At 40.1% G+C, this 120,911-nt stretch overlaps 5 protein-coding genes across 5 annotated transcripts in view; 3 read left to right on the top strand and 2 right to left on the bottom strand.

Moving 5' to 3' along the window:
• Window positions 1-5,621: 5,621 nt before the first annotated feature.
• On the bottom strand, window positions 5,622-13,135 carry LOC124290671 (protein C10-like). Its single transcript, XM_046727466.1, has 3 exons — window positions 12,886-13,135; window positions 8,833-9,009; window positions 5,622-7,998 (listed from the first exon to the last, which is right to left on the bottom strand). The coding sequence occupies exons 1-3, from the start codon at window positions 12,926-12,928 to the stop codon at window positions 7,850-7,852; spliced, it is 369 nt and encodes a 122-aa protein (XP_046583422.1). The 5' UTR covers window positions 12,929-13,135; the 3' UTR covers window positions 5,622-7,849.
• A 210-nt stretch (window positions 13,136-13,345) lies between these two features.
• Window positions 13,346-36,157, top strand: LOC124290680 (eukaryotic translation initiation factor 3 subunit G-like). Its single transcript, XM_046727477.1, has 9 exons — window positions 13,346-13,402; window positions 13,509-13,552; window positions 14,556-14,653; window positions 18,129-18,188; window positions 22,536-22,640; window positions 22,890-23,193; window positions 24,718-24,851; window positions 34,735-34,841; window positions 36,057-36,157. Exons 1-9 carry the CDS (start codon window positions 13,383-13,385, stop codon window positions 36,073-36,075), a joined length of 891 nt encoding a protein of 296 aa, XP_046583433.1. The 5' UTR covers window positions 13,346-13,382; the 3' UTR covers window positions 36,076-36,157.
• A 13,679-nt stretch (window positions 36,158-49,836) lies between these two features.
• Window positions 49,837-56,468, bottom strand: LOC124290672 (ankyrin repeat, PH and SEC7 domain containing protein secG-like). The gene is given in 4 exon segments (XM_046727467.1): window positions 49,837-50,508; window positions 53,780-53,981; window positions 55,377-55,697; window positions 55,700-56,468. Coding segments are annotated over 4 exon segments (1,638 nt in total). The 3' UTR covers window positions 49,837-50,162.
• A 3,528-nt stretch (window positions 56,469-59,996) lies between these two features.
• On the top strand, window positions 59,997-88,420 carry LOC124290681 (ATP-binding cassette sub-family F member 1-like). The gene is made up of 18 exons (XM_046727478.1): window positions 59,997-60,232; window positions 61,297-61,534; window positions 67,327-67,388; window positions 68,594-68,704; window positions 70,838-70,938; window positions 71,798-71,883; window positions 72,738-72,877; window positions 74,065-74,213; window positions 74,916-74,999; window positions 75,765-76,002; window positions 79,507-79,681; window positions 80,810-80,884; window positions 82,825-82,895; window positions 83,615-83,647; window positions 84,145-84,216; window positions 84,979-85,140; window positions 85,742-85,814; window positions 86,855-88,420. The coding sequence occupies exons 1-18, from the start codon at window positions 60,122-60,124 to the stop codon at window positions 87,028-87,030; spliced, it is 2,157 nt and encodes a 718-aa protein (XP_046583434.1). The 5' UTR covers window positions 59,997-60,121; the 3' UTR covers window positions 87,031-88,420.
• Window positions 88,421-116,347: 27,927 nt separating this feature from the next.
• The window catches only part of LOC124290690, a 15,482-nt gene continuing 10,918 nt past the window's right edge, over window positions 116,348-120,911 (top strand). Inside the window, exon 1 of the mRNA XM_046727490.1 lies at window positions 116,348-116,472. Coding sequence (XP_046583446.1) covers window positions 116,385-116,472 — 88 coding nt within the window. The 5' untranslated portion in view covers window positions 116,348-116,384. The remainder of the gene's footprint in view (window positions 116,473-120,911) is intronic.

Raw genomic sequence — 120,911 nt, 5'->3', positions numbered from 1 at the left:
CATGAAATAAACAAGCGTTTTTTCTATAACCTTATATAATCATGGCTTTTCCTCATATGAATGAAATGTGGAAAAAATAAATAAATTTATCCCAACAACCTTCAGCTTGTTGACCTGTACAAGAACATAGTCACTGACAGTTGGGGCCAACTATTGGGACAGGATGTTTTTGTTGACTTACTGTCAGTCTAATTTGGGAGTCCAAAGTGATGTGAATAAAAAACATTTGTCACTTTAGTTTTTGAGTAAAGTAAATGCACCCTAATGGTGCTGAAAGGCCATTGAGTGAGTGAGAGAGTTTGGTTTTACTCCGCTTTTAACAATATTCCAGTAATATCATGGCGGGGGACACCAGAAATAGGCTTCACATATTGTACCCATGTATCGAACCTGGGTCTTCAGCGTGACGATCAAACGCTTTAAACACTAGGCTGCCCCAACAGGCCTTTGGGTATTTGTTGTGCAAAACTCAGATTCACACCCACGAACAGTGAATCTTGTTGCCAGAAGTGTTACAGCTCTGCACAGCAAGATGTAGCTCATAACACCAGAAAGCCAAAATTGCTAAAGAAATGCGCTACAGCCTATAAACTATGAGAAAAACAGAGAGGTTAGTTGGGTTCACCTGCTTGAACATTACTTAGAGCCCAGAAAATGTGAGTAGGAGAGTTCAGTCAGATTTATAAACTTGGTTTATGAATTTCTTAACTCCAAAAATAAAAAGAATGATATTTTTGTAACTTATTTTTCATCAGGGAATAATTAATGTGTATAAATCTAAACTTATTTGCTCTGGCTATCAATGTAAACAAAATATTTACCTATTTAAATTGCTTTAATCCTAGAACTTTATCCTAAAAACTCCCAAACACAATAATTTAAGACAAAACCCTATTTATTAAGCCCCACTTTTTGTCAAATCCATGATTTTCTTAAAATTGAAGTTATTTCATTATACTTTATTTGTAGTACTACCCTGAATTTTGGACACCTAAACCACCACCACCCCCCACCCCCCAAAAAATAGAAACAAAAAAAAAGACGTCATGCCTAAGTATTGCAAACTGATATGTTAACCCCTGGATGCCGAGATTTTTATTGGACTTCAAATTGAGGGTTGAAGGGGAAGGACATATATGTTCCTGTGGCACCCAGGGGGTTAAGATACCACCACACCCTGAATATCTTAGTCACTACATTTGACCAGTGCATATCCCGTGCATAGAGATAGAAACAGACCAACTCTAACAACTCAATACAAGTTCTTCTCCATGCATTTAAAGTAATTATTTAACAAATCACAAGAAAAAGACATACACAATATGAACTTTGATCAATAAGATGTATTAACCTCCAAAACATTTGCCCTGAAATACACATACTGAAACATACAAACTTAGAGAAAGAGTGAGTGAGTATGGTGTTACGCCACTTTTCAGCAATATCACGGCAGGGGGACACTAGAAATGGGCTGTGCACATTGTACCCATGTGGGGATTGGAACCCAGGTCTTAGGTGTGACGAGCGAGTGCTTTAACCACTGGGCTACCCCACTGCCCCAGAGAAAGAAGAAATGGATGACCTTCTTATAAACAATATCTAGTTAATACATTAAAGGATACGGCCATAAGTTCACAAGCTGGTGAAAACAAATAGAAAGTGGAATATTCAGTAAAAATTTCTGAAAACAAATTCAGTTGCAATGTTTTATCTCAATTTGACAGGTTTTCTTCAAAGTGATGATTTATGATTTCTTGTTCAGTGAGCTAAAGGTTCCTTGCTTTGTCCATTACGAAACAACAAAATGAATTGTCTCTAATAGTGATGAACATTCATAACCTGTGGGCAACACACTGCCAACATCTTCAAATAAAATGTGCTTATTTCAGAAATTTCTAATTGACCCTTTTACATTAGCATGAATGTGGAGACATGTAATGCTATCAGATATACCGGTACCCTAAAATTGGCAAGCTAGGCTTTCATTAGAGAAGGGTGGTAAAAAGACACTTGCCAGAGTTACCTCCCTTGACTCAACTCCAAAATGGCCAACAGTCATTGATAATGTGCTTCCTTCATTTGACTTAATTTTCCAATAACAAAATAAATCCAATCAACGTACATTGTCCATCATACTTCAATGTCAACTCATCTCTTTGAAAAACATGACACAGGTAAAAATTGTGTTGTCGACCACATGCTGGATACAGCCAGAGGCCTAAACAGGTTGAAATTTGTGCAAACCCATTGTTGTTATTTATCTCCTGTGGGCAGATAACAAGACATAAACAAGTACATAACATATAATCTTACTACCACCTTAGGAACAGATCAAACACTCCAGCTTGACATTCATTATTCTAACCCTGAATCTTCTACTCCGAGAAGGGTTCCAAGAGAGTTCTCACAGAGATGTGCTTCCTGGTAACAGATAACACTGTTGTAAACAAAGAGGATTAAAAGTGCTGCTTTAAACAGTATTTCAGCTGTAGCCCACAAGAGGAAGCCCAGAGTGATGCAGGTATTAGACCTTTATCGCTTTGGAGAAATAGCGCTCACAAAGCAGAAAACACAATCGAGCAAATATTTCTGACACCCTCCCTCCATTATGTAACATTTCTTCCAGCTTACCAAATACATTAATATTATTTCATGACCGTTCCCTAAATCTCATCTGCCCTCTTGCCTATAATATATGACCAATTCCCTCAAACACCTTGGTCATCTACGCAGGGATTTACAGGACGCAAATTCCTGCGTTCTATACGCATAAAAATGGACAATGGACGAAACAAAGTTTATTGGTCATCTGCGTCCCCTTGATGTAACTTGAATGTTTGTGTTGTTCATGGCCCTCCACTGGGTGAAATCACGTCCGACAAACAAACACTACTACATGTTGTGAATACTGTGGGCACTAATTAAGTTAAATACGGTGTTCCTTTTGGACACTTATACATTATTATACACAAGGACAACAAAGAAGGCTTGTTTTAACATCTCCATCTCTTACAATTAACTTAAGGCCAGACCAATTTTATTTCTTGTTTTACGGATCCGTGGTCATATTTTTTCAAGAATAAGAAAAAAAATAATTAATTTTCCCCGCTCAAAAAATAAAATTCTAATGTTTTTACTGGCCAAAAATGTATACTTACATGAAAATTTGTTTTTGAATGTTTTTTGCCCCATATACACTTCACAAATTTCCAAAAGTAAAACACTTTTAATATGTAGAAGGAATATTACTTTGACTGGTGATTTTATTTATTTATTTTTTCCTCCTGCCTTAGGACAAAAATCCATAAAACAAGAAATAAAATTGGTCTGGCCTAAGCAAGAAATACAATGACACAATGAACCACTAGCGTATTTCCTGGATGTGAATGCAATATTTCAAGTCAACAGATTCATAAGGAGCAAATATTAAAAGGACGTACAATAGCAAGGTCCACATTCCTGCTTTAGTTTGTACAAATAAACTGATCAACTGATCTAAAATCATGAGAGCTTAAGTCAAAAGGAGTTGGCATTGGTACATTGAAACACTGAAAAGGCATGGTTGGTGGACTCTTATTACGTAACCGGGTGTATGTCCAGGTATGACAAAGTGAACTAGGATTTAAACTCAGACAGCCTACTGCAACATTGCACAACTTGTACCAATCATCTTCTGTTAGTTTGCTGCAAATTCTTTCCCCAATTCCCATATGCATTTCCTAAGTGCGTGATTGTGAATGTAATCACAATATTTTGACAAAAGTTAGCCACAAGATGATGGAGTTTAGTACAGGACATTAAACAGACTGTGGTACATAAGACAGCTGTTTATTGTTTTTGTTAGAAACTTTTATCATGCACCAATATTCCAGCTACGCAATGCTGGCTTTTAAACAATGGAGTCCAGACTAGACAATCAAATGACTGATATAGTGACCCATGATCTACACCATCAGGACATGATAACATGCAATTAACTAAGACTTCTAGCCTCGCCTTGATTCGATTGGTCGACGCTCATACTGTTGATGTTGATCACTTGATTGTCTGGTCCAGACTTGGATACTTACAGACCACCACCATTAATCAAGAAACCAACCGTACTGATTTAATTGGTCACCTCAAATGACCAGCCTAAGTGGTGGGGAGATTCTCCATGGTAGTTCTATATATACTCACAAAAGAAAAGTATTGGAACAAATATATGCATTTACCTTAGATTTTTGTGTGAAATAGTCAGTAAAAGTCAGCAATGTAGTCAGTCTAAGTGAGTGAGTGAGTTTAGTTTTATGCCACACTCAGCAATATTCCAGCTATATGGCGGCAGTGTGTAAATAATCGAGTCTGGAGTCAGTCAAAGTAAACTTAGGCTCAGTATTATTCGTTACACTACTGAAGAGACACCAGAAATGGGCTTCACAAATAGTACCCACATGGGGTTGTATTTGAGAATATAGTTTGGACTTTTTCAGAGTGGGGTCTATATGCCTGTCAGGTGTGTCAATTGGTTGCATAGTTCAAATCACTGTGTTCTTACCAAACCCATGCAATAATTTGAATCTCAAGAAAAATTTATAAAAAAAATGCTTGTAATATATTTGATATAAACTGTTTTTGGTTAGCATAAAGCCAGGTTTTATCACTGCAATAAATGACTGGAATTGTCAAGTTGAAGAAAACCCAACTCAGTTAAAATCCCGGTTTTATTAAATTTGTTGTAGATGGATTCATAAACCAAATAGCAAAACAAAGGCTTTATGATACATAAGTGACCTACACAGTAATACAAGTGTGTAAGCTGACAGAGCATCACTAACTTTCTGGGTATCTCAACACACCCAAAGGCTTGTAGAATTTTGAACATTTTAGAGTTTTATTTAATCTGGCTAGTTGACATTAAGTTTTACTTCTAAGATGCAATTTTGTTGCTTGACTGTTTAACACTGTGTTTAGGAATATTTCAGATATATGACTTAGTCTATCAATAACAGTGTTTAACACTGCCTTTATCAATATTCCAGGTATATGATGTGGCCTATCAATAACACTGTTTAACACTGTATTTAGGAATATTCCAGATATATGACTAAGCCTATCAATAACAGTGTTTAACACTGCCTTTATCAATATTCCAGGCATATGATGTGGCCTATCAATAACACTGTTTAACACTGTATTTAGGAATATTTCATATATTTGACTTAGCCTTTCAATAACAGTGTTTAACACTGCCTTTAGTAATATTCCAGATAGATGACTTAGCCTATCAATAACAGTGTTCAACACTGTATTTAGCAATATTCCATACATGAATTGGCCTATCAATAGCAAACCCTGTTCCAGATAAACCAGCAATTGATATCATGAGCAAATATCTGCGCTGTTGGTTATGATGACCATCAGTTAAGTCACTGAACCTGATCATCCTATCCACCGATTTGCCGGCAACTACCAGATAGTCTGTATCCCTGTAATCACAGAGCATGGTTTCCATAGTGACTGATTAATGGTTTTGAAAGACTTGTTCAATATAAACTGTTGTCTTAGAGTTAAGTTCTACAGGGATATTCTAGTCTCGTCGAGATAAAATCAAGTTTAAGAAGACCAGGGACAAAGAAGAGGAGGATGAATACTGTCACATTTATTAGATGGAATACAGTAATCTGAACCTTCCCACTGCAGCAGAAGCCATGGGGAAAAACATTGTTCATTGAATAGTCAGATTCTGAAAATATAAGACAACTGGAGAAAGAATAAATTACAATCATGTCCCATAAATGTTACATTATGTAAGTTGACACAATGCTACTTACAATACTGCCACCATTGACATGACAAATGACTTATTGTACACATTCAAAACCCTTATTTAAAGATGTGTCATGTTAGGAAAGTCAATAAAATTCAATAAAATTATATCAATTCTTCCCTTGAAAAGCCCAGAAAAATTAAAAAGATGTTTTATATCCAGTGAATAATAGTGATATTGCGATAGATATGTGATAAAATCTGTGAACCACAGCAGATGATACTCAAGATGTAACACAATGTTGCGAACACACAAGGCTTTCAAGACATCATGTGACATTTCACTCCATAATGTATTCAAAATAACAAATCTTGTGTTTAGTAATGAAAATATTAATATTAGCATAAGCAGGACAGTCTCAAACTTTGTACATAAGAAAAATATGTCACACCTTTCACAACGAAAATTTGAACATACTTCTTCTCCCAATGATCTGGCTCATGATCCAATGATCCAGCTATGAATCTTCTTGCATATCCATAATTTATCAAAAGTACAAAAGGGTGAAAAGTCCCTACTGACGGAAATATTTGCAGGAAAATAACGTATGCATGTAAAACACTGAATCTTAGTGACAAAACAATACATGTTTACAAAACGCACCAATAGTGCTAATATGGTAAAATACATGAGAACTGCAGAGCCATCGAAAAAGCACCTATGACATTTGTTGGGCATAGCTATAACTATTGATTAAAATTACAGTTATCATAGCAACCATTCAGCGATTAGACATTCAACTCTAACTTCAGTTCTTGCACATGAGACTATCTCAGATGTAATTCAAACCCCAAATTGATTTGCTTGGAACAATGTCATTCAACCAAGTATTAGAATATTCGGTTACCGTAGCAACCATTCAGCATACTAGAAGTTAAATCTAGCTTCAGTTCTTACACATGGGACAATTTCAAATTTAATCCAAAACTGATTTGCTTTGCACAAGGTAACTCAATCAGGAATAGGATTATTCAGTTACCATAGCAACAATTCTGCAATTATAAGTTCAACTCTAGCTTCAGTTCCTATCCAATGTCACCGAGTAGGAGAATATTCAAACTGGTTTGCCCAACAGAGCACATGTTCTGGTAGCATTTACTAAATATATTCTAAGACCACTCAACAGCATGTCTACTTTACGTCTAGCTTGTCATTAAACAGACAATAAGATGAGGTATCAAATGATTACTAATTACAGGACATCAATTACTGTGTAGCTCTAGGACAATGATGATCAAAGCATGATAATCACAACACATTGCCATTGTGTTTCACTGTCCTTATCTACCCTTTCAAGCTCTCATACAATTCACATACAAAGCAGGTATGCCAAGACTGTTATAGATGCTTGTGAAATTATGTCATGGAAACATTTCACTCTTAATTTCCACAGGTTCAGCAAACTTTTGACAGATGCCATTTAAGACATCTCCAGCTAGAACCATTGTTACATGAAAGTTACCATGGTAACTGAAGTCAATGGCACACTAAAAAGAACAAATTAAAATCTTGTCAAAGACACACTAAAATTGGTTTACTGATATGAAAACAACTTTATAGTTGTATAAATGCTTAGGCTGGTATGTCTAGTGTTTCCCCCAGATATGTAATTGATCCACAGGAAACCCCTATAAATTAATGCTGAGCCAAAGAGAGTGGAGAGTAAAGAACACAGTTTCTCTCAGCTTCATCCAAACTATTTAACCCAAACTCTTCTTCAGCATCAAATGCCTAGTGAATGAAACAATAGTACGTCGACCTTACATTATTTGACCTAGTCAGCTTCTGGCACCTACACTTATCGTGATATGGACTGGTGAATGCCTGGGGGGAAAGACTAGACCGAGTGGCAGTTGTCCTTTAGGAACCTAGTCCACTACAGAGAGAAAATATACCAAAAAACATAGTGGACATGACAACAAGGATGCAGGTTATCACACCCTGGTCTGCCTTAAAGCATGCATATTGGATAGTACGAGAGTACTGAGACAACATGCCAACAGCTCTCCGCTGCTGACATCTCTAGATACGACTGCTGGGTTATCTGGCGCCGTTCTCAGCCATAGTCTGAGTGGGGGTTGGGGCTTGAACTGGGGGCATCAGAGTGGTTCGTAGTTGCTGGTTTAACTGAGCCACTTCGGGGTCTTGCTGCTCGTAGTGTTTGACAGCCTGAGTGAAACGCACAATACCTGAAAACAGCAACATTTATACGTGAATACATGGTTATGATGGGGAATACAGTATTCAATATGTTTGACACCCTCTCCCTGTTAGAAATACTTTAGCAAACAGAGCAGTCACTGCTCCACTAATGCCTGATTTAGTGGCCATATGTGGCAAGCAATGATCACAGATTCACACAATCAATAGCGGAACCTGGTAGTAAGTCAGTAGTGTAAATGTGTAGTGACACCTGTTGATTGACTGTTTTGTGCGTTGGGCAGCTGGACTCCTACAACAAAGCACATGTGACACATGTGATCTCACCTGTAACAAGTAGCAGTGAATGGGTACCCTGTGGGATAAGTCCTATGACTTAACTATCTACCACCTCACAGGCAGCTTGGATTAACGGGGTAATAATGCCTATTATGTTGTATGTGCTCAGAGCATGCCTGTGTGGAGTGGAGTTCAGTACAAGTAGCCTTATTATGTTTTACAGATTAAGATGAAAAGGGTTCGGATGATCCCGGCACAGTCAACTGGGAAGACTCATCAGGTCAGGGCCCTTGCCCCCTCTACACACAGCCCAGACACCCAGGAAGCACTGCCTAGTCGAACCTAGTCTGTCTCACAGTCCGTGAACCATATTATTTTCCCTACAGCCTAGCCCTCCCTGCAGTGCTAAAGCCCTAAATGAAGCAAGTCTAGATTTCCCCAGGTTCTGAATCTCTAGTCTGCCCTGGGCTCTTTTTCCATTTGAATGGGTTTATTTGTTACAATAAAAATTATATATTCAGAGACTAAGCATATGTCTAAGTCGAACTCACCAAGAACTTATTATTATTATTTTATTTGCTTACCATCTCCATCTCCGCGGAAGCCATATTTTTCAATCACAGCAACCTCAATCTGTGTGGCAACAGGGAAGAACATCTGCATTGTCTTCAGCATGTCATTGCCTGCATTGTCCCGTGCTTCCTCTAGTCGTACTGCATTGTCTGGTTGTTTGAAGGCCTCTAGCAGGTCACTCAGGCAGGCTGGAAACAACAACAGTGTCTAGAATAACTATGTCTGAGCAAGCTTCGGAAGGTACGGAACTCGGCAGCACAATTGATAAGTTGAACACGCAAACACAAGCATTTTATTCCAATCTTGTATGACCTACACTGGCTTCCAATTCGCCGTTGGATTGTTTACAAATTACTCATGTTCGTGTTTAAAGCTCTTCATGGTCTCGCCCCTCTGTATCTGTAACAGCTTATAACCAGATACCAACCTCAGTGGTGAGGTGAGGTGAAATTGGGTTTTACGTCGTGCTTGAGAATATTTCGCTCATATGACGATGTGCATGCATGTGTATGTGTATGTGCGGCTGCTTGTACTAGCCCAGACTTAAGCTGGTTTTATAGTGTTAGCCCACTGAGATACCATGCCGCAGTGAAGCATGAATACCCCACTCAGACACATTATACGGACTCCAAGCCGACCAGTCCTTGTTGTACCCATTAATGCCAAGCGCCAGGCAGGGACCAACAAGTCCCATATTTTAACGTCTTTTTGGTATGACGCGGTCGGGGAACGACCAACCTCAGAGAACACTGCAGTCAGCTTCTCTTCAAGAACTAAATGTCCCCAAAACAAGAACAACACTCTTTTGCCAAAGCAGGCCCTGCACTCTGGAATGAACTCCCACCAAATATCCAGCAAATCAATGACTGTGAGATATTTCAAAGTGAGCTGAAGACTCTCTTGTTCAAACGAACCTATGACCTGGGCCCTTGAGCAAATTTTGGGTTTAGGCGGAAGAGAAATATGACCTTTATTATTATTATTATTTATAACAAGTATTGTCACTAAGGTGACATAATCCCCCGCTGCAAATTATCAAATGAAACTTAAAAAGTAATGAAAGTTTAAGATAAAGTTAAATGTCAACAAAAACATGACCAGTCAACTTCTCTTGATATCTTGCTCTTTAGCTGTTCAAACACACAAATACTTTCAAGACTGACTATGACCTTGACATGAATGTCATAGTGTATGAAATATGCAAAAATGGTACTAAAGAAATTGCTTATTGAAAAACATTCAAGGGAAGGCTTGAAAGTCTATGAAGAAAATCCAGTGAATTCAGGTTAACATGCTGAAATCTTCAAAGTGTCGCAGTGACCTTGAAAATTATGTGAAGGTCACCTAAAATTGTCTAGGCCCTGCACCTTCATTAGATGAAGCTTGGTGTGAAATATGAAAAAAATCTCGAGAATGATTTTTGCGATATTTGCTGACATGCAATTTAACATGCTGAAAACTTCAAAGTGTCTTTGTGGCCTTGAAAATTAAGTGAAGGTCACCACAATCAACTGGGCCTTGCACTTTCCCTAGATGAAGCTTGGTGTCAAATATGAAGAAAGTCCAGTGAACGGTTCTTGAGGTATCTCGCTGACAAGAATAACATGCAGGTTAACATGCTGAATTCTTCAAAGTGTCGCAATGACCTTGAAAATTATGTGAAGGTCACCAAAATCGACTGGGCCCTGCACCTTCCCTAGATAAAGCTTGGTGTTGAATATGAAGAAAATCTAGAGAACGGTTCTTGAGATATCTCGCTGACAAGAGTAAAACGTTAAAGTCCCCTTGTGACCTTGAAATGAAGGTCAAGGTCACCAAACCTGACTGGGACCTTTCTTATACTGTGATGAACCTAGGTATCAAATATGAAAAGAATCTAGTCACCGGTTCTTAAGATATTCCAATTTGTATGTACGGACGGAGCCTAATACTATATCCCCCGCTTCGGTGCGGCAGGGGATAACAAGCAGGATCTGTTACAAGTTGTTAAAACGCACTGAATCAGAAAGTTACTAATCTGTCTCACAGTCCCCGAACAGCATTATTTTCCCCTTCTGTTGAGTCCTTTCTGCAATTCTAAAGCCCAAAATGAAGCCTGTCTACATTTCATCAGGTTTATCTCTCATTTCACTGGGGCTCATTTTCAATATAAAAGGAATTATTTGTTTCAGAAGCTTATTATTAGGCTAAGGGACAGCCTTTGGTTCGTAGATGTGAACCCCCGAGTACAGACATGATGCAGACATAAGGATAATAATCTGGGTTCTGTACCCATGACCAACCTTTCTGGCAAACGGTAACAGACACAATTCTGATTGCCTTCATTTTTGTAACAATAAGATGAAGCCACGATACGACAGGTATCCCAATAATATGGGTGTGATGAAGTGTTGGGAATTGGTTAAAATCTCATTATTGATGATTGGTTCACTACAACCGATCAATCATCAAAAATAATTGGTTTGTGTCATTTATCCAATTTTCCTGTTATGTCATAAAAGGGGTTGGTAGATATTAGATTTTTCCTATTTACTTAACATTATGAGGACAAAGAACACTTTTGACAACTCATTGCAAGGAATGAAGAAAATACATAAATCAAAAGACAAATAACCAAATTCAGACTTTCATCTGAACATCACATGATGTCCACTAATGTAATATTTTGAAGAAAAAAAAAAAAAAAATTACCACTAATCAAATCTTCACAATTGTTAACATTTTGGACGGAAGAATAACACTTTGTTTACATGGTGGAAATTGGTTCTTGTTAACATGTACATAAGACTGAACTACCTGATTAGTGAATTTTTCATAGCAAAACACTGCACATTATAGCAGCATTGTTGCTTAAGTTTTAATTATGATGAAAGAATTATCACCCACAAGAAACCTTTATATTTCCAATACAAATGTATTATCCGAAACATTTAACAAAGTTTTGTCTGACTACTGAACCTGTCAGCAGATATACATCAGAAATATATAACCGTATTAAGCTGAATCAAATTGTTTGTCACCTTCATAACCCTTATTAAGTTATTGATCTGATCCCAAAGTGAGGGGTAGCGGTGAATAGCTGTATCATAAAGCTTTAATTAGGCTTTGCCACTTTCATAAGCTGGCATGCACAACAGCTCTTGTCTTCATCAGAATTTGCGGAAGATGCTACTGAAGACAGAGTTGATTTATCATGTTCATTCTCATTTTGGATTTTCAACTCCACTATTCCTTCCGTGCAATGTTTAAATATATTTGCTGGCAGATAAACAACTGGGTAGGACATGGTCATACAGCCAAGATTTCATGTAGCGGAGCCACAAAAAATTCATTTTGCTACTGCAGGTTTGGTTCCTTGGGTTCACCTATTGTCATAATCTGCCAATTGATATGTTGAAGTTTTGTTAATGTCTCTGTGAACACTGATTGTTGTCAAGTTTTAGACATTTGCAAATCAAAGAAAGAAAGAAATGTTTTGATAATGACATAAAAACATGCTTGTTAATATTGTTTTTGAGACGGGTAGGTTGTCTTACCCCATGCATTGCAGTGGACACAAATGCCTGACAACCATTTACTATAGTTGACAATTGGATGAGCTTCCCATCTTTGGAAAGTCATCACTTACACAGTATCAGGTGGGGGCTTGCCAGAGAACATGTGATTAGGCAGGCTGCTTACTATATTTGTATACTTGATCTAGGTGTCCATCAAAAATACAATAAACATGATGATGGTATTACAAAGTGGAATATATTTTGGTTACAGATTAAGCAGTGTCGTATTACATACATGTAAAATGATACAATCTGATAGGGAACATTGGATATAAACGTTAAAACATTTCTTGTGATATTGTCAATCACACTCGAACATAGCGTCTTCGAATGACAACAAACAGACCATGAGAATATGGAGCAAATGTTACTAGTTAACATTAACCTACATGCGATTCAAGGGCTAAAGAAAACATATTTCAGTTTAACCGATCAAGCTATGGAATATGCATTCTCACGTGCAAAAAACAAAGCTGAAAATGCACAAATAATGACAAAATATTCAACCTTTACAATCCTCAAGCGTAAATTGTTGCATGGAAGTCGCCATTGGTATTAGGTGATACTACCGGAGCTTGAAACACGCACAATTAATCAGTTCTTCTAAACTCTGATTTGCATTTTCCTGATACTACGGAAACAAACGGTCTTTCAGAAAATAAAATAGCGGTTGGGGTGATGATTACTTCCAAAAGCTACTGACAAAAACTGATATACTAAGAGCCTATACTTTATCGACTGGGTGTCTAAATTTTGACATTTTAGTTTATCGAAAACTGTAAAGACATCCGGAACGAAAGAGATGCCACCGCAATATGCACATATCTTTAGTTCTGTATACGTTAAGAGTTTTAGACATACCTGTAATATATTTCTAAAAATCGTCACAGTTACATTGTTTTACTGAGTTGCTATTATTTATTTGTTTTAGATCTAATATCGTTTAAGTCACAAATTCCTAGCTTTATATAACATCACTCTTGCGCGCACTTCCGGAAATCGCCATGCCGTCTTTAGAAGATAGGTGAGTTATTAGAAACGAAGTTGGGATATTATGTTTTTATTTGCAACGTTTTGTCAACGTATTTTGATTTATTATGATGTTTTTAACCTGTTTTACATGTTTTCAGCAAATCCTACAGCTGGGCTGAGCAGGTTGAAGCAGGCGATGATAGTAAGTTATTCTCTTATGCCATATGGCTCTTTGGGCCTGGCAAAAACACCATCAGGACCACGAGATTTTTTTGCCCAAGATGCATTAGAAGACAAACTGTACATACCTAGTAAATACATACATGATGAGAAGTGGTCATATGTTGGTAATAGGCTTGGTTGTGGGTAGACAACAAGTCTTGGGACCCAAGTCTTTGCTGTGCATTGGCAATATTGGGAAAGAGTTCCTTCCGTTCCCCCAACCCTAAACCTAGCCCTAACTTAAATTTTGGACTTTTAGTCATTTTGTGAGTTCTCTAGTGATTGTTGTCTTAAGTGTTGTTAATAATTTTAGTATATTTATAAATATTATTTGGGATGGGGGAACGGGAGGAGATCTTACCGAACTCACAAAATGACTAAAAGTCCAAAATTTAAGTTAGGTTTAGGGTTAGGGGATTGGTAGGAACTCTTTCTAGAGTTCCTTACACGCACAAGACTGCCACTGTAGACACACACACTTGCGTACACAGACACCGGCTTTTGTGATGAGCAAACACTTTGGTGTAGGATCTCTTACCGGAACTCTCTCCCTATAAGCTCTTAATTCGGATACATTGAATTGGTTTAGTATGTATCTGATAGTGACAAATAAGCGTTTTTATAGAAAAACCATTAATTTAGAAATAGCTCATGTGTCAAACTTACGTTTAGCTGATGTTAGAATAAAAAAACTGTCTCCTATTCACTCAATAATAAGACTCTTTGTGTAGCCTTGTCTCGATTGTTTTCAGATATGCTATTTGATAAAAAATAAAAACACATCAGTGTCATTGTGCCATTGTTTCAATTATTGTATCATGTATGCATGATAAAAGGGAAAATGCTGAAGTACTTTTGTGTAAGAGGATCAAATATTTGAGTTTTTATGATAAACTAACCTTACTCTCACCTGTATGATAATTTAGGCCATTTATAAGTGAAAAGATTACTTCTAAATTTTCACTGCTTCCCTCTTGCAACAGCTGGGGGTTTACCCCCATCACATGAGGACTATGATGAGAAGAATGGACTGAAGAAGATAACAGAGTACAAGTACAATGATGATGACAAACTTGTTAAGGTAAGGGCAGTTGTTGGTCATGTTGATTTGAACTCTTGTGTTTGATTTGTCAGTTGAACTTCTACGTGTTTGAAAGGTAAAATGTATATGAGTCATTCTCAAAATTCGTGCATATTTCATGTACGCAAAAATTGTAAATTTTGTTTTCTTGTTTTACCTTGAAATGTTGTTGATTACATTCATAGTATTCTGAATATGCAAAACATAAATTATGCAAGCTTAACTACATTTAATTTTTCATATTTTACCTTTTTATTAGAAATTTCACGAAATTGCGTCACTACTGTTACGAAATTTGTAACGTCATTTTGAAAAGAAAAAAATCCAAAGATGATATTCCCTTAATGTAGATATATATTAAAACATTTAGTTTTACAACATAATATGGCTAATGAGTTTTTTAAATTTTATATTTATTGCTGAAAAGGGGCCAACAAGCCAAACAAGTAATTTCTTTTCTGATAAGCAAATATTAAGTAATATGTAGCCAAAAATTCAAAATGAGAATATGAAATATATTATGCTGACTTGAAGCTCTACTACCAAACATGTTTGCACTACAAATTCCAAACATAAACAGATAAATCAATTTTAATTAAATAAGGAAAATGATAATGTTATGGCATGGACATTGGCATTAATTGTAACGGTAGTGACATTTTGATTAATAGCCAGTTTTGTATGTTTACTTTAAAAGATAATTTGATTAAATTTGTCATTCAGATATTTTAGAATGTTTGAAGAATATGTAATAGGCAAAAGATTTACTTATGGTTGTCCCTGTCATGTAAAAAACAGGTAAAGACTGCATGTCACGGCAGTGACATTGTGACGGTACATAATGTACATAATGATTCAAAAACATTTGATATCTTTGAATTGAAAATTTAGATACAAACAACATTGAACTAGGAAAATGTCACTGCCGTCACAAAATCTGTCCTTATCGTAACAAAACCCATGATATGGCAGTGACTGAACAGTAGTGACAGCCACTAACAATATCAGTTTTAAAACAATAACTCCTCCCCAAAGTTTACTCAGCACATGGTTTCAAATGATTTCCCCTACTGTCTAAGGTACTTGGCATTGTTTGGCTTCACAAAATTAACTGGTTTCAGCGGTAACCACCGTAACAGTTAGGACATGCAAAAATCTCAGATATTTTGTACACACATTTTTTGTGATAAAATTCAGAAAAATGATTTTTTTTGTGTCAGTGTAACACAGCCATGTTTCCTCGCTGCCATTGCTTGCAAACATGAAGTAGAATTAGACGACAGCACAGGGAGTAATCATTATTGCAAATTTTGGGTTGATGTTACGGTAGTGACGTCAAACCTTGCGACAAAGTTTGACCTTTTTTTTACAGAATAACTTTCCATACAAAAATGTCCAAACCACGCCAAGCATGTAGCTGTAACATCTTTAATTATGATATGTTAAATAATTTCTTTTGAAAAACATGAAAAAGACCAAAAAAATCAAATTGCACATTGACCACTGGAGTTGTGACACATGAAAATTGAGTAAAATTGGGTGGTTTTGGGGGATTAAAATATAAAAATATTTTTTGGCCAAGTTTGTTACTGTGAAGTGTAGAATTAACTGAGATAATTTGGTTACCTTAAACAAATTACTGATTTTGACTTAAGTTTGTCGGAAACAAACATATAACATAAATATGCACGGAATTTTGAGAATGACTCATATGGTAATTGGTATGTGTAGACATGTTAAAGCATCATTCTAGGAATGAGGGTATTTTAGCAATGTTCAGAGTTTTAAGTAATAACTGTTCTGTGCTAAAGTAACTTTAATTGTAATAATGTCAGGTTGAACTTGAAGGCTATATTTCTACAATTTAAAAGTAATGCGTAAACAACTGGGTACACAAGTTATGACTTGTAACATGCCAAGATGACCCTTTCATAGTTGCACAGTGAACCACTTCCAATTTTTGTTCATCATTAGTGCAAGGATGTAGCCTAAATCAGTAAATGTGTCGTGTTCCGTAGCATACATGGCATTAATAAACACCTAACACCTTCACTTCTGGCATTCTTATCATTTAAAGGTGAGGTGAAATTGGGTTTAACGTCGTGCTGGAGAATGTTTCGCTCATATGACGACGTGCGTGCGTGTGTATGTGTAGGTGCGGCTGCTTGTACTAGCCCAGACGGAAGCTGGTTTTATCGTGCTAGCCCACTGAGATACCATGCCGCAGTGAAGCATGAATACCCCACTCAGACACATTATACTGACTCCGAGCCGACCAGTCCTTGTTGTACCCATTAATGCCGAGCGCCAGGCAGGAACCAACAAGTACCATATTTTAACGTCTTTTGGTATGACGCGGTCGGGGATCGAACCCTGCGACCTTCCACTCTCTCGGGCGGATGCTCTAACCACTACACCACAGAGGCGGTCCTATCATTTAAAGCTTAAGCCTGGTAATAACTTGAGGTGTTAACTCATCATGGCAGACTCATAGCTCCTCATTAAGTCACCCACATGGGAGCAGTGTGTGATGCCCGTTTCTAGTGTGGCACCTGGATGTTGTTTGAATATTGTTAAAAGTGGCGTAAAACTACTTACTCCTACTTCAAGCTGTTGCACAGTGATATACAGTGGAATCCCTCTAAACCAGCATTCGTTGGCACTGGCAAAAAATTCCGGTATAGAGGGCGTGACGGTTTTGAGAACTTTTCCCTTTTCAACCTGAGAATGAACCAGCCTCATCACAGTTAAAGACATCTTCAGGCGCATATCCATCAATCAAAGTCGAGAGGCGGGACTTAAACTTGTCAACATCACTCTGATCTACACTGGCACTTTCGTTGCTCACTTTGAACTGTTTGATGTGATATCGTGTCTTCCAACGTGCCAGCCAACCATCTGATGCCTTAATACACGATCAGCCTATCAACAAGAGAGCCGAGTTACCAGATGCCGGTTTAGAGAGCGTAAATTACTGTATAAACAGTCAACTGGGTGGTTTATGTTGTGCCAGAATACGGAATAGACTGACGCTGGATTAGAGCTCATGTAAATGATTATAAAATAACTAGCTTCTGCTGGGACCAAATTCTAGTGCCGCTATTGAGAGCATGCCAGATTGGAGGGCTGCCGGTTTTGAGAGCTTCCACTGTATATTTAGTATTATAACCAACAGAGGGGGACACTCCAACAACTCTGTAGCTCATTTTGGACAAGAAACTGACAGTAAAATAACTGAATATTTTTACAAAATTGGTCTCTCAGGCTTAAAACTGACATCTCAGTCTTGAAACTGACAAATGGACTAGTATTTGTGTCTGTCACTGCAAACCGAACTCACACAGCATTGCTAATGTATACTGCTATAAGAATTACAGACTTACCATGTTATCAGTATTATAGTCATTGATATGTCCGGAAAGAATTAGGTGATCCTTAACATTTCTAGAGTATTATGATCTGTCATTTTTTACAGGTGGTGAAGACCTACAGCATTGAGACAAGGAAAGTGTCCAAGTCTATTGCCCGAAGGAAGGTATGGTGTTCAACAGGGCTAGCCAATTGCTTCTTGTCATAGTTCTTCATCTATCTTAAAAGGGGCGGTGGGGTAGCCTAGTGGTAAAAGCGTTGGCTCGCCACGCCGAAGACCCGGGTTCGAATCCCCACATGGGTACAATGTGTGAAGCCCATTTCTGGTGTCCCCCGCCGTGATGTTGCTGGAATATTGCTAAAAGCGGCGTAAAACCAAACTCAGTCAGTCAGTCAGTCTTTTTTAAAAGATGGTATTCCCAGGAATTATTGCAACATATAGGGAGCTTAGGCTCTGTGACGTGGTTGATAGCATTTCCTTGTTTGGATCGACGACCATAATGTCAATGACTTTATTGTCTAGTTCAGAACTGATTATTTACAGACTATATAGCTGGGATAATGCTCAGTGGGGTGTTAAACTACAACCAAATGTGTAGCATTGTCTGATTGAAAGTTGTCACCTTGAGTTCTAAAACAAAGGTGATCGTCATGCCGAAGACCCGGGTTCGATTCCCCTCATGGGTACAATGTGTGAAGCCCATTTCTGGTGTCCCCTGCCTTTTTTTTTTTTTTTTTTTTTTTATTATTCATTCAAAATCAGTAGATACATGTATACAAAGCACATGATGCAACAACACTTGTACACCGTAGGAGAGAAATTCATATGGGTTGGCATAACACATATTGGGATCTTCATTAGGCTGGGAATGTGTGCAGTAGAGATGACCATTTTCTGTCAAATTGTAATATGTTTTGATTCTTACTGGCAATAAACTTTTCTGTCTTGAAGATATCACTCAATATTTTTACAAATGTATCCAGTGATAATTTATTTTTTTTAATACTTGATATATGGATATATTTTTTACTGGCAAGAAGTATGTGATTCATAAGATCGTTATTGTATCCGCCAATTAAGACTATATTTTGTCAGGGTAAAATTTTCTGATGATTTATCTTCAATATATTCTTTCACTTTCAGCCAGAACGTTTTCACACATTCACATTCCCAATAAACATGTATCAAATTTTCTGACATTAAATTACAAAATGAGCAAAGTTCATCATCTACTAATTTCATTCTCAATAATTCTTTTTTTGTGTAGACAATATTGTGGATAAATTTAAACTGGAAGTCAATCAATTTGGTATCTTTTGTACATCTTCTATATTTTCTAAAAATATCTTGCCATGGAATTGCAATATCAAAGATATTTTGCCATTTTTCACATGTTGATGGTAGGTTTTCAGTAGTTATAAGTTTGTCATAGAAATATTTGGATCTCTTTGGTGCTGAAAGTAAATCTATCAGTCATGTGTTAAGATAATGATTATGAACAATCAATAAATTCTTTCTTATAGTTTCTTTCCATTTTTGGGGTATATTTGAAAGAACCTGGTAATAGTCAAGAATTGTGCCTTTAATTTTGTAAGTTTTCTTAAGTTCACTAAATGGCAAAATACCTTGATCATTACACAAGTCTCTTATAGAGTGAATACCTTTGAGATGCCAATGTCTTATAATGAAATTACTATTTTGGAATTGGTGATTGAACCAAAGGGGTTGAGATAAGATTTGATCAATATCTGTAAAATCAGTTTGATGTGTTTTATAGAATATTCCCCATGCAGCCAATACATCTTTCCAATAGGGATTCATAATACTGACATAGTTTTCAATATTGGCTCCAAGCAGAAATATATCTTTAAATGGAAAGATATTAGGGCTAGAACTGCTATTATTTTGAAGATATTTATGTAAAACTGACAGTTTTAAAGAGTTTATGAATACCTGTACATTAACCATTCTGAGTCCCCCCTCTTCATATTTTCTAATAAGTGTCGATTCGCTTTATCTTATCCCGCTTATCATTCCAGATGAATTTATAAAATATATTGTTTAATTTGTCAATGAATTCCTTTGGAGGATTTGGGAGTGAGGTGAATATATGCACCAATGATGAAAGTGCTAAAGTTTTAATAACAGTTATTTTCCTATTAATGTCAACTTTCTTTTCCTCCAACCCCTAGAGTTCTATTAATAATTTCTAGTCTTTTTCTTGTATTAATTACCCAAAGGTTATTTAAATTAGGATTAAGTCTTATTCCTAGAATATCAAAGTCCCCATTATGCCAATCAAGCTTAAGATCCTGGCATAAAATCATGCTACTACCTGCCATTGAGCCTATCCACACTGCTTTTCGCTTTTATCTATATTTATTCTTAAACCAGACATTTTGTAGAAATTATTGAGAGTGTCAGTTGCTGCCCTTAAACTTTCTTTCACCATCGAGAAATAATTCAGTATCATCTGCATACTGTCCAATTTTATGTTCAGTGTTATTCAATGTAATTCCTTTTATTGCAGCGTTGTTACGGATCATTATTCCTAAAATTTCAGCCACTAAGATGAATATATAGGGAGAGACTGGGTCCCCTTGTCTACAGCCCTTTCATTGTCAAAAATTGTGATAAATGACCATTCTGTTTAACACATGATGTAGCATTATTGGTTAATATTTTGATCCATTTTTCCATATTGGGTCCAAAGCCAAACTTTCCAATTGTTAAAATTATAAATTCTTTAGAGACAGTGTCAAAAGCTTTTTCAAAGTCAATAAGCAACAAGAGTCCCTTTTATCTTGTACTTTGCTTCAAACATAATGTCGTATAATAATCTAATGTTCTCGCTAATACACCTTCCAGGTATAAAACCTGTCTGAGTTTCATGAATAAGAGTATTCAATGTTGTTTTAATTCTATTGGCTATACATGTGCTGAGTATTTTATACAAAGAATTCAGTAGGGAAATTGAGCCAGTTTTTAACAACTGTCTATTTTTGTTAGCTTTTGGGATACATGTGATGACGCCTCTGTTTATTGTTGGACTTAACATATTTTGCCTGAATGCTTCTGATATATATCTACAAACCCAAATATGAAGATCTTTCCAGAAAAATTAAAACAATTCTATTGGGAAACCATCTACTCCTGGGCTTTTGTTATTTTTCATTGATTTAACGGCTCCTGTTATTTCATCTATAGTAATATCACCCTCAAGATTTTCAGCCTGTACAGTGTGCAGTTTGGGTGTAATAATATCATCAAATATATTAATATATTTATCTGTTATTTTACCACCTGATGAGTATAGATTTTCATAAAATTGCCTTTGTTCATTTAATATAGCCTTACCATCTGATATTACTTCCCCTTTGTCATTGAGAACACTATTCATAAGCTTACTGGTATAATTTCTATTTTCGAGATGACAGAAATAGTTGGTTGGTTTTTCTCCTTCCTCGTACCACTGAATTCTATTTCTTATCTGTATACCTCTTATTTCATCTTCTTTTAATTTTTCAAACTCTAATTTACATTTGGATAGTTCAGAAAGTTTAGTTTCACATATGGTTTGGAAATTTTCTCTGATTTCTTCTTCCATTGCCAAAATGTTTCCTTCTAAATTTTTGCTTTTTTCAGTTTTGATTTTTTTTAAGTAGGAAGAGAATGATATTGTTTTCCCCCTCACTTTCATTAAAAATGTTTCTAAGAACAAAGTGTCGCTTATATTAAGTTGTAGTTTAGAATCTTCAATATCACCTAGTTCATCCTCAGTGCAGTTACAGTATTCAGGTGTCCCCTGCCTTGATATTGCTGGAATATTGCTAAAAATGACGTTAAACCAAAGTCACTCACTAAAACTAAGGTGAAATACGTCCTAGAGGAAACATCACAATTCCATTCTTAATTTTACCTGTCTTGGAAAATCTGATTTAAGTTTATTTTGAGCCTGAATGTAGTTGGCATGTCAGTCAGGCTGAGGTCATCGTAGAGGTTGTGGTCAAACACATTTGCATCATTGCCGTTTGAACTCCTACAATTTTGAGACTTCGTGATATTCTTTGTGGCCTGGTGGATAAAGTTTCTGCCATGTCAGGCCAAAAGGTGTTGTAATGTGTGCTTGTCCTTAGCCTGTCTGACCTTTCGTGGGTCAGTCAATAAACTTAGTCAGAGCGGGGTATTCATGTTCAGAATGCAAGGGGCGGTGGTGTAGCCTAGCGGTTAAAGTGTTTGCTCGTCACGCCGAACACCCAGATTCGATTCCCGACATGGGCACAATGTGTGAAGCCCATTTCAGATGTCCTCTGCTGTGATATTACTGGAATATTGCTGGAATATTGCCAGAAGTGGAGTAAACTCACTCACTCACTCACTCAGAGTGCGATGTAGAATGTTAAAACTTCTTGCACCATGCTGAAGACTCGTGTTTGATTCCCCACAGGTTACAGTGTGTGGTGTCCCTGCCGTGATAATGCAGGAAAATTGTTAAATATTGGCATGTTTCAGACATGGAGGAAGTTCGGTGCTGCAGAGAGAGACCCCCCAGGTCCCAACTCTTCCAACACCATCATATCTGAAGAGATTGTCATGCAGTTTGTGCAGAACAAAGATGTAAGTCAGATCATGTTCACAATAACACAGATTAAGAACAATAAGATTGTAGAATATTGATTCAATTTTCCATCAAGATTAAATATTAACAAAAACTTAAGTGTCAGATCACCAGTATTTTGGTTGGGATGCCCATTTGTGTTAGCCTAGTGATTAAAGCGCTTGCTCATCACATTAAAGACCCAAGTTCGCAGCCTCACGTGAGTGTGTGTCCCAGAATGTCCATCCATCCATCCATTGTTGCTCCAGAACCAGGCCCCAGAGGAGGAAGACCCGCTCAACAAGTTGAAGACACAGAAGATTGTTCAATGTCGTATCTGTAAAGGTGACCATTGGACAACTCGGTGTCCGTACAAGGACACATTGGCACCGCTGCAGGAGAAGTTGGCCGAGGATGGGAAGCCACCAGGTGATGCAGCTGCTGGGGCAAATCCGACCGCTGCTGCCGCCGGACCCAGTGCCATTGCCAAGACTGCTGGGAAGTACGTACCCCCAAGTCTGAGAGAAGGAGCATCCAAGGGTAGAGGAGAGTCGATGTCCACGCAGAGGAAAGGTCAGTGTCCGAACTGTAGAGGTCCTCGTGAACAATGCTTGTATTGAACAAAGTGAGTGAGTTTAGTTTTACGCCGCACTCAGCAATATCCCAGCTATATGGCGGCGGTCTGTAAATAATCGAATCTGGACCAGACAATCCAGTGATCAACAGCATGAGCATCGATCGTCGCAATTGGGAACCGATGGCATGTGTCAACCAAGTCAGTGAAACTGACCACCAGATCCCGTTAGTCGCCTCTTACGACAAGCATAGTCGCCTTTTATGGCAAGCACATGGGTTGCTGAAGACCTATTCCACCCCGGATCTTCTTGGGTCTGTATTGAACAAAGGGGCAGTGGGGTAGCTCAGTGGTTAAAGGGTTCGCTCGTCACGCCAAAGACCCAGGTTTGATTCCCTACATGGGTAAAATGTGTGGAGCCCATTTCTGGTGTTCCCCGCCGGGATATTGCGGGAATATTGCTTAAAAACGGCATAAAACTAAACTCACTCACTCCAACCCAGCGATCATTTGGGACAGACATGTCAAGTATAACAAACCAGGTCCTCAGTACCACATCTGGTTTTAGTGAGTCAATGGAAATTCTGGGACAACTGGATCGTGGGTTCCTCATGCTTGTTGTAATGGACCCAATGGACAGAATAGGCTTTTTTGATTTAGTGACCCAGTGGGGAATGCAGGTCAGAATATGTTTCACTGGTTATTGTTTTGGACCAAGTGGAGATCGCCCCACATTTGTCCTTGTTGGACTTAAATGTGATGCCAAAAGATTCAAATGTGTGATCTGACTGATACATGTCATTATGTGTGAGTGGAGGCCATTGCTTGTGCTATCAGTTGTTTGAATGTGCCATCCCCCATTATCTACAGGCTGGTGCATTATACCGGCACTGTCGTTGAGTTGTGTCAAATAATAGCCACTAATAAGGACTGTCAAAATGCAAATAATCAAGATAATTTCACCATCTTTTCCATTTCCCAGATTTGAATCAAGACAGGCTGATGTGATGTGTTGTGCTCAGACTATATATACCAAACCCTCCTTCCTCCTTCCTAACTTAAAGGTTAAAGCCTTCTCTTGTCACGGGGGCGGTGGGGTAGCCTAGTGGTGAAAGCGTTGGCTCGTCACGCCGAAGACCCGGGTTCGATTCCCTACGTGGGCACAATGTGTGAAGCCCATTTCTGGTGTCCCCCGCCGTGATATTGCTGGAATATTGCTAAAAGCGGCGTAAAACCAAACTCAGTCAGTCAGTCAGTCTCTTGTCACGGCAAAGACCCAGGGCCGTTTCACAAAGCTATCGTAGCACTACGACTGTCATAAGTCTATGTTACAGGATAGGACGTACAACAGTCGTAGAGTTACGATAGCTTTGTGAAATGGGACCTCGGTTCGATTCTCCTTGTATGCACAATATGTGAAGCCAATTTCTGTTGTCCACTCCTTTGATATTGTTGGAATATTGCTAAGTCCGGCGTGAAACCAAACTCACTTACTGACTAAATTAAACTATGACCTGTTGCAGATGAGGCTGCCACTATCCGTGTGACCAACCTGTCTGAGGACACCAGGGAGTCGGATCTACAGGAGCTGTTCAGACCCTTCGGACCCATTTCAAGGATCTATTTGGCAAAAGACAAGAACACAGGACAATCTAAGGTAAATTTGGCATTTCTTATCTCTGTCATGCTGAGATTTTCTGTAACCATGATGATGGCAGCATCAGTGATGACATGGTCTGCTGAGTTTTGAATTAAACCAAACTGAACCTCCAGGGCAAGGGACATAGTCCTAGACAGTGATTGATCTCATAATCATTGGAGGTAAAATCAATCCCATGTTAATCCCAGCCAAGTCAGTATTGATCAGGCTGTTTCATGCCATGGGAACATGTAGAAGTTGATATCACTGTAACTTTCGCTGACTTAGTTTACTCATGTCATTGTATCCTAGTTGTGTGGATCGATGATCATTCTGTAGATCACTGGATTGTCTGGTCCAGACCCCACTGCTGTCATATAGCTGGAATATTATTAAGTGCGGCATTAAAAACCAAAAACAATTTTGTGGTCTATATAAGTTATTTAGGACATGACTCTTCATGGACAAACATTTGTATTTACTTTGATACAAAATATCAAAATATTTAAGTATGCTGGGGACGGCTCCACGCTGGAAATACAGAACTGAAGTAATGTTTGTTTACTAGTATATTTCATCCATAAAGCAATCAATGTTACAGTTTTTCATTCATTTGAGAAAACTGCCACTTAGATTTGGTTGTATGACTATTGTGTTGGAGATGCTCCACACACAAGAAGCTGAACCTCCAGGGCAAGGGACATAGTCCTAGACAGTGATTGATCTCATAATCATTGGAGGTAAAATCAATCCCATGTTAATCCCAGCCAAGTCAGTGTTGATCAGGCTGTTTCATGCAATGGGAACATGTACAAGTTGATATCACTGTAACTTTCGCTGACTTAGTTTACTCATGTCATTGTATCCTAGTTGTGTGGATCGATGATCATTCTGTAGATCACTGGATTGTCTGGTCCAGACCCGACTGCTGTCATATAGTTGGAATATTACTGAGTGCGGCATTAAAAACCAAAAACAATTTTGTGGTCTATATAAGTGATTTAGGACATGAATCTTGATGACTAAACCTTTGAATTACTTTGAAGCAAGAATAATATATTAATTCTGAAACCAAGTTGTGTGCATATCAAAATATTTAAGTAGGCTGGGGACAGCTTCACGCTGGAAATACAGAACTGAAGTAATGTTTGTTTACTAGTATATTTCATCCATAAAGCAATCAATGTTACAGTTTTTCATTCATTTGAGAAAACTGCCACTTAGATTTGGTTGTATGACTATTGTGTTGGAGATGCTCCACACACAAGAAGCTGAACCTCCAGGGCAAGGGACATAGTCCTAGACAGTGATTGATCTCATAATCATTGGAGGTAAAATCAATCCCATGTTAATCCCAGCCAAGTCAGTGTTGATCAGGCTGTTTCATGCCATGGGTACATTCTTCTAAGGTGACTGCAAATGGACACTGAGTGGTTGTCAACTCAAATGCCTGGTGACAAGGACATGATATTCAAAATAGTTCCAGGATGTTTGGATGTAAAGTTTACATGATGTACAGCTTTCCATGGACAAGAGGTCGTCCACAGGAAGATACCTCTTATGGTATTCACGTTATTGTATTTTCAAAATAATGTAAACAGTGACAGGCAGCATCTACACTCCTAGGTAAACCCAATTGAACCCACTTGCATTCATGGATAAATACATAAGTGATGTTTCTGATCATTTCCACACTGGATCATGAGGGGGCTGTGGGGTAGCCTGATGGTTAAATTGTCCGCTGTCACACTGAAGACCCGGGTTCGATTCCCCACTTGGGTACAATGTGTGAAGCCCATTTCTGGTGTCTCCTGCCATAATATTGCTGGAATATTACCAAAAGTTGCATAAAACCATACTTACTCACTCACTGAATCTTGATATCAGAGAGTTTTAACTCCTTTCCATGACCCATCCTGGTGAACAAAACAAAGATATACACATCCAAATTCTAGGGAATTCTTGAATAATGACAGCAACAATGTACCTATTTGTAAAGCTCAAAATCTGCATCACACATGATTTCCCTGGTGAATGGATCAGACAGCACTAAAATCCCATTTTCAACTCTCTGGGGTGCTCACAGCGCAAGCTGCATTATGGGGTCACATCACCATCTAATCCTGCCTTGCCTAACTTTGTTTGCTGGTGATCTTATAGCCTGATTTTTATATTGTGTTGTTGAAAATGATTTAGCATTTTAAAATGATCTTAAACTAGTTTTAATAATAATCTGTGATGATTGAGTTGTTATACTGTCCTTCACTGACAGCATTTTAAAAAGTATACATGCAGCGTAAAGCTAAAGAAAACTTTTTCATTAAAGAATTGTGTCCATCGTTAAATAGGTAACGCAATGTGTCTGAATTATACTTGTTTTCATTGTGCTACTAGTACTGTCAAATTAAAGCCGCCAATGTGACGTCATGGCAACGCCGCGTCACAACATTTGTATACAGTTGCATTGTGACGTCATGACAAAGTGACGTCATAACAAAATCCGTTTAACTGTAATCACTTCTCCCTGAAGATGAAAGTGAAACATGTTGGAGAAGATCCGTGTCGTGTGATTATTTTAGAAACTTCTTCTCATATATGTATATATCTATATATCTATATATATATTCTCAGTATATTTTTATCGCCACTATATGGCTGAAATATTGCCGATGTGATGTACTACTTAACTCACTCACTCTAATCCTGCCAGGTACCCAGTTCCTGCTGGGTCACTGTAGCTCTGGTACAGATTTAGACTACAAGGCTACACTGAACTTAATGGAATCCGCAAAAGTGCCAAAACTTCCATGTTCGTTATGTGATGATTGAACCCATGTGAAATACCCACAGAAGTGTAGCAATCTGACTCATTAGGTGAACCTCCAGGGCAAGGGACATAGTCCTAGACAGTGATTGATCTCATAATCATTGGAGGTCAAATCAATCCCATGTTAATCCCAGCCAAGTCAGTGTTGATCAGGCTGTTTCATGCCATGGGAACATGTACAAGTTGATATCACTGTAACTTTCGCTGACTTAGTTTACACATGTCATTGTATCCTAGTTGTGTGGATCAATGATCATTCTGTAGATCACTGGATTGTCTGGTCCAGACCCGACTGCTGTCATATAGCTGGAATATTAGTGAGTGCAGCATTAAAAACCAAAAACAATTTTGTGGTCTATATAAGTGATTTAGGACATGAATCTTGCTGACTAAACCTTTGAATTTACTTTGAAGCAAGAATAATATATTAATTCTGAAACCATGTTGTGTGCATATCAAAATATTTAAGTAGGCTGGGGACAGCTTCACGCTGGAAATACAGAACTGAAGTAATGTTTGTTTACTAGTATATTTCATCCATAAGGCAATCAGTATTACAGTGTTTCATTCATGTGAGAAGACTGCCACTTAGATTTGGTTGTATGACTATTGTGTTGGAGATGCTCCACACACAAGAAGCTGAACCTCCAGGGCAAGGGACATAGTCCTAGACAGTGATTGATCTCATAATCATTGGAGGTAAAATCAATCCCATGTTAATCCCAGCCAAGTCAGTGTTGATCAGGCTGTTTCATGCCATGGGAACATTCTTCTAAGGTGACTGCAAATGGACACTGAGTGGTTGTCAACTCAAATGCCTGGTGACAAGGACATGATATTCAAAATAGTTCCAGGATGTTTGGATGTAAAGTTTACATGATGTACAGCTTTCCATGGACAAGAGGTCGTCCACAGGAAGATACCTCTTTAGGTATTCACGTTATTGTATTTTCAAAATAATGTAAACAGTGACAGGCAGCATCTACACTCCTAGGTAAACCCCATTGAACTCACTTGCATTCATGGATAAATACATAAGTGATGTTTCTGATCATTTCCACACAGGATCATGAGGGGGCTGTGGGGTAGCCTGATGGTTAAATTGTCCGCTGTCACACTGAAGACCCCGGGTTCGATTCCCCACTTGGGTACAATGTGTGAAGCCCATTTCTGGTGTCCCCTGCCATAATATTGCTGGAATATTACCAAAAGTTGCATAAAACCATACTTACTCACTCACTGAATCTTGATATCAGAGAGTTTTAACTCCTTTCCATGACCCATCCTGGCGAACAAAACAAAGATATGCACATCCAAATTCTAGGGAATTCTTGAATAATGACAGCAACAATGTACCTATTTGTAAAGCTCAAAATCTGCATCACACATGATTTCCCTGGTGAATGGATCAGACAGCACTAAAATCCCATTTTCAACTCTCTGGGGTGCTCACAGCGCAAGCTGCATTATGGGGTCACATCACCATCTAATCCTGCCTTGCCTAACTTTGTTTGCTGGTGATCTTATAGCCTGATTTTATATTGTGTTGTTGAAAAATGATTTAGCATTTTAAAATGATCTTAAACTAGTTTTAATAATAATCTGTGATGATTGAGTTGTTATACTGTCCTTCACTGACAGCATTTTAAAAAAGTATACATGCAGCGTAAAGCTAAAGAAAACTTTTTCATTAAAGAATTGTGTCCATCGTTAAATAGGTAACGCAATGTGTCTGAATTATACTTGTTTTCATTGTGCTACTAGTACTGTCAAATTAAAGCCGCCAATGTGACGTCATGGCAACGCCGCGTCACAACATTTGTATACAGTTGCATTGTGACGTCATGACAAAGTGACGTCATAACAAAATCCGTTTAACTGTAATCACTTCTCCCTGAAGATGAAAGTGAAACATGTTGGAGAAGATCCGTGTCGTGTGATTATTTTAGGAACTTCTTCTCATATATGTATATATCTATATATCTATATATATATTCTCAGTATATTTTTATCGCCACTATATGGCTGAAATATTGCCGATGTGATGTACTACTTAACTCACTCACTCTAATCCTGCCAGGTACCCAGTTCCTGCTGGGTCACTGTAGCTCTGGTACAGATTTAGACTACAAGGCTACACTGAACTTAATGGAATCCGCAAAAGTGCCAAAACTTCCATGTTCGTTATGTGATGATTGAACCCATGTGAAATACCCACAGAAGTGTAGCAATCTGACTCATTAGGTGAACCTCCAGGGCAAGGGACATAGTCCTAGACAGTGATTGATCTCATAATCATTGGAGGTCAAATCAATCCCATGTTAATCCCAGCCAAGTCAGTGTTGATCAGGCTGTTTCATGCCATGGGAACATGTACAAGTTGATATCACTGTAACTTTCGCTGACTTAGTTTACACATGTCATTGTATCCTAGTTGTGTGGATCAATGATCATTCTGTAGATCACTGGATTGTCTGGTCCAGACCCGACTGCTGTCATATAGCTGGAATATTAGTGAGTGCAGCATTAAAAACCAAAAACAATTTTGTGGTCTATATAAGTGATTTAGGACATGAATCTTGCTGACTAAACCTTTGAATTTACTTTGAAGCAAGAATAATATATTAATTCTGAAACCATGTTGTGTGCATATCAAAATATTTAAGTAGGCTGGGGACAGCTTCACGCTGGAAATACAGAACTGAAGTAATGTTTGTTTACTAGTATATTTCATCCATAAGGCAATCAGTATTACAGTGTTTCATTCATGTGAGAAGACTGCCACTTAGATTTGGTTGTATGACTATTGTGTTGGAGATGCTCCACACACAAGAAGCTGAACCTCCAGGGCAAGGGACATAGTCCTAGACAGTGATTGATCTCATAATCATTGGAGGTAAAATCAATCCCATGTTAATCCCAGCCAAGTCAGTGTTGATCAGGCTGTTTCATGCCATGGGAACATTCTTCTAAGGTGACTGCAAATGGACACTGAGTGGTTGTCAACTCAAATGCCTGGTGACAAGGACATGATATTCAAAATAGTTCCAGGATGTTTGGATGTAAAGTTTACATGATGTACAGCTTTCCATGGACAAGAGGTCTCCACAGGAAGATACCTCTTTAGGTATTCACGTTATTGTATTTTCAAAATAATGTAAACAGTGACAGGCAGCATCTACACTCCTAGGTAAACCCCATTGAACTCACTTGCATTCATGAATAAATACATAAGTGATGTTTCTGATCATTTCCACACAGGATCATGAGGGGGCTGTGGGGTAGCCTGATGGTTAAATTGTCCGCTGTCACACTGAAGACCCGGGTTCGATTCCCCACTTGGGTACAATGTGTGAAGCCCATTTCTGGTGTCCCCTGCCATAATATTGCTGGAATATTACCAAAAGTTTCTTAAAACCATACTTACTCACTCACTGAATCTTGATATCAGAGAGTTTTAACTCCTTTCCATGACCCATCCTGGTGAACAAAACAAAGATATGCACATCCAAATTCTAGGGAATTCTTGAATAATGACAGCAACAATGTACCTATTTGTAAAGCTCAAAATCTGCATCACACATGATTTCCCTGGTGAATGGATCAGACAGCACTAAAATCCCATTTTCAACTCTCTGGGGTGCTCACAGCGCAAGCTGCATTATGGGGTCACATCACCATCTAATCCTGCCTTGCCTAACTTTGTTTGCTGGTGATCTTATAGCCTGATTTTATATTGTGTTGTTGAAAAATGATTTAGCATTTTAAAATGATCTTAAACTAGTTTTAATAATAATCTGTGATGATTGAGTTGTTATACTGTCCTTCACTGACAGCATTTTAAAAAGTATACATGCAGCGTAAAGCTAAAGAAAACTTTTTCATTAAAGAATTGTGTCCATCGTTAAATAGGTAACGCAATGTGTCTGAATTATACTTGTTTTTCATTGTGCTACTAGTACTGTCAAATTAAAAGCCAATGTGACGCCATGGCAACGCCAAGGCCACAACATTTGTATACAGTTGCATTGTGGACGCCATGACAAAGTGACGCCATAACAAAATCCATTTAACTGTAATCACTTCTCCCTGAAGATGAAAGTGAAACATGTTGGAGAAGATCCGTCGTGGTGTGATTATTTTAGGAACTTCTTCTCATATATGTATATATCTATATATCTATATATATATTCTCAGTATATTTTTATCGCCACTATATGGCTGAAATATTGCCGATGTGATGTACTACTTAACTCACTCACTCTAATCCTGCCAGGTACCCAGTTCCTGCTGGGTCACTGTAGCTCTGGTACAGATTTAGACTACAAGGCTACACTGAACTTTATGGAATCTGCAAAAGTGCCAAAACTTCCATGTTCGTTATGTGATGATTGAACCCATGTGAAATACCCACAGAAGTGTAGCAATCTGACTCATTAGGTGAACCTCCAGGGCAAGGGACATAGTCCTAGACAGTGATTGATCTCATAATCATTGGAGGTAAAATCAATCCCATGTTAATCCCAGCCAAGTCAGTGTTGATCAGGCTGTTTCATGCCATGGGAACATTCTTCTAAGGTGACTGCAAATGGACACTGAGTGGTTGTCAACTCAAATGCCTGGTGACAAGGACATGATATTCAAAATAGTTCCAGGATGTTTGGATGTAAAGTTTACATGATGTACAGCTTTCCATGGACAAGAGGTCATGTTAATCCCAGCCACATGACATGCCATACCTCTTATGGAATTCACGATATTCAAAATAGTTCCAGGAATTCACGTTATTGTATTTTCAAAATAATGTACACAGTGACGGACAGCTTCTACACTCCTGAGTAAACACTACACTCCTGGGTACCCACTTGCATTCATGAATAAATACATAACTGATGTTTCTGATCATTTCCACCCTGAATCATGAGGGGGCTGTGGGGTAGCCTGATGGTTAAAGTGTCCGCTGTCACACTGAAGACCCGGGTTCGATTCCCCACATGGGTACAATGTATGAAGCCCATTTCTGGTGGTTTCTCTCCTCTCCTCCTCTTCTCTCCCCACCCCACCCCCACCCCCAAGCTGTGATATTGCTGAAATATTACCACAAGTTGCGTAAAAACATACTCACTCACTCACTCCCTCACTGAATCTTGGGTATCAAAGAGTTTTAATTCCTTTCCATGACCCATCCTAGTGAACAAAACAAAGATATGCACGTCCAAATTCTAGGGAATTCTTGAATAATGACAGCAACAATGTACCTATTTGTAAAGCTCAAAATCTGCATCACACATGATTTCCCTGGTGAATGGATCAGATAGCACTAGAATCCCATTTTCAACTCTCTGGGGTGCTCACAGCGCAAGCTGCATTATGGGGTCACATCACCATCTAATCCTGCCTTGCCTAACTTTGATTGCTGGCCTGATAGCCTGATTTTATATTGTGTTGTTGGAAAAATGATTTAGCATTTTAAAATTATCTTAAACTAGTTTTAGTTATAATCTGTGATGATTGAGTTGTTATTCTGTCCTTCACTGACAGCATTTTAAAAAGTATACATGCAGCGTAAAGCTAAAGAAAACTTTTTCATTAAAGAATTGTGTCCATCGTTAAATAGGTAACGCATTGTGTCTGAATTATACTTGTTTTCATTGTGCTACTAGTACTGTCAATTTAAAGCCGCCAATGTGACGTCATGGCAACGCCGCGTCACAACATTTGTATAGTTGCATTGTGACATCATAACATAATCCGTTTAACTGTAATCACTTCTCCCCCCCCGAAGATAAAAGTGAAACATGTTGGAGAAGATCCGTGTCATGTGATTATTTCAGAAACTTCTTATATATGTATATATCTATATATATATATATTCTTAGTATATTTTTATCGCCATGATATGGCTGAAATATTGCCGATGTGATGTACAACTTTAACTCACTCACTCTAATCCTGCCAGGTACCCAGTTACTGCTGGGTCACTGTTGCTCTGGTACAGATTTAAACTACAAGGCTACACTGAACTTTATGGAATCCGCAAAAGTGCCAAACTTCCATGTTCGTATTGTGATGATTGAACCCATGTGAAATACCCACAGAAGTGTAGCAATCTGACTCATTAGGTGAACCTCCAGGGCAAGGGACATAGTCCTAGACAGTGATTGATCTCATAATCATTGGAGGTCAAATCAATCCCATGTTAATCCCAGTCAGTGTTGATCAGGCTGTTTCATGCCATGGGTACATTGCTAAGCCTCAATAACCATTGGCGTGGGTGTGTGTGTGGGGGTGTGTGTGTGTGGTTTCCAGGGGGTTTGAACCCCCTTTTGAAAATGACTTTAGACCACATTGAAGATTTTTTTTTGCATTGGCAGAGCCAAAGTGGGTTTCAGGGGATTCAAATCCCCTGAATCCCCCCTTTCAAAATTCCTAGATCCGCCCATGATAACAGTAGTGAAACTCCCTCCTCCCAAGTTGTACAGGAATCGTTTCTAAGGATTCATAGATTTCATATGATTTGGTCAGGTCGCCCTGAGGCTGACGCATATATCCTTATCAGGGGTGGAAATAACCCATTGCCCGACGCCCGAGTCCAGTGTTTTTTTCTGTTAGGCAAGCAAATTTGTATATCACACTGTACCGGTGTCCAGTTGACTTTCCAATATTAATTATGTTGTTTATTTAAAAAATCAACAAGAAAACGGCCGGTATAGTGGTAAAATTATCAGGGCAAGTGATTTTACATGTGCCACTGTACCGGAGTACACTAGCAATTTTAAAGTTATTTCCACACCTGCCTATGTTGAAGGCACAGGTTCAATTTTCACATGGATACATTTCTGGTGTTCCCATCTCGCGCTCTCACTCACTCACTCACTCACTCACTCGCTCACACATTTGACATTTACATATTTTTCAGACTGCTAGAATGGTATGATAGTGTTCGGTTGCTTTGTTGTTGCAATGCAGCAAATGTTCGCAATTGACAAGTTACTTGAATGAAAACTGCTTGTTGATCATATATAAACTTTGGTTTTAATGTTGTAATTGATGTTCAACTTGTGTGTATTCCAGGGATTTGCTTTCATCAATTTCCATCGACGCGAAGATGCTGCACGTGCCATCGCTGGAGTGTCTGGATTTGGCTACGATCATCTTATACTGAATGTAGAATGGGCCAAGTGAGTTGTTTAAGAACCACCTTTGGGTTGTGATTGCTGTATTGTTTTGCCTGTAGAACTGAGGGTCAGTGGGTCGATCCTGTGGTTGATGTGCCAATAGACATTTAAAAAGTCCCATGTTCCCTTCCCTTGCAATGAGACCGCCTCCGTGGTGAAGTGGTTAGAGTGTCCTCCCCGGAGAGCGGAAGGTCGCGGGTTCGATCCCCGGCCGCGTCATACCAAAAGACGTAAAAATATGGTACTTGTTTGTCCCTGACTCGCGCTCGGCATTAATGGGTACAACAAGGACTGGTCGGCTCGGAGTCAGTATAATGTGTCTGAGTGGGGTATTCATGCTTCACTGTGGCATGGTATCTCAGTGGGCTAGCACTATAAAACCAGCTTCCGTCTGGGCTAGTACAAGCAGCCGCACATACCCATACACACGCATGCATGTCGTCATATGAGCGAAATATTCTCAAGTACGACGTTCAACCCAATTTTACCTCACCTCACCTCACCTTCCCTTGCAATCAGCATTATCAGGATTTCTGCCATAACAGTTGTTATCATGTCAAAGATTGTATTTGTGTTATTTGATGATGGTTGTAATGCTTTTTCTCTTTTGTATTAAGACCCAAAATTTCCATAATAGGAGCCTTACAATTCCTAGTCATGGTATTTGCCGAGTATCGGTTGCATTAAAATGCAGTATTGTTAGGACACTTCACCACTAGTATCGTCATGACAGTTACATTGATATGCAGTACTGCTAGGACACTTCACCACTAGTATCGTCATGACAGTTACATTGATATGCAGTACTGCTAGGACACTTCACCACTAGTATCGTCATGACAGTTACATTGATATGCAGTACTGCTAGGACACTTCACCACTAGTATCGTCATGACAGTTACATTGATATGCAGTACTGCTAGGACACTTCACCACTAGTATCGTCATGACAGTTACATTGATATGCAGTACTGCTAGGACACTTCACCACTAATATCGTCATGACAGTTACATTGATATGCAGTACTGCTAGGACACTTCACGACAGTTACATTGATATGCAGTACTGCTAGGACACTTCACCACTAATATCGTCATGACAGTTACATTGATATGCAGTACTGCTAGGACACTTTACCACTGGCATGATGGCTGCAGTAGAATTCATGGCAAAGCTGATATTTGATGGTAGTAATGCTGTTTCTCCTTGTGTTTCAGGCCATCTGGTACAACTTAAGAGAACGGCCAAGACTCGTGGTGAATAGGATGGCTACCATCCAAATGTGTAATTCTGAAGGGAATAAACAGTTAGGAAATCATGTTGGTTTTGTGTCTCTTTACCGTTTGTTGGGTTTATACCAAATTCTTTTTGGGACTGATTTCTGGTTAACATTTAATTTCAAGTTATGAATGAACACATAACACTGTGCGATAACTGCATGTGTGACAACTGTCTGTGCGATAACTGCATGTGTGACAACTGCATGTATGACAACTTTGTGTATAACTGCATGTATGATAACACTATTAGGTATGACAACTGCATGTATGACAACTTTGTGTATGATAACTGCATGTATGATAACACTATTAGGTATGACAACTGTGTGTATGATAACTGCATGTATAACACTATTAGGTGTGACAACTGCATGTGTGACAACTGTGTGTATGACAACTGCATGTATGACAACTTTGTGTATGATAACTGCATGTATGACAACTTTGTGTATAACTGCATGTATGATAACACTATTAGGTATGACAACTGCATGTATGACAACTGTGTATGATAACTGCATGTATAACACTATTAGGTGTGACAACTGCATGTGTGACAACTGTGTGTATGATAACTGCATGTATGACAACTTTGTGTATAACTGCATGTATGATAACACTATTAGGTATGACAACTGCATGTATGACAACTGTGTATGATAACTGCATGTATAACACTATTAGGTGTGACAACTGCATGTGTGACAACTGTGTGTATGATAACTGCATGTATAACACTATTAGGTGTGACAACTGCATGTATGACAACTGTGTGACAACTGCATGTATTATAACACTGTGTGACAACTGCATGTATTATAACACTATGACAACTGCATGTGTGACAACTGCATGTATGACAACTCTGACAACGGCATGTATGACAACTGTGACAACTGCATGCATGACAACAGCATGTATGACAACTGTGTGACAAACTGCATGTATGACAACTGTGTGACAACTGCATGCATGACAACTGTGTGACAACAGCATGTATGACAACTCTGTGTGACAACTGCCTGTGCAACAATGTCCTGTGTGACAACTGCCTGTGCAACAATGTCCAGTGTGACAACTGCCTGTGTGACCATTTGTGACAACGGCCTGTGTGACCATTTGTGACAACGGCCTGTGTGACCATTTGTGACAACGGCCTGTGCAACAATGTCCTGTGTGACAACTGCCTGTGCAACAATGTCCTGTGTGACAACTGCCTGTGCAACAATGTCCTGTGTGAAAACCGTTTGTGTGACAACTGCCTGTGACAACCGTTTATGTGACAACTGCCTGTGGAACAATGTCCTGTGTGACAACTACCTTTGTATCAGCTATTTGTGTGACAACTACCTTTGTATCAGCTATTTGTGTGACAACTGACTGTGAGACAATGATTACCAACAAAACTGAAGTAAAGCATCCACTTACATGAACCTCCAGGAGCATATTTATTGGCAGAAATATATGGTGTATTTTACAAATAAAATGAATGTCATTACTAAAAGTGAGACACTATCATTCTCATTTTCTCTAGGGATATCTTATTCTGATGTACCCAATGGAAACAATAAAATGTATTACAATTCGATGTATGCCAAGAGCAGGCGTCTTGAAGGAGTGTGTAGCCAACTCTTGTGAGTCTTCCAGCACTTAATACAATGTAAGAACAGACAGTGTTAATTCAGTGTAGAGTCATTGTCCAAAAAGCTGCGATGGTCCTAAGCCCTTGTTAACATATCGTAGGTAGGATCACCTCAACTTTGTGGATCAGTACTGTTTCTTGGTACTGTCATGCATCAAGCATTAGGTACATATAGTGTGTAAACAAGTGTCATCGATATTTACGCTTGATTGTCCTGTATGTTCTAGAGGGAGTGGCGAGGATTGGAAGCACTGTCTATTTTTATGTCTTGTTAACACTTTATTATTGACTATGGCAACCAAAAAGTTGATCGACATCTCAATACTTCACAAGCAAGGTGATCCTGCCTTTTATTGCCCACGTAGACAATGTATGGGTAGTTGCATACTATAAGCCCAATGTTAACAATTAAAGTAGATAAGTTATATATAGATATATTATTATTGTTTTGAAACTCGTAGCGATTTAAAATTATTTTCCTAAAACTGTTGCAATGTGTGAAGCCCACCAGTAACAACCCCACATCAAGACCAATGCGAGCATGAACTGACACAGGTTCCAGCAAGCGACTTGTACCATACCTTAATTGCACCAGCAAGAACAGTTCTACGGCATCCATGCAAGATGACAAACTCGGGGACCAGTTCTAACGCCAGAAGCCATCGTCATCGACGGCGACGTCTCTGGTGGAGCAGACAACACTTGCACTGGGGAGCACATGAGGTCTGTTCACCGATTTGTCAGAACCATTCTCTATTTCATAGAACAGACTAACGTGATAAAGACCTGATTCTCTTAGTGGTGCCCATTTCTGGTGTCCCCCTGCCGTGATATTGCTGGAATGTTGCTAAAAGTGGCGTAAAACCCAACTCACTCACTCTCTAAGTGCGCCACTCATCAAGACGATCTGCTGTCATGACTGCAAAGCATGGTTGAACCAAACCACGCAATAGCTTTAAATGAGCAACAGAAAATCTGACTATCAATCACTTTATTGCAAGCAGTTTCACTTTAGGGAGATGTGTGATCCTCTGTTCGGGAACAGCTTTGTACTATTCCATTTAAACACCCAACAGCCACGTTCCACAAAGATCGGAACGCACACGTTATACATACTAACACAGACTTTGAATAGTCATAGCGCTCTGACCGCATTGTGGAACGCGTCTAAATAAAGCAAAAGAGAAGTCTGACTATCAGTCACTTTATTGCAAGCAGTTTCACTTAGGGACGTGTAATCCTCTGTTAGCTGTGCAACAGCTTTGTACTGTTCATTTTTAACACCTCACAGCCACATTCCAGTGTTGGGAACCCACATACTTTATGTATCAACATACACTTAGGATAGTTGTAGCACTTCGATCACTTTGCGGAACACACCAAGACCATTAATTAATACATACCTATGATTCACTCCCTGGAAACATTACAACAGAGTTCAATTATGGCTTTTCATGGGAATCAATCCTTGTCAGAGGGCAGAGTAAGAAATATTTTGGAACCTTTTCGTCCCTTTGTCCCGTTATCATTCATGAAAGTGCAAACTAAGCATTTTCTTTGTTGGAAGGTTAACAGGGAGTAAATCGCAGAGGGTCATTTGACAGTAGGACAAGAGTTGTGCATCTCCTCGACTCCACAAGTAACGTATACATTGATGCGATATCAACACAAACACATTCTCGATTTTCTGGGATATTTCCTTTACTGTCTGCTGTAAACCCTTGTTTCCGGTAGAATTCATCTGTCACAAAGTTTGACTTGGACGTATCCCTTTACATTAGAGTCTGTGAGTAATTTGATTATTTGAGTAGCCAAAGGCTCCAGGGTATTGACCATCGTAATTGATCATCATACCTTAGGTTATCAAGGATGTTCGCAAAAATCTGACTATCAATCTCTTTATTGCAAGAGACTGTCTCCGTGGTGTAGTGGTTAGAGCGTCCGCCCGGAGAGCGGAAGGTCGCGGGTTCGATCCAAGAGCGCGTCATACTAAAATACGTTTAAATATGGTACTTGTTGGTCCCTGCGTGGCGCTCGGCATTAATGGGTACAAGGACTGGTCGGCTCGGAGTCAGTATAATGTGTCTGAGTGGGGAATTCATGCTTCACTGCGGCATGGTATCTCAGTGGGCTAGCACTATAAAACCAGCCTTAGTCTGGGCTAGTACAAGCAGCCGCACATACACATACACATACACACGCATGCCCTTCGTCCTATGAGCGAAATATTCTCAAGCACGACGCTAAACCCAATTCACCTCACCTCACCTTTATTGCATGCAGTTTCACCTTAGGGAGATGTGTGATCCTTTGTTAGGTGTGGAACAGCTTTGTACTGTTCTGTGTTTAACCCGACATCCACGTTCCACAAAGTGATCGGAAGCAACATGTTACATATCAACATACACTTAGGCCCATCAATTTGTACATTATAGTATTATCATCTGATTCTCACTGTACTGCAACTTAGCATCAAAACATACTACAAATCACAAACATTGAAACAATCAGGAAGGAAACAGCCCAATGTCAAATTGGGAAACATGTTTGAAATATGGCTATTATTGCTAGATTCAGTTGGACTACTGAACTGAGTTTAAAGGTGGGTTATTTAGTGATCAAAGATCTATATGTGGTCAATCACAATAGTTCCATCCTTGTTAATCCAGTGTGTGTCTCTCATCTTTTGACACATGAGTGAGTATGATTTTACGCGGCTTTTAGCAATATTCCAGCAATATCATGGCGGGGAACACCAGAAATGGGGTTCACACATTGTACCCATGTGGGGAATCGAACCCGGGTCTTCAGCGTGATGAGTGAACACTTTAACCACTGGGCCACCCCACCGCCCTTTGACACATGAAAGTGACCAGTTTCCAATAACTCTCTGTCATGAGAGCAGCATCAGCAGCTCAGTCTTACACACCACTGACTTAGAACAGTGTTACTCTCTCTAATGAGGGGTTGTGGGGTAGCCCAGTGGTTAAAGTGATCGCTCATCAAGCCAAAGGCATGGGTTCAATTCACCATATGGGTACTATGTGTGAGACCACCCATTTCTGGTGTCCCCCGTGGTGACATTGCTGGAATATTGCTAAAAGCAGCATAAAACCAAACTCACTCACTCATGAGACTGAAACGGGAACCATAGCATAAGCAGAGTGGGTGAGAGAGTGTGTCAGTGAGTGAGTGAGTTTGGTTTCATAACCCTGTAGCAGTATCATGGTGGACACCAGAAATAGGCTTGACACAATGTACCAAAAGGGCGGTGGGGTATCCTAGCGGTTAAAGCGTTCGCTCGTCACGCCGAAGACTCGGGTTGGATTCCCCAAATGGGTACAATGTGTGAAGCCCATTTCTGGTGTTCCCCGCCGTGATATTGCGGGAATATTGCTAAAAGCGGTGTTAAGAAAACCTCACTCACTCACTCACTGTACCGAAGTGGGGTTTCTAACCTGGACACCTGGACACCTGGTGTGATGAGCACCTGTTTCATCACCATGGTACCGTCCTTGTCAGTAGAGAAATAGTTATGGATATATAATTGCAATTCAGATGAAAAACAACACTGGATAATCGAGAATGGTGGTAAAGGCAGTGTTTAAAACTCTCAAACTTCCAAGCCGGACTGGTAACTTTAAAAAATTACCAGTCTGGATGCAAACTTGCCTGTCCGGTTTTCAACAATAAGCTGAAATTACACGTGTTGTGATTGGTTATCGTAACATGAACTGTCCAATCGTAAGTACTGTAGTTTAACATAATTTTCATAATACCTTAAACACCTCAAACTGACGACAAGAGAACCTGTCTGATATTATGAAATATTCAGGGGTTAAAATATCTACCAGACCACGGACATGCTACTTTTGAAATCTGACCGTCCCAAGATGAAAATAAACCATTCCGGCCGGTCGGGCAGGCAGCAATTTTAAACGCTGGTAAAGACAAATGTATTTGAAATAGAGGACGACTGGAACCCTTTAAAGTGTCTGGTGGAGACGACAATGAAGTCCCCAATTAATGTTCACCATGGCAATGTTGTAAAACACAAACTGGTATACAGCATCATCACAAGATACTAAAATGCAACTTTCAAAAGAAAGTTAAATTCAAAAAGGATAAAGTACACATAGAAAGACTAAATGTAATGGCGTGTGTTCCTAACAAGCCTCTCATAGAGGGTACAGTGAGGCAGCTCTGCAAATTGACTATAAACATAGACATTATCACAACAGTGACTGTGGTACATAACACATTAATATGTATAAATACTGCACATCTTAAACATTGGTAGAATTCGAATGAAGTTAAACAACAGATGATTCTTTCGCGCTACCATAGTTAATCTATCATGCCATACACCCGTGAAGATCAGGGTTAGGACTGATCTCCAGTAACCCATGCTTGTCTTAAGAGGCGACTAACAGGTCGGGTTGTCATTGTATCCCAATTGCGTAAAACAATGCTCATGCTGTTGATCACTGGATTGTCTGGTCCATACTCGATTATTTACAGACTGCCGTCACAGCTGGAATATTGCTGAATGTGGCGTAAAACTAAACTCATTCACTCACTCATTATCATGCCATATCCACATGAAACACATCTGACACGTCAGACCAACTGTAGTAATATGAAAGAATCAGGTGCCCTTTAACCTCTTCTTATTAGCATATATTTCAGACATAAAACATGCAGATCACATGACAAAAGTAGTATTCAGATCACATTTACGAAGGGTTTTAAATACACTCCTGTTTACCAGCTTTACACTTGAACCTTAGGTCGACAAAGCAACTGAAACAGCAGAACATGTGAGACAGCACCTGGTGCTCATGCCAGGAATAATGTTAAAACAGCACTGGGCACTAGTTGTACATTCAACCTTTAAAGGAAAATACTCGAAAATTTCAATGACTTGCTGGGAGAAAGGTTAACATGGACCCCAAATTTTAATGCGAAAGTATATATATTCATATTTCAATCACGAAAACAGTTACTGTAATCTGATCTTTGGCCATTTTGCATATTTCGGTGGAACTTACCTGACCTTTCCACTCGTGATGTCATATGTGACTGAAGTCGGCCATATTGCCTAAGACCAAGCGTTACAGTATTACAAATCAAATATTTTCACGGAAGATGAGTTTTAGAATGCCTTTAATCCTAGGAAATATTTTGTATTAGTTAGTATTCTCCTTTAAACATACTAAAAACATTAGTACTCACATGTGTGTCTGTGTATGTGAGTGTGTCCATCTGTATATTGCTGTGTGTATTTGATACGAAGGCTTCATACAACAAACATTGACAGTAAGGAAATACTTTGTATCAGATCACTACCTTCACAACACAATTTTATTTTAAAAACACTAGTTAATGCATATGTAGGTTTTGATAATGTTCAACAAAGATTTGCTGATATTTAAACCACACAGAACAGTCACAGGAGCGTCCCACTATAACTCATTAACATGATGGTATGACGTGGTCATCATTGGAAGGAAGGTCATATTTGATTGTAATCACTTTCTCATTATAATCATGTTTTACACTCAAATTAGAATAAAGGATCTGATTTGAGTATTGCTGCTACTCACCGATATACTTGTACAAAGTCAGGGCAATGGAAGGTCATATTGATTGTAACCACTCTCTCATTAAAATCATGTTTTATACTCAAATTACAATAAAGGATCTGATTTGTATAAAGGTATTACTCACCGATATACTTGTACAAAGTCAGGGCTAAGGTTCTAATAATCCCCATCACTGAACACCTACACAAAGACCTGTTAATGGTACTTGGCCTGGGTTTGTATGGCTTGTACCATTGAGTTCCCATAATTTAAATTTGATATCAATATATCAGCAAAAAAGTAACATAATATATCTTTACATTGATAAAAAAAATAAAATCAGTATGTGTATAGACAAACATTTCCTATACGGAAACTTAAAATTTAATGCTGAACACGAACTGAGCTGATCCATTAAATGTTCAAAATATTGTTTCAAAACTGAAACAAAATTCAATTAAAATTGGTGGAAGGTGGAATATGTCCGGTGTAAGTTCTTTATATGTTTGTGAATCGTGACAATTCTATCTAATATATATTGAAATAAGTGATTGCTGATAAATTTTACTCAAACTTTGTGACACAAATCTAAGATAAATATTTTGGTGAGTGACAAAAAATTGGAATGTATCTATGATTGGAATGTCAAACTGTGGAAAATGACCCAACACAAGTCACCATAGCAATAACCGTGGTAACTATGATGGTCAGCCTAACATCTTGTTCAACAATACCCTAACTTGAAGACATGGCAGTTTTATGGATAACAATTCTAAGGGTGGCAACCCTCCTGGTCTTGGTATCCAGGACACCAATTTGTCTCGGCATCCATTTTAAGAACTCGAGTCAAATTTGTGTACATAAAAAAATTAGACTAAAATTTTCACATGGATTTGTGACCATTTATGCTCATAAGTTTAGGGATGAATATTTGATTAATGTTTCACTCTTTGCGAGAAGACCAGATGCAAAAAATAAATTTTAACAAACATTGGCATCCTCCTAGTCAACATTCCATGAAAGTGTCATGTATTTTTCAATGCATGAAACAATATTTGCAGGTCCCTCAAAAGTGAGTGGGTGAGTATGATTTTACAAGGTTTTAGAAATATGTCAGTTCTATCCTTGCAAGAAACACTTGACAATGGGTTACCACATTGTATCAATGTTTGGAATCAAACCTGGGCCTTTGTAGTGAAGGGAAAATGTTTTAACCACTACCCCACCAGCTCCGCCTTTTATAAAGCAAGACCTGTGAAGGTCCGGGTTAGAATATTGGCCTTCAGTAACCCATGCTTGTCGTAAGAGGCGACTAACGGGATCAGGTGGTTGACTTGGTTGACACATGTCATCGGTTCGCAATTGCACAGATCGATGCTCATGCTTTTTATCACTGGATTGTCTGGTCCAGCCTCGATTATTTGCAGACAGCTGCCATATAGCTGGAATATTGCTGAGTGCGGCGTAAAACTAAACTCACTCACTCACTCACTTTATAAGGCAAAGATGCAAGAAGTAGTCAATACAATTGTCACAAACAGTAATTATGTGGTCAATAACATTTCTTATCTTAACTATCTTTGGGGTTCTAAATGGGAAACAAAGACAATTTCTGGTCTATTTCATCTCAGAGATGTCCTGGGTTAGAAATTCAGATGATAAATGCCCAACTTTTTCAAAATATTTTCTCCTTTAATAGACACTGATGTAAAAATATATTTAATAATGCCATTCCTAGATTAAACGGTTTGGACGTATTTCAAATTGATCTATTGGCGCTGATTCAGTTAATATATGCTTTAGTTTCCCTACCTTAAAGGTCACATGCAACCAAAAAATCAAACACAATTAAAACACAATTATCACTTCTTCATGACATATAATATGCATTGCTGATTATGAAAAAACAAATAAACAAAATTATAAGCGTATAATCGCAAATCAAAAGTGCAATATTTTGTACTTGGGTTTACCTCCCTCGAAACGAAGCAGCCAGGATACCGAACCCAGTCAGAGCGGGTGGGTGTGCACTCAAGTGTAACGGCTGGTTCATTAGCAGATGCCGCCATTGTGTGTGTATATATAGAGATGTTGGGTTTTGTAAATACATGCTCATTTTTTGTGTATAACATTTTGCAATCAACAGACATCATAACATGTCATGTGTTCAAGTATCACACCTGCCTGTCTGTGTAATTACATAATGTGACAGAGACCGAACTCGGGCCATAAATCAATGCGTTTTGTTTATGGTGTATAGCCTGATTGGTGTTAAGTTCAAATTGCATGTGGTCAGTGATCGCAGTTGTGTATTGAATATTGTCATTAGCAGACAGGCAGGCAGACACACAAAACAAGACATTGAGTTTTGACAGCGACATATCTATATCACAGTTAGAAATTGTGTCAACGCTATATAATGACATTGCTTTTAAGTATCGAACTGAGAAAGTGACTCGGTAAGAAGAATGTGTGGTGAAATAGACAAATGAAATTATATAAACAGTTTATTTACTGTCATAACATATAAAAAGTTCTCGCCTGTGAGATATCAACAAAACATTATGAAAATAGCTCACACCAAAGCCTTCACCGAGTATTCACCAGACAGCCCGCTTCCAAGTTGCGCAAACCTATTTCACTGCGCACGTGCTATGAGCGCAGCCCAGCTGTTGAAACCCGTATTCCCCAGAAAAGTCTGGGGAAAATTAGTGAAACGTTTGAACTCCGATTTCGCGCGGTTTTTTTCATCGCGTTATTTTTCAACTTTATAAGTTGAATTTGCATTTTTGACGCCTTGTTTCGGTAAGTCCATACCGAAAGATATCAGAATCTGCAAAGTTGTGTTTTACGTTGCATGTGACCTTTAACATCCAGACAGTACTGGAGCAGGCTTCTAATCATTGGGAGTTATCCCCCTTGGCCCATACTCTCTAATGTTCTTCACTGTATGGCAGCAGGTGCTACATGGACAGTGATGCCACAATGGTAAAGGTGTAGGAAATGCAGAAAATGTACTGCAGAGAATGAGATGTACACATCGGGGGAAGGATATACTGGGTGAACACCACTAAAACCAGGCAAGTCTGTCATTGAGGCAGACCCAGAAAAACATGAGGGAGAAGGAGCCATGAAGGATAACTCTGAGATATCAGGGCATAGCTAAGGCCAAAAAACAAAATATGTCCGTTTCCGGTTACCCGACCAATCCTACCCTAACCCCCCCAATCCTCAATCTTTTTTTTAACTAAGTCAAAATCATGACTGGAGTGCATTTCAACATGTTTTTAGTGTACATAGGGCTAAAATGGATTGCATTGAAATGGCATAATGGGCTCTTACTGACCAAACCTGCAAATAAATAACATGAATAATGATTTGATCTAGAAATCTTTCAATGTTTCATCACAAGGCATTGTCACAACATGATATGGTATCCTTGAAGACATTCTCATGTGCCCAACTGGTGCTATTGAAAAATAAAATAAAAAGTTAAAAAAAGAAGATAAAATCGACCCACATACCCTATTTTTTATAAGCATGTAGCAGGAAACGGACATATATTTATTTTGTTTGGGCCTAAGAATCTGCAGTTTTTAAACTCTATTTTTTACCAATACTGTCCGTTTGTTAAGGCTGAAACACAGTATAGCATCATGTAAAGTAAAACAGCATTGTTTCAGGTACAGAAAGTCAACGGAACTAATATATTTGGTGATATTTTGGGGGTAGTTACGGCTAAACAAACAATTTCACAAAATACCCTCCGAAATGTTCATGTTCACTAACTTTAAGTGTTCAGTATAGTTGCCCAGCAACTGTTTGTAATAATAATCTCTATTATACGCAAGAAAATGTTGAACGTCATGTCAATAATTGGTCTTTCTAGGGAGCACTTACACATACTACTTACAGAATGTTCTAGAAGTTGATCAGGCAGCGCTAATTGGAATGTTCTAGAAGTTGATCAGGCAGCACTAATTGGAACAGGGAGCTTATGACAGTGATTACGGTATATGCCCTTCTATAAGATCCCTTTAGCCATTTGAACACTATTACCCTGACAGCATATTACATAAACAAGCACAATGCACTCATGAACCGTTACCTTGGGCACAAATAAATACTACTGGAAGCATTCAACATCGTTTGATTATAGAATAATACAAAGACAATCTCAATAGAATCAGATTTTAAAATCTGATACGCTATCTCTCTGTATTGAAATCAAGCAACAATATAACCCTGAACAAACTTTGACCAATAAGAATGAAAGATTCATGAGTTCTTGAACAAATCGAAATTTCACTTTTCTTAAATTCAGATTTAATTTCTGAATCGTCACTGAACACAAACAATCTTCTGAAGGAACTTCTGGGTGCAGTTGCCTAGGTGATTAAATGACACGACAGCATAATGTAGCTTTTAGGGACCGTTCATAATTTATGGTTGATGGTGATGATGATTTTAAGGGGGGTGTGTGTGTGAGTGTGTGTGTGTGTCTAACCCATTTTGTTACATCATCAATTTTGTACACATGTATTAAAGATCACATATACTCTAGGGGGGGACAAATACATAAATCACTAATTGCATCATTATAAATGAAACCCTTTCATAAAAATACTCATTTTGATCTTTAATTAACTTAGTTCGACCATTTTGACAACAGTGCACAATTCTCACCCGCGACAAAATTTCAACCAATCAGAGCGGCGCGTCTCTGTGACGTCATATGAGGAATAGATATAGGGCCGATGCAGAATTCATGAACATTTCAGGGGGTAAATTATCTTGTTTACAGGTTTGTATAAACCTGAAATCTGACAACTGTTGTGAACAAGAGTCATCAGAAGATGACATATCCCCCCGGCCTCCACATCTTGAAAGAACAAATCATCTGACAGTTACTTAAAGTCCAGCTTGATTTTAGACTGAGTGCAAATTGTTTCCATGGAAATCATGAAAAAAATAAATGACAAAAATCTGCAAATAGCAAAAGGCACCACTTTGGCATCTGCCTCACATATCTGCCAAGTTTTGCTGAAAGATATTAAGAAGTTTTCCAGTTGTGCTCCGGAAATGAAACCCATCCCTTTCTTTTTGAGACTAAGTCCGAATCATTTCCATGGAAACCGAGAAAATAATAAATCACAAATATCTGCATTCATTTGTCGTAGCATTCAACAGAATCATTGTTTTTGCCGTGAAGAGTAATGAGACAGACAACATACACTAGGGCGTGTGTGCGAATTATGATTCACATTGGCAAACTATAAAATGTCCAGATATTACAGTCCTGTTATAAATTCACTATAAGTATCAGCAGATCGTCTGCTTTTTATTTAGTTTCAAAATGCATACAAGTATGATAATAAACTAATTAGAAATATAAGACCAAACATAAAGACGTACATTGACTAGTATCTACATACTGTTGAGTGGACGTAAACGACGTGAATGTAGCAAGAAATTTATCGTGCAGTATTGTCACATCGATCCCCACCTCGCTTACGTGGAAGAAATCGTTATGTTATAAGTTGTGTCATCCAAAATACTTTTTGGTCATGATTCAAATACATATTTAACTACGAGTAGAAAGTAGTTTTGATTTTCTAACTTGATGAAAACAAACCATAATCTCATTAATTCTAACAGACTTCAGCCCGTGACTTTACGATTTTCTAACATGGCGGCGCCCTGTCGCGAACATCCGCCAGTCTGAGGATAAATGCTATTTAGGTTTGTTTTCACCAAGTTACAAACATAACCCATTTAGCATGAACTGCGAGTCCTGTGGAAATCTGTGCATGGTGACACCATCGCCCGACCCCTAGGAGCAATTGACGACAACGCAACGATTCGGCAGGTCTTCGTTGATGTCGAGAAATCATCAAAATGATGAGCTTGCTACACACTTTATATACAACTAACTGGAAATCCTTCTTCATATGACGTCACTGCAGTGCTCTGGCGACAGAGTTACGTAACCTGTCTGTGGTTTCGTTGGCGGGCGAGAGTCAAGCAGACGATTTTTGGGCAACTTTTAATCGCTCGATATTAATTAACAACAATTTTTTTAAGAATGAATTTGGTGTTCCGCATAAGACTAACCACAAATCTTTCATATGTAATAGTTGAAAGAGTAAAAAAAAAACAAAGTTTATTTGTTCTTTAAACGATCATAGTTTCAAATCGCTATTATTGGTTTGTACTACAAGGGGGTATGCACATTAAATGAAACACCGAGAACATGTAGGCTTGGTCGAAGTTAACTCTCATCACGTACTGCACGTGCATTTGTTTCACTGTTCAAACTACTGCGTTTACCCCCTTGTAATACAAACCGATAATAGCGATTTGAAACTATGATCGTTTGTTAAACAAGTTTTAGTTTAAGTTGAATAAAATTCTGAGATTTAAATGTTCAATTGGCAAGGTAAAATTATGAGGATTCGCAATCTTAATTTCATTTTATTTGATCTACTGTGTTTTTTAAAGTGAAATTCATCAGTACATTTTCACTGCAAACAGACTATAGCCATAAATTATGAACGGTCCTTTAGTCATATAGGATCCTAACTGGTCAGTTTGTTTCTTCTCGAGATACAGAAATCAGATATGCTTTTATGAACACTTTGTTCACTCGTACTAACAATTACGACACCTTGATACTCAATGGCTGTTCAAAGAGATCACCTGACGAGGCAACTCCGGACAAAATGGTATCCTTAGGTCCGAATACAAACTGGTATCGTATCGACTAAAACATCTGGTTTTAATGAGATTGTTAAAAAGACAATTGCAATGATCTAACTAATGATTCTCCATCATCAACACATCATCCTCAGAAACCTCACAGGTTCTCAGACAGAGAAAGTTCTTGACTGCCAGAGGTAAGGGGAGGCTAGAGATGGGAGATACTATTTCCCTGTCATCCACTGATATTGATACCGTTTCCCTCACAACTGCTCGACAGAGGATCTTCAGTGAGTGCACAGACTTGTTGAGGATCTGGAACAGATAATGGAGGTGGGTCTGCTCTGGAGTTTTCCCTGCAAAACGGATCCAGGACTCGGACTGTAGTTCCCATCCACACTGGACAAGGTAGCGAGCAATGTTCAGATCTCCTTTGGAACATAGCCAGTATAATGGTGAAGTTCTGGAACAAAATTATATACTGATTAATACACAGATGAATATTTATCAGGGACCGTTCATAATTTATGGCTGGGGTGGGGGTGGGGTGTGTGTGTGTGATATTAATTTAATGGGGGTTATCCATTTTGTTCTGGGGAGGTAGTGGGGTCAGCAATTTTGTACACATGTATTAGGGGGTCAGCAATTTTGTACATGAAAATCTAAAATATGTATGCTTAAAAATTATGGGAGGGGAGGTCATTGACATGCAGGGAAGCAGGGTTGCTTACCTTGTACATAAATTCTATTGGGGGTCATTCACATTGTACATACTTCTCCATAAAAATCATCATCAACCCCCCCAGCCATAAATTAGGAACAGTCCCTTACAGTGGAATATTGCTGAACAAGATATTAAGTACCTATTGTGCAAAAAACAAAACATTGTCACATATGTCATCCTTGAAATTACACTTTCTCAGCAAAGTACAGATTCTAGTACTCTTTATGTTCAGTCACATCTGATATTCGAACCCACACTCTCAGTGTCAGGCATTTAATATTGTCAGGTCGGAGGGTCAGCCATCTAACCCACTCAGCCATAGCTACTTCCACTGAGCAATGATGCTTACCTTGTGTGAGTGAGGGAATCTAGCTTACACTGAGCAATGATGCTTACCTTGTGTGAGTGAGGGATCTAGCTTACACTGAGCAATGATGCTTACCTTGTGTGAGTGAGGGGATCTAGCTTACACTGAGCAATGATGCTTACCTTGTGTGAGTGAGGGGATCTAGCTTACACTGAGCAATGATGCTTACCTTGTGTGAGTGAGGGGATCTAGCTTACACTGAGCAATGATGCTTACCTTTGTGTGAGTGAGGGGATCTAGCTTACACTGAGCAATGATGCTTACCTTGTGTGAGTGAGGGGATCTAGCTTACACTGAGCAATGATGCTTACCTTGTGTGAGTGAGGGGATCTAGCTTACACTGAGCAATGATGCTTACCTTGTGTGAGTGAGGGGATCTAGCTTACACTGAGCAATGATGCTTACCTTGTGTGAGAGTGAGGGATCTAGCTTACACTGAGCAATGATGCTTACCTTGTGTGAGTGAGGGATCTAGCTTACACTGAGCAATGATGCTTACCTTGTGTGAGTGAGGGGATCTAGCTTACACTGAGCAATGATGCTTACCTTGTGTGAGTGAGGGGATCTAGCTTACACTGAGCAATGATGCTTACCTTGTGTGAGTGAGGGGATCAAGCTTACACTGAGCAATGATGCTTACCTTGTGTGAGTGAGGGGATCTAGCTTACACTGAGCAATGATGCTTACCTTGTGTGAGTGAGGGGATCTAGCTTACACTGAGCAATGATGCTTACCTTGTGTGAGTGTGAGGGATCTAGCTTACACTGAGCAATGATGCTTACCTTGTGTGAGTGAGGGGATCTAGCTTACACTGAGCAATGATGCTTACCTTGTGTGAGTGAGGGGATCTAGCTTACACTGAGCAATGATGCTTACCTTGTGTGAGTGAGGGGATCTAGCTTACACTGAGCAATGATGCTTACCTTGTGTGAGTGAGGGGATCTAGCTTACACTGAGCAATGATGCTTACCTTGTGTGAGTGAGGGGATCTAGCTTACACTGAGCAATGATGCTTACCTTGTGTGAGTGAGGGGATCAAGCTTACACTGAGCAATGATGCTTACCTTGTGTGAGTGAGGGGATCTAGCTTACACTGAGCAATGATGCTTACCTTGTGTGAGTGAGGGGATCTAGCTTACACTGAGCAATGATGCTTACCTTGTGTGAGTGAGGGGATCTAGCTTACACTGAGCAATGATGCTTACCTTGTGTGAGTGAGGGATCTAGCTTACACTGAGCAATGATGCTTACCTTGTGTGAGTGAGGGAATCTAGCTTACACTGAGCAATGATGCTTACCTTGTGTGAGTGAGGGATCTAGCTTACACTGAGCAATGATGCTTACCTTGTGTGAGTGAGGGGATCAAGCTTACACTGAGCAATGATGCTTACCTTGTGTGAGTGAGGGAATCTAGCTTACACTGAGCAATGATGCTTACCTTGTGTGAGTGAGTGGGAATCTAGCTTACACTGAGCAATGACCTTGTGTGAGTGAGGGCTTACCTGAGCAATGATGCTGTGTGAGTGAGGGGATCTAGCTTACACTGAGCAATGATGCTTACCTTGTGTGTGAGTGAGGGATCTAGCTTACACTGAGCAATGATGCTTACCTTGTGTGAGTGAGGGATCTAGCTTACACTGAGCAATGATGCTTACCTTGTGTGAGTGAGGGGATCTAGCTTACACTGAGCAATGATGCTTACCTTTGTGTGAGTGAGGGGATCTAGCTTACACTGAGCAATGATGCTTACCTTGTGTGAGTGAGGGGATCTAGCTTACACTGAGCAATGATGCTTACCTTGTGTGAGTGAGGGGATCTAGCTTACACTGAGCAATGATGCTTACCTTGTGTGAGTGAGGGGATCTAGCTTACACTGAGCAATGATGCTTACCTTGTGTGAGTGAGGGATCTAGCTTACACTGAGCAATGATGCTTACCTTGTGTGAGTGTGAGGGGATCAAGCTTACACTGAGCAATGATGCTTACCTTGTGTGAGTGAGGGGATCTAGCTTACACTGAGCAATGATGCTTACCTTGTGTGAGTGAGGGGATCTAGCTTACACTGAGCAATGATGCTTACCTTGTGTGAGTGAGGGGATCTAGCTTACACTGAGCAATGATGCTTACCTTGTGTGAGTGAGGGGATCTAGCTTACACTGAGCAATGATGCTTACCTTGTGTGAGTGAGGGGATCTAGCTTACACTGAGCAATGATGCTTACCTTGTGTGAGTGAGGGATCTAGCTTACACTGAGCAATGATGCTTACCTTGTGTGAGTGAGGGGATCTAGCTTACACTGAGCAATGATGCTTACCTTGTGTGAGTGAGGGGATCTAGCTTACACTGAGCAATGATGCTTACCTTGTGTGAGTGAGGGGATCTAGCTTACACTGAGCAATGATGCTTACCTTGTGTGAGTGAGGGGATCAAGCTTACACTGAGCAATGATGCTTACCTTGTGTGAGTGAGGGGATCTAGCTTACACTGAGCAATGATGCTTACCTTGTGTGAGTGAGGGGATCTAGCTTACACTGAGCAATGATGCTTACCTTGTGTGAGTGAGGGGATCTAGCTTACACTGAGCAATGATGCTTACCTTGTGTGAGTGAGGGGATCTAACTTACACTGAGCAATGATGCTTACCTTGTATGAGCAAAGGTATCTTGCTTCAGTTTGGAGCCCGCCTCCACCAGTAGGCGGATACAAGGTGTACACTGTCTACCTCGGATGGAGCCTGTGAAGATGCTACGATGAAGTGGAATGTGTCCCTGGTGATCTCTGGCGTTCAGCTTCGCTCCTGCTTGCAACAGCAACTCCGTCAACTCCTCCTTCACAGCATCTGGGTCTTAACACAACAAAGCAACATGCTTTTTGTACTTCAGTCTATATCACACAGACATGAAAAACATCATCCACGAAATATAAAGCAGTGATAGAATGTTTACAAGAGAATGTTTAGGCCAGACCAATTTTATTTCTTGTTTTACAGATCCGCCTGTCGTATTTTTTCAAGAATAAGAAAAAAAATAAAAATTAATTTTCCCCACTCAAAAAATAAAATCCAAATGCTTTCTTTGGCCAAAAATGTAATCATACAATAAATTTTGTTTTTAGATTGAATTTTGCCCCATATACACTTCATAAATCGCCGGGGCGGTGGGCCAGCCTAGTGGTTAAAGCGTTCGCTCGTCACACCCGAGGCCGGGTTCGATTCCCCACATGGGTACAACTTGTGAAGCCCATTTCTGGTGTCCCCCGCCGTGATTGATACGGCGCAATACCATACTCAGTCAGTCAGTCATAAATTGCCAAAAGTAACATACTTTGAGTACATGTATTTAGAAGGAATATTACTTTGACTGGTGACTTTATTTTATTTTTTGCCCCTCCTGCCTTTAGGTTTTCTGAGGACAAAAATCCGTAAAACAAGAAATAAAATTGTTCTGGTCTTAGAAGAGAATTGGCTACAGCAAGTAGAAGAATTGAGTGTGTTTAGTTAAACACCGTTTTCAGAGTTCTTGAGCTATATCACATTGTTACAGTTTGATGCTGGAGAAAATTCTGAATTGATGCCTTTTCCAAATTGTTGAAACCAACAAGCAAGGGTTGCTTTGAGCTGACAAACTAGAAATATACTCAGGGTAAACCAGGATTCAAACTCAGGACTATAGGTCACTGGCAAGATCAACTGTGTTCATCCCATTGCGGAACCTTTGACACCTGTGCTTTATTCAGAAAGTGGGCAGTAGCCTAGTGGTTAAAGTGTTCGCTCGCACACTGAAAGCCAGGTTGGATTCCCCACATGGGTACCCAACTCACTCACCCAATCACTCTTCAGAAAGTAGTTGGTTGTTGTGTTGTTTAACGCCGCACTCAGCAATATTCCAGCTATATGGCGGCAGTCTGTAAATAATCAAGTCTGGACCAGACAATCCAGTGATCAACAGCATGAGCATCAATCTACGCAAATGGGATGCCATGATATGTGTCAACCGAGTCAGTGAGCCTGACCACCCGATCACATTAGTCGCCTCTTACGATAAACATGGGTTACTGAAGACCAATTCTAACCCGGATCTTCATGGGTTCGCGTGACCAGTGAATGCTTTAACCACTGGGCTACCCCGCCACCCCTAACAAACAAAAACAAAGGCCACTGTCAAATAGCTTGAATATTGCTGAGTGTGACAAAAAACAAAAACAAAGCTACTCCAAATACTGCTTAAAGTTTCAATCTTACATCCAATTGTCTGTGACCGATGTAGCGGAGAGTAGCACTTGAAGTCACAGAGATTCACGTCTGCTCCATTGTTCAGCATAAGCTGCACCAGGTCTGGCCGACCCATGCTGAGAGCCACCATCAGAGGCGATTCCTGTGTGTCATTTGTCTGACAGTTGACGACAGCGCCAGCTTGTAGCAGAGACTCGGCAATCTCGTAGTTCAGTACTGCTATTGCTGAATGTAACGGTGACAGGCTTCTTGTGTCGCTCATATTAATATCCGAGCCACACCGGACCAGGAGTTTGACAATCTCTGGGTAGCCTTCTCGAACTGCTAGTGCAGCGGCGTCTTACCTCGCTCATCCTGGAGATTTATCGGAGCTCCATATTTGTTGAGAACCTCCACACTGAGAATGTCTCCCTTCTCAGCCGATACATGCAATGGAGTTTTACCCATGGAGTCCTTCCAGTCCAGTATGGCACCCCTCATACACAGAATTTCAATAACCTGAGTGTGTCCGCCGTTTGCCGCTTTGTGTAGAGCGGTATGTCCTCCATTACCATCAACATTCCTGGTGGTGGCGTTTATGTCGGCACGGCCTTCAAGCAGGACCAACACGGTCTCAGCATGGCCATGTTTTGTTGCAATATGCAGAGCAGTCTCTCCAAATTTATACGACCGAGACGAGTTGATATGTGCCCCCTCTTTGACTAGGTACTGTACAATATCAGCCCTGCCTCCCTGACAGGCACACAACAGGGGTGTGTAACCCTCAATGTCACAGCAGTTGACTGTCGACCCCGCACGGACAAGTCGCACCACACACTCAAGGGGTCCATGCATGGCTGCGTGGTGAAGAGCACGCTTGTTGCATTCATCCGTGTAACTCAAACATTGATGGATTCGGTTATGGAGGTTGAGGATGAAGTCTAGGGCTATCAGATTACCATATTTGGCACATTCAATGAGACATTCACCCAGGGATACATTCAGTCTGAAGACTGGGTCTGACAGATAGGATATTGACTGTGTGGAATCATTGTTCCTCAGGGCTTCAGTAAATAGATCCATTGGAGTAACTACTGGTTGGTCCTCTGGTTGGCTCTCCATTTTCAACACCCGTGTGTTTCACCTGAAAGTCAAAAAGAAATATGGAATGTGAACTGTTGCATGTCAACTTCAGAGTGAGTATGTTTCAGAGTGAGTGAGTGGGTGAGTGGGTGAGTGAGTTGAGTTGAGTTGAGTTGAGTTGGTTGAGTTGAGTTGGAGTTGAGTTGAGGTGAGGTGGTGAGGAGGAGTGGGTGAGTTGAGTGAGTGAGTGAGTGAGTGAGTGAGTGAGTGGTGGGTGAGTGGTGAGTGAGTGAGTGAGTGAGTGAGTGAGTGAGTGAGTGAGTGAGTGAGTGAGTTGAGTGAGTGAGTTGAGTGAGTGACTTTGAACCATTCATGTTATTTTAAAAAGTTTTTTTTAAAGGTTATTTGATGCTAAAATCTTGCATTCAAATAACAATTAAGTGCTACCATATCAGAGGTAATGACTGGTTTATCAATACTGCCATATAACAAATTTCCACTCTTGGCCTTAAATACATGAAAATTTGGATAATTTGGGGAGAAAAGAGAACAATAAAACTATGGGTCTGGGGTTCCAGATTTGAGTCCATTGGGGAAGCTGGTACAAATACATATATATATTTTGGCCTTATAAATGAACTTTCAGAACTGCAAAATGAACTTCAAGAAAGGTTGCAGGTCACATCTGAAGGACTGTCTACTAATTATAGAAGAAATTTCCTGGAAAATGTGCTTAAATATGCCATTATAAAATGTGTAAAAAAGTACAAACTATATATTTATAATATCTTCTAGTTCACTCATGTCATTATGAAATGTGTAAAAAATGCAAACTTCATATATACAATATCTTCCAGCTCACTAATGTCCCTGTAGTAAATGTGATATTTAACATAATGATGCTGTCATGTTCATCAGTACTTGGTGGAGGAGTGAGCATGTACTTCAAAATGCCTGTGTTCCTCATATTAAGTTTTTCAACTTTCAAATTATTAACTTATTATATATTTTTATTTTCATGGACTGTCACTGGAACATTTTTGATTGAACATTTTACCATTGTAAGATCTGCTCATTGATTATGTGTATAAAACACACTTGCAAATATCTCAATGAGTGACATGTTTCAAGGTTTGTATGGGTTAGCATGGTTAGGGCAACCTAACATATTGCGACACATAATGACTTTTGAATACTCCTAGCCAGAGTTTATGATTTTCATTAATTCCACGGCATGGTCTATAGAAAGGAGTTATACCAAACACCAACTATGTATTTGTTCACTGCGTCATATATTATTCATTGATGTAAATAATTGTTCTGTCTAATTGCTATTGTTCATTGCCACTGCTTTGTGAACACAGAATATGAATTGTGAATTGGGATAATGCATGTTGATCACTACAGCTCCTTTCTTTGTGTATTATTTTAAGTCATTAATTCTTTTACCAGCCATGACAAAGGTAATACGAAGCAAAACATAAACAAATCTCGGACCAAATCTCTAACTGTCGTAGTAAAATGAGTATCGTCTGCTTCAGCACTGATTCAAAGATGGCCTGAATCTGTATTTAGAAACAAAACGCGCAAAATCTACCATTGTTATAATACAGATAAAGCCACAGTGTGGGCAAACCAAAGAAATCGATATTGCTGTACAGTTTGTAAACACACCACAGACCTGTCTCGGGTCTGTCAGGTAATATTCGAAATATCACCTCGTTGTCAACTGCGTTTCATGCCCACTTGACTCAGATCCATCATTCAATTATGCACCAGCGATGACCCAAATCTGTGACATGCAGTGAGCAAACTTTAAGTTATGGCTTTGTTTACATCTTCCAAGCAAGGATAATTATGTCATGAATGAAAATAGAAAAATGACAGGTGCTCTTCAACAAAGAAGGTACGAGGGACCGTTCATTGTAGGCACCCGGAAGGGAGAATTGGTGGTATTTTACACATGCTTCTATCAATTATTCTCGTGGATGTTTAGCGCGTTCATGGGGTCTAGAAAAGCAATAATATGGAAATGTGCTGGGCGTATCACTGACATTCTGGATCAATTTCTTTAGGATATGAACCAAAATTGTATATTCCATCTGAAACGGATATGATATATTACGCTATGAAACGTCAATATACTGAAGTTAAAACGATGTAGTACCAAAATGTATCTAGATATCTTGTCAAAACGGACCATGCAGTTGTCGCTCTAGTGAGTGTGTATTGTTGTACGCCAATATTTCAGCAATATCACGGCGGGGCACACCAAAAATCTGCTTCAAACACTCTATCCATTTGGGGAATCGAACCCGGGTCTTAGGGGTGTGCCGAGTGAACGCTGGAACTACCAGACTACCCCACCGCCCCTCACCAAACGAACGTGTGTACACGCACCTGTCACCTTGGTGTCAAAGTAGACAGGTTGGAAATACATTAATGGACCTGACCTCTTTGTTATAAGTTTGTTTGGTATTTTTTATTATCATGCAGGCAATTCCTTTTTACACAAATTCTCTTTTTCCACTATGTGATTATTTTACAATAAGACTCTAAATTTATTATTAATGTTTCCGATTTTTTTACCATGATTTCCTTTACCTTCTAAAGTGAAGTACAAACTGTACATACTAAACTTCGTTTATGTACATATCGAGTATTTTGATGTATGATGTTATGCACCAGTCTGTTTTCTGCCATTAAGCGCTTGCTTGTTAGAGCTCAGTCAACCATGAAGTAAGTGTTAATTGGCATGGTCACTTCTATACAGCCTTAACCCGTGAAGATCCGGGTGAAAATTGATCTTCAGTAACCCATGCTTGTTGTAAGAGGCAACCAATGGGATCGGGTGGTCAGGCTCGCTGAATTGGTTGACACATGTCAATTGCGTAAATCGATGCTCATGCTGCTGATCACTGGATTGTCTGGTCCAGACTCGATTATTTACAGACTGCCGCCATAAAGCTGGAATAGTGCTGAGTGCGGCGTAAAAGTAAACTCACTCACTCACTCACTATTCAGCCGCCTATTCAGTCAGGTCAAGTTTCCATCATCATCTTGATCTGTGAATATTTAATTTACAGAGAATATAGTTGATATTGGGGACACCTTTACAACAACCTATGACTCCATAAGATCAGAATTACGACACGCTTCAACAGAAAAGAATTGTACGTTTTACCTAACATGAATTTCCAAACGCTGGGCACTTACAAAATCAATACATTCCGGAAAGATAATTCGCAATGCCTGATTATACAACTCGAATATAACTATCTCAATGTGTTCGGCGATTGTTTTGGCCAGTAAATTAATTTGCGCCGTTTTGAGACAGATCTTTGGTACTTTTGGGCGCGTGGCCGTTTTCACTGATGGTCGCTCACCGGGCTCATTTTGATTCTTTTTAGTTGTTATTTTTATTAATAGCCGTTTCATTTCTCTAATGTGCAAAACAATATATATGAAATGAAAAATGTTTGACGCGCGAATGCAGTGCGAAATCCAGTCTGCGATTAGGAATTCTTTTAATTTCATTAACGGGAGATAACTCTTATATTCTTTCCGGCAAACCTCGATTTCAAAAGCACATGGGAGACACATGAAAGAGTGTCGGTACAGTTGTGAAATCCCGGCCATAATTTTTTATCGCTGTAACCAGAAGATAAACGACCAGACATTTTACAGACAGAATGCCGAAGAAAAACAAAGGGAAAAAGTCTAAAGACGACGACTGGCCAGATGAAGAACCAAATTTAGATGACAAAATGAAATCTTTGACAGTCGAAGACGATGATCCTAAGGTATGTTCCAGATGTTGTCACGGCGTAGGCTTTTGATGTCGGAGTAACTGTATGTCGTAATATTTCATGTAATCGTGGTTATTGATCACTGTCTGTCTTTGTATTGTAAATGAATCTTTCATGTAATATGAACCGATTGATGAAATATCTTCTTTTTCCCCCAAAAGCTCCAAAGCTGAAGGGCAGGAAAAGTTCAACAATATTCTCATACTAAAAAAAATTAAATATATTATTGTTCTGAAATCAAGAGAAGTTTGCTCGTAATATAATTTGTGTATGTTTTTAAAGTCTGTATTTGGATGTTTACTGATTACATTAGAAAAATATTCATTGAACATGTTGACGATACATCTGGGGGCACAGCTGTCAACAAAATTGCTCATGATATCCTGGTCTGTCCTGGTCCCATTTACATATAATACAGATTTCTTTAGCCCAAGGTTGTAGTGTGACACTTTTAAATTCGGGAGTACTGCACTTTACCGGGCGCACTTTTTCAGATTGATTAGCGTTGCTGGGGTTCCCTCCCTAACCCTAACCCCTAACCCTAAGGATCGTAAAGGGTGCCTAACCCTAAAGATCGTAAAGGGTGGCATACCCTAACCCTAAACCCTAACCCTAAGGATCGTAAAGGGTGGCATACCCTAACCCTAAACCCTAACCCTAAGGATCGTAAAGGGAGCAGCGAGGGCTGCGCCCGGTAAAGTGCATTCTAGCCTTAAATTCTTCACAATCATGGGGTGGTGGGGTAGCCTAGCTAGTGGTTAAAGCGTTCGCATGTCACGCCGATGGCCCGGGTTCGATTTCCTACACGGGTACAATGTGTGAAGCCCATTTTTGGTGTTCCCCGCTGTGATGTTGCTGGAATATTGCTAAAGGCGGCATAATACCGTACTTGCTCGCTAACTTCATGATTACCTATGGGGATATTGGTCTTAAGTCCGCCTAGCATGAATTCCGTGTAACCATGGTGATAGAAGTCCATGTTGGCATAGATCATCATGATCTTGATTTGAGATTTAAGTATTGGAATAATCTTATCTCTACTGTTACTATGGTCACAGGAAGAGGAGAAGACAAAAAAGAAGAAGAAGGCGAAGAAAAGTAAGATGGATCTGCTGAAGGAGGAGATGCAGCAGACAGAGGAAGATCCTCCGGAGGAAGAACCAGAGCCAGAGCCAGTTGTGGAGAAACCCAAAGACAAACCCAAGAAAAAGCCTGTAAAACAGTACAGCTCTGATGATGACGATGATGGGGAAGTTGACAGAGATGCTTGTGGAGCTGCTGCAGAGGCTGAACAAGGTAAGGATCGTGAAATGTTGATGAAAAAAGTTGAATCATCATGTGGCTTTTGAAATTGGCTGTGGTATTTTGCTATCGGCCCAACAGGAATAATTTACAGCTATAATGGTTGATGTTCCTGCAGAATAAGAAAGAATACAATCTCACAAACTTATGGAAGCTCTTGTGATATACATCCTCAAAAGTGAGGTGTGAGTTATGGACATTTGGACCTAATTTGTTGTTGAATCTGTATCAATAGCAAGGATTTATCTAGACCTCCCACAAGGCTGATATTAGGTTCCAATCTAAAAAAATGATAGTAAAATTACCGAATTGGAATTGGATATGAGTTTGCCAAGTGATGTTATTATGATAGTAACTAATGTTATTGCCTTGCAGAGGTGATTTCATTTTCCTGATAATGAGACAGACTTGAATGCTTCTATCTTCAGTTTTATTGTTTTGCCTGGAATAAAATGTTTCGATTTGACATAATAATGAAGGAAAATAAGGACCATCAAGAAAATCCCAATTTTTAACACAATTCTTTTGTTCTTAATCTGACAGTCCATCAGAAATCCAGGATAAATTTTTGGGTGATTTTGTATTTAGTATTGTTTGATATGCATCTATACAGTTGTAGATTTTTCCTTATCCTGACTCATGCTTATTTGCTTCCTCCTTCTTCTATGCGAATGGTAGTGGAACACTTGAATACCTTTGTAGTTCCCTTGAAGAGGACGTAAAAGTTCTCTCACCCACAAGTTGCCTCCTTTTCCCTCCAAAACAGTCATGTGACCTGCCATGCTTGTCACTCTCTCCTTCATCGCCCCAAGCGGATGGTTGGGCGAGCACTGGAATCCCGTATACGGCACCATATCCTTTACTATTTAGATCCTTTATCCAAATTAAGCTGTGTATGGTTTTTGGATATATTTAGCCCAAACCCCTCAGATCAACAGGCAGATACCAGCAACGCAAACACCTACAGGGTTCGGGGAACCCTTAGATCAACAGGCAGATATCAGCAACGCAGACACTTACAGGGTTCGGGGAACCCTCAGATCAACAGGCAGATATCAGCAACGCAGACACTTACAGGGTTCGGAGAACCCTCAGATCAACAGGCAGATATCAGCAACACAGACATCTACAGGGTTCGGAGAACCCTTAGATCAACAGGCAGATATCAGCAACGCAGCAGATATCAGCAATGCAGACATCTACAGGGTTCGCGACCCTCCGAGATTATCAACTGATAAATATCATCAGCATATTATGGTCAATACACTAGCGTTTGCGACCGCTACCTCATAGGTTCGCGAAAGGAAGGTTCGCGAATGTACAGTTTGGCGGACTTGGAACTGTCTGAGGGAATATATGCAGAGGAAGAGGGCGACTACGTCTTCTCGGAAGCAGAGGTCACATCTTGGATTGCAAACAGCTTGGACTTGGTGTCCCCCTCCAAGGAATCGAATGCAGCGTTCACATACAAGATGCTGGAGGATGACTTCGACACCCTCACGATTCCACCGATTGAACCGATCTCCAAGGTGTCTGCAAACCCCCGTACAGCGTTTGAGAAAGCAACCCGGTACCAGAATCAACATGTACCAACGTTCAACTCTAAGAAGTTCCCTCTGCATCACATGGACCCCTTCATGAGAGCGCCGGACCTGGATGACAACTTGAAGTTGATCAACGATTGAAGTCTTATAAGGTGGAACGTAACAAGAAGATTCTCAACTCGACACCATGACTAGAAGAACCTTCAGCCTGGCGAGATCTAGAGCGACCAACAAGGTGTTGATATCCATATTCCAGAACCCCAAGACTGAAGAGGATAGAATGATCCTATCAGCACTGTTAACTCAGAAGAAGGACCAGCACTTCATGTCTGATCGCGGGGTAGAATATGTCTTCAGCAACCCATGCTTGCCACAAAAGGCCACTATGCTTGTCGTAAGAGGCGATTAACGGGATTGGGTGGTCAGGCTCGCTGACTTGGTTGACACATGTCATCGTTTCCCAATTGCGCAGTACGATGCTTATGCTGTTGATCACTGGATTGTCTGGTCCAGACTCGATTATTTACAGACCGCCGCCATATAGCTGGAATATTACTTAGTGCGGCGTAAAACTAAACTCACTCACTCACTCATGTCTGATCACCTGATCACTACGAAGACAAGGTCTACTATCGACATGTTCCTTGAGTGACAGGTTCACCTAACCTCTACGAGAGCTCCTTGGGCGGTGCCTATTATCTTTGGCGGGGAGATAGACATAGTTGCCAAGGAAGTCACACATGATTCCAGAGAAGTCATGATGATCAAGTCCATTGACACGTTGACCAACGTCATCCGTCAAATGTCACCGAGGTACAGCAGAAGATGGAGATTGAATGACAGGATACTTCCACAACCGTTGACAGTGGGTGGACGTCTACAAAGGTACTGGGAAAATTGGGGAATATTGGAGGACGACTACGTCTCACAAGTACTGCAAGAAGGCTTCAGAGTGCAGCTGAAGGCCACACCACTGCTGACCCTCGACCTGTTAGTCTTCAACTACGCAGATGACCAGGCAGAAAAGCTTGAAGAAGCCATCAACTCGCTATTGGCCAAGAACATCGTAGAAGTGATAGATCAACATCATCTGACGCCCGGTTTCTACTCCCCAATTTTCCTGGTACCCAAGAAGAACTCCAAGGAGAAGTTCAGGTTGATATACAACATGAAGATGATCCACCTGCCTCAACTCAGATTACTTGGCCAGCATAGACCTCAGATTCCTGTTCAGAGGTTGACACTTCCAGTGGAGCGTCCTGCCATTTGGAATATCGTCGGCCCTGTGGTTATTTACACGAGTGACAAAGTTCATCGTCACCTAATTACATCGTTGAGGTCTACGCAGTGCCTTCTACCTGGACGACGGGATACAAATTCATCAAGAAGCCAATCAACTCTGACGGCAGCTAGACTTCACCATCAAACTGCTCGCACAACTGGGATGGCTAGTAAACTTGATGAAATCAGAGTTGGAACCAAAGCAAGATCTTCAGTTCCTGGGAATAAGGTTCATCACAACACAGAATCGTATTGTGGTCCCAGAAGATCGTTGGGTCAAGATCAAGCCATGATTCCAGAAGCAGTCATCTCTCCGTCACCACTACGAACATGGCAGTGTCTCCTCGGTCTACTCACCTCAGTGCAGGTTTTGACTCGCAGAGGAAGACTACAATTACGTCCGCTGCAGCGATTCCTGGCAAGACACCTGGACAGCTGTAACCTGATCTCTCTACCAGATAGTCTCAAGACATACCTGTTATGGTGGACTCAAGTCGAATGTCTGTGGAGGGACCTATTTAGAAGAGCCGCTCTTCTACACACACCTCTACGTAGATGCCTTACTACAAGGATGGGGAGCGCATCTCGACAACAAAGTGGCATCAGGGAAGTGGTCGAAACAAGAACAACATCTTCACATCAACCAGTTGGAGATAAAAGCTGCGATCAACATTCTAGCAGACGCTCTATCTTGCACTCTTCATACATTTCACCCACGGAATGGATGCTCCACCCAGAGGTGTTCCGGCTCATCATAATGAAAATAGGATCTCCCTGCATAGACCTGTTCACCACAAGGTTCAACAAACAACTACAGACATTCATCTCACCAGTACCAGATCCTCGAGCCTGGGCAACAGACGCACTGAGCTTGTCATGGGAAGGACTAAATGCATACGCGTTTCCGCCTCCAGTTCTACTACCTCAAGTACTATTGAAGATCTAGAAGACCCAATGCTACAACTGACTTTGGTCGCACCCTACTGGCCAGCGAGAGTGTGGTTCCCAGATCTAATATAAGAACTCGGAAGTCCAACCCTGAAACTACCAGAGTGGCCAAACCTGCTCGTACATCAGCACACCAAGCAAGCTCACGGGAAACCTGCTTACGTTCCAGCTACACGTTTGGATCGTGTCAAGATTTGTTTGAAGAAAAGAAATACTCCGCCAGAGCAGCGAAAGCAGTATTCCTAGCTCTACGCAGATCAACTCGCAACTTGTACGAACATCTCCGGCATTCACCAGTTTGGGCCACTTGTTGTAGCACAACAACTACGGTTCCACAAAGGCGCTGAGTTGGAAATCTCACCCTTTATCAAGTTGACTTGTTGATAACCCTCACTTGAGAGTCCATGCGCGCTGTCTAAACCAGACAAGCATGAGTGATTAAGGCTCTGTACGGGTAATGATCTTACCTGTACGCTAAGGGGTCGCAACTCATTTATGGTAAAGATCTTATCATAATCTATGGGTTGTTTATAGATAACTAGTATATACTAGTATATCTAAAATCCACATGAATTTATGAGATTCACTTGTAGGGGGTAGGGGTAGGGTAGGATATTTATATAGTGCACATATCCATGTATCTAATACATGCTCAAGGCGCTGACATTTTTTCCCCTGGATCACTGGATGTCAATCTCAACGGCACATCGTATTATCAATCTCAACTCTCCGGTGAGCATACAACTCTTGCAGCCACTAAGGCAATCGAGTTATTGCGGTTTTCTCAAGTAAAATTGATATTTTTATTTCAGCTACCACAGTTATTTCTACACAAAATTGAAATAATGGAGGGGTTTATTTTCTGGAAATCCGATATGGTGGTTGCAAACCATTATCACAGAGAGCACCGAGGGGCGTCTGGGTATACACCAATTGATCCAGTCCTCCATGCTATATGCCAAAAATTTTACTTAAAGATCCATAAGGCACAATATATAAGTTAACAACTCTACCAAGAGTTTGTTATTATATATATTACCTTAAGTTATTCATATCTTAAGAGTAATGCACTATGGTTACATGATAAAATGCATTAGTAAGCAAACTCTAAAAGGTTTTGGCTATTTTATATACATAGCTTAAGTTAATTGCTAACAAACTCTCTGGGGTTTTACTATTATATAGGTAACTTAAGCTAATTATACGTAAGCACTTAATTGCTATGCTCATATTATTAAAATATATCCTTATGAGGTAGCTTAAGCTTATTCGCTAATATCTTACCCATTCACAGCTGGGTGGACTGGGACACTATCACTATGTATCATATAGGTATATTGGTCAAAACTCTAAAAAGTTCACTGCATGTTACAGCTTTATGTACCCACAACTAGCTTAAGTTTTGCATGTATTCATGTGGCCACCATCTGGTCATATACCAACTTGTCTTGACAAGATGTGGTCCCCCGAGTTGACAGCGGAAGTTGGAAGAACAGGATCCAGAAAGGTGCCATTACAAGAGTTCCATGGGGGGTGGGGTGGTGGCATACATACGAGATCTAAGGACAGCTGATAATCCACAAAGTAGGCCTGACCCCACCACCCGATTCCGCCCAGTTCTAGAAGCAAATAAGCATGAGTCAGGATAAGGAAATATATGTAATTTTAAAGCAAAATTGATATTTTATATTTATCCTGACTCATGATGTCAAACCCTCCCAACCTCCCCGCAGAAGACACTTTGGGTTTCCCAGCAAACCCAGGTGCATGGGCTTTCAGGAGAGAGTGACAAGCATGGCAGGTCACATGACTGTTTTGGAGGGAAAAGGGGGCAACTCGTGGGCAAGAGAGTTTTTACGTCTTCTTCAAGGGAACTACAAGGGATTCAAGTGTTCCTCTACCATTCGCATAGAAGAAAGAGGAAGCAAATAAGCATGAGTCAGGATAAGTATAAAATATCAATTTTACTTGAAACATTACATGTTTTTTATAATGATTTCTTGTTTTTGACAGAAGTAGCAGAAGAAATAAAACCTAAGCTTAGCAAGAAGGAATTAAAGAAGTTAAAGAAACAGGTATTTATTGTATTTTCTTGTATTTGATTGTGAAGGAAGCCATGATTTGTCATGCGGGCTGTAAAGTTATAATACTCTGCACTGACAGGATGAAATAAGACACAAATAAACGTAACACTTGTTGTGTCATTGTTAACATGGTTCAGAGCCATTCTCGACCAGAAGGGAAGTTCTTAGAGACCCTTTCAAAATAAATTTCCCAATTGTCTTGTATTTGAAAAATAGGGTCAGGAAGTGAGTTGTTTGGAAATCCAGGTTCAGTGTTTGCATTTTCCGGTAGTTATCCTTTTGAAATACAGAATGCCTTTTGTAAATCGGTAGAGCCTTTGTGCACAGTGATCCTACCAAGAGATCGTAATGGGTTTCTATTGGGAGGAGGAATAAACAACGTAATGTGTTGCTATTTGGAGGAGGAATAAACAACGTAATGGGTTTCTATTGGAAGGAAGAATAAACAGCGTAATGGGTTTCTATTGGGAGGAAGAATAAACAGTATTTGCAATGGTACCCACACTGGTGAAGTAGGAAATTGACAATGGAGTGTTTGTTAAAACCATGCAATAGTAAAATTTGTTTTTCCAAGATCAAGCTATTTTTAACAATTTTGTTCCATTATAGAAAGATGAAACTGACATTTTTCATAAGTCACTCAGCTATTACATAGCTTTACTGACCTGTTATTTTATGTAAATACGTTTCAAAAAGTAATAGCACTAGTACTGGGTCAGGAGACTGTTCTAGAAGCAGGGAGCTTAATACAACACACATGAGTACAGTGTGTGAAGCCCATTTCTGGTGCCCCCGCCATGATATTGCTTGAATATTGCTAAAAGCGGCTTAAAATTAGACTCACTCACTCACCTAATACAACAGTATCACTGTTGTTGGCTTTGTGCCAAGGGAAACAGTTGCCTATGTGGTGTAATGGCAGTTGGGGGCTGTAGTGGGGAAAGTGTTCAATCATCACACCTAAGGCCTGGGTTTGTTTCCCTATATGGGTGTGTGAAGACCATTAATTGTGTCCCATCTAGTGATCATGTTATAAAGCCCAGTTCTATCATCTTGTGTCATCGGGGCAGTGGTGTAGCTCAGTAGTAAGAGTATTCACTCATCCAGAAACTCGGGTTTCATTCCCCACAAGGTATGAAACATATATGTCCCAGCATGATCACATTAAAATCCCAGCTCATTGATCCGTGTTGTAGGCGGAGTATAAACAGCAGCTGGAGATGATGGGAGAACAGGGGCAGTTCTCTGTGTCCCAGGCCGAGAAGTCCTCCAAGGCAGCGGTGCTGGAGAACCAACAAGACATCAAGGTACACATGTTCGTAGCTGGCAGATGCTCATATCGCTCTTAGTACAACAGTAATTTGCCACATTGACATTGCTGAATTTTAATCTATGGGAATTTTGGATTTAGGAAAAGTCTCATCAACCCATGTTGGTTGTATGCGGTTACTACATTTAATGGGAAGATGTGCCCGGTGACTTGGTTGAGGGCATGTCACCGTACCAATATGGTGGTGGTGGTTGTTCAGGATATCGATCGACCGCCTCCGTGGTGTAGTGGTTAGAGCGTCCGCCCGGAGAGCGGAAGGTCGCGGGTTCGACCCCCGACCGCGTCATACCAAAAGACGTTAAAATATGGTACTTGTTGGTCCCTGCCTGGCGCTCGGCATTAATGGGTACAACAAGGACTGGTCGGCTTGGAGTCAGTATAATGTGTCTGAGTGGGGTATTCATGCTTCACTGTGGCATGGTATCTCAGTTGGCTAGCACTATAAAACCAGCTTAAGTCTGGACTAGTACAAGCAGCCGCACATACACATACACAGACGCATGCACGTCGTCATATGAGCGAAATATTCTCAAGCACGACGTTAAACGCAATTTCACCTCACCTCACCTCATGATAATGATCAATGGATTGTCTGTCCAAACTAGATTATTTACAGGCATATAGCTGAAATATTGCTATGTGTGATGTTCAAACAACAAACATTAATTTCTGATGTACATCTATTTAAGAAAGTAGAGTGAGTGAGTGAGTGAGTTTAGTTTTACGCCGCTTTTAGCAATATTCCAGCAATATCACGGCGGGGGACACCAGAAATGGGCTTAACACATTGTACCCAAAGAAAGTAGAGAACGTTTATAAACAGTATCTTAAGTGCTACAACCCTTGAAGATCCGGGTTAGAATATTGATCTTCAGAAACCCATGTTTGTTGTAAGAGGCGATTAACGGGATCAGGTGGTCAGGCACTCTGAATTGGTTGACACATGTCATCGGTTCCCAATTGCGTAGGTCGATGCTCATGATGTTGATCACTGGATTGTCTGGTCCAGACTCGATTATGTACAGACCGCCGCCATATAGCTTGATTATTGCTGACTGTGGCGTAAAACTAAACTCACTCACTCACTTAAGTGCTACAATTGATTATCCCCCGCAAAGCGTTAGCCGGGGGGTATTTAAATGGACTCCGTCCGTGCGTGCGGGCGTCTGCACATTTGTCTTTTCCGGGAGCAGAACTTTAAAACTGTTCGATGTTTCTTCACCAAACTTGGCACATGGATAGATCTGGTGGTGTACTGGTGCCTTTTGGTAGTTTTGGTATTCTGAATTAAATATTTTTGGCGTTTCCATGGCAACAAGTTTGACTTAGACTGAAATTGGTGGTAGCGCTTTTTTCCGGAGCAGAACTCTAAAACCGTTCAATGTTTCTTCACCAAACTTGGCACATAGTTTGGTCTGGTGGTGTACTGGTGCCCATTGGTAGTTTAGATTCCTGAATAAAATATTTTGGCATTTCCATGGCAACAAGTTTGACAGAGACTGAAACTGGTGGTAGTGCTCCTTCTGGAGCAGAACTTTTAAAACCTTTCAATACTCTCCTTCCACTTTTCTATATACACACCAAAACATTTGACATAATCATAACTCGTAGACATAATCATGAAGAGTATTTTGCCATTGCAGGGGATATTGATGACTTAGTCTTCTTGTTATTCTGATATAGACTTGACCTGACTGTTTTTGAATGAACTCAAAGCCATGATAGTAGTAGATATGATCTGAAGCTTCATCTATGGCCTATTAGACAAGGCATTTAGGGCATTGCTATAGACATATAAGTCTGTCGTTCTGACAATTGTTACAGGTATAAAAATGAAGTGACCTGACCTCTGTGCAATAAAACGCTAATGATGATGTTTAAGTGTTTCCTTTGGAACCAGAAGAATATATGTGAATGGAAAAGTAAAAAGATTATTTAAAAATCTTTTTGTTAATATTGGTCATAGTCATGATAATGTTCAGCGGTTTTAATTGTCTGAAGTACATTTGTGACTGGTTTCCAAAATGAAATTTGGCGCAATCTACTTTTAATTTTAAACATGCTCTTATGATTGAAACCGAGTCTGTAAAATATTGTTTTATGCTATCAGGTGGAGAACTTCTCAATATCGGCACGAGGGAAGGATCTGTTTGTTGGTGCTACACTTCAGATTACAAACCAGAGACGATATGGTCTTGTTGGACCTAATGGGTGGGTATCTTCTTGTCTTCCCTTTTCATATTGCAACCAGAATTTCATCTTTGAGTTGTGTCTAAAGGGTATGCCAGTATCCTGCTGTATCCCACAGTGGGCAATGTCCTGCATTTGTTTGATCGTTTCTAGGTTTATCAGCACAATACCTGTGCTCAAGGGACCACTTGCATAGAGTGAGTAAAAGAATATAGTTTTACGCCGCTTTTAGCAATATTCCAGCAATATCATAGGCTACCACACCACCTCTTGCATGAGGTGATCTTATCGCCATGACTATCACAACTGTATGTTAAAGTATTGGAGTTACACCTTTTTCTAGGATTAAAACTGCGTTCTGCAAGTTGACCCTTCATCACTTTGTGATTTCTTCCCATGTTAAGCTGGTATGTCGTGATATAACTAAACTAGAGGTGAAAGTGACAAAATCATTAATCTCAACTCACTCACTTTTTCTGATACGATTAATTAACTAAGAAGTTATTTGATTATGTTTACCTCAAATGCAAATATTTTTTCATGATATTTGGGGAATGTTGGGGTGGTTGAAGCGTTTGCCAGTCACACCGAAAACCTGGGTTCGATTCCTCACATGGGTACAATATGTGAAGCCCATTTCTGGTGTTCCCTGCAACGATAATGCTGGAATATTGCTAAAAGTGACAAAATAACTCACTCGCTCATTCATTAATGACATTTGGTTGTTTGCGTCTTGCTGGACAAGTTTTTATCAGTTCAAGGGTTTTTCACCCACGTGACTTGCTGTGAAATACTGTTCAAAGTTATGCATAACCTAAACGCATTTAAATCAACTTTTTTTGTCATGCATAACTAATGACTGGGTGTGATTACTCCACAGGCATGGCAAGACTACGCTGTTGAAACACATCCAGAGCAGAACACTGAACATTCCCCCCAACATCGATGTGCTGTACTGCGAACAAGGTAAATACCCCTTGTGATTATCTATAAATTGTGTGTTTTGCGAGTAAGAATCGGTCCCCTGCAACCTACTCTTGTCGTACATTATAATTTAATCTGTCAAGCCGTCACGGGGCGGTGGGGTAGCCTAGTGGTTAAAGCGTTGGCTCGTCACGCCGAAGACCTGGGTTCGAATCCCCACATGGGTACAATGTGTGAAGCCCATTTCTGGTGTCCCCCGCCGTGATGTTGCTGGAATATTGCTAAAAGCGGCGTAAAACCAAACTCAGTCAGTCAGTCAAGCCGTCAGACTTATTGATGCCCATGATCATTGGTCCATTGTTCGTGTGATCCTCCTCAGCCTCATCTACTTTTTGCCCCTTTGAAGCCTGTTTTGGGACCACATATTTGACATTATTACAGGGCTCCAGATAATTTTTCAATATCAGGAGTACGTACTCCTTAGTTTTTCAATATAGGAGTACTGGAAAATCTTAAGAGTACTGAATGGAATTTAATGGCATATCAGTAACCTTGTGTTTCGTGTCATATATGCACCACAACGTTGCTAGTCTTGTGTAAACAGGTCAATAAACAATAAAACAATACCTTTTCAGATACTTATGTCTGTAAATGATTCTAGGACCATCGTCGTGGTGCATATCTGCTACGTTTTCCAAATTATTTCCTACCGTATCGTGCATATTTTTTATCCGTACATCACCGATACGGCCCTTATCTGGAGCCCTGTTATTATAAAAACTCTCAACAAACAAAACTTGGTTAAAATGACTGTTAGACGACACAAAACTTGGCTATTGTGTGACTAATATGTGTGACCAATGCACGACTTACATGTGGCTTACTTGTGTGTATAGAGGTGCAGGCAAGCGAGGAGAAGGCCATCAACGTGGTGCTGATGGCAGACAAGAAGCGTGTAGCTCTCCTGGAGGAAGAGAAGAAGCTGATGCAAGAGTCGGAAGCGGGCAACACTAACAACAGTGAGAGGCTCAAACAGGTAGGTCATCACGATATCGGGTGGCGGCGGGGTAGCCTAGTGGTTAAAACGTTCGCTCGTCACGCCAAAATCCCGGGTTCAATTCCAACATGGGTACAATCCGTGAAGCCCATTTCTGGTGTCCCCCACTGTGATATGGCTGGAACATTGCTAAAAGTGGCGTAAAACCAAACTCACTCACTCACTCATCATATAGGAGGGGATATGGGGTAGCCTTGTTAAAGCTGTTCCTCTTCAACCTAAAGGCCGGGTTTGTGTTCCCCACATGTGTTAGGCCAAGTTCTGGTGACCCCTGAATTTAATATTGCTGGAAGTGGCATAAAACAACACTCACTCATCAGAAGGTTGGGGAATAATTCGGATGGTGGGATAGCCTAGATAAAGTTTGTTATAGATAAACAACCACTTCATTACAATTAGGGGCGATGGGGTAGCCTAGTGGTTATAGCGTTGGCTCCTCACAGCGAAGACCCGGGTTCAATTCCCCACATGGGCACAATGTGTGAAGCCCATTTCTGGTGTCCCCCGCCGTGATATTTCTGGAATATTGCTAAAAGCGGCGTAAAACTAAACTCAGTCAGTCAGTTCATTACAATTAAAGCTATATTTCATCACTGCTACATGAAGCTATCGGTATCTACACCAAAATATTGCCTGAATTGTTTTAAATAGTGAGTGAGTGAATTGGGTTTTATGCCGCTTTTAGCAGTATTCCAGCATGGCTTGACGAGCAAATGCTTTAACCACTAGGCAACCCCACCTCCCATGACTTGTAGTAAAGAAGCTGTAAAGCCACAATGACATTTCCTTGTCCAGCATAATACTCTGACTAAAGGAGATGGGTCTCTTCCCAAAGAAAACAATCTCAATGATTAGGTGAGTGAGTGAGTTTAATTTTACGCCGCACTTAGCAATATGCCAGCTATATGGCGGCGGTCTGTAAATAATCGAGTCTGGACAGACGATCCAGTGATCAACCGCAGGAGTATCGATCTACGTAATTGGGATACAATGACGTGTCAACCTAATCAGTGAGTCTGACCATCTGAACCCATTAGTCGCCCCTTCCTACATTCATGGGTTACTGAAGATCAATTCTAACCTGGATCTTCACGGGTTTCAATGATTAGGAGTTGAATATGTAACTTACAGTCTATGAAGCAACTCATCTTGTTTCGTCTGTCCAGGTGTATGAGGAGCTGCGTGCTATCGGTGCTGATGCAGCCGAGTCAAAGGCGAGGAGGATCCTGGCTGGTCTCGGCTTTACGAAAAATATGATGGAGAGGTCCACCAAAGATCTGTCAGGAGGCTGGAGGATGAGAGTGTCTCTTGCCAGGTAAGTACAGGCTCACAGAAGTGGAACAACAAAAATGTTGTGCTCCTGTTTCACATTCAACAGTATGGTCTTATTCTTCTTTGTCATGGAAATTCTTCTTAATAGTATTTCTTCTTTAAAAAATGGTAATTTGCAGCTTGCCAGCAAACATGATAAGACCTGGCTTCCATTAAAGTTTCCTTGGGGATGTACTGTACATGTTACTGGAAAAACTGTACAAAAGTTCCTGTAATGTCATAGAAGCAGAACAAGCAGCCTGAATATTGCCCAGATGGACTGCACTTGGCAAAAAGCTTTAAGAAAACCCAAGTCACCCACCCATCCCCTCACTCTTTGATCAAGTGGTCAGGCCTTGGGACATGCTGACACTATCTATCACTGGATTTTTTGGTCCAGACTGGATGAATTTCAGGCTACTGTTGATGTGTGACTGAGTAGGGCATTAAACAAATATACATTTTCATAGTACTACAGGGGGTGATGAGGTAGCCTAGTGGTTAAAACATTTGCCCGCCACGCCGAAAGCCGGATTCGATTTCCCACATGGGTACAATCTGTGAAGCCCATTTCTGGTGTACTCCGCCGTGATATTGCTGGAATATTGCCAAAAGCGGCATAAAACCCAACTCATTCACTCACTCATAGTACTACAGAGATGGCAAACTTTTGATTGAGTAGACTGTGACATTTGTGTTGATTCAGGGCCTTGTTTTTGGAGCCTACGTTGCTGATGTTGGATGAACCCACCAACCATCTGGACCTGAATGCTGTCATCTGGTTGGACAAGTAAGTGATGGTCCTGATGATTTTCGGGGCCGTGGGGTAGCCTAGTGGTTAAAGCGTTGGCTCGTCACGCCGAAGACCCGGGTTCGAATCCCCACATGGGTACAATTTGTGAAGCCCATTTCTGGTGTTCCCCGCCGTGATGTTGCTGGAATATTGCTAAAAGCGGCGTAAAACCAAACTCAGTCAGTCAGTCCTGATGATTTTCAGGTGTGTGTTGCAACTACAGGGGAAAAGTGTTTGCTCGTCACACCGAAGACCTGGGTTTGATTCCCCACATGGGTACAATGTGTGAAGTCCATTTTTGTGAGAATATTGCTAAAAGCTACATAAATACATGCTCTCTCATTTCAACTATGAGGACGTATACGTCCTTGGCAGCTGTAATTGTTTTTATACACAGTAGCAAAATGGCAGTGGGGTTGCCTAGTGGTTGAAGTATTTGCTCGTCACACCGAAGGCCTAGTTTCAATTCCTGACATGGGTACAATGTGTGAAGCCCATTCCTGGTGTCCCCTGCCATGATATTGCTGGATTATTGCTAAAGGCGGCATAACACCTCTCTCACTCACTCACTCTAAAACGAGCATTAGTCTAGGCTAGTACAGGCAGCAACGCACACATGCAAGCACATTTGTATTTGAGTGACTAAATTTTAACAGAATGTGATCTGAAATCCATTTTCACCACATCTGTTCATTTATAAAAAAATTGCGATTTGTCACTCTTCATACTGATTATATTAATATCTCCCTTTACATATCACAGCTACCTGCAGACATGGAAGAAGACTTTGCTTGTTGTGTCTCACGACCAGAGTTTCCTTAACAACGTGTGCACTGACATCATTCACTTAGACATGCAGAAGCTCTTCTATTACCGTGGCAACTTTGGCGCCTTTAAGAAGATGTTTGTGCAAAAACGGAAAGAGCAGATTAAGGATTATGAGAAGCAGGAAAAGAGGATTAAGGAGCTGAAGGCTTCAGGACAGTCCAAAAAGAAGGCGGTACGTAACTAGATTGAAGACAAGGGACACTGGCTACCTGGCCTCTGTGTTTTATTGATGCTACACCCACTCTGTGGATTGGTATATCTTCTTCATATATACTACTGCCTCTGTGTTTATATTCACCATACACTCCACTTCCTGTGTATATTCTCACACACCCCACTTCCTGTTTATGTTCACTCTTAATCCCAGTGCCTGTTTATATTCACCTTGCACCCATCTGCCTGTTCATATTCACCGTACACCCCACTGACTGTTATATTCACTGTACATTTCACTTCCTTTTTATATTCACCGTACACTCCACTTCCTGTTCATATTCACTGTACACATCACTTCCTGTTTATATTCACCATACACCCCACTGCCTGTTTATATTCACCGTACATCCCACTGCCCGTTTATATTCACCGTACATCCCACTGCCCGTTTATATTCACCGTACACTCCACTTCCTGTTTATATTCACCTTAAAACCCACTTCCCGTTTATATTCACCGTACACACCACTGCCTGTTTATATTCCCTGTACACTCCACTACCTATTTATTTTCTCCTTACAGACCACTTCCTGTTTATATGCACCATACACCCTACTTTCTGTTTATATTCACTGTACACCCCACCTCCTGTTTATATTCACCATACAGACCACTTCCTGTTTATATTCACCATACAGGCCACTTCCTGTTTATATTCACCATACAGGCCACTTCCTGTTTATAATCACCATACAGGCCACTCACATATTCATCCTGTTTATATTCACCATACAGGCCACTTCCTGTTTATATTCACTGTACACCCCACTTCCTGTTTATATTCACCATACAGACCACTTCCTGTTTATATTCACCATACAGGCCACGTCCTGTTTATATTCACCATACAGGCCACTTCCTGTTTATAATCACCATACAGGCCACTTCCTGTTTATATTCACCATACAGGCCACTTCCTGTTTATGTTCACCGTATTGATCACTTCCTGTTTATATTCACTCCACATCCCACTTGCCTGTTTGTAGTCACCGTACACCCCACTTCCTGTTTATATTCACCATGCAGGCCACTTCCTGTTTATATTCACCATACAGACCACTTCCTGTTTATATTCACCATACAGGCTACTTCCTGTTTATAATCACCATACAGGCCACTTCCCTGTTTATACTTGCCTGTTTGTATCACCATACAGGCCACTTCCTGTTTATAATCACCATACAGGCCACTTCCTGTTTATATTCACCATACAGACCACTTCCTGTTTATATTCACCATACAGACCACTTCCTGTTTATATTCACCATACAGGCTACTTCCTGTTTATAATCACCATACAGGCCACGTCCTGTTTATAATCACCATACAGGCCACTTCCTGTTTATAATCACCATACAGGCCACTTCCTGTTTATATTCACCATACAGACCACTTCCTGTTTATATTCACCATACAGGCCACTTCCTGTTTATATTCACCATACAGGCCACTTCCTGTTTATAATCACCATACAGGCCACTTCCTGTTTATATTCACCATACAGGCCACTTCCTGTTTATGTTCACCATACAGGCCACTTCCTGTTTATATTCACTCCAGATCCCACTTGCCTGTTTATAGTCACTCCACACCCCACTTCCTGTTTATATTCACTAGTGTTGGGAATTGGTTAAAATCTCATAATTGATCGAAAAAAATCAGTTAGCATCATTTTTCAGATTATCCTATTCAGGTTGTTATTGCAGATATGTATTACATGATGCAACGTGTTTCTTTAAAGTGATGACTAACATATCATGAACATAAACTTCCTGGGGTCTTTTCAGTCAGAAATATTCTAATATTCAGTTAGTGAAGTGAGTTTTCTAACAATTAAACATGTTTTCTGTCCCTGACAACTTCGAAGATATGTTCCATCTTGAAGGGTTTCAAAGACTAAAACAGTTGTTCCAAAATTGTTTGTGTTCGATTATGACAAAATGTGATCGATTGCTTGGTCGTTTGGTCACTGCGACCAATCTTCGATTATTTTAATTTATCTGAGCACCACTAATATTCACCTTACAGGCCACTTCTGTTTATATTCACAGTACGCTCCACTTCCTGTTTATATTCGGGGCGGTGGGGTAGCCTAGTGGTTAAAGCGTTGGCTCGACGCCGAGGACCCGGGTTCGAATCCCCACATGGGTACAATGTGTGAAGCCCATTTCTGGTGTTCCCCGCCCTGTGATGTTGCTGGAGTATTGCTAAAAGCGGCGTAAAACCAAACTCAGTCAGTCAGTCCTGTTTATATTCACAGTACACTCCACTTCCTGTTTATATTCACCATACAGGCCACTTCCTGTTTATATTCACAGTACACCACACTTCCTGTTTTTATTCACCGTACACTCAATTTCCTGTTTATATTCACCATACAGGCCACTTCCTGTTTATATTCACTGTACACCACACTTCCTGTTTTTATTCCACTTCCGTTTATACTCCACTCCACTTCCTGTTTATATTCACCATACAGACCACTTCCTGTTTATATTCACTGTACACCACACTTCCTGTTTTATTATTCACCGGTTCGACACATCAACTTCCTGTTTATATTCACCATGCAGGCCACTTCCTGTTTATATTCACTGTACACCACACTTCCTGTTTTTATTCACCGTACACTCCACTTCCTGTTTATATTCACCATACAGGCCACTTCCTGTTTATATTCACTGTACACCACACTTCCTGTTTTTATTCACCGTACACTCAACTTCCTGTTTATATTCACCATACAGGCCACGTCCTCTTTATAGTCACCATACAGGCCACTTCCTGTTTATATTCACCATACAGGCCACTTCCTGTTTATATTCACCATACAGGCCACTTCCTTTTTATATTCACCATACAGGCCGATTCCTGTTTATATTCACCATACAGGCCACTTCCTGTTTAAGTTCACCGTATAGGCCACTTCTTGTTTATATTCACTCGTCATCCCACTTGCCTGTTTGTAGTCACCGTACACTCCACTTCCTGTTTATATTCACAGTACACTCCACTTCCTGCTTTTTTTCACCCTGTACAGCCCACTTCCTGTTTTTATTCACCGTACACTCAACTTCCTGTTTATATTCACCATACAGGCCACGTCCTGTTTATATTCACCATACAGGCCACTTCCTGTTTATATTCACCATACAAGCCACTTCCTGTTTAAGTTCACCGTATAAGCCACTTCCTGTTTATATTCACTCCACATCCCACTTGCCTGTTAATAGTCACTGTACACCCCAATTCCTTTTTATATTCACCGTACAGGCCACTTCCTGTTTACGTACAGGCCGCTTCCTGTTTATATTCACAGTACACTCCACTTCCTGTTTATATTCACAGTACACTCCACTTCCTGTTTTTTTTCACCCTGTACAGCCCACTTCCTGTTTTTATTCACCGTACACCCCACTTCCTGTTTATATTCACCGTATGAACCACTGTTGCATTGTAGGAGGAGAAACAGAAGGAAGCATATACACGTAAGCAGGCGAAGAACAAGGTAAAACAGACGATGTTCGCTGAGGAGGAGAAGCCCACAGAGTTGTTGCAGAAACCTCGCGATTACATTGTCAAGTTCTCCTTCCCCAAACCCACTCCTCTCAGCCCTCCTATACTGGGTGCCCACAGTGAGTATATCACAGAACCCCTTAATTTCAACCCCTCCACTGAATGCCCGCAGGGAAAAGTATATTCTAAAGGTCTATCCCTTACAGTGTTACAATAACACTGCTAGTATGTAGTTATTGCCCATGTACATACATACAGCTAATATACAACGAAGTCACTGTATTATCCAACCATTCAAGTTAACAACAAGTTAACGACAAGTTTAGAAGGGTAGCTATCAAGCGCAGAGATCAATGGGTACTCTGTGTGTATTGTTTCGCGATGTGGGTGTATGGTTAAGCCTCTGTATTCATGGAAAATCAACTCAAAGTCTCAATTGTTTAATCCAGAACTTGTTCAATGTTCCATGAAACCTGGGTCAAACAAGCAGATGAAACCTGGTTGTGATTTGATGAAACATTCATAAGAAATAGATGTAACTTTGTTGAAACTCAAGTATAACATTCGTAAGTCCTAGATTAAAGTGATTTGAAACATTAGGTGAAACTTTCCTGGCCAATACAGACTTTTACCTGCCTTTTTCCGCAAAACAAACCTAAATTATCGCTTCATCATGCATACTATGGGCTTTGTTTAAACTGTCAACTTCCAGTCATAATGTCAAAATTTAGAGTTATCCGTCCTTGAAGTGTCGTAAGATACCAAAATTGTAAGCACTCAACTTAATCAAACTTTATGTCTCTGAATAACTGATTCCAATACACAGTGTACATCTCACAGATGTCAGCACTTCTCCCTTGTCCTGTGCAGTGTATATCAAGCCTTAGTAGATGTTACCTGTATACACTGGATAACAGCAGCCAGTAGGAATTGGTTTTCAGTAACCTGCTTGTCGTAAGAGGCGACTGACAGATTCAGGTAGTCAGGCTCGCTGACTTGGTTGACATAAGTCATTGTATCCCAATTGCGTAGATCGATGCTCATGATGTTGATCACTGAATTGTCTGGTCCAGACTCGAATATTTACAGACAGCTGCCATAAAGCTGGAATATTGCTGAGTGCGGCGTTAAACAACAAACTACAATGCACCACGCTGTATGTGAGACAGTGATGGAGCAGGTGTAGACTGTGAAGTCTTGCCAATTGTGTCTACTGTATATTAAGTGCCTGCTGTTGTGTATTTCAGATGTCACATTTGGCTATGATGGACAGAGGCCACTGTTCAAGGACCTGGACTTTGGTATTGATATGTCATCCAGAGGTAAGAAGGCTTAGGAGTTGTCTCCCTTGGTTTTATTGCAACCCCATGAGATGGATGCTCTAAAAGCTATGCTCCAGTCTGATTGGTTAAACATAACCACAAATGGTGCTAAACCTTGGGTTAGATTTTGAGGTTGGGTCCAGGGTTTGAGGAGTTCAGTTGTATTATGTTTTGATTCTGGCAATATCAACCAGTTGTTTTGTGATAGGTTTTGAGTAATACATGGTTGACAACTGTTATGACCACACTGTGCCGAGCTCTCAGAAAACTTTGATTATATATCCGACTCTAACTAGATTATGTAAATATTTGGAGAGGTGGGGTAGCCTAATGGTCAAAGCGTTCACTCGTCACACCGCAGGACAGGGGCCAATTCTCTTCATGGGTACAATGTGTAAAGCCTATTTGTGGTGTCCCCCACCATAACATTGCTGGAATATTGTTAAAAGCAGCTTAAGACCCACTCTTAAACATAATCAGTCATATCTGTCTCTGCCAAGGTGTTACAATCACACGATTTGATCGTCTCTTAGATCTTAGTTCAAGGGAGCAAGATCTCCTCAAGGGAGTGAACTATGTCTGCCTGTGCGAAATGAAATTATGCCTAGTTTAATTGCTGTGTTTGTGTGGGGGGCGGTACCATTATAGCCTAGTGGTTAAAGCATTCGCTTGTCACGCCGAAGACCCGGGTTCGATTCCCATATGGGTACATTGTGTGAAACTCATTTTCTGGTGTCCCCTGGTGTGATATTGCTGGAACATTGCGAAAAGCAGTGTAAAACCATGCTCGCTCACTTGCTCACTTGCTTGCTTGCTTGCTTGTGTGTAGAATTTTGAAGCCTCCCTTCTGATTTGTTGTTGAGAAAGATTAGTGGGCAAGATCTATGAAAGGTTTGTCATAATCTTGACTGAGAAAACCGCCTCCGTGGTGAAGTGGTTAGAGCGTCCGCCCGGAGAGCGGAAGGTCACGGGTTCGATCCCCGACCGCGTCATACCAAAAGACGTTAAAATATGGTACTTGTTGGTCCCTGCCTGGCGCTCGGCATTAATGGGTACAACAAGGACTGGTCGGCTCGGAGTCAGTATAATGTGTCTGAGTGGGGTATTCATGCTTCACTGCGGCATGGTATGTCAGTGGGCTAGCACTATAAAACCAGCTTCAGTCTGGGCTAGTACAAGCAGTCGCACATACACATACACACGCATGCACGTCATATGAGCAAAATATTCTCAAGCATGACGTTAAACCCAATTTCACCTCACCTCACCTTGACAGAATGATATGGAATATTAGTAAAGAATCTGACACTGATACTGAACACAAAACACTGGCTTGTTGTGCAAGGCTTGGTATATTTTCTAAGGAACAAGTGGAATCAATTATACAGTGATCTGATGTTTAGTTACATGTTGAGGGATCTGTTATATTATTTATGTGATTAGAAACTCATGTACATGATAATTGTACTCATTCATCTTGAAGATACTATTTACGTTGACCATTATTATAGGGGACCGTTCATAATGGATTTTGTACATGACATGCAGGGGTCACTTATTTTGTACATAAATTGACTGGCCATTGTCTTTACTGAAAATATGCTGACAAGTTTGTTAACATGGAATTATGGAAAGGGAGTTAACTCTGTACATCTTAGCAGTATTTTTGACCTTTGTTTAAATCCGTTTGATCCTAAGAAATTTATTACATTGTCAGTACCTAAATGATGTTGATGAAAACATTTCAGACATTTCAGCTTTGTTATTACTGCAGACACAGAGTATGGTGTTTGATTAAACAGTGGACGAAGAATCTGCACAGGTTGTTCGTGGAAGAGAATTAGATATTAGGGGGAAAAACTGCAAATCCTTCCTGGTTTTCAGTGAGACGAATGGCTCTGTCTGTATGGTTTAAGCAGTGTAATGTTTTGTTATTTCAGTTGCAATAGTTGGACCTAATGGAGTTGGCAAGAGTACATTCCTCAAGCTGCTGACAAAGGAGATACAACCAGTAGGTTCATTTTGCCTTAACACACAAAAAATAACTACCTAAGATGTACAACCAGAAAATACCAGGAAAGACCTTTGTCTCAGGTTTTTCTAACAGAAAATATTTGCTGCACAGGATATGTGTCCAGAATAATTTGTGAGCATAAAAAACATACATTGCCATGATGAAAGGAGAGGGGGAACTTGGGAGGGGGTTCTGAGAGATGGGAACCTATTTCCCTCCACCCCCTCTCTAAGCCCTTGGCCCCTCCTGACTTCTCCCACAAATCCTTTTAACCAGGTCCACTCTCTATCTCATGGCCTGTGTCATTGTTCGGATACAGTTGTTGATAAACTAATGTCATGTTGCTAGAACATTGATCACTGCTGCATGAAGCAACAAGGAAATGCCAGTCTCAAAATTACAAGATCTCTGCCCCTCATGACCCGTGAAGATCTGGGTTAGAAATGATCTTTAGTAACCCATGCTTGTTGTACGAGGTGACTAACAGGATCGGGTGGTCAGACCGCTGACTTGGTTGACACATGTCATCAGTTCCCAATTGCGCAGATTGATGCTCATGCTGTTGATCACTTGATTGTCTGGTCCAGACTTGATTATTTACAGACCGCCGCCATATAGCTGGAATATTGCTGAGTGCGACATAAAAGTAAACTCACTCACTCACTCACTCACTCTCATGAAACTCAATAATTGATGACATTTTATCCTTATTTCAGCAACAAGGAGAAATAAGGAAGAACCATCGTTTGGTAAGTTAGATGATTCTTTAAAACAGGGTATAATTACTTTGAAAACATTTTGTACAAGTTTGAATCTAGTTAATTAAGATATGTTTCTTGTCAATAAACAATGAAATGAATACAAAACAATTCTATTTTGATAGCTGAGTAATCTGCTTGTAAGGGTTGAAATGCATATAAAAGTTGTATGCTTCAAGATCATTCTGCATAGTCATGTGTTATGTTGTCAGCTGTGATGATGATGGTGATGATAGTGATGATAATGAAGGGCAAGATGCTGAAACAGTTTAAAGACAATTATCAATTTTATGTTTTGGCATTGCCAGAATTTGATCCGATATCTATGAAAAGTGAGATTTTAATTGAATTACTTCTTATTGTTATATCTTTTATTCATTTTAATCCAGCAAAAAAAAAGAATGAAAACAATATATCATTTGTATATTTCTTTTGTATTGTGTGTTGCATTTGGCTCTTAATAGTACTTACTGGCTTCTGTTTTGCAGAGGATAGGAAAGTATGATCAGCATTCGGCAGACCAGCTAAATCTGGAGGAATCCCCAGTAGAATATCTTCAGGTAAAGTCTAGGCACCACTTCTATTCAGATTTGATACTGAAGTGTCCTGGAACTTGTGATATAAGTAAAGTACTATCTCATCTACAGCAAGTGTTCTTAGCGACAGCTGCTGTATGTCAGGCTTTGAGATAGATGGCTGCTGCTTCAAGCATTGCCTTTCTTGATTGTCAACGGGGCGATGGGTTAGCCTAGTGGTTAAAGCGTTCGCTTGTCACGCCAAAGACATGGGTTTGGTTCCCCACATGGGTGTGAAGCTGATTTTCGGTGTCCCCCACCGTGATATTGTTGGAATATTGCTAAAATCGGCGTAAAACCATACTCACTCACATGATTGTCCACACACCAGCATCGCTGTAATCAGCTGCAAAATTGCTGATACATCATTAAACAATGTTCACTCATTCAACACATCCTCCAGACACACACATCTACATATCGTTTCAATACTACACATAACTAGGCTGCACTTACAACTGACAATATAACTCGACTGATTCACATGTGAAAATAGAAGCACAGCCAGGAATGGGAGTTATCTCCCTTACCCACTGTTGTAACTATGCCTGACCACTGTGCTGACTCTTGCAGTGGCGGGGCAGTGGGGTAGCCAATTGTTAATGCATTCGCTCGTCACGCCGAAGACCCGGGTTCGATTCCCCACATGGCTACAATGTGTGAAACCCATTTCTGGTGTCCCCCCCCTCTGTGATATTGCTTGAATATTGCTAAATGCGGTGTAAAACTAAACTTACTCACTTGCAGCGGCTGTTCAACATGCAGTATCAGGATTGCCGGAAGATCCTGGGGAAGTTCGGCCTGGCTAGTCACGCTCACACCATAAAGAACAGCGATCTGTCCGGGGGTCAGAAGGCTAGAGTGGCAATGGCAGAACTCTCCTGCAGAGCTCCAGATGTTCTTATCTTGGTGAGATCACTGAGGATTGTTGGGGGTATTTTATGTTACCGCTGCACTGAGCAGTATAAGATGACAATTTGAAATGAATTGTGATTAGCAGCAATCTAAGCAGCAGGTGTAGGATGATAATGGCGTAGTCAGCCAAGACTAGCTGCCTGATCCGGCTAGTGACGTTTAACATTCACTGAAAGGAGATCTACTTGCCAAATGAAGTTAAGGATAACCCAATTCTACCTTAGGGACTGTTCATAATTTATGACTTGGTGGGGATGATTTTTATGGAGATGCATGTACAATATGAATAACAACCCCCGCTAAAATTTATGTACAAAGTAAGTGACCCCCCTGCATCTCATGTACACTATGTACCTCCCTCTCCCCCAAAAAGTAAATAAAATATTAAAAAAATAAAATGGGTGACCCCACTTAAAATCATCCACAGGGGCTTGTAGCGTTAAAAACTGCCATCAAGGTGTGTTGGTGTGTACTGTCACTATCGTTAGTGACAGAACATACCTTTATGGCAGTTTTAGCGTTACAAGCTGCTGTGGCTGGAATAATCCCTGTATTATGTAAAGTGTTAACCTCATGAACATGACTCTTCTTGCAGGATGAACCCACTAACAACCTTGACATTGAGTCAATTGATGCTCTTGCCGAGGCTCTTCAGGAGTTCACAGGAGGTATGTGACAGACAGTCACCAGAGCTGTCTATGGTTCTCAGGCCTAGATTTAGAGAAAGAGCCTTTGTGAAATTGCTGATTTTTGTCTTGAGTTTAATTATATGGCAAACCCAAGTCATGGTCATACCTTCTTAGGATGATGGCGTATGTCTGGGGCTTAGGTTCAGAGAATTAGCTCTGAACTGTGAGAAGTTATGGATTAACTGACTGGCTTAATTTGATGAAGTAAGAGCCAAGCTTAGGCCATATGTTCACCAGAGGTAAATGATAGCAGGTCGACAAATTTGTTAATCTTAGATTGGGGAACTTGAAACCTGACAGACATGATTGCATTCATGATTTAATGGGATTTGCATTTATGATTTAATGGGATTTGCATTCATGATTTAATGGGATTTGCATTCATGATTTAATGGGATTTGCATTTATGATTTAATGGGATTTGCATTCATGATTTAATGGGATTTGCATTCATGATTTAATGGGATTTGCATTTATGATTTAATGGGATTTGCATTCATGATTTAATGGGATTTGCATTTATGATTTAATGGGATTTGCATTTATGATTTAATGGGATTTGCATTTATGATTTAATGGGATTTGCATTTATGATTTAATGGGATTTGCATTCATGATTTAATGGGATTTGCATTTATGATTTACAACGATATGCTTTCATGATATACCCTGGTTTGTGTTCATTATATACCGTATATTACCATAGATAAGCCGATCTCATAGATAAGCTGACCCCCTAACTTGCCCCTTAATATCAGTATCAAAAGGGTTTTTCACTGACAAAGTCGTTTTCTCTAGTTCGTTCACGTGAAACAATATGTCATTTTCTTACTGTCACCAGAAAAAAAAAGTTTGACGAAAGTGTTACCTGTAGATAAACTGACCCCCTTCTAGAGGCTGCTTTTTTGGGTCTTCAAAATTCGGCTTATCTACGGTAATATATGGTAGTGTTGTTTGCATTCATGATGTGCTGTGGTTTGTGTGATGGTTGGTATTCATGATCTGGTCCTCTTCTACAGGTGTGATCATTGTGAGTCACGACGAGCGTCTCATCCGAGAGACAAACTGTCAGCTGTGGGTAGTAGAGAACCGAGGCATCAGCGAGATCGACGGTGACTTTGACGACTACAGACGAGAACTTCTTGAGGAACTCGGGGAGACAGTGGCCAAGGCACCAGAACATGAAAGACTTTGATGAGGAGATCAACGTAAAATTCTTATGTGCAACCATCATGATCATTCTGGCTCAGGACATCACAGAAGCATCTGCTTCAGCTCTGCAATATTGGATAATATGCCAGTGTGATGATGAAAGGGATTGAGACCTACCAAGTAGGGATTGGGAGTATGAGTTGTCATGGTAACAGTGCATATATAATGAGTTGTCATGGTGACAGTGCATATATAATGAGTTGTCATGGTGACAGTGCATATATAATGAGTTGTCATGGTGACAGTGCATATATAATGAGTTGTCATGGTGACAGTGCATATATAATGAGTTGTCATGGTGACAGTGCATATATAATGAGTTGTCATGGTGACAGTGCATATATAATGAGTTGTCATGGTGACAGTGCATATATAGTCCTACCGATCTATTCCATTGGATGAGCAGGTGCTTGGTCATCATTTCTTCGTGAAGATTCTGACACATAGAATCATCATCATCACAATATGGGCTACACCATCCGCTTAAAGTCATTCACCCCATGCTTCATGCTGAGCATAAGGGGGCGGTTGGGTAGCCCAGTGGTTAAGTGCTTGCTGATCTCAATGAAGGACTGAGTTTATGACTGGTTCATCTATCATGAAGTGCTGGACATTGTGCTACCAGGATAAAATACTAACAATTCCTGGATGGTAAAACAAGCTATGGTGGGACTAAAAACCTTCTTTCATGAAATTGTGTAAAAGCTGTAAAAATTGATTTGTACAATATTTGTTAATGTGTACATGGATATTACCAATCAAAGGGATATTTGTAGGTCAGAGCTGTTTTCAGGTCATTTTAAGAAAGTTTGAGCCACACATTTTCTATTTAGGAAATATACTGAGGGAAACAAATAAGGGAACACCACTTTATGGCAGTGTTTCTTTATTTTCAGATTTCCTCCCACAGCGCTATTCAAAGCTGGTGATGAAAACTGGAAAATGTTAAGGAACACTTGAATTTTACTTTGTTCCTTTATTTGTTTCTCTCAGTATATCTGCGCATTACTGTGCTACAGCTGTTTTAACTTAGACATTTCAATGAACATCAGTTTAAGACAAACCATTAGAATTAAACAATATTCAAACAAATCATATAAAACAAAAGCTATCTGTTGAGGACAGGCTCATGTTTGTTTGGTCTGTCTCACCTGAAAGACAAGCTTTTTTAATATCCAAGACTGCTATGCTGATGGTGAGGGATGCTAAGGTGTATCTGAATTGCTGCAAACAGAGGTACATAAAATCAAAGTTGTTTTGAAATAATTATGGCTACATTAGAATTATCTCTCCTGACTACTGAAGATTCTTTGTTATTTGAATATGATACACTGTTATATTGTGTAAATATTAAATGACTCCTCTGACAAAAAGGTTTCATTTCATTTTATTGGAAAACTGTGTTTCAAGCTGTAATACACCATTCAGAACAATCCCTGCTGTGTTGGAAGGGGCTGGTCGTCCAAGGCGCTACCAGTTGTTGTGCAGAGTTGCCTCCCTTGGGCACATATGAAGCCTATCATTGTTGGTTGTCATTCTCATCTGGCGGAGGGGTGTAGCCTAGTGGTTAAACTGTTCGCTTGTCATGCCAAAGACCTGGGTTCCATTCACCACCTTGGTACAATGTGTGAAGCTCATTTCTGGTGTGCCCTGTCGTGATATTGCTGGAATATTGCTAAAGCAGTGTAAAACCCAACTCACTCACTCAATCACTCTCGTCTTAGCCAGCAATGCTGTATACATTCTTTCTTTCTTATTGCTGCTCTCAGTTATTATAGCAGCATGTAAATAATCCACCCTGGGACCACCCTGAGTGTGGTTGTTCAATGCCACACTCAGCAATATTCCAGCTATATGGTGGCGGTCTGTACGAGTCTGGACCAGACAATCCAATGATCATCAGCATGAACATGATCTACACAATTGGGATATGATAATGTGTCAACCAAGTCAGCGAGTCAGACCACCGGTTATTACCACAAGCATGGGTTGCTGACCTTCACAGGTCTAGTTAAGTACACTGGACACAAACCCTACCATTAAGGGATATTTCTGCCAGGGAAAGATGCAAAATCTGAAGATAATATATTCCAGAGTAGCAAAACACATCAATTGTTTGTCCTTGGAAACAAAATATCCAAATACCTGTGTTCCAAATATGAAAGTAAAATAAAGGGGAAGGAGGCCACTGCAGCTTCAGTTTCCCTTGTAAGGTCCATAACTTACAAGTGAAACTCTGGAAATAAACATTTTCGCGTATCTCAACACGAAGGCAAGGTTCGATTCCCCACATGGGTACAATGTGTGAAGCCTATTTCTGGTGTTCCGTGCTGTGATATTACTGGAATATTGCTAAATGTTGCCTAAAACTAAACTTGCTCACTCACTCCCAAATAGCGACTGAATGATGATACATTTGCTTATTTTTGCGACATGTCATTAAATATTCTATTGTGTTTCAACAATATGCTTCGTATTTTTGTAATATAATAATGCAAATAACGTCAACCGACCCCAACCAACCAGACCTTTCCCTAATGTACAAACAATAACATCACAACAAAACATCTTTAAATCCTGCAGCGGCAGTGACGAAGTTACGTGACTCACACCGGCAGTGAAACACGTTGTGTACGTGCTGGTAGGTTGAGGACCAGAGGTATTGTGAACAAAACAATGCCTAAAGTGAAAGTTTTTATTATACAAAATATCAACAATTTGCAGTGTACAGACATTTTAACACCGAAGAAAAAGTGAAAGTTTTTATCATACAAAATATCAACAATTTGCAGTATATACACATTTCAACACCGAAGAAATTAGACTGAAAATATAAAAAAGTACAATTGTATCTGTTTTAGCGAAAAAACATTACTAAACTGAAAACAACCATCAGGAACTCAATATAAACAAGTTTGGGAAAGTTCCATATTTTCAGTACAGTCAATGATGAATATAAGGAAATCGTCAGGGACAGAGATGAGTTCGACACAACCGAGAATTCGTCTCAACCGAGTTCGAGACATTGGGGTTCGACCGTACATGTTCAACCCATGGACACCCCATTCTGACGTAGTTTACTGACTCGGAACTGACCAGTATTTGTTCTATCACGTAATGCCGAGCGCCACGAGGGTAACCACAAGCACCATCTTCAGGCATCTTTTGAGGGGGATCGAACCACCAAACTGTTGTTCCCCCAGTAGACGCTCTACCCCGTAGACTATGGACACGCTCGACAGTGTATGAACAACTTATATTATCCTATACCATGTGTAATGTACAGACAAAAACATCGAGAATATGAACCAAAGAGACGACAATGTGTTCCCATTGACTGACCTGGTTGAAAATTCGCGATCAAACTCCCCGAGCCATCAACCATTGGTTAACCTGTCCTAGGTTTGATAACAGAAAAATCTAATCAAAATCAGATCAGATCTGCGGGAAAGGAAGCATTGTATAACAGTAAAATAATTGGTTATGAGTGGATTAATTGAAATGACACTTTGACAAATTCTTTGACAATTTTGGTGTTCCTTAACTTCCCTTGAGAAGTATATAATCCTTGTTTCTTACACTTAACATATGTTCTGTCTACTGGAAGTAAAGGTAGTCATTGAACGCACATACCGAGCGCTGCCTTTCTCAAAACGAGGTTTACATTTTCTTGCTATTTTGTAGCGTCACATGTTCCCTTTAAAGTAAAAAACGCAATAATGTTTCTTAAGTCGCATTCGTCCTGCACGGGAAGCCATCCAGTAATATATTCTTGTGTTCTTCCTCCTCCGGAAGAGAATTGATTGTCAGTTTGTGATCTGTATCGACAATATGAAAACCTAAAGAGGAACCCTCTTTATGAATGATTCTGTTGAGCTGCCGGGGACATCTCACCTTAACACTGGATCGAACCGCAATAACTGTAACGTTTACCACGATAGGTATAACCGAGCAACGGTCTGTAATCAAAATATATGTACCGTATTCGCCGCAATACGCGCACACCGTATTCGCCACAAGTAACGCTTCAAGCATTGATATAATTGACGGAGAGAGTACCATATTCCACTCCATGGTAACCCAATTGCGAGAACAATTACTAAATGAGTGAGTTTAGTTTTACACCCATTGGGCAATATTCCAGCAATATCACGGCGGGGGACACCAGAAATGGGCTTCACACATTGTAGCCATGTGGGGAATCGAACCCTGGTCTTCAGCGTGACGAGCGGACGTTTTAACCATTAGGCTACCCCACCGCCCCTTAAGAGAATTGAATTGGTATGTTTTGGAACAGTGCCATAATTTAAAAAACAACCAAAATACTTCGCCCTCCCATTCCACATAATGTTATAGCTTATAAAAATATCTCTGGTATTGCTTAGTGGTAAGATTCTCCCCGTTGTCCGTGATGATGAAGCAGATAGTAAATAAATACAACAAACGGTGGATGGCACGAAATTGTCAATAAATTGCCAAATTGTTTGTCTAAAAAGGCGATTCAATACAAAAATTCCCACGTGACAGAAACAGCCATTTGAATTCACGGCACCACAAATAGATCGGTAGCAAAAAGCTTTTGTTGGTTTTATGATCCATGATCATCGCTCACGTTACACGACTCTTATGATCTCTGTGAACAACGGGAGCCTGGTGAGGGCAGGGACTAAGTGAGTGAGTGGGTTTAGTTTTTCGCCTTTATTAAGCAATATTCCGGCAATATCACGGCGGGGACACCAGACATGGGCTTCACACATTGTACCCATGTGGGGAATCGAACCCGGTCTAAGTGAAATGTTTGACAAGCGATATGTCCTGATATGATTTCTCTCTAGGAAATTTGTTTATCACAATACTACCCTTTGTATATCATAAATACTACTCCTTGTATATCATGAAACCACTCCTTGTATATCATCAATACAACCCATTGTGTATTATAAATACTACCCTTGTATATCATAAATACTACAATTTGTACATCATAAGTACTACTCCTTGTATATCATAAATACTACAATTTGTATATCATAAATACTACTCCTTGTATATCATAAATACTACAATTTATATATCATAAATACTACCCTTGTATATCATAAATACTACAATTTGTATATCATAAATACTACTTCTTGTATATCATAAATACTACAATTTGTATATCATAAATACTACCCTTGTATATCATAAATACTACTTCTTGTATATCATAATTACTACCCCTTGTATATAATAAATACTACTTCTTGTATATCATAAATACTACCCAGCTTTTGTAACAGATACTTAGATCGAAACATAAGTGACCTTTAGTAGTTAAAACGGGAAGTGTCTGTTTAGTTTTAGTTACACTGGTTGCTGGAAGTCTATTTCCCTTACACCCATGGACCTCACGTGACGCCGTCCGTGTGCGGAGTGCTTGTCACTCCATTCGTTACCAACTCGTGTTATTCCGGGACAAGCCGAATAGCGACTTGGAGGTTACGGAAAGGGGCGAGTGGTGACGAATGTTGTCACTCGTGTGGAACCCGTACGCCATTCGTGTGACACCTGTGTGCAAAGCATTGCACACGGTGTGCACCCCGTGACACACTCATGTCGGAGGGAATGAACCTTCGTGTTAAACTGAAACTTGAGGTATAACAGGCACAACTATTGTTATTCTCTGACGGAATGGTTAAATGCATGAGCTTATGTATTTGCCCATTTGTACTCGTATTAGTCAGTGGGTGAGTATGGTTTTACGCCGCTTTTAGCAATCTTCCTGCACTGTCACGGCGGGGGACACACATTGTGCCCATGTATGGGATCGAGTCCGTGTCTTCGGCGTGACGAGCGAACGCTTTAACCACTTGGCTACCCCACCGCCGTATTATAGTGCTTTCGGGGGGAAATATGAGTGATGTTCTTTTATCAGTCATATCCATCTTATCAAAATAACCATTTTCTCCTTGGAAATATTTTGTGGTGATGTTACCCGGAAAAAATGTTATTGCCCTTAAGAGTGTCTGTGATTTGATATGAAACGTTTGTATTGAAGAGGGGCGGTGGGGTAGCCTAGTGGTTAAAGCGTTAGCTCATCACGCCGAAGACCCGGGTTCGAATCCCCACATGGGTACATTGTGTGAAGCCCATTTCTGGTGTCCCCCGCCGTGATGTTGCTGGAATACTGCTAAAAGCGGCGTAAAACCAAACTCAGTCAGTCAGTCAGTTGTATTGAAGAGTTCAGGTGATTGTGTTTATTAGGTTTTTCAAAATTGGACTCAACTGGAATGTATGATTGGGTCGGCCTCCATGTCTGAGGCCCGTGACTCGGAAAGAGCAGTATGTAATAAATGAGAGTAGGTTACACCATGTAATATACGTTTGAGGGGGAGGGTTCCAGGTTCCATGGGGCGCTGGTTAAGGCCTTCGCTCGTCATGCCGAAGACCCGGGTTCGATTCCCCACATGGGCACAATGTGTGAAGCCCATTTCTGGTGAGGCAAGCTATTTTGTTCAGATTAATCTGCATCCCAGTAAAGTTTTAAAACACCCCCGCCCTAAACACCAGGTTCTAAAATGGAGATAATGATGTGGGGAGGGAAGCGTGCACAATTCACATCCTCCCTCATTATTGTCGATGTCTGCTGTACATCAGCTCGCGACGTTCGGCCCAGGTCACGACTTCGTATAGTTATCCATGAAGCCACTAAATAACTGTCCCTTGTACACTTAGATGATGGGGAACCACTCCCCGAGTCGTCTCCCATTGCAACCAGTCCTCGAGCAGAAACACCAGATGTCGCTGCCCAATACGTCACATCCGTCCTTGAGGTACTTCCGGAGCCATTTCGTTGACAGACAGCCTCGGTGTATCGACGCTGAAGAATAACACAGGCGCTGTAATTGGTCATACAGTCATTCGTTGTTGGAAGTGATCCCCAGAAACCAACACTTATCGCAATTAAGACTTGAATTAATGGATCTCAGATTTAGCTCATAACATCACCCACTGGATTGTGTGGCACAGCCTCGATTCGTTACAGGCCGCTGTCATACAGCAGGGCTATTGCTGTGTGGGAAGCCATACAAACCCGTGCAATACAAGGCACAACAGCAGACCACATTACCTGCCAACCAGTCACCATTTCAGTTGTCGTATATTGGAGACGCTGTACACATTGGAGAAATCATAAGAAATAGAGAAATCATAAGAATCTGTTTATGTACTCTACCCAAAAAGAAACGCATATGTGATATTGATAGATGAAATTTCAAATATTTTTCAAAATTAGTTTTGTTATAATCTCGCCATTATAACATAGAACGAATGCACAGCGCAAATAGGCATCTTCGAAAACTTTAATGCACGTTTACGTTCGACACTTACATGAAGAAAAAGTGGTTCGCAATATGCGCGAGCAGTTCTGAGGAATTGTGAGCAGGAACATTGTCTATACAAGGCCATTTTGCTTTTAGACGGTCATTGGCATTTCTTAGCTAAATGGAAGACTGTTCCAGTGCCGTGACGGAAGAGTACGTGTCTATCGACGTCGAAATAATCGTTTTGCCCAGAAATGTGACGCACAGGTTGACCGATATGGTGGTGAGAGTGTCATGATGTGGGCAACCATATCTTACACACAGAAATGTCTTCAGGGCAATTTAAGTTTAAATCTTAAAGGTCACATGCAACGTAAAACACAACTTTGCAGATTCTGATACCTTTCGGTATACAAATCATCAAAATTGCTAATTCAACTTATAAAGTTGAAAAATGATGTGAGGAAAAAAACCCCGTGAAATCGGAGTTCAAACGATTCACTAAATTCACCCCAGCTTGTGCTGTGCTGCGCTGCGCTGGACTGCGCTCATGGCGCATGCGCAATGAATAGGTTCGCGCAGCTTGGAAGCGGGATGTCCGGATTATAAGGTCGTGAGCAGGAGTAGTCTAATCAAAACAAATAGTAAATAATCTACTCGTTACACAAAAGAACCTTGTTAGGATCTAGATCTACTCAGCTATGTGTCAACCAGTCAGGCGTTCGACATTTCAAGACGGAAAACCTTCAAGGCGGTGAGTACTCGGTGAAGGTTTTGATGTGAGCTATTTTTCAAATGTTTTGTTGATTTCGTCGCCTCCACACAATAAAAGAAGTTGTATATCCATAATAATTGTCATTATTCTTCGTTTTGTTGATATTTCACAGGCGCGAGCTTTTTATATGTTATGACAGTAGATTACCGATTTAACTGTTTATATAATTTCATTTGTCTATTTCACCACTCGTTCTCCTTACCGAGTCACTTTCTCAGTTCGATACTTAAAAGCAATGCCATTATTTAGCATTGACAGAATTTCTAAATGTGATATAGATATGTATTTGTCACAGACAAAACTCAACGTCTGTTTTATTGACACCTATGTGTCTGCCTGCCTGTCTGCTAATGACAATATGCAACTTCGATCACTGACCACATGCTATTTGAACTTAACACCTGCCAGGCTATACACCATAAACAAAAAGCATTGATTTATGGCTCGTGCACCCGAGTTCGGTCTCTGTCACATTATGTAATTACACAGACAGGCAGGTGTGATACTTGTACACATGACATGTTATGATGTATGTTGATTGCAAAATGTTATACACAAAAAATGAGCATGTATTTACAAAACCCAACATCTCTATATATACACACACAATGAGCCGTGAGGGCATCGGCAAATGAACCAGTCAATGAAAGCCTTCGTTACACTTGAGTGCACACCCACCCGCTCTGACTGGGTTCGGTATCCCAGGTGCTTCGTTTCGAGGGAAGTGAACCCAAGTACAAAATAATGCACTTTTGATTTGCTATTGTACGCTAATAATTTTGTTTATATGTTTTTTCATAATCAGCAAAGTATGTTATATGTCATGAATAAGTGATAATTATGTTTTAATTATGTTTGATTTTTGGGTTGTATTGTGACCTTTAAGGTTCGCAGGGTTCCGATCATTGACCGCCAGAGGGAGTTGTTCCAGCAAGATAATGCTGCAACTGATCCAGAATTACATGTATTATCTGACTTTAAAGTTAACAGATGCGTGAAAATACACATATACGTTTCTTTTTGGGAAGAGTATAGGACTTCCTGAATCAACAGGTTCGAATGGTTTTTCCGACTTAAACCATGTCACGACCAAAACAATATTTTCTTTATAATTTGTCATGGCTCACGTTCTGAATGGCCAGTAATATACATGGCTCAGAGTCAGCTACAGCAACAGCAAGACCAGCAATTGACCTATATGCTTCGATGGGACGCTGTTGGACCAGACACCCAGAAGAGTTACGCTCCTCCTGGGTATGTCAAGATCCGATAATCGACGGTTCGAACCAAAGTTTCTGATGATAACCCACGGTTTATTAACACCATAGTAATGCTCATTTATTAGATCAAAAGTGGTGAAAGAGCGACTGCCCCACAAGCAACCGACACAAACAATGATCAACGTTAATGGCGGTAGGGTAGCCTAGTGGTTAAAGCGTTGGCTCGTCACGCCGAAGACCCGGGTCCGATTCGCCACATGAGCACAACGTGTGAAGCCCATTTCTGGTGCCCCGCCGTGATATTGCTGGAACATTGCTAAAAGCGGCGTAAAACCCAACTCACTCACTCACTAATCAGCGTTGAGCACAACTCACTGAAGCTTCAGCCATGGAATCACGACACTGATATAGTTTCTGTTTCCCTGCCAGTTTACGAGTGTGTAGGGTGCCAGAAGTCTTGCTAGGTACTCCCTACACAAACAAACATGTTGACTGTACTTACCATTGCCCTCCCCGCCTTTGGTTCTGATGTAGCACTTGCCGTTGCAGGGGGCCATGGGGGTTTTAGGGTACGCTACCTGTCCCTCAGCCGGACAGTCGAAGTTAGGGGTCTTCGAGTCACCACTTTGACACATGAAGCATTTCAGCCCGCTTCCTGATAAATAAAACATAGATGTATTCACAATGAGAGTGAATGGGTGAGTTTGGTTTTATGTTGATTTTAGAAGTATTTCAGCGCTGTGACGGAAGGGGACACGAGAAAAGGTCGACAACACATTGTACCAATGACGAAATCCAGCGTGGGGGGACCAAACCAACTTCGAAGCTACCTCCATCTATTCATATCGACCCATGAAGATCCGGGTGAGAATTGGTCTTCAGTAACCGATGATTATCTTAAGAGGCGACTAAAGGGATCAGGTGGTCAGGCTCGCTGACTTGGTTGACACATGTCATCGGTTCCCAATTGCGTAGATCGATGCTCATGCTGTTGATCACTGGATTGTCTGATCCAGTCTTGATTATTTACAGACCGCCGCCATATAAGCTCGAACAATGCTGAGTGAGGCGTTAAACAACAACCAAACCAAATGCTATTGATATCAAGCTGAGTAATTGAATGTTGCTATACGCCGCATCATCAGGGATTTTTTGCGGCAACAGGAGCAAGGTGTTTTATGTGAATAAATTTCAAATTGAATGAATTGGGAGTGTGGTAAGAGTGAGTGAGTTTAGTTTTACACCGCACTCAGCAATATGCCAGCTATATATGACGAGCGAACGCTTTAACCACTAGGCTACCTCGTGGCATCTGAACGCAAAATCAGAATCAAATATCAAATCATGCGTGTACAGTGCGTGATGAATGTGAACACACAGAGATGAAAGCAAGGTGCCCTGTGAAGGGTTTGACCATAATAGTTTACCAGAGGCGACAAGGACTGTGGTCGTCTGAGCACCATCACGGACTGTCTCTTGCACCATGTTAGCATACGAATCAAGATTTGGGTTCCGATTCATAAATGGTAGAAAACGTTGTTGGCGACGTAGCGGCGAGGGGTTTGCCATGACAACTGTTCTTGACCTTTATCGGTAAAGTTGCAGTAGTGTCATGGTGTGGGACGGTTGCATTCGAACTGAACAGATCTGGTTAATGTGAATGGACCGGTGAGCGAGTGAGTGAGTGGGTTGGGTTTTAAGCCGCTTTTAGCAATATTCCAGCAAGATCATGGCGGGGACACTAGAAATGGGCTTCACATATTTCTCGGGTGGTGCATCGTATCCATTGTGCCAGAGAAAAGGGCTTCACACATTGTGCCCATGTGGGGTATCGAACCCGGGTCTTCGGCGTGTCGAGAGAATGCTTCAACCACTAGGCTACCCCACCGCCCCAACAGGTGAGCGATATGTTGAAAGTATCATACAATAAAAGGTAGCAAAGGAAGCACAGGAAGGGGGTTTTAACTAACTTTTGCCATAGAACGGTTACAGTGCACGTAATTTAATCTTTAATGTTGTTTGTAGGAGTATGTAAAAATGCGTTTCATCAGAACATTAACATATGTGAAGATCCGGGTTAGAATTGGTTTTCAGCAAATCATCATCTTCTTATCTTAAATACGTAGGGGCGGTGGGGTAGCCCAGTGGTTAAAGCGTTCGCTCGTCACGCCGAAGGTTGGATTCCCAATGGTACAATGTGTGAAGCCCATTTCTGGTGTTTCCCGCCATGATATTGCTGGAATATTGCTAAAAGCAGCGTAAAGCTAAACTCACTCACTCATTTAAGTACGTAGGTCGATGCTCATGGCGTCAATCGCTGGATTGTCTTGAGACTAACTGCACCATCTCCATGGTGATGTCGTTTAGAGTCTTCTTTGAACAGGATTTAGAAGTGATAAACATAAAGATGAGAATTTATGGATGTCAGCTACTTGGCTTTATGTGTATCACTTCTAAATGCCGTTCAAAAACAGTATAATGTGTAATAAATCCTAACACTATTCATTATATCTCACAGTGACATAGCGTTTAACCATTGACTGTACCATACATGGATGAACAACTTATTACAGTGAGAGCGACATTTCGGTGTATGCTGTAACATCCTTATCAAACAAGGGAGGATAGACAGCAATTAAAGAAATTGTTCATCCATATATGTTTTGCTTAATGTCGAACGTAAGAAGATTCTTCCTTCTTATTTCTGTAATAATCCACATATGGACAAATTTATCTCACTTATGAAATCAAACTTTACGCCACTCCTATTGAAACTCTTTCACTTTTTGCTAAAACTGTGCTTAGCCACTTCTAAATCAAAATACCTACCCATATGACATTGTATTTAAACGACTGTATGTTCTCTATATCATTCGGTATGATTTTCGAGAATAAACAATTCTGTTCTTTTCTGTCATCCTTTCTTACTGATCCAACTTCTAAATGCCTCTCTTGGTACTTACCTTCAGTCACAAGACACGCTGTTAACACGAGAAGCGCGATCTGCCTCATCTTGGTACTTCCAGAATCTTAGACTTCCTTCCACTATCAGCGTCCGCTTTTCTACCCCTCTTAGTGGACGCCAAACAAGACAAGGTAATTAAAAAGAGGAAGCACATGAGATTTCCGTATTTTACAAGACCCGGCTGAACCCAGACATGTTTGGAACATGGCGTTGTGTAAAGCGAGAGGGTAAACAAAGCGAGTTGACATCGTCCATTAATCCCCGATTACTGCCGCCATGACCACTAGCTCAAACAGACTCGCGGCAGATCGAACACTTAGATGCTTGAAGTCTGACTGAGGAATGCAACATTTAAATTACATGTAACCGAATTAAGTGTTCGAGGAATTGTTGAAGCATGTCCTGAACTGTGGAAGATATCAGCCTTGGTGTTGGTTCACTGAGGTTGCTGGAGAAGGGTCTTTTTACACGTCAAGTGATTTGACTGTTAAATATTAGCCAGGAATAATATGTTTGTTTTGGATTTTTTTCACAAAATGTGAACATCGACGAACAAGACCGGGATCGACTTTCCGAAATGTTTGACATTATGGGAACCTGACGCATATGGTAAACGATTGCAAATTTACGAATGAGAAAAACAATATAAAATGAGTCACATTTCCTCTTATTCTTTTATTTTAACCACATGGACTTTAAGTAAATGTCTATGGATTTTGTTGAGTTATCAGCAAATTCTGGTGATGTCATTAGATAATACCATAGCCATGTACTTTAAATACATTGTGTGACATACTTTTAAACATCCAAGACAGACGTTTGAAGCTATTGTAGCCACTACATTTTTTTTCAGTGAGTGAGTGAGTGGGTATGGTTTTACACCGCTTTTAGCAATATTCCAGCAATATCACGGCGGGCGACACCAGAAATGGGCTTCACACATTGTACCCATGTGGGGAATCGATCCCGGGTCTTCGGCGTGACGAGCGAACACTTTAACCACTAGGCTACCCCACCGCCCCTGTAGCCACTACTGGCTTCCCTTGTTGTGATCTAACCACTGTTGTTGTTTCACATGTGCTATACAGCTATCTGCTTCATTGTCTTTTCATTCACCTGATGAAGGAGTGAGAACATACTCCGAAACGTCATTTTTCTCAAAATAAAGAAGTTGACATCCTACATTCTCGCCATCGTTGAAATCACTTTTCACAATTTGTAAAGATACCTGGTATAACGGAATAATTATACACAGAATAAACTACAACTTATTGTTTCGGCTGTAGTTGTATGTATCTTATCACAGCTTATTTCCAGTTCAGTTCAGGTGACTGGCATTCATGAACAGTGACCTAGCTAAGGCTGTAACGATTCACTCGCATATTCGGTGAATCGAACGGTAGCCCTTCATGAATATATTCAATTCGTTATTCGTGGTCACCAGAACCGAATATTAACGAATATTTACGAGTTTTTAAGGGAGCATATTTTACTTGAACCCCTATGTCCTTCCCAAAGTGAGATATGCAAGAATGGAATATGCACTATCATTGCAGTAGTGCAAGTCATGTTAGTTTGCCAAGACTGCACATGGTACTGTCGATTATAACTATTGCATACCAAATTTGAGTGTCATGAGATCACTGGTTATTGCTGTGACAAATCAAAACTGTCAACATGGGCCTTCCATATTGTACATCAATCACTTAACTACAATATTGTATTCGTGAATAATTATTCGTATTCGTTACTCAATATTCATGATACGTATCATATTCGCCAATAGGCTATTCGTTGCAGCCATCTACTCTGTCGTACAGACCCCGAAGTGAATATACCCAATGCAGCTCATGCAAGTCTAGAATGTTTGGCAAGTCTAGATTTCCACAAATTCTGAAAAAGAAGAAAGTCTCTGGGCTACTTTTTATTGTATTTTATTTTAATTTAAAAATTATTCTGTAAAATATGTTCATTTCAGAGACTAGCTGTTAGTCTAGAACGCGCCCTTCTGGCGGAGATACAAGTGATCTTACCATGACGTCACACTTTGACATAAAACTTCCACACGGACAAGTTATGCGATGGGGTTACAACAGATAGCCAGCTGCATTAAGCAAGCATATAAACTTTAATACTCTTTTACCAACCTTTCACAATTGAGTAGGCTTTTAAGAGTTGTTAAAAGTAAAATATGAAGACTACACTATCGGCGTATTAACCCACAACACTAATCTCGCAGCACACATAATAATATATGTATAGACTAACGCTTATTATTACCCATACGGGCTTGAATACACAGGTGATTATTTTTGTGATAATTGCACATGTGCTTTTCAGTGATTCTCAACGTTGATTGGTCAGCTAAGCAGAGAAGAAATATGATTGGTTGACGGAACTACTTTTCATGATCCAAGTTCATCGACAACTTTTACCGTTTCATTGATAATTAGAACGTGCTGTACTCACACAACTGGGTTTAACGTCGTGCTTCAGAATATTTCGCTCATATGACGACGTGCATGCGCGTGTATGTGTATGTGCGGCTGCTTGTACTAGCACAGACTAAAGCTGGTTTTATAGTGCTAGCTCACTGAGATACCATGCCGCAGTGAAGCATGAATACCCGACTCAGACACATTATACTGACTCCGAGCCAACCAGTCCTTGTTGTACCCATTAATACCTAGCGCCAGGCAGGGACCAACAAGTACCATATTTTAACGTCTTTGGTATGACGCGGTCGGGGATCGAACCCGCCACCTGCTTAGTATCTGAATGTATATACTTTTGATTGTAACCAAATTCTTAAATCGAACCCATTTAAATTGAAAAGGAGCCCAAGGGAGACCAGAGAACCTGGGGAAATCTAGACTTGCTTCTTTTAGAGCTTTAGCATTGCAAGGGGGGCTAGGCTGTGGGAAAGTAATGTGGTTCAGGGACTGTGAGACAGACTAAATAATACACGACAGAACATAAACACACATCACATTCCACAGCACACACAGACAACACACACACAACACCTACACTCAAAGCACCACGCACAACATGTATCACACAACACCATCACGTGTGTACGCAGACGTTTAGCATCAGTAATTTAGAGAGTGAAAGAATGGTGTTTCATGGTGCTTTCTATAACATCACGGAGAGTCAGCTGATTACGAAGGGGAGCTACTATCGTATGCACTTTGGCGGGGTATGGGTTTTATCGGGGAATATAGACATGTTTGTATATTCTCTGAGTTAAGTTAAAGTTGTGTTATCTAAATCTAAATCACAGTGCTGTCAATATACATGAAATATGAGCAGCTTATTATCATGACCATCAGCACAGCCATGTACAGGTCAGCTGCCTGCGTGTAATTAACCCTAATTAACTTTAGAGTACGTTTGGCCACGGAAGTTTAACATTGTGGAGGAGGTCCAGGATACTGCAGGTTGACCATACATGTATCGTAATACGATACAGGGCAGTCTGAGAGTCAAGTATATAGACAATGAATTCTTAACGTGACGGGACTTGACCCTCGGACAGCGGCTAGGCAGGTGGGCTGACGATCGCCTCTGTGATGCTGCCTGGCCGTTGCTGCGCTATCATGTAATTGCATACTTAGCTTAAAGTGTTGTGGACCCACTGATGGACTTCTGTGTTTGAAGAGACAATATCCCAAAACCCTCTTACCAGCCCGGAATACTAGAAATGGTGTGTGTCTAGACGCAGTCTGTCTCTCAGTCCCTGAACCACATTATTTTCCCTACTGCTTAACCCTCCCTGCAATGCTTACGCCCTGAATGAAGCAAGTCTAGATTTACCCAGGTTCACTCCCCACTCACTGGGGCTCCTTTTCAATTCAAATGGGTTTATTTGTTACGACCAAAATTATATCTATTTCGGGATTAGTCTACTAGACGATAACCCACGAGCACGAGTAAGGATTACAATCAGGACAAATCTGGGATACAACATGGCGATCCTAGAACTCAACCATGCTTATATATTTATGCTGGAATACTGCGGAGTGTGGCGTTAAACAACTAACAAACAACATATATTTATATATGGCTAGGCGACTGCGCCACAAGAGTCCTCGGAGCAAGACGATCCGTCGCACTTTGTTTACAATAAAAGCAGACTAAATCCTCAATGTAAATGGGGGCGGTGGGGTAGCCTAGTGGTTAAAGCGTTCGCTCGTCACGCCGAAGGCCAGGGTTCCGTTCCCCACATGGGCACAATATGTGAAGACATTTCTGGTGTCCCCCGCCATGATATTGCTGGAATATTGCTAAAGGCGGTGTTAAACCCAACTCACTCACTCACTCAATGTAACTGTCAGGCTCGCCCTTACCTGGTGGTATCACTGATTTCAGTTCAGTTCATATAATGTCCACCTCTATACTGTCCTCGTTCTTAGCCTAATACAATCGAGACTGGTTATTCTATGGCTTTGACTTTGTATATTTATATATAGAGGATATTATATGAGTGCCCATGTCATACTATGTTTACGACACGAGTGCCTAAATGTCGAGGATATACCGATATTTAGGCACTCGTGTCGTAAACATAGTATGATAGGGGACGACTATAATATTCTATTTATCACCCACCCTCTTCCATATCTTGCCCCGTATCATCCTGAGACGCCCATATCTGACCTCGGCCAAACTACTAGCTTGGTTACCACTAGCCTCAGTCAGATATGGGTCGAGGGATGATACGGGGCAAGATATGGAAAGGGGAGGGTCATAATATTTTTATCATTTAATACGAACCATGTAAGAATCTATCATTTTTAAAAACCGTTTATACTCTCCAAGAATAGTTCAATCAAACACTTCACAAACACTTTAAAAAACCCGCCTCGACCAAATTTGGTTCAACATCAATTCAAGAACTGTAAATGTCACTTTTCTTCTTGTGTTTTCGTTTTTTATATTTTCAACATACTTCCGTGTCTCAATAAATTCATCCGAAGGAATTTAATCCCGCTCCACTAATTCATCTAGTTCACTCTCCTACCCAGAGTTCCATGCTAAGTCATCACTGCGTCGGACGCTTGCATCCGATCACCTTCCATTTTCATCAAAGGTCACACCGTAGGAACGTGTACGCCTGGACATCGTTATGCACCAGGAAGTGAACGAGTTGCTATGCTGACGGTGAGTTTGTTTCATGCATTCAGTGTAGCATTTTGTGTTAAAAACAAATTATTATAGACATTTGAGATATTATATTTCAGGCTGTAAAAATGTAGACATTTGGAAAAGTGTAGGTGAAAGAGCGCCATATAAGCTCTTAATCTGAACCTCTGCTGCCAACATTTCCCGCATCAACTTGACCAAACGGAAGCAACATATGATTAGTTTCCGTGTTTATTACAATTCATGAGAATATTTTACAAAAATGTACATACCATACAATAGTTGAACAAACACTCTACCCACTTGCCGAATATTGGCACTTAATATTGTGACATAAGGAAATTATAAGACTTGTTATATGCCTAGTATCAAAACCCAGTGAACGCCTTACGTCAAGGGGTGGTGAACGTGTTACAGTGACCTCCGCATTTTGAGAGTGTACGAATTACGTCACTAGGTAAATACGTTTTAGAGCCCAAACTGCGCATATTTCATCCCTGATGGTTAATATCAGATCACGTGAACACTGCTCAGCAACGACAGACGGTACTTCACACAAACATGTGACATTTTCAGCTGAAGCTGTCTTGATCCTATCGATATTCAAACTGTTTTTTGGACGTTTCAGTTGCTCATCCCATATGATATCCCACAATTTCTGTGAAACCTTTATTCTCATAATGGTTGACGTGGCCTTGTAGCATATAAACAAAAGTTCTGTACAACCAAGAACAAACATTTCGCTAAGAGCTTGTGTCACACAGTACTTTGGTAGGGAATACATTTGCTGAGTAGTACATGTCTTGTCGGGGTAAGGGCATTTGATTTCAGTACCCGAAACTGCTTTATCGTTGATCATTGTGACATTTCCGAATAGACCCGTCGGGACGCACGACTAGGAAGCTCTTCTCGTTGTGTTGAACACTGTAGCACCCTGAAGGATAGATGTGGACAATATATTGGCATCACTACACCAACTGTCGTTGCACAAACATTATGCTTGTGGTTTGTACCGTATTGAAACGTATTTTGTCTGAAAGCGGAATCTCCTCCTTTGATGAATGGTTGATAACTCTATCGAGGTGTTGGATCTGTAACTCCAGCATGTCCAAGCCAATCGCTGTACAGACGGTACTGCCTGAATCTTTGGCTTTCTCCCGTTCTGAAAATCACTTCTGTGACCTCTGCTTCAAGATATGCTGCTCAATACCTGTTGAACTCTTCTTGACAGTGTGCAGAGATTCATCAGCATTTATGCAAGCATAGTTTTCCTGTTTATTTAGGTCAACTTTTGATCCAGAACAGTAAAGATGAAAAGCTCCTTGCAGTTTTGCACACATCCCTCTAATTTGTGAAATCATGTTCAATCTGCATTCATTGATTGATATATTTGGGTCTGGCTGCTGCTGCTGCTGCTTATAACAAACTGAGACTTAGATTTTTGCTAATCCGGTTTGTCAACCATCTTGAACTTCTCCAAACAGAGCTTCTTTGTGACGAATGTTTCCCTTATATCTTTAATTCTCATACTTAACAGGCGAATTACTTCTTGTAACTCTGTGACATATGTACCAAATTGATGCTCGTCCTAAGTATTGTCCAAGCCGACTGGGTTCTCTCTATGATATTCTGTAAAATATCCTGTTTTTCCTTCCTTCTCTGCCGTATTTCTGCAACTGTTGGTGATGGTTCACACCCAAAGAGGTCAGCATCTCCTTCATCTTCAGTGATGCCGCTGTTGATCATTTAACCATCAAAACACAACTTCATAGGTTTCTTTTTTCGCCACCATGTAGTTCTGCAACCATATCTAAAGAATCTAACAGAATTCCAGGTGAAATCTCACTCGAAAGTATACTATTACTGGCAGTGTCTAAAGTTTTATGTCAGGAACAACGAAATGTAAATCAGAATTTTGGGGTGTATGTGACATATCACTTGTTTCTGTCCTGTCAGAGTTTTGACTTTTTTTTCCACCCATGAAACGGATATACATGTATTTGCCACGAAATATCTTATACCTTGTCAACCAGAACATTTTAATTTGCTCACTATATCGCATTTGGTGAATGTCATCTGTACTAAGGAACCTGACAACATCCATGAAGAGCAAGAAGGCAATATTTGTCAATAGAAATTGATTCAGTGCAACCAGTTTGTTAAACTTGACATAAAGTTCCTGATGAAAAACCATGTATATTCAATTCTCTCAAAACCTCTTGCAACACGAACCGTCCGGATTAACGAGGCAACATTGTACTTGTTTGAGAAATATGGATGTTGGTCGCATCATATTTATCAGATTCCGAGGAAACGTTTTCTTTCTTTCTTGGAGGCTCACACTCACTATCACCCTTATCTACAACTTTCAATGTCTCTGGGATGGCAGCAACTAGTTATTTCCTTATGAATCAGTGAAAGCTCAGATGGGACGTGTTTGTAATCTTTCCTCACATGCTTTAGTGACCCAGTCACCTCACAGAGCTTCAATTTTCTGATAATGATTCTTTCTGATGAATGTTCGTCTATCACATGCGTAATGACATCACCAAAACTTTGAGAAGCATGCCCACAATAGTCACATGCGTATAGTTGCATTGTAGTGGTTATCTGAAACGTAAAAAATCAAATACTTTAAGAAACACCTTAAAATCTGTGACGTAATGCGTTCACTGCCGATGCCGATGGCGTAAATCGTTCACAATGCTAAAACAAAGGTCGCATAATGCGTTCACCACGACAATCATACCACTTGTTTTCAAATGCTTATATCTCAAAAACCGTATGTTATAATCTTTTGAAATTTGGGATATAATCAAAACATACATTTATCTTTTAAAATGTACATTTGTTCATAGTGTTTGTTTGGTTTTATAATAATTTATAATCATTTTGTTTAACATTTTGCTATTTTTTTAGAAGGGATGTTGTCTAAAAGTCGTTGTATTCCTCATAGATCATTTCAAGAGCCATAAATATACACTTGAGGTCTTCAGTGTATACATTTTTAGAGCCTGAAATATAATATTTCAAATGTCTATAATAATTTGCTTTTAACACAAAATGCTACACTGAATGCATGAAACAAACTCACCGTTAGCATAGCAACTCGTTCACTTCCTGGTGCTAGCTATTCTCGAAACGTTCGTATCCCTACGAACTTCTTAAGCCCATTCTTAACACATTGGCTACGATCAAAGTTAAGAATTCTTAGGGCTACGAACGTTTCGAGAATAAGGGTAAAAGTGCGTACCGATGTCCAGGCGTACACGTTCCTACGGTGTGAAGGTTGCCGCAACTCAATCTGACGTCATTTTCATGACGTCAGTGAACACATGACGTCATTGAATTGTGTTACATTCCATGACGTCGCACGCACAGTGAGGGGTCAGATATCGGTTATCTTCCCCGCTCGGAGCAGGGAAGATATGGATTATCTTTCCGAGTCCAGATATGGACCCATCCATTTCACCAATATCGCGGTAGAAAAAACATGCATATACGGGGAAATTATTACTGTATCAAGTGATAAAACTAATTATCATACAATGGATAGTGTTCTCGGGAGGATAAAGCCAACGGATATTTTCGGTATCCGTTGGGGTCATATACGGATATCGATGCAAATTAGAGAGGTCATATGCAAATTTCAGTGACTACTTTCACAGTGTAAACAAACATGGCGTCAAGGGTCGGCGGTCGTGTCCGGATTGACGGCCGTGGTTACGGTACTGTCAGTGCTTTGATCCCAGAAAATTCATGCCTGGTTTGATAGATGGAGTAGATTACAAAGCGAAGATAGAAATTCATAGGCTTACGAAGATACCAAACTCAGTTCCCCGACCGACTGTCAGTGCTAGCGAGAAAACGGTGCACAGTGTCACGCTAACATTAAATTTGGTTGTTTTGAAGCGTATTTGAAGGTTTCTGAAGTTCCACGTGAGTTTGTTGTTATTTTTCAAACGTAAGCTAAGATTTGTTGACAACAATACGTGCTTTAGCATAAAAGCTTACTGGGAACTAGATGAGCGCTGAGTGATCAGGAGAAAATTATGTCACCGGGCTTGTGACGTAACGTATTACTCCGCACATATTTGTGACGTCATAGACATTCCACGAAGTTTAGTTTCATGATTTGTGGCATTTGAAATCGCATTTATTAAAATTATAAAGCAAGCAATGACATTGTATGATAAATAGGTTATCACACTCATTGTGTTTTGGGATGGTTGATATCCTGCATTAGGAATAAACACTATGTATTTAGCTCGCCAAGGCTCGCTAAATACAATGCTTATTCGTAATGCAGGATGTTAACCATCCCAAAACACACTCGCGTGATAACCTATATTTATCATCCAAAACTGTGTTCCACTGGAGATATTGCTTGTGTGAGATCAAACGATATCTCCTTGGAGATATCCTATTAACAGTAGATTTGTACAACGCCCTGACGTCATAAATTACATGAGTTCACAATGTTATGACGTCATAAACTTGATGACGTCAAAATGCTATGACATTGCTGCACTGAATGTCTAATGGCAGTACCGTGTTCAGATATGTACATTTTTCATTGAAAACTAATGAAGAGTGATTTTTGATGATACATAGAATCTCACTCTCGTGTCTTCTGAGATCAAATATATCAACACTCGTGGATAAAAGTAAAAATATCATCGACAAGCCTCGGATATTTGTAACTTTATCAACTCGTGTTGATATAATTGAACCAGTAGATTCTGTATTAGTCCGTGAATGTTATTATATACGTTATCTATTACTATCAACAGACATGAATCAGTGTTACTCTGATTTACAAAACCCAAAATAACAAACCCGGGATTGCAAAGAACAAATGCCAGATGGGTTAGTGAAATGTACAAATGCCAACAATGGAGAAACTAAAGAAAATAAAATCAACGCCCTTCTACTATGGAATAGGAAACCACTACCTTCCCTATACCTTCTCAACAAAGCCCACTTGGTAAATACAAAAAATATATTTGTAGTTTAGATCTTTTTCACTGTATGTGGCTGTGTATATAACACGCAGCGTGTACATTCTTTCCCATACCTACAACGTTGACGTCCGTCCTCGGTGGGAGGTTTGTGTCTCGAACTTCCTCGTCGATTCCGCTCCCTGTTCGCCAGTATGTTTGACGTGTCGGGTTTTACATGGAGTGTCAATGTACACACATCCCGGTATGTCGATCTCGATTTAACGCGCAAAAACACACCGTCTGAATTTGTGTTGTTTATTTGCATTCGACAAATAATAAGGGCACTTGAAACGAACTTTGTAGAGCCTATGAGCCATGTGATTTATATACATAACTAGACACATTGTTTTATGTCATACATGTACGGCGTTTTTTAAATCTGGAAGCTGTCATATTCTTCATGAGAAACACAAACCTTGTCACTGTCTTTGCTGTGGGACGGTTCCTTGCCAACAATGGTCCTTTGTTAAAATACATATAGTTATTGTAAACTATTTAAACATATCCTTTCACAGGCATTTCGTGCGGCTTACGGTTGACACAGTAAACACAAGTTATGGATAACAACTTCTTCAATATGGTGAAATATATTGAAATTTCTGTAAACATCAGTCCGGATTCATAAGGGTATAGGAATCTACCTCGAAACGTTAATATTTCAGTATATTAACACCGTTGTTATACATGATATATATTGTGTAAATTATATTTACACAAGGACAAAAAGACAGTTGTCAGGTCATGTTCGTTTGTCTTCGTTAATTACGAAAAAACAACAAACAGCAACAAAGAAAAAAACAAACAAAGAGAAACAGGATGCAAATACGGTTGTAGGAAAAATCCTCTGAAAAAATTAATTTTGTAGTAAAAAACTGATTTAGTTAGTATCAGCACACAATACCAGTACAATAAAACAGTGAGCCACCCTTTCTGGGTTACGAGAGACTATTAGGTAAGAACATATACACACAATATGAAAACTATATACACATAGAAGTTATTATTAAATCACATATAATGACAGATTAAATTTTTAAATTGTTGTTTGATCTTTTAAACGTACATCTAAATACCAAATGCACGGCCCAACTGTTGACAAACCCAGAAAATGGCAACCCAGAGCTGACAAAGCCGCACAGTACATCATGTGTTGGCCAATTTCCGGGTGTTATTGAGTATTTGAGGGTACGGGAATTCATTTGGAACCGACGGCGCCAGGCACATGATGTTTATCGACATTGTAAACACAAAAGTAAACCGAAAGGTCCACACACGTTTTTGTGTCTGCACTCATTGACATCATATACGAGTACAGCAGTGAAATGTCATCAGACGGCCGTTTCGGCTGTCTCCCATGGTAGCATCTGGAACTGTTCATTTGTGACGTCATTTGGACTTTACGTCACAATATGATTTCAATGACGTCATCAAGTACAGCTGACGACGTAACAATACAATGGTGTGAGCGATGTTTGAATGTATTAATACGCAGCGAATTTCCGGGAATCTAATACCATTTGATCACGTTTTTCAACCAATCAGATTAAAGAACACAGTGACTTTTGGTTTACAATGAGGGGTCAGATATCGGTTATCTTCCCCGCTCGGAGCAGGGAAGATATGGATTATCTTGCCGGGTCCAGATATGGACCCATCGATTTCACCAATATCGCGGTAGAAAAAACATGCATATACGGGGAAATTATTATCAATTATTATCAATCACTGTATCAAGTGATAAAACTAATTATCATCCAAAACTGTGTTCCACTGGAGATATTGCTTGTGTGAGATCAAACGATATATCCTTGGAGATATCCTATTAACTGTAGATTTGTACAACGCCCTGACGTCATAGATTACAAGAGTTCACAATGCTATGACGTCATAAACTTGATGACGTCACAATGCTATGACATTGCTGCACTGCAAGTCTAATGGCAGTACCGTGTTCAGAGATGTACATTTAGGAGAAAAACATCATGTGTTGGCCAATTTCCGGGTGTTATTGAGTATTTGAAGCACGGGAATATTCCATTTGAAACCTCCGGCGTCAACACATGATGTTTATCGACATTGTAAACACAAAAGTAAACCAAAAGGTCTTTTTGTGTCTGCACTCATTGACATCGAGTACGGGTACAGCAGTGAAATGTCATCAGCCGGCCGTTTCGGCTGTCTCCCATGGAACTGTTCATTTGTGACGTCATTCGGATGTTACGTCACAATATGATTTTAATGACGTCATCACAGCTGACGACGTAACAATACAATGGTGTGAGCGATGTTTGTATGTATTAATACGCAGCGAATTTCCGGGAATCGAATACCATTTGATCACGATTTTCAACCAATCAGATTAAAGAACACTGACTTTTGGTTTACAATTTTCATTGAAAACTAATGAAGCGTGATTTTTGATGATACATAGAATCTCACTCTTTTGAGATCAAATATATCAACACTCGTTGATAAAAGTACAAATATCATCGGCAAGCTTCGGATATTTGTAACTTTATCAACTCGTGTTGATATAATTGATACGAGTAGATTCTGTATTAGTCCGTGAATGTTATTATATACGTTATCCATTACTATCAACAGACATGAATCAGTGTTACTCTGATTTACAAAACCCAAAATAACAAACCCGGGATTGCAAAGAACAAACGCCAGATGGGTCAGTGAAATGCACAAATGCCAACAATGGAGAACTAAAGAAAGTAAAAACAACGCCCTTCTACTATGGAATAGGAAACCACTACCTTCCCTATACCTTCTCAACAAAGCCCACTTGGTAAATACAAAAAATATATTTGTAGTTTAGATCTTTTTCACTGTATGTGGCTGTGTATATAACACGCAGCGTGTACATTCTTTCCCATACCTACAACGTTGACGTCCGTCCTCGGTGGGAGGTTTGTGTCTCGAACTTCCTTCGTCGATTCCGCTCCCTGTTCGCCAGTATGTTTGATGTGTGGGTTTTTACATGGAGTGTCAATGTACACACATCCCGGTATGTCGATCTCGATTTAACGCGCAAAAACACACCGTCTGAATTTGTGTTGTTTATTTGCATTCGACAAATAATAAGGGCACTTGAAACGAACTTTGTAGAGCCTATGAGCCATGTGATTTATATACATAACTAGACACATTGTTTTATGTCATACATGTACGGCGTTTTTAAATCTGGAAGCTGTCATATTCTTCATGAGAAACACAAACCTTGTCACTGTCTTTGCTGTGGGACGGTTCCTTGCCAACAATGGTCCTTTGTTAAAATACATATAGTTATTGTAAACTATTTAAACATATCCTTTCACAGGCATTTCGTGCGGCTTACGGTTGACACAGTAAACACAAGTTATGGATAACAACTTCTTCAATATGGTGAAATATATTGAAATTTCTGTAAACATCAGTCCGGATTCATAAGGGTATAGGAATCTACCTCGAAACGTTAATATTTCAGTATATTAACACCGTTGTTATACATGATATATATTGTGTAAATTATATTTACACAAGGACAAAAAGACAGTTGTCAGGTCATGTTCGTTTGTCTTCGTTAATTACGAAAAAACAACAAACAGCAACAAAGAATAAACAAACAAAGAGAAACAGGATGCAAATACGGTTGTAGGATAAAAATCCTCTGCAAAAAATTAATTTTGTAGTAAAAAACTGATTTAGTTAGTATCAGCACACAATACCAGTACAATAAAACAGTGAGCCACCCTTTCTGGGTTACGAGAGACTATTAGGTAAGAACATATACACACAATATGAAAACTATATACACATAGAAGTTATTATTAAATCACATATAATGACAGATTAAATTTTTAAATTGTTGTTTGATCTTTTAAACGTACATCTAAATACCAAATGCACGGCCCAACTGTTGACAAACCCAGAAAATGGCAACCCAGAGCTGACAAAGCCGCACAGTCGCTCTCCTGATGAAGCTCAGATATCACTGATAAAAATCTCAGTATCAGTAGGCCTAGATTATCTCATGTCATCATGTGATGCATTATAAAAAATTAAAAAGCAGTGTTTTTGTGTACATTTCTAGTTAGAAAATGAAAAGGGAACTTTTTCCGAGGACCCTTTTACCTAGGCAAATGTAAGACTGTTTTACCGGTACTTCTTTACCGAGGACCTGTTTTACCGAACACCGCAATTACAACTGACAACCTTCAAACTTTTAAAGATGGCGTTCCTTCCATTTTTAGCATAATGCGGTTTTATTACAAAGCTTCTGAAATTATGCTTTTTTTCTGCCTTTTCTACATCTACGTCTGGATGGAAGGCTACACCAACGCCATGCTGGGATCGAGTACTAGTGACTTGGTTGATACTTGTCACTGTGGCTCATTTCCATAGTGGGGCAATGGGGTAGCTTAATGGTTAAAGCGTTGGCTCGTCACGCCGAAGACCCGGGTTCAAATCCCCACATGGTCACAATGTGTGAAGCCCATTTCTGGTGTCCCCGCCGTGATGTTGTTGGAATATTGCTAAAAGCGGCGTAAAACCACAGTCATTTGCATAGTAACTGCTCATGATGTCAATCCCTGGATTGTCTGGTTCAGATATAACAATTTACAGACCGCCATCATATAAAACTGAAATATCGCTATCTCGTTTAACTACAAGACCGAAAGAAGTCCCTCGTAAACGAAACAAATCTGATTCAGTTATAATTCAGTATATACATTGCGCATCTTCAATTCTCAAACTTAAAAGTGTTTCCCTGTCCGTTTTGAGTAGGCCGAGCCAACAATTACATAAAAAAGGACCAATTAGCATCCCAGACATTTTGACACTGCGTAGATGACACGTGCACAGATTATGTGTCATTGCATCGTTAATTAAAGGTCACAGCAAACAGGTTGGTTCAGCGCATGCGCTTTGCCCCCTGTGACCTGTCCCCACGTGACTATTGCAGTACACACCTTGCCCATCGTATGAAAGTAAATATACACGGAATGCAGGTGTGTAATTAGCCTCACACTTCAACACCTGTCGGAGATGTGTGAGGAAGACCAACAGGGGGAAACGGGCTGACTCAAACAAGGTACAGCAATTCGAAACGAATACTGTGTAGTGTATACTCAATTACATTCTAACGAAATTGCGAGAAACTTTGATTTTTGAGTGGGGTGTGTTGGAGATAGGGAAGGGGATATTTAAATGTTTAGAAACATTCAGGATGCTTGGTGGGCACAGTTTAAAAATAGTTTGTTGATGTAGCTGATGAAGCATAAGTTGTCCTTGCTAATAGGAAGCCAATGGGTGCTCCTTAACATGAATATTTCACCTACTGTTGACAATGGATATCTGTTATTGTGTTCACTTGGAAAACATAGCATTGTAGCAACCCTCTTATAATGCAGTCCTTCTATCGTATTCAATCGTGTTTGGGGAGGTTGGGTAGCCTAGTGGTTAAAGCGTTCGCTCGTCACGTCGTAGACCCGGGTTCGATTCCCACATGGGTACAATGTGTGAAGCCCATTTCTGGTGTCCCCCGCTGTGATATTGCTGGAATATTGCTAAAAGCGGCGTAAAACCATATTCAGTCAGTCAGCCAATCATGTTTATGTTCTCTTTGTTATTTAACGCCTCACATACAAATATTAATGTAAGTAATCGAGTCTGGACCAGGCAATCCAGTGACTGACGTCATGAGCAAAATATTTAATGTACCCGATCTAGGAATCCAGGAACTTTGTAATGCCCACAGGTTCAGGTTCCGAGTCTGGACCAGGCAATCCAGTGACGTCATGAGCAATCGACTTAGGACTAACCAAATGCAATACAAATATCCCCATGTTGGGATACAATGACATGTGTCGTTGTCAAGTCTGCGAGCCATTGACCTGTCCGATTGCGGAATCCAGGAAGTTTTTGAAGCATACGGAAATTACCGAGGCCCACGAACGATCACTTTTGAGGAACTTTGCCCACAGGTTCCGGTTCCGTACAGCCCCGATGACAAGAAAGGGTCGTATAGAACAGAGGGTTGCCGAAGACCCACAGAGTAACCCGGATCTTCGCAGTGATTAATGTTTTGATGTACACTAACTCATATACATCAAGTGTATACATACTCATATAAAATAATGAAAAGTAAATTAAATGCTCTGTAACCTTTCCAATGACTATAGTTAGATTATATCCCCTTTCTTTGTTTCTTCGGCTACCTTATATTACATGTTATAACTCAGTTCTTGTAACCTTGAGCAGCGGCATGGGGTAACCTGCTCCCTCATCAAAGATCACGGTTTAATTACCCACATAATCTCTAAAGTTCTTTTCGGGTGTCCAACGCCTTGATGACACGAATGATGCTAGAACGGCGTAAAACCATACTCCTTACTCACCTTAATAAAGATACAGAGTTTTGTTTGCTAATTTCAGGAAGCATTGGTGGTAATGTACATTTTTATCAACGTTATAACACTTTCAGTCGCAGAGATGTTGGCGCCTCTGTTACTTTGATCTTCTTCTAATTTTTTTCAACTTTTTTCTCGAATTTGCAACGTTAAGAAGTGACGATCCACTGGAAATAAATGAAATAGGAATCATATCTGTAAGAACTCCTTTTCTCTGTCACACTTCTTTAAATTTGACAACCCCCACGGCAATTGTGGTGTAAATCCTAAATCAACAAATTAAACAGGATCACTCCTTTGAAATCGGAGACCAGCCTTTGATTGTTGTTGTTGATGTGTAAACAGTGCACAACGATCTATTTTTGACTTGGATACAATGTTAACCAAACCAATGCAAATTTACCCTCACCGTTACTCGAACAAGAAAGAGTAAACAGACTGATGATCTTTGTCAAACAACTAATGCCATGTGTTGAAGGATGCGGATATGCCACGGCGGACTATCAGTCGCTGTTGATATGGCGACCAGGGCTCATCTTACCACGACGTTCTCTACAGTTGTCTTAGTTCTGCTGACGTTTGCCGTGATACCTGCCACCTCTGATGGTAAGTACTACTATTATGGATCACACATTGTATTCACTTACAGTATGAATTCCCTCATAGCGCTCCGCGTCAGCAAACCCTTACTTGAAGTGATAAGTAGTAGTGAAACAGGATACAGATGATTTGCTGTTTTCCTTGTATTCTTCTCTTGTGTATTGTTGTTTTAACTATTACACGTACACGTGTACGGAATGAAATTCCGCTACAATGTATTTGGGAAAAGTCAGAGACTCAGAGCACGAATTCTTTTGAGAAATGTTCTAGCCTTTTCAGCTTTTCACATGCATCGGATTAACGGACCTGTGACCGCGTCACATCCTGGAAATTTATCCCGTGTTTATGTTTATAATTTCACCCAGTTTATTACCACAAAAACAATTAAAATTTAATTATTTGAAATGTTCCTTACATAATTTGATTGATAAATACATAAACGGTATCGTGCTAGTTAATATCAATTCATAACATATAAAATTGCTCATGAGCGAGACTTTTCATTTGTTCGCGTTACCGATCGTTGCAAGATAAAAAACAACATTTTCCTGTAACTAGCTTGATTTCACAATATATGGCATTGTTGACAACGATTGACGCTGATGAGTCGTGTTGGTTATGGCCATTGCGCATGACTGTCACAACGGACACGTTTCCCATAATTGCTTTGCGACATTATTATCCCACAACTGTCTGTGTTGCTTAACGAACCGCGCATATTTACAATATTCGCAACATGCGACTAACATAACTTGAAAAATGAAAACAATGACTTGTTTCATATTTCGAATCAGCCACAAATGTGCCAAAAGGCGGCGAATTCCACGACGACCAGCTCGCCATGTTGTTTCCGTAATCCCAGCAGATCCTGTGTTTGTGAAGAGGGCGAGGTTGGAGAGCAGGGGATTGGAGTAAATTGGCCGGCACACAGTCTAGTCTCCTCTGCAGCAACCCCCTCGATCCCTGACCTGGTTGAACAAGTCCGATAAAGTCCCTAACAAATATGATAAATCGACTTTAGTTTTTATCTTACTTTGAGGTGAGGGCGCCGGATCATGAATTCACAGGAAAAAAATCCGAGACTGCTTCCAGCATGTCAAAATACTGCCCAGTATCAGAGTCTCAGATCGTCGCCAAGATATGATTAGACGTCGCCTGAACAGTTTGTTGTTCCTTTCGGGACTGGATTATGGGCCACGGTGACGTTTACGCTACTGTTACTACGAATCATTTTTCCTCCTGAGATGGGCGTTCTGACTACTACTACCATCACCACCACCACCACCACCACCACCACCACCACTACTACTACTACTACTACTACTACTACTACTACTACTACTAGTAGTCATGTACTACTACTACTACTAGTAGTAGTAGTAGTAGTAGTAGTAGTAGTAGTAGTAGTAATAAACAGTGTAGTAACATGTCAAAGTAACAATATTTATTTTGAATTATTTTCACAATGTAAGATGTCAAAACTTTTGCATAATTGTCGTATTATGACAAACGTATAATTGTATACTTTTACAATAGATACTATTGAAGCATGTTAAATTAACACCAGTGTATACCAAATTAACACCAGTGTATACCAAATTAACACCAGTGTATACCAAATTAACACCAGTGTATACCAAATTAACACCAGTGTATACCAAACATTTTGTTGCAATATGACAAAATACAAACATGTTTCATTAACCAGTGTTGGGTAGCCTAGTGGGTGAAAGCGTTGGCTCGTCACACCGAAGACCCGGGTTCGAATCCCCACATGGGTACAATGTGTGAAGCCCATTTCTGGTGTCCCCCGCCGTGATGTTGCTGGAATATTGCTAAAAGCGGCGTAAAACCAAACTCAGTCAGTCAGTTGTTGTACATGTCAAATACCAACATGGTACACTTGTACAAAAGTGTAGTAGCTTGTCAAAATAACAACGTTGTACGCGTTTACTATAAATATTTCTGTAGCATGGCTTAAACGTATTGTGCACCTTCAAAATACTGGACAGTTTTGTAAAATAACAACATTGTATACTTTTACAATGAACAGCGATGTAGCGTGTCAAGATGACAACACAGAATATTGTTTCCAGTAAATAGTGTGGATTGATAAGACAGCACTGTATACTTTACAATGAACGGTATTGTGACATGTACAAACGACATTCTTTAGTCTTAATATACAGAGAGTGGTAGAATATCAAAACGCAAACTGTATGCTTTTCACTATAGATCACTGTACATCTACCGTAGCAACACTTTACAGTGTGGTGCTATGTAGCGCTAAGATCATCTTTTACAACATGGTGGCGTGTGGTCCTGTGCATAGAGCTCAGGTCACAAATCACATGAGGTGAGGTGAGGTGAAATTGGGTTTAACGTCGTGCTTGAGAATATTTCGCTCATATGACGACGTGAATGCGTGTGTATGTGTAGGTGCGGCTGCTTGTACTAGCCCAGACTTAAGCTGGTTTTATAGTGCTAGCCCACTGTGATACCATGCTGCAGTGAAGCATGAATACCCCACTCAGACACATTATACTGACTCCGAGCCGACCAGTCCTTGTTGTACCTATTAATGCCGAGCGCCAGGCAGGGACCAACAAGTATCACATTTTAACGTCTTTTGGTATGACGCGGTCGGGGATTGAACCCGCGACCTTCCTGTCTCCGGGCGGACGCTCTAACCACTACACCAGGGAGGCGGTTACAAATCACATGAAGTTAAGCAACGTTGGGCGGTGAGAGTCTTGGATGACTGACCGTGTTTGGCAGATGACTCCTGAGAGTTTCTAGGACTTCAGTCCTGCCCCACAACGAAGCACATGTGATACCTCTGGTCTCACCTTAGGCAAGTGAGTTTGTGTAAAATTGCCTGTTCACCAGGAGAAAATGGGTACCCGGTGGGATAAGTCATGTGACTATAACCTTTTAACAGGCAGCTTGGGTTATCCGGGGTACTAATATGTTGGCGTTTTGAGTGTGTGGAAACAGGCGCTATATATATTGCCATTATTATTATTACATGTCGTAGCATGTCATCAATACACAAAATTTGTACTGTTGTACTGTCACCACAACAACATACAATTTAATTTTGCGATCAACAACCTGTCCTTGCAAGTAACCGTTGCTTAATCACCTTGTACAAGAATGTCTCGAGAAAGAAAACCTTTTGTAATTGACCTCATCGCCGATCTTGAAAAGAAACTGATGTGTTATAGACTGAAAAAATATGACCTTCGAAAATGCCACACAACACGATCCCGCTCTGACATCCTGTCGATGAGTGTACGTCACCAATAACCTTTGAACCACTTCCTGTCAGCGAGTGCGCATGTTCACCGATCAATAACCGTCGCCATGTTACTTCATTTATTATACACCGACATTAAACATCAAAATCACGGGATCATGTCCGACAGACGGCCTGTGAGGGGCGTTTAATAAATAACAGCAGTTGACAGGGAAACAGAAACATTGTCTGAATAGCCTCAATGGCAATGTATCCAACGTGAAAGAGCCTGGGATTAACATCTCTGTGGTAGAACTTGACAGCCAACCTCGAAGGATTTTTACGGTATAAAAATCAGCAGTGAAAAATTCGGCTGAAGAGATACGCGACAAATTTGACAAGTTGGTGGGACCCGTCATAGTTCACTTTGTCAACACACCAGCCGATCTTCCAACACAATCACCTCGTACAACGAATGCTCCCGTAGGTCGACATGACCTTTTGTCGTTATTTCATGATTAAATTTATTCCGGTAAAATTGAGTCCTTACGGTGTGTTCATTGTATTTTTAGTTGTTCATTTATATTATTTTTCATGGTTATTTATTCCTTCATATTAACTGGAATCGGAGGATGTCACAACTAGGAATTCTTTTGTACTGACGTTATATAATCCTGCAGCCGTCATATTTCTTTCAATTATTTTGTAAGGAATTCGAAAATGAGTTACGATAAATGCCACTTTGGACAGTACTTCATTATATCTCGGCGTGTTAGATTAGTTTAAAAAAAAAACAACAACAACAAAAAACCACGGCGTTTGCAATATTGGTGAAACGCACTTGTAAGCAGTGGTGAAAAATAGCCGATGGAGTGGTGAAAAACGAGCAATCATAATCGGATTGAGTGAGTTTAGTTTTACGCCGCACTCAGCAATATTCGACTTCTATTCAAACAAAGCACAAGGCGGCATGGAAACATTTTGCTTGACAGTGCTAAACACAAAGTGTTTTAGCTTTTGTTTATTTTCAGAGTGTGTGAGTGAGTGAGTTTAGTTTTACGCCGCACTCAGCAATATTCCAGCTATGTGGCGGCGGTCTGTAAATAATCAAGTCTGGACACAGACAATCCAGTGATCAACAGCATCAGCTTCGACCTGCGCAATTGGGAACCGATGACATGTGTCAACCAAGCCAGCGAGCCTGACC

The sequence above is a fragment of the Haliotis rubra genome, unplaced genomic scaffold, assembly GCF_003918875.1.
Source record: "Haliotis rubra isolate DU_JTF1 unplaced genomic scaffold, ASM391887v1 Scf470, whole genome shotgun sequence".
NCBI classification, from domain to species: domain Eukaryota; kingdom Metazoa; phylum Mollusca; class Gastropoda; order Lepetellida; family Haliotidae; genus Haliotis; species Haliotis rubra.
Note: the sequence above shows the minus strand (reverse complement) of the source record. Positions and strands in the feature narration are given on the sequence as shown.

Coding starts and splice junctions, on each gene's coding strand:
- LOC124290671 (XM_046727466.1), bottom strand. CDS start 12,928: ATGGCGACTTCCATGCAACAATTTACGCTTGAGGATTGTAAAG. Junction 9,010..12,885: donor TACGCTTGAGGATTGTAAAG/GTTGAATATTTT, acceptor TGTTGTTTCCAG/CCTGCCTGAGTGACCTGCTA. Junction 7,999..8,832: donor CTTCCGCGGAGATGGAGATG/GTAAGCAAATAA, acceptor TGCTGTTTTCAG/GTATTGTGCGTTTCACTCAG.
- LOC124290680 (XM_046727477.1), top strand. CDS start 13,383: ATGCCGTCTTTAGAAGATAG. Junction 13,403..13,508: donor ATGCCGTCTTTAGAAGATAG/GTGAGTTATTAG, acceptor ACATGTTTTCAG/CAAATCCTACAGCTGGGCTG. Junction 13,553..14,555: donor GGTTGAAGCAGGCGATGATA/GTAAGTTATTCT, acceptor CTCTTGCAACAG/CTGGGGGTTTACCCCCATCA.
- LOC124290681 (XM_046727478.1), top strand. CDS start 60,122: ATGCCGAAGAAAAACAAAGGGAAAAAGTCTAAAGACGACGACTGGCCA. Junction 61,535..67,326: donor TGCTGCAGAGGCTGAACAAG/GTAAGGATCGTG, acceptor TGTTTTTGACAG/AAGTAGCAGAAGAAATAAAA. Junction 82,896..83,614: donor TGACAAAGGAGATACAACCA/GTAGGTTCATTT, acceptor TCCTTATTTCAG/CAACAAGGAGAAATAAGGAA.